This window comes from Electrona antarctica (genome assembly GCF_951216825.1).
Source record: "Electrona antarctica genome assembly, chromosome: 17".
NCBI classification, from domain to species: Eukaryota; Metazoa; Chordata; class Actinopteri; order Myctophiformes; family Myctophidae; genus Electrona; species Electrona antarctica.
In genome coordinates this window covers 21,422,219-21,566,397 of record NC_136798.1, presented here as the reverse complement: position 1 = coordinate 21,566,397, position 144,179 = coordinate 21,422,219, and the positions used below count along the sequence as shown (strand labels likewise).

Here is a 144,179-nt window from a genome sequence, read left to right as displayed (position 1 = left end):
CTTGACTCCGTGTTCAGTGTAGAAGTCAGCAGTACCCAGACTAGCATACAGGTCATAGCCCAGGCTTTCCAGAGCCTGTACGGTAGGCAGCAGCTCACTTTTATTCTACAAAACACACACAGAAAATACATTTGAACAATGTTGAGTTATTGCACAAGAATGTGCTGTACTGCATGTCTTTCAAACGTTCCAGAATAATTTAGGAGCTAAACCAGGAGTTCTGAACTGGTTCAATAAGTACAATGTTAACAATTTCTTGTGTGCTTAGCAGAACCCTGTCACCATGGTTATTTGTGTCCTGGTACCTTGTAGCTGCCGATGCTAAGCAGGATGTTCTTCTTTGGGATCTTGAAGCCTGTAGATATCATGGCTTTGAGATAGGCCTCGTAGCGGTTCTCCCCGAAGCAGGCCACCTCTCCTGTGCTGGTCATCTCCACCCCCAGCACCACATCAGCCCCCGCCAGCCGAGAGAAGGAGAACTGCGGCACCTGGTGGAGAAGGCGAAATGTTTTGTACACAAGAGTCTGTATGTGAATGCCACAGTTCAAAGGACTGAACCCATAGCACTACTGTGAGATTGTAAAATGCGACAAGAAGTTCGGAAGTTGTTAGAAGGGCAAGTGCTACCCAATTTATTAGGTCTAATTGTATCCGTAGTTATCCGTATAGGCCCTCACGGGTCCATTTGGTTCCATTTGTACACTGTCGGAGTGAAATTAACACTGGAGGATTTTACAGTGTAGATTGGGGTCCCAATCTACATTGGGGTCAAATGGGGGTCTGTGGTCTAACTCTAATGCACATCAAACTAGTGGTCTTTGAAATGAAAAAGGTTGAGAACCACTGTATTTAGACTAACCCACAAACGGAAGAGACGATGAACCCAGTGTGCTTACCTTGACGCCAACAATGCCCTTTCCTCTCATGAAGCCAATAGGCTCCACCTCCTCCCCCATGATGACCTGCGTTGCCAGGGCAACCATATCCACACCCAGCGTCTTGGAGATGAATGGGAAGGAGCGTGAGACACGCACGTTGCACTCAATCACCTTCAGCAGGTCGTCCTGAGGAGAATCAAGAAAGAAACAAACTTTAACTATAGGGACAAGTGCAAACTAAAAAACAACATTAGCTGAAATGTAACATTGCAACTACAAATGTAATTTGACCAATCACAGTAAAAGTTTAGTCTATCAATAAAGAAAATAGTGCCGTGTAGAATCTGGGACCTGATGAAAGAAATAAAGATTGTGTTGCACTGAGCATCAAAGCATTTCCCGCCGCTTTCAGACCTTGGCGATGAGCTGCAGGTTGAAGGGACCGGTCACTTGCAGTTCCTGACCAATGGCATGGACGATCAACTTGATCCGGTCCATTGTCTTCTGGTTCAGATCCTGGGGCGGTGTGACCAGGGTGGCGTCCCCAGAGTGAACGCCAGCGTTCTCCACATGCTCAGACACTGCGATGGCCATCACCACTCCATCGCTTGCCACCGCATCAACGTCTATCTCCTGGCAAATGGTAAACATGGGCAAACAAACATAACCCTGTTATAAGACAGCAGAATACTGAGTATGGAGATTGAAATGCTTTATTACACGGCTTCGTGAAATGCTCGAGTCTAATTGGTCATAGATTCACATGTCTGCACCAGTGTCTAGCCTGGAATCCAGACCGATTAGCTCAGTTACGGCACGTCACTGCGAATGAATCACAGTAAGAAGGGAAGTGGTTTGAATTTTGCATTGGAAGGCTCCGAAATGCCCCGTCCACAGACCATTTCATTGGAAGGTTCTGGTCCCGCTTGGCCCACAGACCAATCAGAATCTTATGTGCCTGGATGTCCGAGACCGCCCTTTGCACATAGGAAGCTTACCCGACTGATAAGCAAAGTAAAAAATAGGCAATGGAGCACATCAGTCTGGATTCCAGGCTACCAAATCCCTATAGGCTACTTGGCCATTAAAATTATTCTATTTATAGTCCCAAAGATATTTGGCATGCAAGAAGCCCCAAAAATATTTGGGACTTCTTTTATGCCTTTTTATTGATAAATACAGTAGTCTGACGGGAGAGAGAGAGATATGGGGAATGACGCAGCAAAGGTCGTCAGGATCAGGAGTTGAATCCGCGACACGCTGTCAGGTGGCATTAGCAGCCTAGGTGCCCAGACGGCTACGCCAGCCGGCCGGGCCCACCAAAATGATTCAGATTCTTGAATCTTCAGTATAATTTCGTGTATGTCCATGCAAGTGTGTGTTGATGTCTCTAACCTTAGCCTCCTGTATGAACTTGGATATGACCACCGGGTGTTCTTTGGACACAGCCACGGCACTGCTGAGGTATTTCTCCAGGTCGCTGTCGGTGTAAGCCACGTTCATGGCCGCTCCACTAAGTACGTAGGATGGACGCACCAGGCATGGGTAACCAACCATCTCACAGAACTTCATGGCAGACTGGGGAAGGTGAGAAATGTAGAACAGCAGGAGCATAATAAAAACACGTGACTCTAACCTGAAAATAGTTGATTGAATGTGATTTCATGTATTTAAGACCAATGCAGCATTGTTAGAAACAATGTCTATTTACGTATGACCGTCAGATCATACGTAAATAGAATACGTAACCATATTATTCACACACATAATAGTAGCATAACTGCTTCACCAAAGTGAGGGAGATTTTAAACGTACCTCGGTGTCAGACAGCTCCTTCCAGCGTGGTTGGCTGATGCCTATGGTGTCCAGCATGCGTGAGAACTTGAACCTGTTCTCAGCGGAGTCTATGAACTCAGGTGAGGTGCCCAGGATGCGGCACTGCTGCCGATGAAGGGCCATGGCGATGTTGTTGGGCAGCTGGCCGCCCATGGACAGAATGATACCCTCTGGGTTCTCCATCTCATAAATGTCCATCACCACCTGGATGAAGGGCAGAAGATTAGGTTCGATTTCTTTATCATGCATCAGAAACAGGCGATATATAAGCTCCAATGGTGCTGAACCACTGCTTCAGACATTGCTATGCAAAAGTGCAAGGCTGTTATTTGTGAGCACATTGTCAGTCCGTATCTCACCTCAAATGAGATCTCATCAAAGTAGAGGCGGTCACACATGTCATAGTCTGTGCTGACCGTTTCTGGGTTGTAGTTCACCATGATCGTCTTGTAGCCCATCTAGAAGGAGAATCCCAATATGAATAAGAAGACTGTGAAGAACTATTGGATTAATAGAAGCCTGTTAATTCATGTTCAAATATGATTACATGTAAATCATATTTGGAAAAATGTACTGACTTTGGTTAAGGCCAGAAAACCAATAACAAAAACTTCTCCTGGACACATTTATAGATTTGTTTTTTAATAAGGATGCTTAAGACTTTTATGTTCACCTTCCTGAGTTTAGTGATGCAACCGACAGCACACCAATCAAACTCCACACTGCTGCCGATGCGATAGACACCCGAGCCAATCACCATGACATGCTGCTCCTCAAAGGCCAGGTCGTGTTCTGTGCCGTGATAGGTCAGATACAGGTAGTTGGTGAAGCAAGGCCACTCGGCTGCCACCGTGTCAATCTGCTTCACCACTGGCAGGATGGACCAATCACGACGGAGCTTCCTCACTGCCAGCTCCGTACTGTGGGAGGTGAATTATAGATTATAAAAGATCAGTTAAATGGTCAACTACTTAAATTGTAAGCCAGTAATAGCCAAAAAACTATTTGTTTCATCACCTAGCAACCCAATGCTAATGTAAGTAGCAACTTGATCTATCATAACCACTATAAAAGACCAATTGCCGTACATCTATCTCCGCTCTAGTCTTCTAACTCTAAGGTCATATCCACACCTATACTTTGGTAGAGTCGATGCGAATTGGCGGAGAAGTTGCATCATTCTTGCATATTTAATTTGCTGCGTTTGCCTTCACACTGCACTGTCATCCGCAGCAATTGCAGACGCAGCAGGGAACTTTATCAATGTGTTATTGTGTTCAATTCATAAATTACACAGTGAAATCTATGGTGTTAAAATTATACTAATTATACTTAGGACGTAAAATTAGGGTAACATGTGTTGGGGACTAGACGTCTGTCTCTCTCTCTCTGTCATGCACATGCGCGTGTGTGTGCTTGCGCACGCACTGTTCTTTTGAGTATGTGGAGGCACAGCATTGACAGCAGCACAAAATGACTCTGAGCTCCGACGAGTTTATCGAGATGAAGAAAGTCCCCACTCAGTGACAGGCAGCCGTGACAACACTCCATGTTTACGCACAGACGGACTGAAAATAGTGTTTTTAAACGTTTCCTTAAGCAATTGATTAATGTACTCGTCCCTCATATTTCAATGAGGGCTTCAGTCTCCTTATTTGCCCACGTCTATCCACGGTAACGGGACATCTTTGCGCTGCGTAAAATTAATATCCCTTCTCAGTCTCAAACTGTGTTTAGCTCCTCATCCGCCACATAGTTTCCTTCATTTGCTGCGGATTGCATTCACACCTGCACCGAATTGAAATCAAGTTCGATTAGAAGAGAAGCGAAACCGCCGTTTTTTGGCGAAGTAGAATGCGGTTCTTTTAAGCGCATTGGGATTCGAATGAGGCTTCACACCTGCCAAACGAAGCGCACTTTCCAACAATGTGCAGCAGGATTCATTTTAATCGCAGTAAAGCTTTCTGGTGTGAATATGACCTAAGTGTCTGTACGTGTGTACGTCTGTAATCCACACAACTCGAGAACCGTTCGCCCCACCGACTTCAATTTCGACACACGCGTTCCACAACCGGGGCCGGGTGTCGAGTCGGTTCTGACATTCTGACATCTGCATAGACTCCATATTTGGCCATGCCTGACAAAGAACTCCATATATGGGCATAAAAGGGACCAGACATAATAACTGGGTGGGGCATGCATTTCCAACTTGCATCGTTCCAAGTAGATCAGTGCCCAATGGGCACCGCTCTAGAGGCTCTGGACAGGGCCCAAATTAGCCAATTGATCACACCTGTTCACCCCTAAATCTCCATAGATGGGAGCTAGCCTGTTCCGACATCACAATGTTGTTCTGACATCTGCATAGACTCCATATTTGGGCATGCCTGATAAAAAACTCCATATATGGGCATAAAAGGGACACAGACATACAGTAACTGTGGTGGGGAATGCATTAATTTCCAAGTCAGCCAGTGCACCGCTCTATAAAGTCATCAAGTCTCTGTGTGTACGTACGTCGTGTGTACGTCTGTAATCCACGCAACTCGAGAATCGTTCGCCCCACCGACTCCAATTCGACCCACACCCCCACAGGGAGTGCAGTGCCCGCTGTCGAGTCGGTCTGACCCACGGTTGTCCAGAACCGCCAAAAAAGGCCTCTGCCCGGGCTCTGGACAGGGCCCTTGCCCAGGCTCCATATATGGAGCTGGCCTGTTCTGACATCACAAATATGTTCTGACATCTGCATAAACTCCATATTTGAGCATGCCTGACAAAGAACTCCATACATGGGCATACCGAGTACAGCGAGTACACACTACACACAGTAACCTTCAAACTTTCAAAGTTAATTTAACATGTACAAATTGAACACAATCCACACACACACACACACACACACACCTCTGCACAGCCATTGCTATCTGTTTGTCCGAGAAGCCCAACTGCTTGGCCTTCCTCATCACGTCTGGAGGCATGGCACTCTCATCCTGAATGGAGGGATATGGTAAACAAGACATACAGTAAGTGACCAATTCAAGTGATCAATTGAGATTAATAACCACTCTGGCCGCTGGCGTGACGTCCCAATTTCTCCTATTCTCAGAAGAGACAGTACAGATACTGTAGTAGCAAAAAGTAGTTTTCATGTTTTCCTTTTAGGTTGCATTTTCCATCGTCACCTGCTTGTAGGTCTCCAGCAGGCGCTCATGGTCAGTGATGTTCTTCATCTTGTAGAGGAACCAGCGGTCGATCTTGGTGAGCTCGTACAGATGGTCCACGGGGTAGCCTGCTCTGAGGGCCGCCGCCAGGACGAAGATACGTTTGTCTGTAGGTATCTCTAGCTCCTGGGGGATGAAGGACAAAACAATTGGAGCAATGCATCACAACGCAAAAGGCTGTGAGCGTGTAGATTGGCCATTTTAGCTAGTGGCTATTTTAGCTAGTTCACCATTTGTGAAAGTACTGTATAAAATACGGTTTAAGAGATTAAAACCAGGAAAATCAATACGTGTGGCACTGGCCTTATGACAATATTCCTATATCCAAAATATCAAAGATGAGATCTAATCTCATCATGTCACGATATCAATATAATATCGATATAATGCCCAGCCCCAATTTCTGACAAATCTGCCACAGGAAAAAATTAATCTCACCTCATCGCAGACAGGTTTGATGGTGTGGTCGAAGCCCACGCAGTTCTCATCCACCATCCTTAGAGCTTTCTGAAAAGCTTCCTCAAAGCTCCGTCCAATAGCCATCACCTCACCTTGATGGGAAAAATGATAGTAATGAATCACCAAATAACATTATTCAACTGTGCCAAAATACCAGAAGACTATTATTCACTGTGCCAAAATTCCAGAACTGTTATTCTTAAATGTAACGAAGTTGCTGTAGAAAAGGTTCTAAAAAGGCTTTTTTTTAAAAAGCTATAAAAAGGTGAGCTTTTAGCTGTGCCCAATTCTTACCCACACTCTTCATGGAGCTGCCTATCTTGGTGGACACTCGGAGGAACTTGCTGAGGTCCCAGCGAGGCACCTTCACCACGCAGTAATCCAGACTGGGCTCAAAGTTAGCTGTGGTCGAGTTGGTCACAGAGTTCCTACATGAAACAACACACTTTATTGGTGGAATATATGGCAAAAACTATTGATTATTTCGTAGCAATTCGTTTCTATAGATTACTTCTTCATTTCATCGAACAGACACTGTAGATCGGCTATTTTCACAGAAGAGATTTGGTGTTGAAGGAAAAAAGTATGGGCCCCAAGTATAGACCCCTGGGGGATTCCGATATAGATTTATACGGTTAAAGTAGTTATTTTAGAATAAAAACATTGCAGAAAAAACATCGAAAGAGATCATATGTTTGCATCTTACTGCTCTAGTGACATCTCAACGTGTGTTACTTACTTCAGTAAGGGCAGAGGGATCCCCAGGGCAAGTTTAGCAGCTACGTAGGCTAGTGGGTAGCCGGTGGCTTTACTGGCCAGGGCGGAGCTCCGAGACAGCCGGGCGTTCACTTCAATTATGTAATACTGAGTAACGAGACAGTGGCATATTACAACTGTCAATGGCTGTGTACTAGTTTGTAAAACAAACCAACTACATCTCAAATGTAGAGCTAGACTGATTTAGCCAATCAATCAGCGATTATTTGACTTTCTTGATGCCATCAGTATCGGCAATTATGTGGCTGGTACAGTACGTCCTTCAACCTGGTGTCCCAATTTACAGCACATCATTTTAATTATAATTAAATAATATATTATCTCAAATGATATACATACAAAACAGCTGTGAACAGAAGTTTGTGAGTTCAAGTTCATAATTAGACATTCAGTGCTAGCTGTGCTAGTCTCTGGTCCGTACCTGTTCAGACTCGGGGTTCAGGGCATATTGGATGTTACACTCCCCCACGATGCCCAGGTGTCGGATGACTTTAATAGCAGTATCCCTCAGCAAGTTGTACTCGTAGTCGTTGAGGGTCTGACTGGGCGCCACCACAATGGACTCCCCAGTATGGATGCCCAGGGGGTCAATATTCTCCATGTTACACACCTATGCGGGACAATAAAACAATCTAGCTGATCAGAATCCAATTACTCTTACCAATTATTATACATGATGAAGCTACACTTTATTTGCTCAACTTTGCTAGCTTGAACTGCCTCAGTTATTTTGTAATAAACTAGTTCCATAACCACCTCTTTGCAAACTCATGCTTGCAGACCTCCTCTGTCCTAAATATAGTCTTATTAAAATAATTCAGTTAGGGATACTTTACTGAATTAAACTAGCCTTTACTGTGTACTATTAATAACTTTAATTAAAGCTCTAATCATTGTTCGCAAATTCCACCAGAGAGAAGAAACTAGGTGTGGGCGATATGACTTCAAATCAATCACGATTATTTAAAACATATGCCTCGATCAAAAAATATATCTAAGAATTTTGCCATGTCGAATCAAGAAAAAGAAATGCCTACATGAGCAAGATTAAGTTGGTCACCAACTCTAAACATCGGTTTCAATATATTTTCGGGTAATTGCCCAGCCCTGGAAGGGAAAAACTTTCAAATATCTTGTGCAGCTGCTCTTAGCTCTACTCACGGTCACACAGTTGTCATAGGCATCTCGGACCACCTCGTACTCGATCTCCTTCCAGCCCTTGAGGGATTTGTCTACCAGGACCTGGGAGGTGTGTGCGAAGGCCGAAGTCACGAGGGGGATCAGCTCCTCGCTTGTGTTGGCAAAACCAGACCCTAGTCCACCCAGGGCGAATGCAGCGCGCACCAGGACGGGGTAGCCAATACGCTCTGCTGCTGCCAATGCCTAAAGTTCAGGTTTGGGGATGATATGTAGTCAGCAGAAGCTCCCCAATCCATCATCAGTACACTAACACAAATGTGTGTGGAATCTGTGGATGTGTGCATGGTGCATGCGCGTGCCCAGATGTGTCAACCTCACCTGCTCCACGGACAGCGCCGCCTCGCTGGGTGCCACGTGCTCATTGATCTCTTCCATTTTTTCCACAAAGACCTTCCTGTCCTCCGTCATCTCGATGGAGGCCACAGGCGTGCCCAGGACCCGCACATTGTACTTCTCCAGGACGCCCAGCTTGGTGAGCTCCACGCCGCAGTTCAGTGCCGTTTGGCCACCGAACGTCAGCAGCACGCCATCCGGACGCTCGTTCTTTATCACCTGGCAGAGGACAGTATCAAAACATTAGTTTATGGTAGGGAAATGAAAAGCATGAGGAAACACATATAAAAGCAAAAACGTACAATTTATGAAGTCGTTTGATGCACTGCCCATGCTGAACAATGCCAACAAACAATCTTTGTCTAATCATGAATCACAAGCTCAATTTGTACTGTAGATCAGTGAATAAACATACTGTACATTTTGTACAACAGGATTTATATGTTATTGTTTGTTTATTTGGATCCCCATTAGCTACTACATTAGTAGCAGCTACTCTTCCTGGGGTCCACACATAAAATGCATTACATAATATAAAAACATTTTACATGATGACAGTATAAGAAAAATATGAGATACATTGCTGGTTCTGCGCACTCACCTGGGCGACATACTCTGCTGTGATTGGGAGGAAGTAGACTTTGTCTGCCAGTCCTTTGGAGGTCTGAACGGTGGCAATGTTGGGGTTGATTAGAACTGTCTGGATATTTTCCTCCTTCAGGGCCTTGATAGCCTGGATATAGACACGTATAAGTTCAACTATAATACCATTTTATTGTTCCGTTATTCATCATAGAAAACCCACTCACAGAATTTATGATGAAACAGGTCTTGCCAACACTGTAATCTCAAAACGTTAAAGAAACATGTAGAAACTGCAGTGTCATAATTTTAAGTTAAATGTTATTTTAATAAGCCGGTTTGAAAACCCAAGCACATGCAAATCAAAGAACCTCATATCAGCAATAAGTTAATTCTCCAACTCACCTGGGAGCCTGAGTAGTCAAACTCTCCCGCCTGACCTATTGACAGGCCTCCAGAGCCCAGGATGAGCACTTTCCTCGGCCGGACAAACTCCTCGGGCTTGGGAGAACCGGGAAATGTGAGGTGTTCTGTCAGACGGTGCTTAACTGGTGGAGAACAATAGATGGGTGTTATCTGGAATTGTATATGTTTCTACAGGGGTAGAGTGGCCGGTAAAGCAGCCGGTTGGGAACAATGAGGTTTCCAGTTTGATCCCGGGCTCCCCCAGAGTTAGTGTTGAAGTGTCCTTGAGCAAGACTCTGAACACCTAATTGCTCCCGATGTGCAGGTTGGTGCCTTGCCTTGCATAGTTTCTTCCACCATCGGTGTATGAATGGGTGAATGTAATGTTGGATGAAAGCTATCTGAAATTAAAACTGGAATAGACTGCCTGTGATGAAGCACGGGCGTCATACTTTTGTTCATATGACCATACAGTACTATACACTATACACAATCAATGCCCATGTGCAAATTCAGATCATTTGCCACTGAGGAGAACCGGGCAGAACGGACCGGTTTTGACAGACAGAGCTTTCCTTATTTATTTATATGTAGGATATCTCAGATTTATATACCACTTTTCCAAGTACCCAGAGTCACTTTGCATTGGGGGAGGAATTAGAAATCCTGAGTATGGATGTGCTTCCGCCTTCCAGCACCTGTAGTTATGGATGGAATCTCATGTACATGAAATGCTGCCATGTGTTCTCACCAGTTTTTCCAGTCCTGCCATCCTTGTGGTCTCTGACTGTGTCTAAGAAGACATCGAACAGGCTCACCAGGTCGGTGGGGCCGGCCATGTGTTCCGGGTGGAACTGCACGCTGGAGGGAAAACAGGACAAACACCTCACTATTTACTCTAGGAGAACTCTAATGTACTCTAGGAGAAGCCAAAATATATTATTATAGATACTGTACATTGTTCATGCTCTTTTGAGTCATGGTCACTTCACTGGTGGCAGAAACACATAAATCTCTGGTTCAGTTGATTTCACTATAATGATGTCACGGTTGAACAAGGATTGTCTTGTCTGTATGTATAGGGCATAGCAGTGGCAGCCATTTTGTGGTTCTACAGATAGAAAGCCCATTCATTTTTCCCATACATATTCATGATATCCGCATAGTACTGTTGCAGCAGGTTGTCTCAGAGTCTGTTGCTGTATTGTCCGCACTGCCCTCATTTACCATCACGTTTGTACTTGTACCAGAAACAAGTAAAAAAGGATTATATTCACTGTGCACATGCATTAAGTGGATAGAAAATAAACTGGATTCAATCATTTTAGTCATTTCTGTGTGCACGTTGCTTGTACAGTAAGAGCTTGTACTGTATGTTGTACCTGAACAGGGGCTGTGTGTTGTGCACGATGCCCTCGTTGGTGTGGTCGTTGGCGTTGGTGAAGAGGACGTCCCAGTCGGGGGGCAGGCTCTGGGGGTCCACAGCGAAGCCATGATTCTGACTGGTGATGTAACACCGATCCGTCCCTTTATGAATGCAAGGTTGGTTGTGGCCACGGTTACCGTACCTGGGAGGCATGCACACGCAGATTAGACACACCAACGGACCGACATGCGGAAACAACGGTCGGACATGCAGTCGAACATGCACTGTTCCCGTGCTTGGGGTTAGAGGTATGTTGTCGGTCTAATGACAGTCGGACCAATATCCAATAGTATGTCTAAACTAAAGCCTGCCCTGTACCCTACCTGGGAATGAACACACTCCACTACATGTTACTCCAAATAGTGAAGTCTGAACTCCGACAGACATTGATACAACTGCATAGATAAAGATTGCACGGCAGTAGGGATGAAACAAAAATACACAGAATGGTTGAGAACAAGTAGAGTATTAACACTATAATTTAAAGGACAGCATTAACAGTATAAAGATGATCCAGGCCTTCAGTGCCTGGGCTGGACAGGTGTGCATAGCGTAGGTAAATAGAGACGAAGGCAACTCATTTACTGCCAGAGTTTCTCTAGAACAGTACTCCCAGCAATTTTGAGAGCTTTTACTAATCTTATTATTTTGTTCTATGCCAAATATCTCAAAAGAAAGGCGATGTACTGGGTATCAACAGTAAAAAATTATCGATATATATAAGTGCATTTGGATTTATGCAATTAGATGGATAAATATGAATATAGGCATAGGTAAATGTACAATATATCACCAGTGTTATGTGCAGCCATATAATTTATATATGCGTTATATGTACAGAGAATCAACAGTAATATGCATCAACAAATGCATACAATAATATTTTTATCACAGCTACCAAATTTTGTTATTTACTAAAACCAAGCTCAGATTAAGATAATGAAACATTTTTTATCATAGTATAAAACAATTATAAATGTGTGTTGCATCTACTGTTGGCATGGGCTGTATTCATCCCGTCATGACATTACCCAACCATAAAAGCCAGATATAAATGGTAAAGATATATATGCAGAATAAGACATGGCAGGCATAGACGATTTTGACTACTGTACTAAAGAGACCAATAGAGGGTATGCGCATGCTTAAAGTGAATGGGAAATAGAGTGGCAAATCGAGTGACAAAGTGAGTTTAACATCGTTTATCGTTGTTTAATACAATCAGATAGAACTTTTCTGTTTGGATGTATGGGCGGTCAAGGTCATAAAGTAGTTTTTTGCCACTCAGTTGCCACTCAGTAGGCAGTATGATGTCACGTGCATACCCTCTATAGTATTAGTGTGAGAGTTCAAACAGAGAAACCCTCTGAACTGTCCTCCCCATCTGCTCCATTGTAAATCAGTCTGTCCAGACTTACAATCTACAACATTCCAACAGGATAACAGGAGCACTCTATGCACACTTTGACCTTGAAAATCGGCGCTGACCAAGTAGTGATGCCAAGAGACTTCAAAACAAAACAAAGGCTGCGGTTCCCGTGGACTCTTAGCAATGCTCACACCATGGCGTGTGTGTTATCATAACAATCATGGTCAATCTGACAACTTAGTTTGCAAGAAAGAGCCCAGACTGCAGAGATCAGCAGAAATGGGAATTTCACACTACGACGCTCCCACAAAAACGAAAGGTGTTTGGGTGTGGGAAAAGAGACGGGTGACAGGGCCAGGGTGAAATGTGATGTGTTCCATCTTTCTAGGGTTAGGCACCTCTTCTAACCCATTCAGGCCTGACGTCGAAATTTAAAAAAAAAAGTTTTCTAAATCATGACAATTTTCGGAAATATTTGAGGCACATTAACGATTTTTCAAAAATAGCAGACCTACAAGTTCATAGCGCGCCACTTGGTGGCGCGCTATGAGCTTGTAGAGCTGCTATTTTTCAATAGCTAAATTATAACATAATGTTTAAAACACAAAGGGGTTCCCACCCAAAATGGGTTAATGGTTAATGTGGTTAAACGCTAACGTGACATGGATGTGTTCCAGGTCTCAATGGACTAAACCTGAGACAGGACTGAGGTGGGCTCTAGGCAGCAGGGAGGAAAAGTATCAATGATTTGGAACCAACTACAAGTCTAATTTTCAGTTACCCACGTTCTACTGTATATTAAAAGGGATTATTTGAAAAACAAAGAAAAGGACCCGCACACCGTCAGAAACGTTCATTCATCAGGACGGCGACAGTGTGCGGGTCCTTTTTTGTTTTTCAAAGATACCCTTTTAATATATGCACATTGAAAGTGCATATATTAGTTTGAATACTACCTGAGGCTCTTTGCTGCATGTCATTTCTCTCTCTCCCCACCTTTCCTGTCTGTCAGACTGTCACCATCTCCTGAAAACCTTATCTAAAAACGTAAATACTAGTTACTGACTTCATCTTGAAGGTCTTTGCGCCAATGACCAGCGAGAGGAGCTGGTGTCCGAGGCAGATACCAAACACGGGCTTGGGATGGTCCACGCACACCACCTTCTTCACATTGTCTATGGTGGCCTGGCAATGCTTGGGGTCGCCTGGTCCATTACTGATGAAGAGGCCGTCAAAGTCTGGAGAAGATGAAAAACACAATTATATTGCTGATTCAAAGAAAATACTCTAATGATGGTTGGACACTCCTCTCCACACAAAGAAAGACACTCAATAAATAACATTGTGTGTGTGTCAAAGCTTCATTAATTTGATTTAATCTCTTCAGCAGAATCAAATACAGGAATTCACAGGAAGGAGGTGAAGGAAGGATGTAAAATTTCACTTTTTTTCTCCGATTCATGGCATCAGTATTATAAACAGCCAAACAAGCCATCCTTCCCTCACTGTGTTGTAGACAAACATCTTTAAGATTTTTTGAAAACAATATACACGCTCACATGTTGCTATAGCCCATGTTGTGAGCTTGTACAATGGCTAAGTATTTTCAAATAGTTAATGTATATAGGGTTAAAGTGGTTAAGCTGATTTTGTGCAAATGCAGCCGGAGAGCGTGTCGTGGGTTCGAATCCCGATGGCCTTTGCTGCACAATTTACAATTTACAATTTAGGCATTTAGCAGACGCTCTTAATCCAGAGCGACTTACATTAAGCAAAAACAAAAAGCATGGCATACATCACATGTATAAAAAGTAGTTATCATGAATCATGCGTAAACTAAGAACGTAACAGTGGAGTATCTATGTAAACTATACATACTATACTATATAATATATTATACATGTGTACTATAAAGTGCTATGACTACATAAAGTGCAATTCTAGAGCTGTCTACATAACAAGCTATAAGTCTGTTTAAAATACTATCTAAGTCTACATAATGTGCTATCTAAGGGGCTAGGCTAGGGCAAGTGCTACTGCACGTCACTCCCATTCTCTCTCCCAATTTCCTGTCAGTCTACTGCACACCATTAATAAAGGCAGAAAAAGCCCAAACTCATCCATTGCCAATGACATGTAGCACATCATGTTTTATTCCAAGGCACACAAGGCCAATGACGTGTAACACGTAAAAACACTGTTTGACGCTCTTCACTAACAACCTAACATACAAGTCATCATTTGACACTGTCACACAGAGAAACATGAGATCACGTCCACGTTCATTTCCTGTTAATTCAATTTTGAAAAAAGCTTTTTCTCTCCCCTTCCTGGATTTCCTCTGCATTTTTAGCTTTTTTCAAACGGACCCCAACTAGGGAACGCATGGTTACGATCAAGGGGTACGAAATTATCAATGGATTATTTATGCATTTACTCTGGCAGTAAATTACTTAAAAAAGGTGCACTATATTACAAAGACACATTTCTAGCATTTAATGACTCGTCTCCCTCTCAGTTTAACCAGCAGTGTAGCAGTAACCTGCGTTGTTCAGGGGGTGGTCCCAGGGTACGACAGTCACACACGCTCCTCTCTGGGCCAAGCAGCGGATCTGGTTGTATTTGATGCCGCAGTCCACTGCTGTGATACGGATGCTACCACTGGGGTTATATACTCTGGGCTCCTGACAATAAACAGATATGATTTTTTAGACCGATTACATAGACAGAAATTTGAAACAAAGGTGCTTTCAGTTCAACAGATGCAAATAGGGAATGCATGCCCTGGTGCCCCACCCCGTTATGCAATAACCATTTTACCCGTTGTCCGAGTACCCGTTGTAACAGTCTGTCTGTGTCCCTTTTGTGCCCATTATAGATCTCTATATCTGCTTGGCCTTGTCCCTTTTAAGCCCATACATGGAGATGTTTTCATTATATGGTCATACTCATATGGGCATGCCCATGTATGGATATGCATATTGGGGGGCTCAAAGAACTCAGTGTTCCCAGTAACCAAATAGGCAGTTTCATGAACAATTTGCAATGTCTTGATTGAGTGAGGGAGTATAATTAACACCAGATTGATACCTTCATGGAGACTTCTTGGACAAGGTTCCTCTGGTCGGGATCGTCAAAGGGAAATGTGTCAAAGGGAATGCCGTCCACCACCAGCTTCCCCAGCATGGTTCCCTTCTCACGGATCTTCTTAGTCAGACGACGGGTGTCAATACCTGGAGTGGATGCAGGAGGGAAAATGTATGGCAGCGGTGGCCGAACGGATTACGGTCTTGATACCGGAAGGTCGCCAGTTCGAATCAGCTGTCCGACACGTTAAAATTACCACCGCTGAAGTGCCCTTGAACAAGGCATTGAACCACTACGATGAAATGTTCTATGAGCAGGGCCTGGCTGGAAACAAGTTCTTGAGCTTAGCCCAGATACCCTGGGTAAATATAGTAATCATTTCATTTTCATTTCATCATTTCATTTCATAAAATGTTTGGGCTTTCAAAGCTTACTCCAGTAAAAAAAAAAGATCACCTTTTAAGGGCTGGCTTTTAAAAACTACCTTTGGTTTTAGTGATGCATTAGTACTAGGCTTTGGTCTTAGTTTACAGTGAGGGACTGATAAATGACTGATAATCAACCCTCGCGATTAACAGTTATCCTTGGGCGTTAAGTCAGAGGAGACAGAGACCATCTTCCACTCTGGTTTGTAGGAAAAACATATTTCCTACACACACCATAGAAGCTTGCTGGAACAATCCAATAGATCTGCCATTATGTGTGTGGTTATTAAGTACAATAAGTAGTATGTAGTTGTGTCAGACTCAGTCATCAAACCATGCAATTGTTGATGGATGCTAAACTAAAATGTTGATTCAGATAATTGTATAGAAAAAATGAAATGAAAACGGCCACAGAAATTGTTTCATAATATGGCTTGTCAACTGCCTCCTTCATATCATTGGTTAATGATGAAATGCTGCAGCTTAATTATTAACATCTCTATTGTACAGCTAGAAATATGGACTGACGTTTTCTCAAGTTCTCTTGTTTATAAACCACAGATGAGAGAAGGTATCCAAAACTTTGAATTCTCACTGACCCTGCAAGCCGGGAATTCCCTGTTCTTTTAGCCACGTGTCCAGTGACATGGCTGAGCTCCAGTGACTGGGGTTCTCCGACAGCTCTCCTATAATCAAAGCTGCAGCGTGGATCTTTGAAGATTCAAACCACTAAAGGAGACCACACGCACACACACACACCATAACAAGAGTTCAATCAAATTGCATATTCTGCCTGTTTTTTGGCATAAAATAACTCATCTAGTCCCATTTCACCAGAGTGATAACATTTTACAAGCCAGAGACTTAAGTATACGCCCATCAGCATGTACACAGGGTATCCGATACTATCGTTTCACTCCTGGCCCACCTTGCTTAGCCCAAACTCTCCCTCCTCATCCTGAGGGAGTCCGTAGTTGCCCACCAGGGGGTAGGTGAAGGTCAGGATCTGACAGCGGTATGATGGGTCTGTCAGGACCTCAGGATACCCCACCATGCCTGTCTGAAACACTGGACAGATACCAACACAGAGCGTATACATTAGATTAGGTCTGTCAGGACACCCCACCATGCCTGTCTGAAACACTGGACAGATACCAACACAGAGCGTATACATTAGAGCTGCAACTATCAATTATTTTCTGAGCAATTATTCTATCAATTACGTGTTTTGATTAATCAAAAAGCAGGGTTCTTTTTATAATTGGTTTTATTTTTTCAGCAATTCGCCCGAAAATATAAATCAAATCGATTATTTTACTAAAGCTATTAGTTTGATTAACCACATCTTTTTTTGTACTTTGTCTATAGTGTTGCCCAAAAGACCATTCTAGATCTACTAGACCTGTGGTTCCCAAAGTGGGGTACGGGGACCCCCAGGTGTCCTTGAGGGAGTTCCAGGGGGTCCCCAGCTAAATGATAGTTTGGAACCAAATGGACCCTTATGGGTCAGTAACTCTGAGAGTGTACAAATGAAACTAAATGGATCCTAACCCGGGTCCATTTGCTTCCATTTGTACACTCTCAGAGTTAAATTAACCGTGATTTTACAATATAAATTGGGGTCCCAGAGATAGAAATGCCATTACATGGGGGTCTGTAGACTAATATGCATGTCAAACTGCTAGAGCCTGATAGAGCCGTAAAGATCTTCTCTTATGGGGGTCTCTGCATGGCATATCTTTTCAAATGGGGGTCCGCGGGGCAACATACTGTATGATAAACATAACACTCTCAAATGTGAAATGGATGGTTACAGTCTGTTGTGCCACAATCCCAATGGTAGCTGTAGTGGTAACTTATAACTTAAGACCTACCAGGCAGGCTAACACTTGGCCTATGTATACAGAACAGATATAATTTAACCTACTTCAGTAGGGTCAGCTAATGGTGAGTGGTAATGACAGTGGCAATGACTGACCCAGTTGTAAAATGGTAATATAGTATAGAATACATTATTCAAAAACAAGACTAAAATTAGGGTGATGGTGGGGATGATGGTGCATTGCATATGGGAGGGGGGGAACATGCCACCTTAGATATCTATATGCAGGTGTATTCTATTATTGATAATATCCATTATTATTGTGTGGATAGGTTGTGATTTAGTTCTTTCCTCAAATTGTCCAAGGTGGGGGCTGTATAATTTAAACATCATACCACTTTAGAAGGTTTTATTACAATGATTTAAAGTGCTATTACCAGGGAAGGACTGAATGTAGTTGTACTGATGGGGGGGGGGGGGGGGGGGGGGGGGTCAGAGCGGGAATTCTTTTTACAACTGGGGGTGGGAGTTCAACCACTCACCAGCCAGGGGTCGCTATGAGTCAGACTGACTCTGACTCGCGTCTCACGCTCAGAGGAAACTTAATAAAAAAATAAAATAAAGAAAATCACGTCACGCTTAGTTAAAAGTAGAACGGTATCATAAGGCCTACATCAAATAATTTAACAACCATGTACCAAAACGAGCACACAAGCTATTTGGGGATAGGAAGGAAGTTCTAAGTTCTAAACCTTCACGATGCGAACATATCATGGGTACGATTCCGAATCCAGATGTAAGAAGAGCTTGAGAGGCATGGCATGGCATCCAACGAGAACTTACCAACTTCTCCACATACTGACACATTTGCACCAAAAAGGCGGCCTTTGAACGTGGATCCATCTTCTAAAATCAAGGTTGCCATTCTGCTTCACTGCTATGTCAAAAAACAGCCGATCGGGAAAGATGCTATGCGAAATGTTGAAGCCGGTTCCAGTTCCGCAATGCTTTCCCACGTGAAACAACACGCCGCACACTGAAGCTAGAGGATGTAACGCCGGCTGTATCTCCTCCAAAGTAATGTCCTCGCTCGCCCAAAACCTGATTTCACGTATATAATGAGCCAGCCGCTGTCTTACTGTAAACGACGAAGGAAAGTGCACCAACAAATGAAATGGACAGGTTTTCTATTGGTGAATTTGTAAAAAAAAATGTCTGTAGACCAAGTCCACAATAGTCCACACGCCACCACCAGAGCAGTGTGGAACATTTCCAATGCCCGCAATGGGTTTACATACAGCGTCAAAACACCCACGTCACCACGTCGGAGGGGGAGGAGGGATAGCACATTCATAGCGGTTACAGGTACGGTCGCCCCTTTTCCATCTCGCCCCCAAAAGTGAAGAACGGTCGCCCCAAAAGCCCGGCGAAGTCGCTCTAAAACCTCCGGCGGAGTCGCCCAAAAAGTTCGGACAAGTCGCCCAGTAAAACTGTTGTATTTTCGAGAGAGGGAGAGGGAGACAGTACAGCATCTTGCAATGGTCTGGTCCACAAGATTCGCTACACCACCAAGATATCTGTCTAAAATTTAAATACTTCCGTAATGTCAACAAAGTTCACACCCACAACACCAGAGGGAGTTCAACAATTTACAAACCATGTGCAAACCAGATTCGGCACAAACAAGGGACTAATTAAATTCATTCCGCTCCTATGCCACCAAAATGTGGAACGCTCTACCAACAGCCATTTAAGACATGCAAATCTTCAGGTGTAAAGGATCGACTTGGACACTCATGCATGAAGGAAGCATGAGTTCAAGTCCGTTGCTCTCCCCAGGTTGGCGGAGGGTGTGTAGAGCCCAGGATCACATTAGATAATTGACACAGGGGTGAAAAATGGGTTACAAAATCGTGGGATAAAAATTATAGAGTTAAAAAGACATGCGAATCCGTTGACTCCTTCAAAACCACTCTCAAAGGGCACCTGCAGACGGCTGCAATTCGAAACTGGCCCCCGTAAAATCTGAATTCCCCCCACCCCCTTTCCGCCTTACTATATGTGTCTTTTCCCTTTTTACCTCCTTACATGATTTCCTGTTTTTTATATAGAAGTGTATTTGTACGTCTCTAAATGTTCTGATGAATTGAAAAAGGTGGATCCTGTTGTAAACAAGTGTAATGCTTTAGTGTCGTCCACAGTAACAATCTTTGTATTGAGTTGTGCTTTCATGTGAAATGTACCCATTCTGCACACTGTTAATCAATCAATCAAACCCCAGCACTGGATCAGAGTTGCCTGATTTTGCAGTCAGGGCTACAAAAGAATAAACGACCAGGCCACATCATCCACATGATCACACACAAAATTAGTTAATACAGCAACACAGTTTTTGTTGTCAGTTTGTTGTCAGTTTAACCACTTTAAGACATTTACTTTTATACATCAGCTATTAGAAAATAGTTAAAAAAAATCAAGAATGAAACGTGGAAAAAGATTTTTTGGAAATATTTTAACAAATCTTCTTTGACTGAAAGAACAACTGGTTTAAACAACATCATGAAACCTGCCCAAATAAGCAACTACACTTTGGAAACAAGCCCAAAACAAAGTAAGCAAATAGGCTACATACCAAATATATTTACCAGTATATCCTATTTGGCTATAGTACAAAGCTGAAATGCATTTGTCATGGGCTTTGACAAGGATGGACAGGTTGCCAAAAGTTGTATCACTTTGATAGGATACCTTCATACCTCCATTGAGCCATAGGCATTTTATGAGGCTGACTAGTTTGGACAGGTTGTTTGGTTTCAGAGGGAGATAGTGATGATAAAGTCCATTGACTCATGAGGTAGGCTACTTAAAACACTTTCTCCATTGGTTCCCCGTCGATCAAGAGGGGCATATTATATTACAGGAAACAAATTGCTGGCATTTTCTCTGTTCTTAATTTTAATATTGTCTTGTGACCTTTTGATTTTTGGATGTTGTTTTAAATGAGTATGGGTTAACTTTGGTTTGCAAGTTCATATAATAATACATGATAATTGATTAATAGATAGATTGATTGATTGATAGATTGATTGATTGATTGATTTTTTTTATTGATATTAGATGTATTGACATTGCTGTAAAATAGACCCTTTTCATAGCAGACATTTTGACAGATGAACATACACTTAACTTGACACATAACTATTTAACTTCTCTAGCCTCGACACCCAAAAGGGTCAAACACACTGTGTATTTGACCATCTCAGTTGTTTCATTCTTTCTGTGGGTATACAGGTACAGGCCATCATAACCAAGTGTTGAAGTCCCTCCTGGCAGCAGTATATGAAAGTAAATGCAGGTAAATTAATTGTTTACATTATAGGAAAGATTTAGGTGTATAGGTGAAAAAACTGTATACCTGATCATAGAGAAAGGCTGTCTAGCATTGAGTTGCTGCGATACGCGCAAACAATATACAGTACTTCACCTATCCTCTGGCAGTAATGGAAATACATCAAGCATGTAGGTTGCTCCAATAATCAATCCATTCTAGATAGACAGCTAAGCTTGTCTATCTATATTTACAATTAGCTTAATTCCACATCATGGGAACACGGAAAAAACCTTCGTTGGCCATTCACACACACGGATACCGGAGAAAATTCTTCATCAATGTCTTCATCGTTATGCTAACATGCTGTCTTCATCAGTGTAGTATGTCAGTACGTAAGTGATCAAATTATTTTGTGCAATTAAATGGTCAGCTAGATAAAAAGGTGAATACCAATGATAAGTAGGCCTACCATTTCAGGAATTGTTTACTAATGAATTACATTGTTTTTTACTTTCTCTAATGTTAACTCTAAACAACTATCCTCTCTCTCTCTCAATTCAATGCAATTTAAATGAAGGTGAAGTAAAACTAAAATGCACTAAATCGCGGCGAGTTGGTAAACTGGCGAGTTCTCCAGATACCGCACACGCAATGCCAAGATTAAGAAACATTGCGTGGCTCAAGCAGCTGTGTGTGTGTGTGTGTGTGTGTGTGTGTGTGTGTGTGTGTGTGTGTGTGTGTGTGTGTGTGTGTGTGTGTGTGTGTGTGTGTGTGTGTGTGTGTGTGTGTGTGTGTGTGCATGTGCGTGTGCGTGCCCCCTCCCCCGGCTTCGCGTTACCTCAATCGTCTCTGCTCCTCATCTCTGCTCAATCATACAACTCAAAAATGACAGTTGGGGGGAGCCCCTGCCGTATACAAATACATGACCAATATAGGTGGTTGGTTCGTGTAACCAACCCCCCCCCCCCCCCCCCTTAATACAATACATTTAAGGCCCAATATTTCCTATGCCTATTGCATTATAGGAGAATAGACGTTTCTGTACAATGATCTACTCGGCTTGAATGAGAGCGGCAGTGGCTCAGGAGGTGGAGCGGCCATTTGAGAATTATAAGGTTCCTGGTTCAATGTGTCCTTGAGAGTAACACAATGTACCCTTAACTGCTCCTAATAGTTAGGATGGCTTAAAATGCGAAGGATGAAAAGGTATGTCCAAATGTACTCAGCAAATACCCCAACAACAACAATACATTCTCCTACGTAACAACCGTATCTTACACACTCCTATCTGCGGCATGCTGAGTGCGTACATTCACAGGCTTTTATTGGCTGATGTCACTGACTGAGCAGCTCAATATCAAGTGAGACAGAGGATCCAGACATCTGGGTCCTCTGATAACATGCCACACATTTATTTATTTATTTGGGCCTCTGCATCAGTCCAGGGCACAACAACCTTGAACTGGAGCATAAGCACTCTGTTCAAGGCCTAGTAGAGGGTGGTGTACAAGAGTTGTAGGGCATTTAGGATAGAACATCTCCCCATTTTAACATCTCATGATCATGACCTTTATTTGACTCACCAGCATGGCATCCTTATATATTTAAGAATGTCATCTGCAGTCACTAGCATAGACACTGCACATCCAGCATGTGCAAACTGCAAAGCTTGTCTGCTTTGTCCTGCAGAAGCCTTGCGGTTTACCTCCCACAGTGTTGCACCATGAAGACTGAGCTCTTTGACAATCATTTTACCAATACCGCTTGCTGCCCTGGTCAATAAGCTATCTAATCTCCCCATTCCATATCCTTCCTATGTGGCTGGATAAAGAGAGCGTGCAGGTGAAAGCTTGCACCAATGGTTAGCTAAAAAATCTCTTTGAGAGACCAAAGATTTAGCTCAAATAATAGAATCACTATGTTGTACATCTCTGCATGTGCGGAATCTTGTCCAGCCTGTTAACCACATGGATCATTGTGTCCCTATTCTGGGCATGACATAATAGGAGAATATTCACAGAAACTAGCAGAGCTACAAGGTCAACCATTTTCACTACAAGGGTTTAAGTTGTTAATTGACCACTTCAGTTATCCACCCATGTGACTGACCTCAGATAAAGCCAATAAGGCAGCATATTTACCTGGTCCTCATTGTCTGTTTAGATAATGTCAACAATGTTATTTTGGACTTTCAGTCAGTATTGTGCCACTTTTCCACCACAGGGCCAAGCTCAGAACTATCTTTATTTTCATCTTCTTCCAATAAATGCACAGAATATTACATACTTAATTCATGCACTGTTTGACTGACCAACTTCAAATTTGGCACACGTGTCGCCGACAACCCAAGGGAGTTGGCGTGCACGGTGTTGAGTTGGTCGGATAAGCAGTTGTCCAGAACCTGTCGAATTCTCCACACCTGCCATTTGATTCAGTCAGTCCACTCTTCTGTTTGCACTCTTCTGACATACATTCTCCACTCATTCTCCACAGACATTTACCACTGCACAAGGACTTTCCCATATGGGCAGAAAGGGACACAGACAGATGGTTACAACGGATACTCTGACACGGTTATTGCATAACAGGTGGGGCATGCGTTTGTATCGTTCCCGTATAGAGGGTATGCGCATGCATAAAGTGAGTGGCAAAGTTAGTTTAACGTCGTTGCAATCAGTTTGGACTTTTCTGTTTGGAGGTACGTATGGGCTGTCAAGGCCAGAAAGTCGTTTTTGCCACTCGGTCGGCGTTCCCGCATAACTTCCGGGTATGATGATGATGTCACGTGCATACCTTCTATAGGCCGGTACCCAACGGGCACTGGTCTAGTCTTCTAACTATAAATGCACCAAGTCTCTGTACACACACGTTCCACACCCCCACAGGGAGTGCAGTGCCCGGTGTCGAGTCGGTCGGACCCACGGTTGTCCCGAAACGCCACAAAAGGCCTCTGCCGGGCCACAAAAGGGCTCTGCCCGGGCCAGACTCCATATTTGGGCATGCCTGACAAAGAACTGTTCTAACATCATTCTGATGTCTGCATAGACTCCATATTTGGGCATGCCTGACAAAGACAAGCATAAATATATAAAAGGGACACAGACATAATATCTGGGTGGGGCATTAATTTCCAGCCTGCATCGTTCCAAGTAGGCCAGTGCCCAACGGGCACCGCTGTAGAGGCTCCAACGCATAATATCTGGGTAGGCCAGTGACCCACGGGAACCACTGTAGAGGCACTGGGTAGGCCAGTGACCCACGGGAACCACTGTAGAGGCACTGGGTAGGCCAGTGACCCACGGGAACCACTGTAGAGGCCCCACGGGCACCGCTCAGTTATACCGCTCAGTTACAATAAAAGCCCCAAATCTCTGCGTATGTACGTCTGTGTAACCTAGTTCACGTATCTTGAGAACCATCCAACCGACCGACTTCAAACTTCCCACGTGTCGCAGATGACCCGAGGGACAAATATATGCCCGGCATCGAGTCGATCGAGTGCAGTTTTCCAGAACCACCAATCCCACCAATACGCCCAACCCCATAATAGGCATGGAGATCTGGTTGTCCAGAACCCTGATCCACCCAATATGCCCATATCTCCATAATTATATAATTATAATTATCTATCTATCATATAATTTACCCAATGTCTGAATGCATGCATGAATGAAAGTCTGAATGAATGAATGTCTCACTGGCTGCGCCAATTGCTCAGAATTTTAACACAGGTGTAGCATTACGCGGAAGCAGGGATTGAACCCGGGGCTCCCACTCGCCAGACCAACGCGCAACCCGTCGTGCCAATAGGGCTGAGCCCGATTGGCAGGGTTGGGTCTTGGCTGGGGGGGGGGCTACACATGCATTGACCATAATAATATGTAAGTCTTAACAAAGGCCTTTTTCCAATTTAACACATTTAACGCTGTTAATTAATCACAATCACAATGTGCTCTTAGTGACATAGAGGTGCATGATGTCACCTCATATGTCACCTCTATGTCACTGTGGACACACTATTAAAAGGCAAGTCACGGCCATTTAGATGTGATTGTGCAAGTGATTTTTTTGCAGACAACTTGAGCAGAACCTATACATTGGTGATTCAGGCAAATGGTATTAGATCTCATTTGATCATTTCATGTTTGATATTTAGTGACCATCCACTTCAGATATTGATTGTGAGCTGAATAACTGACGGTTATTCAGCTACAGTTCCCAACCTTGTCGAATAGGTTGTTTTATGTATAGTATGATATGGTAAGATACATTTTGTGCCAATAAAGCACTTTGAATTGAACTGAAACGTAAACATACGTTTTTGATAGTGCAGTACCCATTATCTGAGTACTTAAGTGGAAGCAAGTCAGAGATTTCAGATACGTAATAGATGATAATGATGGAGGAGAAGACAAGTGCTCAGGAGATTGGAAAAGACTTTGTCAGACAGTACTATACAATCCTCTACCAGGAGCCTCACAATCTGCACAGATTTTATGGCCCAAAATCAAGCTATAAGCACGGAATCCTGGACACAAATGGAAAACCAGTGGAAAGCGTCATTGGACATTCTAACATCCATGAGAAGGTCATGGCCCTGGGCTTCCAGAACTGCCGTACTAAGATCAGATCAGTAGAGGCCCAAGACACACTTGACAATTGTGTGACGGTGCTGGTGATGGGTGATCTCTCCAACAACGAGCAGCCCATGAGGGGATTTGTGCAACAGTTTTTGCTAGTACCCTCGGGTAATAATGCAGCACGGTATATTCACACTGATGTGTTCAAATACCAAGACGAGGTGTTTGGAAACTCGGACTCTGACGAAACGTTTGACGCAGACGCTGTGGCGACTGCCAGTCCTGAGCATGTTATGGAGCCTGTGAACGAGTTGGAGCCTGATTCCATGGAGATGAAGAAAGCAGACATCCTTCTGGAACCCCAGCCAGCAGCTGAGGAACCCACAGTGATGAATCCTGCACCTTCCCCTGCAGCCAATGCAGACCCCGCCTCCACAGATCCCGCCCCCTCTGCTTCAGAGAACAGCCAAGGGGTAGAGCAGATGGAAGACGAGAGGGTTGCTTCTTCTGAGGTGCCCAAGGTAGAGGAGGCCGTGGCAACTGCCGGCCCTGAACCTGAGGCAGAACTTGGAGATAACATAGAGATAAAAGTAGACATGCTGCTGGAGCCCCAGCCTGCTGAGGAGCCCACAGTAATGAGTCCCACTCCTCTCCCCATACCCAACACAGACTCCACCTCCACAGCCTCCATTATTCCTGCCTCCCCTGCTCCAGAGGAAAACAGCCCAGAGGTAAAGCAGCTGGAAGAGAGGGTTGCTTCTCTCAGGTCAGAGCTAGCCTTTTCAGGTAGAGAGGAAGGAGGTGAGGCAGACAACAAGCTGTGTTCCCTTAACAATCTCCCTCTCAGTAATACAGGAGTCAATTCAGAGGCCAGGTCTGAGGCAGAGGAGCCTGTAGCGACTGCCAGCCTTGTCCCTGAGGTGAAGCCTACTGCTATGGAGAAAACAGATATCCTTCAGGAGCCCCAGCCAGCTGAGGAGTCCACAAAAACGAGTCCCACTGCTGACCCCACTTCACAGTCGATAATCGAGGTTAGCCCAACCCTCAACAGTGCAGTGAAACCAAAAGTACAGAGAGGCCCCAGGCCAGTGCGGGAAGGCAAGAAGGGGGAGACACCGTTGAGGGAAGTCACCACACAGAAGAGTGTGTCATGGGCGACAGTCGCTGGTAAGATGCCCCATCCCAACGAGGCAGTGAAGTCAACAGCACAGAAAGTTGTAGCCCCTCAACCTATACATAAGGACCCCAGGCCAGTGCAGGAAGGCAAGAAGGGGGGAGTCAGGCCCCAACTGTTTGTTGGGAACATCCCTGATGGCGTGGAAGAGGCTGAGCTCAAGGAGTTCTTTGAGCAGTATGGGACAGTCCTGAAAGTCAGAATCAGGCTTGGTAAGAAAAACCGATCAAACTTTGGCTTTGTGGAATTTAATGACTCTGCACTTATACAGAGCATCATCAACAACAAACGCATTTTGTTCCGTGATGGGGTGTACCTCAACGTGGAGGAGACAAGCTCGGTACGCTTGGACAGGGCCGCAACAACTGCCAGTCTTCAAGTCAAGGTGGAGACTCATAAGGAGGTAGAGCCTGCTGTCATGGCGGTGCAAGGAGAAGAAACCACAAAGAAGGACTCCACACTTGTAACTGCACCAGCGTCATGGTCGGTAGTCGGTAGTAGGAAATCCTCTCCCAGAGGGGTGGTGAAGTCAATACAACAGAGAACTGGAGACCCTCTACACGTGCATAAGGGTTCCAGGCCAAAACATGAAGACAAGGGGGATGCACAGATCCTCAGCTCAGACCAGACCTCAATGACTACCAGCGTTGAATCCAAACCGGAGGCTCAGAAGGAGGTGGCGCTTGCTGCCATGGAGAAGAAGTCAGCCACCTCCCCATCATGGGCAAAAGTTGCCAGTATGAACCTCCCTTCCAGCGGAGAAGTGGTGTCAACACCACAGAGACCTGGAGGGGACGTGACATCAACACCACAGAGACCTGGAGGGCCCCCACTTGTACATAAGGTCCCCAGGCCAGTGGTGGAAGGCAAGAAGGGGGAGGCACAGATACGGGGATCGAAGTACGCCCAGCATCAACTGTTTGTTGGAAACATCCCTCATAAAGTGGATGAGGCCGAGCTCAAGGAGTTCTTTGAGAAATATGGGACAGTCCTGAGAGTCATAATCAAGATCCGTGTACCCAAAAATAACTTTGGCTTTGTGACATTCAAGGACTCTGAAACTGTACAGAATATACTCAGCATCACGCCCATAAGGTTTCGTGGTGACTGGCGTCTCAATGTGGAGGAAATGAAGAATGCAGGCTCTGCACCCAAGTATGCAAAGATTGCCAGTCCTGAACCTGAGGTGGAGGCTCAGAAGGACGTGGAGCCTACTTCCAATCAATTGAAATCAGACAACCTTATGGAGCCCCAGCCAGCTGAGGAGCCCACATATATGGAAGCCCCATCTGCTCCAGTGGAAAACAGCCCAGTAAAGTCTGAGGCAAAGGTTGAACAGATTGAAGATAGGGCTCCTGAGGAGGACATGTGCACAGACAAGTCTACCGACTACAGCGAGAGACCCTGGTCAGAGCAAGGTCAAGAGGAAGAAGAGGAGTCAGACGACAGCAGGCCAATATGGGCCCGTAGAAACCCTGAGGTGGAGCCTGTTTCCACGGACATCAGCCCCACTCCTGGCCCAGCCTCAGTGTCACAGGCGACATTCTCCAGTAGGAGGCTCCCTCCCAGTGGGGCAGTGAGGTCAACAGTACAGAAACCTGTAGGCCCACTCTACCCACCCTACCGTGGTGGGTAGGTAGTGTGCTGGAAATCTGTAATCATAAGTAAAAGTACAATTCATTAATCACATAGAGAATTACTCAATAAGTAAAAATGTAAAAACTGGAGGGACAAATAAGAGGAAAAAAAACGTTAGTTTCCTTTCTAGCAGGGGTCCCCAACCCTTTTTGTCATACATAGTCTTTTAACAGATGGAAAGATCGCGCAGAAAGTGCTGCCACGGGCACACTTTCACACAAGAGAGCGATACACAGCATTACAAAAATGTACCGTAATAAAAAAAAATCACACCCGTGTGAAGTGAGGGGCGCTAATATATTAAAGTCTAACTCATGTTGATTAGGTGATGTAATGGTGATGTAAAACAAACGGTGCCAACACAAATATTAAACGCCATTAACAATAAAGAGACAATATGACATAATGAGGCACATTATGATGTAAGTTTTCCCTTCATTGTCAATGGCGTTTACAAAACAAACATTGAACTAAAGACAAACATTAAACCTGTGTAGAGGCGCCCCTCAAAAACTATCAAATCAACATACTCAAAATGCCTCCTCAACATGGAGGAGATGAAGCAAGGGTGGGCCTTAACGGATTGTTGGCCTGGATCGGTCTAGCTGTGTACACCACCATGTACATCTGCCTTCTTCTTTTTTTTAATGAAAAAATAAAAATAAAACTAGTCCACACCTGTTTGAGGATCCATACCCGTTTGGGGTTATGACGATATTTGTTGATATTTGCTGAATGCAGCGAATTTTGTTGAGTGCATTGTGAGTACATGTCACCCAGGTGAAGAGTACTTGAGTATAGGTTAATAGATACATTAGCCTACTTACACATATCAACACCAATTCCGTCCTCAAATTTTGAGCACGGAATATCTGCCACTTTTATATAACGGGTGTCCCATACAGCCGCAGCGCCGAAGTCCTGACGTCACTCACTCATCCCTTGGTTCACGGAAGTAATTTCTCTATTATATGGAGAATAACATGGGGTCCTCTTGAAATCGTCTCATATAAGCATTGTGGTCCAAAAATAAACAAGCTGTCTCTGCGATATTGTCAGGGAGGTGTCTGTATCGTTTACGACCGTCAGTCACTCATATTTGATAGTCTGTTTCTAGCGAAAATCTAACTAATTCAGCAGCAGTAAAATTAGCGTTTTCTCTCGGTCGGTTGATTCTTCATATCCATATGAGTGAAACGGCCGGGATGACATGTTTATTTTTCAAAGTTTGAGGCGATCTAAAATCCCCCTATGGTGATTACAATGCAAATAAAAAGTACTTGAACCTGTGGACTTGCGCCCTCTACCGATATTGACGTCAGACTTCGGTGCTCTATGTGGCACACCTGTTATGTGATGCTCAGCAAATCATAGCACAGAATGTCACACCTTCCAGCCAATCACAGCGCCAGTTTTGGCACCATACTGTACGTGATTTTTACATCCTCAATTTTGGCGCCATACATGTTTTTCGTCCTTAAATTTTGAGGCCATGATGAGCCCGAGGACATTACATTATTACTATACCCGTTCGGGGATATGACATACCTTTAGTTGTTATTCTAGTTTAGAGTCATTCTCTGGGTGACCCAAGGTGGGGCAGTGCCTTCAAATGCCATCAATTAAAAATGTTATTTTGGCCCTCAGTTTTTAAATGTGAGAATAAACAAATAAATAAATAATTACAACAATCAACATAAAAAATGTGTGAAGATTACATTCATGAAAACTGTTAAGGGCCCTCTCTCCCCTTACATCAGGTCTTCACCTCAATTCAGTTTTTAAAATAACAATGAAAGGAAATCCTTTATCCTCCCCTGACCATCATCCATGTCATTGTTTCCCCCCAAATTCCCGATTTTATGGCCATATAGAGACAGTTGGATGGTGCTGGATTGCATGGCATTCATCTTCCCAGTGGCCAGCCTAAAGGAATGCTATGTGGATAGTTAGTAACCCAAGCCAGAATAAACTCCAGTGCTAAATTTACCCACAGAGCAGCCTGGTCCATTAGTGTGTGTGTGTGTGTGTGTGTGTGTGTGTGTGTGTGTGTGTGTGTGTGTGTGTGTGTGTGTGTGTGTGTGTGTGTGTGTGTGCGTGTGCGTGTGCGTGTGCGTGTGCGCGTGCGCGTGCGCGCGTGTGTGTGTTGGGTGGGGGGGGGGGTATGTATGTGTGCGCGCACGCGGGCTCGCACGTGTGTGCCACCCTCGCATGCACAATGCACGTGAGGGTATCAGAATACCCAGCAGAATAAATGAGGGAGAGTGAAAGCATCGACAAAATAGAAGAAAAACAGAAGAGACAGAACTTCTAACAGCTCAGACAGGAGCACAACTGACAACAAGAGTTAGTGACCTGACCACTGTCGGGTTCATCCACATTTACTTGTAAGAGCAAAAGAAAATGAGCACTGGAGACAGAAGCATCCAATAAGAAGTTAAGAACACTGCTTTTACTCCTGAGTCCTGAAGCAGTATCCACCAACGGGAGCAGATGAACTTCGCCCTGGGCTTCAAGCCGCTGGAGGCAGGGGACTCAGGGTCTGAAGGTATATAGGACTGCCAACCATCGTGGAATTTTACCTGACTATTGATATATATATTCTCATACAAATAATTGCAATTACGGTATTCAAATTTGAAACTTACATTTCTGCCTTTTAGGCTTTGTACACAGAAATGGCACAGGGCAGATATGACAACTTCAATGACTGACAAAACTGATACCAATAATCAAAATAAATAAATAGGCCATATTGAATACTTTCAAAATGTTTTAAAAATAGCACACGTCAACATTTATATCTGCTATCTGAATGGGAACAATTCTGACCATCATGTCAAAAATAATGGTGATTATCTCAAATAATTGCGATTGGGCCATTAGTATACATATGCAGTGATGTAATTAAGTACAACCTTTATACTTTACTGGAGTATTTCCAATTTCCAGTACTCCACTACTTCTCAGAGGCAAATAATGTACTTTTACTCCACCACATTTAGGCTATGTGAAAACTTTAGTTACTACTGTAGTTACTTTGTAGATCTTGATTATTATTACAAAACATGCATTACCGGTAACCACTTGAAAATAGCGATCTGCATTGTATCTATATTGTAGTATTGATACTTTTACTCAAGTAAAACATTTGAGTACTTTCTTTCCACCATTGAGTATATGTATTAATTGTGGCAGGCCTGCCTGGTGGTGGAGCCATGGAGCATCTGGAGAAGCAGCTTATCTGTCCCATCTGCCTTGAGATGTTCTCCAAACCTGTTGTCATCCTGCCCTGCCAGCACAACCTCTGTCGCAAGTGTGCCAATGACATCTTCCAGGTGAGTGAGGTGTGTGTGTGTGTGTGTGTGTGTGTGTGTGTGTGTGTGTGTGTGTGTGTGTGTGTGTGTGTGTGTGTGTGTGTGTGTGTGTGTGTGTGTGTGTGCATGTGTGTGTGTGTGTGTGTGTGTGTGTGTGTGTGTGTGTGTGTGTGAGAGTTAAAGATTTTTCTGTCAGTCAGGCATACAAGTAATTCACCACATTAACCCTGCCATCAGTATCCTTCTAGTTAGTTCATATACAGACCTCAATGAAATGAACTCCTCAAAGGCACCGCTCTATACACACTGGGTGTAATTTTTTCAAATCATTATGTGAAAATGTTCACAAATGCTATTTTTGAGGGGCGCTGCACTAGCCCCTCCTATGCCCAGCTTTGTGTGTCTGTGTGCACCCCATGGTGATTTGATTGGCTGAGCAAGGAATGTGATGTATGATGATAAGATATAATTTGTGTTAAAACATGCTACCATTGAGACTTGAGGACTGGAATTTACTTTAGCCCTCTCCTTCATTTCTTGTGACTTGAAACTCGAATTTAGTTTAATGACTTTTGTAGCAGTGTTCTGTTCCGTACTGTAGCAGCTACGCACAAACCACATGATACTATGCTCTGTGTTTTCATTTCTTCGTGTCTGAGATCAGTGTACATGGTCTGTAGAATTGTACACCATAAACTCACAACACTGTCAGCTTTTAAGTAATTATTGTCAAGGCATTTTAGTTTTTATTAGTCAGTTATGTGGAGAGAGAAAGGAGCCATACTTGAGCCCATGACATCATCATTTAGAGTGCTTTTTCAGTCCACACAGACAGTCCCATGTGATGTGTGCGTGCATGCGTTTGTGCGTGCAGGTTTGTTTATGTAACTTTACTCAGATTTACATTGACATAGAAGGGTAATATTACATTCTGAACAGGTGTTACCAATGAGGTACAGTAGGTTGTGTTCCAATTAGGTCAAAGGGTGTCATGGTGCTGTTAGGCTCTCTCTGCTACTCTAATGACACAAATACTAATAAATAAGTTGTAACATTTGCACAGGATGTACAATTTATTACCCTATGTATGCCAATATGGTATTGACATGGTATGGTCTATTAAGCGATCTAATTCTGTTGTTTTGTTGCCAAGCAACTACACAAAGCAGTACTTCCCCATGGCATGAGCTGGCTCATCAGCCTAGCTAAACATCTGAGAGGTTTGTCTGTGATGTGTCAGACCTGTGTGTTCATTGTCTCCACCAGGCTGAAAGCATGGGGAGAGAGTATGTCGTGGACCCTGTCCGTCCGTCCGTCCATCCGTCCGTCTGTCTGCAAATGCCACCCTTTTAACATTGGCCTATTATAGCGCCACCAGGAAACACATTTTTGCACACAAAAAACAAAACAAACCAAATACTGCACAGTTATATTATTCCTACACATTTTGTCGAAACATCAAAAACGTTCCTGACCTGGAGATTCGGAGGAGCACTTTTTCTAGTAAAGGTCTATGTTCAGTGGTAGGAAAAGTACCCTATTGGTCTGAATATAAGAATCTTTTTTACAATGGAAATGTCTTAAAAAACATGGTCGTATTATAATCGGAGACTATTTCTTTTTCCACAACGCGTTGTGAGCTTGTAGATCGGCTATTTTCAAATAGCCTAAGTATTCATAGGGCTTCAAACATGACCAGGGGCTAGAGATGCTCCGATAATCGGCCACCAATCGGTGAATGGCCATATCGGCCAATATTGACTCTGATCGGTGATCGGCAATTTACCCTATATGGGGAAACCGATCTTTTACACCAAGTGGTATAAATGTCAATCAGATATATAGTATAATATCATTTTGCATCTTTGTGATAGGCCTAAACAGTCTCCCCTTCCACACAGGAACAGTTTTGACGTGGGTTTTGACATATCATTTTGGAAATGTTCAAATTTGGCTCTTACGTACAAGATCGTTATTGGTATCGGCCGAATATGAGAAAAGCAGTGGACATTCCTCTTTCACCATTGTATTCTTATTTAGAACCTACCACAACTTGACTATATGTCCGGGAAGTGCTCCTCTGCTCTTTTTACGTAAAGTAAGTAAGCCTTGCCGAGCCATGAGGCCCATATAGTTTCTGTAGCGTGAAGCAGCTTGATGTACAAGTACACCCCCTGGACATGAAGTACAAGTACGTCGTGAAATCACCTAATCAACCACTTCCTACTCCACCCTACCCCAAACTTACTGCTTTCTCTACCCAGGCAGCAAACCCTCTGTGGCATTCTCGTGGCTCGTCCAGCACGGTGTCCACCGGGGGTCGTTTCCGCTGCCCATCGTGTCGTCATGAGGTTGTAATGGATCGTCACGGCATCTATGGCCTCCAGAGAAATCTGCTGGTGGAGAACATCATAGATATCTACAAACAGCAAGAGTCTTCCAGGTGTGTGTGTGTGTGTGTGTGTGCGTGCGTGCGTGCGTGCGTGCGTGCGTGCGTGCGTGCGTGTGTGTGTGCATGCGTACTCTTACCCCTATTGATGATATGCACATGGCTGCCATCTTGCCAGCAAGGTGCAACTTCCCATAGACAGCCCATTCATCCAAACAGAAAAGTCCTATTTAATTGTATTAAATAACGTCAAACTCACCAACATGTTGAGTGTTTGTTTCATAAAAATCCACCGTAGACATGTTATGAGCTACTTCCTGTCAAGAAATTCCTTGCAGATGATTATTTTTCTAAAAATAAAGCAACCTCCTGCTGCCGCCTGCATTATGTGCAAATTCTAAACAGGTGGTACACAGGGCTGTTAAGTGATAGTCAACGAGCACTTCCAAGCTAGCTTTCCGTACAGCTGCAATGTTGGTGAGTTTGATGTTATTTAATACAATTAGATAGGACTGTTCTGTTTGGATGAATGGGCTGCCTATGGGAAGTTGCACCTACGGTAGGTAGCACCTTGCTGGCAAGATGGCAGCCGTGTGCATATCATCAATTGCTCCCAGAGCACCGTAGAATGGCTGCTCACTGCTCCTAGTGATTACAGGATGGGTAAAATGCCCCTTGCAGGGGCAAAAGCTCTGTCTCTGAAGGTATTGTATGTTTAATATAATCAAATACACAGCAACTGGTGGTAAACAGTATATTGTATGTTATTGCAATAATGACTGCCCACCAATAGAGGGAAGTATTTCATTCCATTACTGACATTGCATGGTGAGAAGGAAGGCTTACTTCTCCAGAGGCTACTGTTACCAGACGACATTTCATTTTAATTTCATGTACAGTACACCACAAAGTTACTGTTTTTGTTCTTTATTAAGTTGGGTTAATGCACGCCCCACCCTTTTCCCTGATGTCATCAGTACAGTAGGCCTATATGCCCATATATGGGCAAATCGATACGGACATAGGCATAACCACACATGGGCATTTCCGTTGAAGAGGCAGTTCTGGATATAATAATTGGCATACATTTATAGGCACATACCCATATGTGGGTATATTGGTCAGATCGGCGGTTCTGGACAGCCGGATCTCCATATACTGTATGCCTGTACCTTATGGCCATTTAGAACGAGTAGCCTCCCCGCCCCCATCCGCAAAGTTCAAAGGACAGGTGGTGCCATCTTCAGCTATTACTTTCATTGGTGTGGCATCACATTCTCCCTCTATATATCGGTCAGTTCGGAGGTTCTGAACAAACGGATGACTAAAGAAAGTAGAAAAGAGGTTCAGGTTCAGGTTCAGGTTTATTTGTCATATGTATAAATACAAGTATAAATACAATGACGCATGCAGCGTTGTGTGTCACCATTCATTTATGTAAGCCAAGGTACAGTTTAACACAGGAAACCAACACATCACAACGGGAGCATACAGTATAGATTAACTATTTTCAGCTAAGATGTTTGTATAGAGGAAAAAACAGAGGGGACCAAGTATAGACCCCTGGGGGACCCCATTCAATGACGTATATAGAGTTTAAGTGGTTAATTAAGGCATCTAAGGTGTCCTTGATTAGTCACTTCTTTACCCTCCATGACTCAACATAAAACGTGCTGTACTTGAGGGAATGAGTTGGCACAAAAGCAAGCTAAATCCCCAAGGTTAACCTCACCGCCTTGAGGACAGAGCTGACACACACACACACACACACACACACACACACACACACACACACACACACACACACACACACAATAAAGATCAGTAATGAGAACATTGGGACGGGATTTCAAAGCAGCTACTGTATTTAGATTCCATTCAGATTTCTGGAAACTGTTTATAATACAGTCTCAACATTAGTATTTGCTTTATTAGAGCAGATACACCATATGCTTACATTGCTTAGCCTTACAAAGCAAGGCATCTCCACATACAAGTGAAAATATGCAGTATGCAGGATTACACGTAAATGTAGCCTATGTGAGCATTGAGCAAGTGCGCTTGCATTCATATAGTGCTTGTGTGCTTATGTAGCCTATAGGTTTTGCATGTACTTCTAGCGTGTGAATTGTTCAGAAGTGTCAATAACAGTATACAGTACGTGTACAGTATATCTAGAAGGTGCATCAATCCACCTTCTGTCCAGCCTGTCCTTCTGACATGTGAATACAACTCACTCTGGAACATAACATTGAGAATTTTTCTGCTGGCCGATTTATAAAAAAATAACATGGCAGTGTTCAGCCTGCAGTGCAAAAAAAGAAAGAAAGAAAATCAAAATCTTTTTATGTTTACATTTTCACCATTCATCTCTAGAAGATCTAACCCAACAACGCGGTTTGCTTTTGTAGAATGTACTGTAGGTCCATTAAATGTATTCCATTGATTCCCATGAATCAATCACCATGCAAGACATGGGGAGTTTGGTTATTTCATAACCAAACTTTCATAACCAAACTTTGGTACATTCGCGACTCGTTCACTTTAATTTACAAGTGGTCAACCTTATGTTCCCTGAGGGTTAAGGTTGGCGTAGGGAGGGAACCTATCGGCCTGAGGGAAAATAGAGTTGAGCCACTTGAGCGTTTACAGAAAGTTTCAATGTTCACAAACTGAACCTCGAGTCAGCATAATCTGATTGGCTCCTACTAGGCCGGTGAGTGTGAAGCTGGAGCAGCAGCAACGGCAGCAGTTGATGTGCAATGAACACGAGGAGGAGAAGATCAACATCTACTGTGTGTCGTGCCAGACCCCCACCTGCTCCATGTGCAAAGTGTTTGGACAGCACAAGGCCTGTGATGTGGCTCCACTCAACACTGTCTACAAGAGGCAGAAGGTAGTGGGGGGGGTGATTGGTGGGTGATTGGGCGGGAAAATGTATTGACTTTCAGACAAAGTGTGTGTGTGTGTGTGTGTGTGTGTGTGTGTGTGTGTGTGTGTGTGTGTGTGTGTGTGTGTGTGTGTGTGTGTGTGTGTGTGTGTGTGTGTGTGTGTGTGTGCGTGTGCGTGTGTGCGTGTGTGTGCGTGTGTCTACCTGCTGAGGCAGATTGATGGCACAGATGTGGTACGACGTCCTGGCGGGGAACCTCACGTTATGAGTCTCTCACGCTCATTATGAGTCTCACGCATGTATAATCTCTCGCACGCACGCACACACGCACGCACACACACACACGCACGCACGCACGCACGCACGCACGCACGCACGCACGCACGCACGCACGCACACACACACACACACACACAGTGAGTGTACCTATACAATGTTAAGTATGCAGTAGAGTAGATGCACATACAGAATGATTGGCACATAGTGACAAGAGTCTGGACACAAAGGTTGAATCGAATGTGCATGGTTGAATGTACACACACACGGCCACACACACACGTACGCGCACGCACGCACGCACGCACGCACGCACGCGCGCACGCACACACACACACACACACACACACACACACACACACACACACACACACACACACACACACACACACACACACACGTTTGCACAGGTCAGTTTGTCACGCAGAGAGCCATGTGACATGTTATTGGGAAGTTGCTTTGGTGACATTTTGTCTCACTCTGTCTCTGAGCCACTAATTACAAATTAGTGATGCAATTAGTGATTCAGAGTGAGTTGTTGACAGTGTTGTAATGGTGATTTTGTCTTTAAGGGGACGCTATTTTAATGATCTTACGCACAGTGTCGCACACTGTACACCTACACTACAGGAGTTAACAGGTCATATATTGACCCTTGAAATGCATCCAGGCTTATTCCTATGCTGTATGTTAAATTCACACTGGTGTGACACTCAACACTCTGCAGCCTTTGTGGTGTGAACTTAAGGTTGTTGTGCTCCTGAAAAATATTTTGGGGGACGGTGTGGTACCACCTGCAACAACACAAATGAACATAAAAAGGTGCACTTCAGTGCCTCCTTTAACATTAGCATTCAGTCTTTCAAGCTAATGCCACAGTACAATGCACTTACTGGCCATTCTTTATCAGAACCAGAGCAGCTGGGTTCTCCTCCTGGACAACAAAGAGCCCGAGCAATATTGATAACCACTAAACTGTATGAATATCTGCTGATATTATGAGTTTTTGAGAGGCCCCTCCTACGCGTGTCTGTGTGTTTGTACCACGGAATGTGATGATTTGATTGGCTGAGCATGGAATGTGATGATGTATGATGATAAGAGCGCCCCTCAAATCACACAAGTGTTTTTATTATTGTATGATAAGCAAGCAGACATCTCTGCACGATCCCTCAAATTTGGTTAGCAAGAACAAGTTGTACTATACTGTAAATATGCACTAGAATGCAGTTGAACAACAAATAAAACAAAACTTTATTAATAATAATAATAATAATAATAACTTATATAGCGCCTTTCAAGAAACCCAAGGACACTTACAATAATTAACATCCTTGTATCAACAGTAGTCTCTCTCGATACAAAGACAAGTGTTAAAGATCCTGGTAGAAGCTGAGATAATGAGAACATGCTGGGAGCGCTCTGCTGGGCAAACTACTTAATGTAATGACTTGATCAAAATTATATGCAGCGCAGATATTCTGCTTCTCTCTGACCTTGCTTATCAGCCAAAATGTACTTCAATACAGATATCATAATAAACTTAAAGAATCACAAAAGGATGGTCTGTAAAAAAAAATCATAACTGTGTGAACTGAGCAGTGCAACTATACATTTATTGTTATAGTTACTGTACTGTGCTCTTTATTGTATTGTATTATAGTGTACTGTGCTCTGTACTGTACTTTGTACTTACATGGTACAGTGTACTGTGACATGGGGACACACATAGCTGCCTAATGGAGCGGGGGCACCGCTCAAAAATCTCACTCATGTGGAGGGGTGCATCATCATACATCACATTCCATGCTCAGCCACTCAACTGAGCACATTCCGTGCTCATACACACAAACACACAAATCTGTGCATAGGAGAAAAACACATTTTGACTGCTTTTCAGACAGAGATCGGTGATGGAATCGCAATCTTGGTTGCCAGTAACGACAGAATCCAGGCACTCATCTCTCAGATGGAAGCAATCTCTCAGACCATAGAGGTTAGAACCACATCACACACATTGACCACTAAAACAGTCTATTGTTACTAGTAAAACAGACCTGAGTTGTAACTGTATTTGGCATGCTCTTTTTCTACGACCCACAACTCCAGAATAGGGAGTATGATCACACATTTGTGCCAGAAGCGGCAACGCATGCCATGGTGTCAGACGCATCAAATTTGTTTTGCAGGTTTGGGGCAGTGCCTGTTGTCGGCTATAGGGTGTAGTAGTGTAGTTCATTTGACTTACGTTAATGGTTGGCAAACCATTAACCATTAACCATCATCCACGACAGTTCACCAATGTTGAACTCTTCAGACGCATTGAAAGGGACGTTGCTTTGAAGCAACGTCCCTTTCAATGCGTCCACAAGCAGACGCTCCGCCCTCTTGCTTCCATAGAATGTAAGTCAATGGGAAGATGACGCTTCTGAAGTGTACGCGTGAGCGTGACCTAAAGCCTATTTGAACAGTTTTTGATGGCAAGCAACATCGTCATGTGATGGAGTATAAAATTTACGATCCCAATCCCTCCCTCTAGGAAAGCCTCTCCTATGCTGATCCACCTATTTAATTTCCTTTCCCCATTACAATAGCTAATCATTAATGCATATATAAGGTATCGCTTTGGATAAAAGCGTCTGCTAAATGACTGTAATGTAATGTAATGTATCCCATTTTTAAAGTGAATGCCTGGCCCTTCAGATTATCATCTTTTCAGGAGAACGGACGGCGCCAAAAGGAGCACTTGGCCAGCAGTTTCGACGGCCTGGTAGCCATCTTGGAAGAACAGAAGAAAGAGCTGGTGGTGCTCATCACCAAGCAACAGGATGATAAGCTCAAATATGTCCGCTCCCTCATCTGCAACCACGGGGGTTATCTGGAGACCGCCATCAAGCTGGTAGAAACAGCAATACAGTCTATGGAAGAGCCACACATGGCCTTATTTTTACAGGTAAGTACATATTAGGATTCAAGTGCCGGCCCTATTCTCTACCTGGGTTACATAGTGTAGTGCACTCGGGTTCAGACTTTATGTCAAGGATCCCCAAATTAATATTTAGTCACAAAACACCCATCTTGGGCACGGTGGCACAGTTGTTAGTGCTGTCGCCTCACAACTAGAAGGTCCTGGGTTCGATTCCCGCTCGGGGCGCTGTGGGTGCTGGCGGCGTGTTTCCTCCTCCGCGTCATCAGTGCCCATACCCGAGGCGGGGGAGCAACTTGGACACTCAGGCAGGAAGGAAGCATGAGTTCAAGTCCGTTGCTCTCCCCATGTCCCCCATATATGGGGACTAGGTTGGCGGAGGGTGTCTAGAGAGCCCAGGATCACATTAGATAATTGGCACAGGGGTGAAAAAATGGGTTACAAAATAGAGGGAGGGATACATTTTTTTTTTTAAAAGAACACCCATCTTAAGGATTGTATGCCAGGGTACCCCTGTTAAAATGTTTCAAATACATTCCAAATGTTTCAATATCTTTTGAAAATAGCCATACAAGCTCACACATGTAGGCCTAAATAAAATTTGGGCAAAGATGGTACTGTAGCTTACTTAGGATTCAGAAATCAGGGAGTGGGGGCACTAAAGCACAATAAGCAGAGAACCAAACCATTGTCTTATAGTAAACATGTCACCTCAATGATTCAACTCACATGGGGCCTGGCCATAGTTATATGGGGCCTGACAGTTTGGCAGGGGAAAATAGTTCAGAACAATGGGTTGTGCACATCAAGTTCGCTGGTGCTGGATAGTGACAGTTGAAGAATAAAAGTCTGCACAACAGCATTGCTTCATCATCTGATGAAGGCCAACTGTGGCCGAAAACAGCATTGCTTCATCACCTGATGAAGGCCAACTGTGTCCGAAACATACCATGTTTGTGTTAACACTTTGAGCAGCAATGCTTTTGTGCAGACTTTTCAGTTCATTCACAGTGGCGTTGTGTACATTTGTACATCTTTAAATGTTCTGATGAATTGAAAATGGAGGACCCTTGATGTAAACAAGTATTCTTGTTTTATCTCCTTAGCAGTTTTAGTATTGACCTGTACTTAGTTTGAACTACCAGTATACCCATTCTACAAACTGAATATAAATTTCAATCAGGTGACATGCCCACCACCAATGCATCAGCTGCCCTCTTGTGGCATGGCGGAATAACACCATATAAGTAATATTAAAAAGAAAACAAAACACCCATATTGGCTCCTACAGCCCTCCAGCAACATATTTACTAGAATTAAGCGGATTTGATAATCGGCATTGAAAAGAGGCAATTCAGATGCACAGATTTGGTCAAATTAAGTTTCACATCAAATGTTGATTATCTTGTGAGACACCTACCACATGGGCTCTAATGATGCCCGACAGAGTCTTGGTTCAATTTCCAGGCCGGGAGGACCATTGCACCTCCACAGTCATTTACTTGACATGCATGTTGTGTTTCACATTACACTCCAGAATCCTTGCATTGGTAATACCACAGTAGCCATGTGTCATCAGTAAGTATATCATCAAGTATACCACTTCAAATAGAATATAAAAATTACAAGACAAACGTGTGGCTATAGTTTGTAGTTTATTCATGCAAGCAGAAGATGTCCAGGAGATTAGTTTATTCAGGTCAGCAGAAGATGTCCAGGAGTTCAGACCCGTTAAGCATACATTCGTTAGAACTTGGCAGAGATGGCAGAGCAAATCGATTGACTAAAACCTGTGTCATCTTACCAGTGGTGCCTTTAGTAGCCAGGTGTTCTTTGCAGCATCAGCTTAGTTGGTCTACCATTGGACTGACGCATCATCGGGAGATGATAGACCTCAGGAGTGCGGCTAGTTTCAGCAGGCTTGAGGACCTCCCCAGGAGTGCGGCTAGTTTCAACAGGCTTGGGGACCTCCTCAGGTGTGTAGGTACTTTCAGAGAACGCAGTTATTCCATACTGGTAGTGTGAACGAGAGCTTGAGTAATGGACTGGCTCAGGAGTAGACACGTCACTGAAGACTGGTTCATCAGCTCCCCTACCAACACCATGGCTGGTGGCCACAGTGCTGCCGTCACCATGGTTGGTAGCCAAAGAGCTGCCATCTCCACCAACACTGTGGTAGCTGCCGTCTACAGAGCTACTAGCTTCACCGAGATCATTGTAGTAACCATAGCCAGCAGGAAGCTCAACCTCATAGCCATCAGCCACAGAGGTATAGCCTACATATGGCGCACTGGAGCCAGTCTTCTGAGAGACAGGGTGCTGGGCATAGACTCCAGGGGCAAGATTGCCTGAACTGTAGCCTGGAGAGAAGCAACATCATTATGTTAGTACAAACTACAAAGTCATTCATTCATGAATTACTGATGATGTGTGGATCTTTTAGTATTTCAGTAACAGCCTTACCTCTTTCAATATGGAAACTAGTTACACTTCCAAGCAGTAAGCAGGAAATCCACAGCACCCTACAAATATATTTCATGTAAGTCATGCCATCTAAAGAATGGCATCTCAAAGCATTTAAAACAAGACAATTGTGCTTACCTCATTTTGTTTCAGGGGATATGATCTTAATGACAGTATTGCACTCGTGCCTGGTAAGGAGACTGTTAAATCAAAGTAGAGAAAGGTGGATTACTATTTTGTAATGACATTAATTGAACTTTAAGATTACACAGGCCTATGACCAACTGGGTCTGTGAATCTTAGTATAATTAGATTTTCAATTGGAATTGACTTTTAAAAAAAGCACACCTCAGACCTGTTGGAGCAGCAGCAGCTTCCCACACAACCTTCCAATAGGGGTGTTCAGGTGTCCTACTGTCCTTATTGAAGGGTTCTCCAAGCCCTGATAATCAGTGGCAAATTCATAACAGCTGTTGGTGGTGGGGCTGAACTGAGGACCAGTGATGTCAGTTTGAGGAAATAACACTACAGTAGGTCAATGCTTCTCAAATATTTTAAATTTCAAGTACCCCATATAACTCGAAGAGCATGCATAAATTAAACCATATGGAGTTATGGACCCGTAAAGCCTATTTGGGTCCAAATATTGTACTTTACTCAACTACAATTATTTGAAAACAAAGTTACTACTACTAGTTACTTTGTATTTTGATTATTATTACAAAACACACATTAACCACTTCAACCCTACAGTATATAGACATTTCAGCCATTTGAAAATAGCAGATCCACAAGCTCACAATGTGTCGATGATGCGATTTGTATACATTTATACATTTGAAAACTTGTGAGATTGGACATTCTGCATAAGGAGTACTTTCTACTTTTGGTACTCTTAAGTACTTTTTTTTAGTGAAGTAACTCTCTCTTTACGGGTCTGAAAAGGAACACACCTATGATTAACATTATTACCTTCAGCTGTGTTACACTGATTAACATGGCTTGGAGCACCTTTAAAAGGGACACCTGAACATCCCATAGGTATTGAAGGACTGCAGTGTGGAAAGCTGCTGGTCTAACAACAGGGCTGCAGCAGCTGTTTCAATGCTAGTTTAATTGACTTCACTGCTAACAAGAGATTGTTTGTCTACATTGATTCAGTATTTTAAAGTACATGTCAAGAGTTCAACAGCAACTGCAAAAAATGAGGTAGGTTGTTTATCCATTTTCTACTGGTGTGATACAAATTAATTCTTTAACCAGCATGACTAACTAACTGAAATGTGTTTGTAGGGTGCTGTGGATTTCATGCTTGCTGCTTGGAATTGTCACTACTTTGCCTCTTAAGAGAGTTAAAAGATGGATAATGGATCCATGGATGGTAAGGCCTGAGGAGCCCTTTCCATACATCTATGAGCAGCCCTCTGCCCCTCCTACACGCAGGAAGACAGACAGACAATATGTAGGCTATAATAACCCCTCTGTGGCTGGCTATGAGGGTGCACTTCCTGTGGCTGCCCCCACTGTGCCACATGGAGGATTATATCCCACCATGGAGTCTGGAGCTGGCTATGAGGCTGCAGGTCCTGTGGTGCAATATGTAGGCTATCCTGTTGCCTCTAACTATTATGATGGCCCTGCTGCTGCGTTCCCTGTATATGAGGTTCCAGATGCTGCTGCACCACATGATCCCAACATGCCTGGACTAGGTTTTGCTTTACCCATTAACCCCTACTCCGCTGGCTATGGGGCTCCTGTTGCCACCACCCACCCCGGTGGCTATGGGGCTCCTGTTGCCACCAGATACCCCGGTGGCTATGGGGCTCCTGTTGCCACCACCCACCCCGATGGCTATGGGGCTCCTGTTGCCACCACCCACCCCGATGGCTATGGGGCTCCTGTTGCCACCAGATGGGGCTTTGGGGCTCCTGTTGCCACCACCCACCCCGATGGCTATGGGGCTCCTGTTGCCACCACCCACCCTGACGGCCAAGAGGTTTCTGTTGGTGGGGAAGCTAATGAACCAGTCTTCAGTGACGTATCAGATCTTAAGCCAGTCTCCTCCTTCAACTCACGTTCACGCTACCAGCGAGGAAAAACGGTGTTCTATGAAGCTACCTACATTCCTGAGGAGGTCCCAGTGCCTGCTGAAACTAGCTACACTCCTGAGGAAGGCCCAGTGCCTGAAACTAGCTACACTCCTTGGCTGGGATATCCTACTCGGCCAATGCGACCGCCGGTTATGAATCCAGTCAAACAACACTATCCACCATCTAATGCAGTGAAACGTCGATACTAAAAGCTCTGCTGGTGAGAACTCTACATGTATGTATTCAATATGGCTTCACAACATGTATTTATTAAATATGGATTCACTCTGCTATCCCTTAACCAGTTTAACATTCTATATATTTTTTTTACTAGGTCTCATGTTCTGGATGTGACACTGCTACTTGTACTTGGCGACATGGATTAATAAAACTATAAATTACAGCTATGCCTATGTTTCTTGCTTTTCCATGGGTATGGGCCCAATTGCCACAAGCTTCATTGCCTAGGGAAGTATAGTTCTCAACCAGTGGTCCTTGAGGGGGGTTCAGGGCGTCTCCAGCTAAATGGAGATTTGTTAACCAAATTGACCCTTATAGAGCTAAGAATTTAAAATGAAGCAAAATACATCCTTATGGGTCATTTAGTTTCATTTTATGCACATGTGTTAAAATGCATCCGAATTACTTTACTTTAAAGAGTCTACACAATTGGAAACTGGAAGAATTGTTTTGATCACATTTGCCTATTCTCTCTTCCATGGTACGAATGCAGCATTGAATTGTGGACATCTCATCCAACAATAACAAAATATTCTATGTTTGGGCTCTGAGAGGCTAGATGTAATGGTTGTCCGTGGCTCAAATGCAGATGGGCCTTGATATGAAAAAGGTTGCACCACTGGCCAAGGTTAAGTGCCCTATTGCATTTTAGGAAGGGACTAATCGATGCTTTCCCCTGTTAAACATGCCTAGATGCTCATCACTTGATTGGTTCTGATTTAAATTTGTTCTAAAACGTAGTTGCTCAGACCTCTGAATTTAAAGGACCACTTCACCCATTTTCATATTAATGGTATGGTACTCGGTCTGTCTCGGAGGGCTGTGGACAGTTCAGAAACTCTTACCAGTCATTTTATTTGAATGTGAATACTTACTATGCTAACGTTCCACAAATAGAATTTAGAAAGCCAGCTGTTTCTATTAGATTGGATTCCCCATCAATGGTGTCGCTGTAGGTGGGTTTCTGAACTGTCCACAGCTGCCCTCTATTTAAAATTTCATGACACAATTTGTCTGTCAGGCCTATACAGGTTTGCCACAAGTTGTCAAAGCTAGTTTTGGGTGACCTCGTTTTCTCTGGCAGAGCAGGGACTAATAAGCAAATTAATTACTGATGTAAGCTATAGCAATGAGAAATGTGCACTATATGACTTTCTAAGTAATTTGCACAACACTGCATTTCATCAGAGTGATTATTTAAATTTGACCTAACCTTTGCGTTTTGACAATCCTCTCTTTGAGGTAAGCTACTAATCATTTCCACAATGTTTCATGGAAATCTGCCTGTGATTTTGATGACTTAGATCTTTGACATTTTTGACCCAAAAGATAATTTCTTTCGGTGAACAAACAAACCATCATATTGATGGCTATGTGGCCATCTTGTCTTCAGTTATTTTGACACTAGACAAACAATAGCGCAGAAAATATATATATATATAACCCCTATTAAACTCTCTTGGTAGAAATTATATAGATTATCAGCTGTCCATTTACTTGATAATGAATGCATTTGTTGAACTTGCCCTATAAAAGAAAGTGTAATGACTGGTGGCTTTTATGGAAAAACTAATTTGTAACTCAAGCTGACTTAACCAACTCAAACTAAGGCATAGAAGGGATGGTGATCTCCCTCTGGTTGGTCACCGCTATCTTTCATGGTTTAGAACTATTAAGTACACAAACAATATAACAGAACACAAGATAGCGTGCTGAGGCTTGCTGGGAAGTCTCTCTCTGCCAATAAAAGCCTGGGATTCTACCCAGCTCCCACCTGAGGGTGTCTACTGTCCCAAATATTACATGCCTGCATAAGATATGGCTGTGGAAATGTGTTTCAGTGTTTGTCTGCAAAGAAAAACAAGGAAATGGGATGGTGGGGCACATACGTCACTTGCTATTTGCAGCAAGGACAGATTGTTGTGCATGCAAGTGTCAACAACGAGGAGTCCACAAGTCAGTCAGACATCAGTGGCAGCAGATGATTTAGAATGGTTAAAGCAGTTTGAACGCTGGCCTGGGCCGTGGCTCAGCTGTCCAGGCACCTTGGCTGGTACTCCAGTCTGGCAGTGTGCCATGGGTTCGACTCCCGATCCCGACGGCCTTTACTGCATGTCGTCAACCCCCCCCCCCCATCTGTCCCATTTCCTGTCAGCCTACTGTCTATCCCTCTATGAAAAATATAAAATAAAGGCGAAAGCCATAAAAAAACGCTGAATGTTTGAATGCTGCACTTATAATACTGATTGGACAAAAAAAAAAAGCAGAATCAAATATCAACTCAAACTAATAAATCATGTCTAAAATGAGTTCATTTTTGTGTTATTTTGTTGGCTCTTTCCATAAATTCTAAATGGACCGAAACATTCTGACAAACATTTCTCAGTTGTTCCTATGGTAGTTTTTCAAGCAGTAACTGTTTTCTGTATAATTTACAATAACTTTGAGGTCTTCCAATGTGTGTTTTGATGGTTGTGTGGTTGGTAAGTGAATGAATATTTATGGCGTAAGGATGCAATTCACTGGTCATGTTTATGGTGGTTAATTTGCATACATTATGCATTATGTAACGACTCTAAGCAAAACAGTGGTAATTTCACTAACTGTGGTATACTGTATGCAAATCTTTACTCTATAATGTATGTGTCTTCACTGCACAACTGATTTATGTATGCCAGTCACCTTCAACATTGTAATTGTGGCTATAGATTAAACCTCTCAGCCTATAGCTACATTCCATGGATCACTAATGATCTGAGATGCAATCCCCCTAACACACACACGCGTTCGGGAGGACAGCGCCCCTTGTCCCTTACTAATGATCTGCATCATCCTTCAAACTCAACCTCCTCCATATCAATAAAGGGTCTCTGGAGTCGCACCAGTGCACGTTCACACATGTTCAAACGGGAAGTAGTTACCGTGCATTAGACTGATAACAGGCATTTGGATACTGTAGTAAGTAAGTACTAAGTAGTAAGAAGTAACACTGATTCCCCAAGTCCCACTCTTTGAGAAGACAACAGGGCTGCATGAGCAATAACTGGCAGGCTGTTTTATATCCTGCCTTGTTGCTAATGCAAGGTGTCTGACCAGGGAACTGTGTGTGTGTGTGTGTGTGTGTGTGTGTGTGTGTGTGTGTGTGTGTGTGTGTGTGTGTGTGTGTGTGTGTGTGTGTGTGTGTGTGTGTGTGTGTGTGAGAGAGAGAGAGTGCGTGCGTGCGTGTATGACTCAGGTGTTTTATGTTGAACTGCATCCGCTGCTAAAGCAGGTTGTACAAATGATTGAGGGGAACCAACTTATGAACTCCATTAGTGACAGCGCTTTTTTTTTCATTTAGATAGTTTTGGTTCCTACACAGTACTTGGCTGCAGCAGTACTTGGCAGCAGAGGTGAAGACTAAAGCATGATGTATTTAACTACAAGTCTTTGCTTCAACCCTTGTCTCTTTCTCTCTCTTCCATTATGAAATCTCTCAAGAGTGCCACAGTGATATTGGAAAAGTAAGTGTGTTTTGCTGTGGTTTTTGTGGTATAAAAATAACGGACACATCTTGGCCCGAAAGCATTGGAAAATTGTTTTAGTCTACCGAGGTGCCAGATAGAATTTTTCAATTTCCACCCACATTTTTAGAAAGCAGGCAGCACAGCATTGCCGCCTTATTGGACTCTGAACAGGATGAATATTGTAGGCTACTAAACCCCACCCATCCAGTATGTGTTATAGCTTGAAATACGTCTGAATAATTATTTGTGAATGCTGCCATACTATGTTTGTGATTTGTTTCATTAAAATAATAATAGTAATAGTTCTATGGTTTATATCAGTCTTTCATACTGGGTGGCACTGGTCTCATGGGTTTAAAACAAAGTCCATTCCACTGTAGTTGGATAGCATGGAATCCATGGATGGCTCCAATAGCCCTAATCCAAACAAAACGTTGTAAAAGTCTGTACGGTTGCATGTCTAACAGCATGGTGTTTTAAAATCTCACTGAAATAAAGTTCACGTAATCATCATCATCCTTCGAGTGCCCTCGAGATCCACGACACAAGCTGCTTCCACTGGTCTCTGTTGCTCATTGCCCCACCAAATTCATTGACAGTCAGTCCTGTGTCCCTACTCAGAACATCTGGAAATGTGAGTGGTCTTGTTGTTGCAGGGTAGTCTCCACAGAAGAATATCTGAAATGACCTGGTCTTTTGCTCTGTGGCAGTGTCCAGCAAAGCAGAGTCTTCTTTCTGCCACAACAACTGAGATGGGGGGATGCCTCCATACATCTGAGCTTTAGTGGGATGGTCCTTCCATGAGAGGTTCTGGACACGCATGAGGAGTCTTGTGTATGTTCCGTCAAGACGATCCCGAAACTCCTTATTCATTGTCCATGTTTCGGCGCCATAAAGAAGGATACTTTCCACACAGGTTTTGAACAGGTTGATCTTGGTAGCTCTTGAGATGTCTGACTCTGACTGCCATATAAAATGTAGTCCTTTCTGCTACTGACTACATATGATCCAAGATATTTGAATTCCTCAGTTTCTTTGATGTCACTGCCGTCCATGGAGCGGATGGTTGGGTGATCAGAGTCTTCATTCAGAAGCAGGCATTCTGTCTTTTTGGCATTGAGCAATAGACCAACTTTGGCTGCTGACACTTCTAGTGATGTTAAAAGCTCTTGAGCAGAGGATATGTGTTCAGCAATCAGTGTGATGTCATCTGCGTAGTCAAGGTCGGTCAGCCACTTCTGACTTTGACGACCAGATCTTCTGCCTATTGTGAGACCTCTGGAGGAGATATTCCTTTGTTGGTTCACGTAATATTCATATCCTGTCCACTCACTCAATAGGTGTGTGTGTGTGTGTGTGTGTGTGTGTGTGTGTGTGTGTGTGTGTGTGTGTGTGTGTGTGTGTGTGTGTGTGTGTGTGTGTGTGTGTGTGTGTGTGTGTGTGTGTGTGTGTGTGTGTGTGTGTGTGTGTGTGTGTGTGTGTGTGTGTGTGTGTGTGTGTGTGTGTGTGTGTGTGTGTGTGTGTGTGTGTGCGTGCGTGCGTGCGTGCGCTGACAGGATTACAGCCACATCCAAGGCAGCTAAAATGGAGCGTCTGGAGCCTGGTTATGAAAGCATGACCCACTTCACCATCAACACTGATGATGTGGCCGACATGCTCCGAAATATTGACTTTTGCTCAGGTATGCAAATGGTGTTGCAGACCAAAACATCGCCAGTCTATGAGCTCACAATGTGTTGCATCCACAGTGCGTTGTGAGCTTATAGATCTGCTATTTTGGGCATAAGTGACATTTAGTGAGAGCGAGTTGCCAAAATAACACTTTGCAATTAGTACACAGTATAATCGTCACCAATGGATAAATTAACGCTCAGGTTTTGTACGATAGAATAGAATTATGATATATTTTGTACTATGGCTAAAACTCACATTTCTCTCTGGATGAGAACATGCACTCGAATATACTTTTTCCTGACACCACAATCATATTAAGAATCATAATGAACGGCTCTGTATTAGTGTAGTCGAAGTATTGTAGACACACGCTGCTTGTCAGTGATGGATCCTTTATTGCTTCCAGACACCTGGGGTGTTTGTTTATCAGCCCATGCCAAAGATAGCTTCAATTTACACACTTCCACTTACCACTGTTTGTCCTGCTCTTCCTGTCTAAAGTAAGTTTGTGTGTGTGTGTGTGTGTGTGTGTGTGTGTGTGTGTGTGTGTGTGTGTGTGTGTGTGTGTGCGTGCGTGCGTGCGTGCGTGCGTGCGTGCGTGCGTGCGTGCGTGCGTGCGTGCGTGCGTGCGTGCGTGCGTGCGTGCGTGCGTGCGTGCGTGCGTGTGTTCGTTCAGGCATGGGGGATGAGGGAGAGGAGGATACAGAGGAAGGAGATGATCTGTCCTCTCTGGCTGGAGGAGAACTGGACTACTGCCACCGATACTAGGCGGTACTGAACCAGGTCAGTAGCACCACAATGAGGGAGGGCAAACTAGAGTGTACATACCGGTACATATTCACTCGGTTTGCACTATACAACATCTCAGTCTCACCAAGGAGGCTTCCCTTCCCACCACCTCCTTATCCAGGCCTCAGTCATCTCCAGGCTTGACTACTGTGAGTCCCTCCTTACTGGTCTGCTGGCTTGCTCTCACTGGGGCTCTTCAAATTCAAAACACTGTTGATAAGGCAATGTACTTTCATGATATGATCCACGGCCCCTTCACCCTTTCCCACACACTGAGATCAGCTAATAATAATGTGTCCGTCCCTTCATCACTCCAGGTATCCCAGATCTAGACTCTTCTCCCCCCTGGCACCCCAAGCTTTGGTATGACCCCCCCATGACTGCAGACTTACCCCATGTTCTGTGTATGTATGTGCGTCAGTGCGTGTATGCACACACTAAGGACCTGAATGGTAAGCCGATGATAGAGAGAGAGAGTCAGAGAGAGAGAGAGAGGGCTGTTTTCCACAGCTAAGTACCTCCCTGTTGACCTGTATTGATGAACCCATCATGGCTTTGATCAGATAGGCTTTGGTGCTGTTTGATTGTGGTGGGGAAGGTGTCATTAGCTATTCAGCTCTGTCAACAGTCTCTCCCAGTGCACCTCAGGTCATCTGAGGTGCACATACTGTACAGGTCTCTGTATAGTTATACAGACATACAGAGAGTGTAAGTGGCCTCTCTGACCTCGGTTCCCTGTCTGTCTACTACTATCTACACAAAGAAGAAGAAAAACAAAAAACATGGTCATCATCAAAATGTCATTTGAATGTGCCACACACAAGCCTATATCAATTTCAAGTTGTGGAAGGCAGTCAAGCAGCATATCTGCCTATGATTTGACTGTTCTATTGTGGTGTTTGTGTGGTTTATTTTTTAATGTTGTGATGACGTACAGTATGTGCTGTGTGATTTGTGGTTTGACCCACAGGGGAAATTGCAATAGTAATCATTCGAGGTTTTATGTGATCCCTCCCTAGGGTCATCCAAATAACGTATTTACCAGTATGGTTTTTGTGGATCAAGGTAAATTCAGGTGTTAAAATTTGGGGTCTTTATGTCTCAGCATCACACAAACAAGTGCGTGGTTTTTTTTTCTCCAAGTTTTTACCTGGCTCTAATTCTTCACCGAAAAGCGTGCAAGATAACTGATTTTTAGCAGGAACCATACTGGTTGCAGCAGCTCAGTGGCCTTGTGGATTAGAGTGTCCACCCTGGGACTGGGAGGTTGGGGTTCGATCCCCGGCCGGGTCGGGTTGGGTCATACCAAAGACCCAGTGCCTCCTTGCTTGGCACTCAGCATCAGGGGTTGGATTGGGGGCAATTCCCTGCGACATACTAGCATCATGTCCAGGGGGTATACCTGTACATCATGTCCAGGGGGTGTACCTGTACATCATGTCCAGGGGGTGTACCTGTACATCATGTCCAGGGGTGTACCTGTACATCATGTCCAGGGGTGTACCTGTACATCATGTCCAGGGGGTGTACCTGTACATCATGTCCAGGGGTGTACTTGTACATCATGTCCAGGGGGTATACCTGTACATCATGTCCAGGGGTATACCTGTACATCATGTCCAGGGGGTGTACCTGTACATCATGTCCAGGGGGTGTACCTGTACATCATGTCCAGGGGTGTACCTGTACATCATGTCCAGGGGTGTACCTATACATCATGTCCAGGGGTGTACCTGTACATCATGTCCAGGGGTGTACCTGTACATCATGTCCAGGGGTGTACCTGTGCATCATGTCCAGGGGGTGTACCTGTACATCATGTCCAGGGGTGTACCTGTACATCATGTCCAGGGGTGTACCTGTACATCATGTCCAGGGGTGTACTTGTACATCATGTCCAGGGGTGTACCTGTACATCATGTCCAGGGGGTGTACCTGTACATCATGTCCAGGGGTGTACCTGTACATCAATCTGCCTCACACTACAGAAACAGGAGATAGGCTCCTGCCCTATGGGCCTCATGGCTCGGCAAGGCTTACTTAGTTATACAGTGGTTGCAGGGACTGTAAAGGTAGTTGGTTCAAATCTGCCCTTTGTAATAACTTCACTCCACTCTGCATGTAATCTGAAGGCTAATATGTATCAGCTCTGAAGCTAAATGCGTCTTGAGTCCTTAGTCCTTATTGTGTGTTTGTGAGTGTGAGTGTGAGTGTGAGTGTGTGTGTGTGTGTGTGTGTGTGTGTGTGTGTGTGTGTGTGTGTGTGTGTGTGTGTGTGTGTGTGTGTGTGTGTGTGTGTGTGTGTGTGTGTGTGTGTGTGTGTGTGTGTGTGCGTGCGTGCGTGTGCGTGTGCATGCGTGCGTGCGTATAATTGTAACTGGAATGCAAATTGGGTATCTGTGAAGATGTAAGCCGGACATAGATCTCAATATATCTTTCTATTTTGTCCTTTCAGAGTCCTGGTCCTCATGTAAGGGGGAGTAACTGAGGGAGAGAGGGAGTTTACCATAATCCCCTTGAAGATATCCGCACAGCATTGGAAGTTCAAAACCTCCACCCACCATTGTCAGCCAAAATACTGTATCTCTATTTAGCAAACAAACTGTATGGAGATCTCACAACACGACTCATCGTGACGTGTTGAGTTTGTAGATCGTCTATCTTCACTATTTTGCACGATACATGTTGTATAACAAAGTACAACTTAAGTATAATCGGACACATCGATTTAGTCGATTCATTGATATACAAACAATGAATACGATATTATATCTTTTTTTAAACGTGCTTCTCAATGATTTGATTAAATCAAAAGATAATCAATAGAATCATAGCTAAGAATATAATGAATAGTTGTCACAGCCCTATTCAGCATAACCAGGGCACTGTGTGTACATCATGCTATATATAGTTCGGGGAATATAGTATACTACCACTGTGGATTGACACTGGACTGCATGCTGCTTAGTGGGAGGAGAGGAAGAAAGACTTTGTCCGTGAATGCCTTTTGCTTTGGGATTAAAATCCCTTATATAGATGCACGCCATAATACCTTCTGACGCCATTCAACAGCAATACTTGTGTCTGTGTTTCTGACAACCGTATCTAAATTGTTGTAGGAGTGTGGATCTAAATAAATCCATGTTTAAAAGTGTCAATGTGTATTTTGACCGGCATATATTCAAGTAGGCTGACTATGAGCAGTTGCAAACTCAGCTGCCCAGAACAAGCACCAAGCTATTGACTACAGAGCATTGTGCAGTGGTACAGTGGAACCATGTGTTTTACTGAGAGTCACTTTAACTGAGAGTCCATTTTGTAATTTTGACCTTGACCATTTCAAACCAAATGGTATTTGGGGCTGATCATTCCCACCAATCTTTATAAACGTCTAGAGAATGCAGCCCAGTTCAACATAAAGATTGAGTTTGGCACCTTCCCTCTCTCTGCCATTGCTTAGATCTCCTGGGTGATGTACAAAAGTATTTGTAGGCTATAGTTCGACTTCGAACAGGGTGCCACCATTAACACATACACAGAACAGGCACCCACATTTTGGCAGGTGCGTTGGTGGAGTGGACACGTAGAATGTACAAAGACACCCACACACTGTCTGCACTCAATAAAGATATGATTTAATAGGCAACGTTTTGTTTTGGTCAAGGAAGGACCTTATTCATATTATGCCTGAAGAAGGTCCTTGACTGAAATGTTGCCTATTAAAGAGTGCAGACAGTGTGCTTTTATTCCTTAAATCATTTTATATCTTTATTAGTTGACAGTCTTATTCAGAGTGGAGAGTTTAGTGTGCACTAAGTGGCTGTAATGAGGATTGAACCTGGAACATTTGCTTTGCAGGACAGTAGTCAAACTGCTGTGTCACAGTGTTTGTTTGTTCTATGATTAATACCTAGTGTTCAGCACTTTGGTCAACGACAGTTGCTTTTAAATGTACATTTGGATTGTATTTAAAAAATCACACCCGTGTGAACTGAGTGGTGTAAGGTTTTATATAGCATGATCAGCTGTGGTCTGACGTAAAGTGAGGTATTATATAAGGTAAGGTATTATATACCCTGATCAGCTCTGATCTGACGTAATGAAATCACACCTGGATGTGATTTCACAACTGGCTTTTCTTGTGCAGAGAAAATGACCACGGTTGCTACGGTCATCCAGTTCACCCGGGTGTGATTTAATTACGTCAGAAATTATTTTGAACATAGCAACCATGGTCATTTTTTTATGCACACAAAAGCCAGTTGTAGGAGTGGTTTACACCACTCAACAATAATATTTGTCAACCATACTTAAAAAAATCACACCTGTGTGAAGTGAGGGGCGCTCTTATCATCATACATCATCTCATTCCGGCTAATCACAATTTGCGTCCTCAACTTGGTCTTCAATGTTTGTGTTTACACAAACACTCAAAGCTGGCCATTCATTGTCAATGGAATTCAATGGAATGTTTGTGTTAAGAAAATGTTTGTGTTTACACAAATCCTCAAAGCTGTTTGATAGAGAATATACAGTATCTGGCTAGTATACTGTTTAGCTTGGCACCTTTTTAGCATATCTTTCCAGGAAGGGAATTTATAAATGTGCTAAAATATTTGATGTTGTCCTGATGTAAAAGCTCATACAAGCATCAGAGGTAGGTATCAAGTATCATAACAGTATCAAGTCAGGATCACGGTCAGTATCATGTCTGTATCAGTATCTATTTTTCATTTTGCCTTTTTGTCACATTTGGTATAGTGTTATTTTTTTGTTAAATGTTTTGTTTCTTTTCTTTTCTATCATATATGATCATCCTTGAGAACATCATCCTTTAAAAATCACACCCGTGTGATGTGAGGGGCGCTCTTATCATTATATACATCATCATAGATCAGTTCATGAACAACTGAATTTATGTGATTGGTTAGCCAATTTGCTCGTCTACATATGACGTAAATTTTCCATTCATTGTATGTAAATGTACATTACATTTAATTAATGTTTGTGTTGCCACAAATTCATATTTGAGGCACATATGACCTGATTTCTCCTTTCATTGTCAATACAATGGTAAATAGGAGACGTGTGCATGGGGACAAAAGCTGTATATAGGAGGGCGCCCCTCAAAAACAAAATGGTGTAAATAATAAAATGAAAATATCACCAAGCCAAAATACAATCTATTCTGTACAATGACATAAAACTCGTTTTTCTTTTACTCAGAACTTTTTTATTACAAAATATAAATGGCAAAAAGCTTTACTGCTAAAACAAAATGTATAGCTGTTTGTTCTGTTACTTTTCTGAAAGTATAAGCATGCTACAGTGAGTATAATACATATGCACCAGCTCAAAATCAAGCTATGGAAAATAAATTATCAGAAAGGGAACCGTTTTGTACAGCAAAAGAGTAACTTACTTTGAGTGTCAAAAGTATGGCCTGCCTTCCTCCCAACCTTAAACCTTTACATTCAACCTGGCATGCCTACTTTGGGCATATCATTATAGGTGAAATTCAAAAATATTTCCGAATATTTAAAATATTTTCAAAAATAGAGAAAATAGCAGCTGTACAAGCTCATAACGTGAGCTGCTATTTTTGAAATAGGGCTTAAGTGGTTGAAAACAGGTCTGTGGGGATAGCGAAATACATGTACTTTCAGCCACCACACAATACTTTAACAGCTTTCCATATCTTTCATCAACATTGGTGTTGAATTAGTTCAAACGAGTCCCTTGTTCATGATGCATCACAACAATTTAGTCGCACTGCCAAAAAGGCCTTTTCTATTCACGACGAATATTTTTTAAATAGAAAAGTCACATTTGATCTAACTGGCTCCCATAAAGAACCAAATTTGACTTTCACTCTCTGTCAATTGTTGCTTTTTTAACATGCTTCTCTGTGTGGTTCTGGAATGCTTACAGTATGTTACTTTTCACTGGATCTATTTTGCCATGCTGGTCCTTACCCTGCCAGATTAAGAGTAATTTAACAGTTTCTGCAGCTTTGTGTACAAAATTGGACACTATAATGGCCTATAATGTTTGAGTCCTCACCACACCCGATTGACTAAGTGATAATTCAATAAATAAACAAAATAAACCATTGGTTGGATTCTAAGATGTGATGGTATAGCTCCACATTACAATCTTAAAACAGGAATTGATCTATTAGCCAAAAGCAGTGGATACCTCCAAAGAATCTATTCAGTTTTTGTGAGATTATCAGACAGATTGTGAACATGAAATCTGATGCGTAAAATCCGGTAATAATGACAAAAGCGCTCCCGTGAGTCCAACGCTGAGCGGTGGGGAGTGCAGTCGAGACTCTTTTTCCATTAACCAAGTCATTTTCCTGCAACGTTTTGGAAAGAAACATTTGGGGCTACATTTACGCACGGTCTGGATCAGGTGTAAATGGCACAGAATTGAACGCGTTACGTGAAAGGTGGCGAGGAAGGCAGACATCACGAGTAAACGCAAACAAAATATTTGAAGGGTTTGAAAGACGGCGAGGAGATAATGTGGCGTTTTATTTCGTAGTGCTGCAACAGTGGTTCTCAAAGTGGTGTCCAGGGATCGGGGTTCCTTGAAGGGGTTCCAAATGAACCCTTACAGGTTTGTAACTCTGAGAGTATACAAATGTAGCCTACCCTTATGGGTCCGTTTTGTACACTCCCAGAGTCGGGGTCCTTCGAATAAAAAAACTGTGAGAACCACTGAGCTGTAGGCCTATAACAACTGCATCGACTTTTATCACTTTCCAACTTCGTCCAGGAACTTGCGGTTCATCTGCGCTTGCTCATTCATTCTCTCCATCTTGGCCATTTCGATCATGTTTCTGAGCAGGTGAAAGGTGAGGTCGATGGAGATGGGCGCGTCTTCGCCGTTCCTCTTGGATATCAGCCCCGCCGCGTCCCCCGCGTCTCCCTGCTCTGACTCCAGCGCCGCCAGGCTGCGCGCCAGGTGCGCCAGGGCTCTTGCGTCCAGCTGCGTCGTGGTCGCCGTGACCTGTTCCTCCTCGTCGTCGAGGAGGGGGAACCGGGGCAGCAGGAGAGCGTTGGAGGGGTTCCTCAGCCGCGGGTTCCTCTGGAGGAACCGGAGGATCTTCTCGCCCAGGAGGTAAGACACGGCGCCGTCTCCAGCGGCTTTGAGGAGCGCGTCGTCCAGCGGGCTCCGGTAGCGGCCGTCCACGTCGTCCAACGACGAGCCCGGCGGGCTCTGCGGTCGGCACGCGCCGGGCCGGATGATGTGTGACGTGAGGAGGAACGAGGCGAGGAGCAGGAGCAACGGGGCAGATTTCATAGTGGAGTGGACGATGATAGAATCTACCCTGCGGAGAAGTGACATGGGTTGAGCAAAAAGTCTCTCTCTCTCTCCCTCTCCCTCTCCCTCTCTCTCTCTCTCTCTCACACACACACACACACACACACACACACACACACACACACACACACACACACACACACACACACACACACACACACACACACACACTCTCTCTCTCTCTCTCTCTCTCTCTCAAGACTAAATTAAGCAGGCCTAATAATCCATGCATTTTAGACGTGAGCAGAGCAGAAAGTCCCCAATATGAAAGATTGGTGAAAGAAAAGCTACAAACGTATAGCCTAATTAACACGTTTAAACGAATAAAACATGTGCAGGATGTACCGATGTAGGTTCATCAAAATTGCAATCGGAGTTAAATTTCTACTCTAAAACATGTTGTTAGCCCATAGGTTTGACTGAGGTTACATTCCTATTGCATTAACAATTAAACTATCTGGCAGCAGGTTATCTGGATCTGCAGTCAATTGTTTGAACAAACTATTCGGTCGCAGAACAGAAGCAAAAGGAAGCACTTACTTTATTTCGTGGAGAAGGTTCAACTTTTGTGGCCGGTCAGTGAAGTGAAGGCGGATTGGAGAAGCCCGCCCCTCGGCGAGGTGTTATATACATCCAAGATCTCCCCATTGACGTCAAAGCGAGCACACATACAGCTTGTAAATTAGGCGACAATATCGGTTGAAAGGCAACGTCCTTAAGAATTAAAGCTGATGGTGCCACTGCCCAGATGGGCACAAAATGACATGACGTGTCTTTTTGCTCAAAGTATTAAGTCCCGTATAAACAGAATCTGTCAAATTCGAAGGCCAGACATGACTTCCGAAGAAAAACTAAAGAAAAGTTAAAGCAAAAATAGCAGGGGGAAAAAAAAAGTTGATTGCAGGTCTAGTTTCTGGTCCTGGGTTAGAATGATTGGGAGCCAGTTTAGAATATCACATGATGCATTGTTAGACATCGTGATGTCTTTCCGCATGGCTTCACAATCATCACTAAGCTGCAGCCAAAGCACAACGGGAACTGGCCGTGGTGCTGAACCTGCGCCCGTTCAACATCCCTTTATGGCCTGCGAGTCTGCTACTAGCCTTGCCTATTGAAGCCAGCCACTTTCGAACGACTGATTATATTAACTTATATTAATAGCTGAAATACGAGGTGTTATATGAGTTAACATCAGGCTACTTTAACATTTAGACTATAACTCCGTCGGCATGCACTGCGGCCAGAGAATTAACCTCCGCCCTAGATTGGATAGATTGATAAAACGTCATGTTTTGTTTGTTGACAAAAACATTATGGCAAGTTTTGATCCAGTTGTAGTGTTCAACCCTTCACCTGCTCATATAGGTACTGAATACATAGCTACTATAGCCTATACTGTATAATCCAAGGGCAGGTATAGGCCTAACATCATTGAGGGATAATATAGAGGGACCATATAGGCCGAAGGGCCTATATGAATCCACAACTAACATGTGGTGTTCCACAGGGTGCCGTGCTAGGTGAACTCCTGTTTGCCCTATACCGGTATATGCTTCTTCTATAGGACCCATTATTAGCACCTTCAAGGGAATCACATATCATTGTTATGCTGACAATATCCATATACATATAATGTATTACTGCCATCAAGAACTGCATGCAGGTTAGCAACCTTTTGCAACTGAATCCAGACAAAACAGAAGTTTTGCCCCAAGTAGGGTTGCTGCAGACGTTGCATGCCGAGTTCCGACCGCCTTGGGTCATTAAAACAGAATTATGCATGAAATGAAATGAAATGATTACTATATTTACCCAGGGTATCTGGGCTAAGCTCAAGAACTTGTTTCCAGCCAGGCCCTGCATGCTCATAGAACACATTTCATCGTAGTGGTTCAATGCCTTGTTCAAGGGCACTTCAGCGGTGGTAATTTTAACGTGTCGGACCGCTGATTCGAACTAGCGACCTTCCGGTATCAAGACCGCTCCTCAATCCGTTCGGCCACCGCTGCCACATAACCCCACTAACCCCATAACCTGACTCCGCCAGATGGGGCAGCAGAGAGTACACTGGGTTCCCGCAGGAGGGGGGAACCCAGTGTACTCTCTGCTGCCCCATCTGGAGGAGTCAGGTTACTAACCCCATGCCTTGGCATTATTTTAGATCAATCTATGCTTTTAGATAAGCATGTTAATTAATGTATCTCACACTTGTTTTTATCACCTTCATAACATTGCCAAACTATAAGATCAGTTGTTTCACACCCGGAGTTAGAAACGATTATCTTTATCTCTGGGCTTTTGTTAAGTTTAAAAATCACACCCGTGTGAACTGAGTGGTGTAAGGTCTTATATAGCCTGATCAGCTGTGGTCTGACGTAATGTCTGATGTAATGTCTGACGTAATGAAATCACACCCGTGAACTGGGTGACCGTAGCAACCATGCTCATTTTTTGGTACGAACAGACAGACAGACAGACAGACACGTAAACTAACAAAGCCAGTCGTAGGAGTGGTTTACACCACTCAAAAAGCTCAAGGAATAGAGATTAACCTGTGATGTCATGACATACTTTTTATTTGTGTTTTTGAGTGGTGTAAACCACTCCTACAACTGGCTTTGTTAGTCTGTCTGTCTGTCTGTCTGTGCGTCAAAAAATTAGCATGGTGCATTGTGATTGGCCGGAATGAGACATTACGTCAGTGACCACAGCTATATAAGACCTTTCACCACTCAGTTCACACGGGTGTGATTTTTTCTATTCACTTGGTCATTAAGGTCCACAGAATGAGAGGTCTGCTCTACCATTTTTGAGGGGAGCTAGCCCCTCCTATACAATACACAGGTTTAATGTTTGTCTTTAGTTCAATGTTTGTTTTGTAAAAGCCATTGACAATGAAGGGGAAATTCACGTCATAATGTGCCTCATTACGTCATATTGTCTCTTTATTGTTAATGGCGTTTAATGTTTGTGTTGGCACCATTTGTTTTACACCACCATTACATCACCTAAACAACATGAGTTAGACTTTAATATATTAGCGCCCCTCACTTCACACAGGTGTGATTTTTTTATACCACACCATAGACAACCAATATAAGGCAAAAACTTCCAAATTTCGTCATGCTTTAAGTATAGCATGTGACATGTCAAACTAGGGGGTTTCATCATGCTTTAAGTAGCACGTGACATGTTAAACTAGGGGGTTTTCATGATTCTGAATCCATTCCAAGCATTGTGAAAAAACACAAATAAAAAGTATGTCATGACATCACAGGTTCTCTCAAATTTTGGGTGAGGGGCTCCCCGGCTAAAATGAAGCTTTAGAGTTTTATGAAAACTCTTCTGCCCCTACAGTACATAAATGCAGTCATGTTTATGAAACTATACAGTATATGTTAAAAATCACACCCGTGTGAACTGAGTGGTGTAAGGTTTTATATAGCATGATCAGCTGCGGTCTGACGTAATGTCTGACGTAATGAAATCACACAAAATATGTTAAGTAAAAAAAGATATCATTTTTGATAAATGTATGTATCACACCCGGATGTGATTTCACAACTGGCTTTTTTTGTGCAGAGAAAATGACCACGGTTGCTACGGTCATCCAGTTCACCCGGGTGTGATTTAATTACGTCAGAAATTATTTTGAACATAGCAACCATGGTCATTTTTTTATGCACACAAAAGCCAGTTGTAGGAGTGGTTTACACCACTCAAAAAAATAATAATGTATATATATATTACAGCTGCATAGATAGATATAGATAGATACTTTATTTGTCCTTTCGGAAATTTGTTTTGTGCACAGCAGTCATCAGGATATACATAAAACATATGGAAACAAACAGATCACACAGTACATAGAACATAAAGAAACAATGCCAACAGAAGTTGGCATTGTTGCCGTTATCACAGCAAGCAGTGATAACAGCCACTTTGAACAGACATAACTCATGCCTTGTTTGGCCAAATGCCATGGAACTTGTTCACTTCAGTATTCTACGTTTTCTATGGCTTATTGTGCATATTGCATATCGTTTTTGAGCGGTGCCTAACCGATCCAATGACTGGCCGAGTGTGTATGTCTGTATGTATGCAATGTATATGTCAGTCTGTCTGGGGTACGAACAGCTGCAATACCACTGGGTGTCCTAAAGCAGCCTAAAAGGGCCATTCACACTGAGCACTATAACTGCAGCCAGCCAGCGGTGTTGTTGAGCAACCTGCACCACTCAGTTCACACAGGTGTGATGTGTCTTATTGCTTGGCCCGTCTTATCGCTGCTTCCAGCTATATTGATATTTGAATTATTTCTGTTCATTTATTTTCTCATGTAAAACATGAAGCCATGGTACAGAAGTCAGTCAATCAATTCAAACATGAAATGGTTTATCCTGTTAAAACAACATTGTAAACGTTTAAAGCCTATGTGAATACAACTTAATCCAATCTCTCACATTGTGTGCCCACACAACACTTTAAAAAAAAAAACCCAGGGTGCCCACGTTTTACATTCATTCATTTTTCTTTTTGCAAAGACGTCCACAGATGTCTTGGGCACAACACGCGGGGTAATACCCAGGATGTCCACAGACGTCTTGGGCACACAATGTGTTAAAACGGGTCTGTGCTCCCTCTTTGGCAGAATTTCAATCTATTTGTCAGTCCTCTAATGTTTTCTGTGGGAAGATGCTAGTTCAATTTGCTGACAGCTTTGTGACCAAGCTCACTGCAATATGAAAGTAATAAGAAAAACACATGATGCTGGGATGAGTTTTAATATTAAAAACCTCAATATTTCAAAAAGTAAATAGTTTCCAATATTGTAATATGTAAACAATTAAAAGGTTATACTGCAATACTGTTTGCAACTTTAACAAAAATAATTGTAGTAATGGTGCTTTCCAGTGCCAAATCCTGAGAAAGCTGAGAGGGGCGACAGAAGAGAGGCACAGAAAGATGGGTCTGGTGGGAATCACTCCTTAGGAGTGTGTGTGCTCCTAGCCTGGCTAATAAGCCAGACGTGAATCAGCCGTTGGCAAAAATAAGTCTGGCTTATTAGCCAGGCTAGTGTGCTCCCAGAATAGTTAGTGTCTTAACCAAAACACAATTGATGGGCATATATCGAAAGATTACAATTGATTACTGTGACAACACTTGTCCCACACTCCATTCCCACTCATCCATTCTCCTGTGGCATTTGAACCACCTTGTCTTCTGGGGTTCTCTCCGATGTCACTGTCTTCCAAGCACCAGTCTATGATTTATTAAAAGGTGGAAATGAGTTTTTAATGTAAAAAACCTCCAAGAGTCAACATTATTACAATATATTGTAATATACAGGAATATGCAACAATTACAACGTTAAGTGTGCTTTCCAGTGCCAAATCCATATTTTCTGCAATGCAAATTTGAGTCTCTCAAGTGTGAATTTGTCATGAATGTACAAACACTTATCCCTGACCTTTTATGAGTGATTCGTCAGTTTTCTACGCTGGAAATAATTAATAAACCTAAGTGGGCTATCTTCAGAGCAGAACAGTCCATATCACACTACAAGTGAGTGTAAAAAATGATCAATATCATCTTCAACACCGACTGCGGTGAAGGTGTGAGGTAGGGAGACGCTTGACTCGACTGGGCCTTCACATCTTATTGGCCTTCCAGGATAGGTAGGAATTCCAGGCTATGGCCACGATCTGGACCACAGCCAATCTGCAAACAGAGGAGTCTTATGTTTGAAGGGTGTGCTTGGGTTGAGATTAGATCACATGTACAGTATTATTGTGTCATATAGACCTTCTCCTAAACTAGAGAAAGAACACATAGTTTTATTTTTTTTGTTTTATCCTATAATGCAGTGGTGGCAGTATCAAATCAGGGTTTTCATTGGTATGAAAGATTTAAAGTTGTTAAAATTCTGCACCGAAAACCATTTTATATGATGCTTAAATGCCAAATGCTTTGCAAAAACGCAACATTGTATAGCTAAAATGTTTTAGATGACATAAAAAAACGGATTCATATGTATTTGTTTGCATTGTTTGATAGAGCACATTGACACTATGCTGGTAGTCAGCTTGTAGAACCTTACCTGTGTTGCAGTGGAATGAAATAAAAGTTGGCAATCTGGACTGGTGGCCATAGCTGAAAGACAAACAGAATGTCTATATTGTGTATTTCATTAATTCATTAAAAGATATGCAGATATCAAAGTGAGAATCAATGATATGATGATATGGAAAGCTTACATAGTAGTTTGCGATCAAGGCATCGGTGTAGTCCTGTAAAGACAGAGAAATGATCAATAATTTGCATCATAAGTTAAAATTGTTCAACTAGCCGATCTACATCGACACGTTGTGACATTGTAAATTGGCTATTTTAACTATTAAAGATCACACCCGTGTGAAGTGAGGGGCGCTCTTATCATCTGTACATAATCATGACGTAAAATAGACAATATGCATATTTGCTCAGACACTGACGTAGAATTCTCCATTCATTGTCAATGGGAATTTAATGTTTGTTTAACACGAAGTTTGTGGACGGTAACTAAAAGCTGGATGTAGGAGAGGCTGGCGCCCCCTCAAAAAATGTTTTTCAAAATAGTAAAAAAGGCAAAGAAGTTTAATCCATTGAGACCTGGAACGCATCCATGTCACGTTAGCGTTTAACCACATTAACCATTAAGGATAAGAGGTAAGGCACTGACGGAAATTGGGCCATATGTGTGCTCCCAGAAATGCTTGTCTTAACCACAACACAATTGATGGGCATGTATCGAAAGATTTTAATTGATTACTGTGCGTCATCTGTCCTCTTGTCCTACACTCACATCCATTCTCCTGTGGCATTTAAACTGTCACCCACCTGTCTTCTGGGTATCAGCTGTTAGTCTCCGATGTCACCACTACCGTCTTCCAAGCACCAGTCTTATGATTTATTAAAAGGCCATGGAGGGAGGAACGGGGGCTCCATGCACCACTCCTAGTCCTATCTAGAACCCCTACGAACTGGCTGCTTCCTCAACTTGAAAACATGGTAAAACCCTCACAGGTCCATATTAGGGTAAGAAGCGTGCTCTGGTGGCACAGTGATAAAGTGCCTGTCCACCACCACAGAAGTCGTGGGTTCGAATGCACCTTGGCGCAACCGTCTTCATTGGGCGTCAAACACAATTGGTTCGTGCTCGCAGTTTGCGGGATGGAAGTCAGATGGGGTAGGTGATAATTATTGTCATTGCACGTAGTCCTACGGGCTGGGGCGGCAACTGTCAGTGGGGAGTGTGTTGGGCGGAGTAGGACAAAGGCTCTATGTCCTCCTGGTGGGGGCTCCTCACTGGCAGGTGAGCCCGTAGGATATAACAGCAGTGCCGACGTGTGGGAGCAATCAATTGGCATAATGACTAAATTGGGGAGAAAAAAATCATCTCTCGTGTGAAGTGAGGGGCGCTCTTATACATCATCACATTCCGGGAATATCACAACTGGCGTCTTACATTTTCTGCCCTCACTTTTTAAGGGGCGCTATGTGTGTGATATGAACACAAGTAAGACGCGTGAACGCGGGAAGCGAACGCAGCTGTTGTGGCAGTCTGACACACATACACATACACACAGAGCTTTTTATTCCTCTTAATTTTTGAGTGGTGTAAACCACTCCTACAACTGGCTTTGTTAGTCTGTGCAGAAAAAATGAGCATGGTTGCTATGTTCACCCTGTTCACCCGGGTGTGATTTCATTACGTCAGACAGGCTATATAAGACCTTACACCACTCAGTTCACACGGGTGTGATTTTTATTTTATTTTTATTTATTTATTTTTTAAAGTTTTTTTTTTGCGTGCGTGCGTGCGTGCGATGCACGTGCATGCGATGCACGTGCATGCGTGTGTGCGTGCATGTGTGTGTTTTTGTGTGTGATACAGCTGCGCCCTCTGGTGGCGGGCGGGTGGTGTTACAGCGTGACACACACACAGACAGACATGATCTGCTGGGTCTCATAGTAAATGCTCACTGCGTTCGCAATCACTGCGTTCGCAACTACAGTCTTTTCTTCTTACACTGGCAGGGTTGGCAGGGTAGTAATTTAACACCTACAATACCATTTCACCTTTGAAGTTATGGATCAGTAAGCTTTATGCCTCATAGACATAACATATATGCCCTGTACTATTATACACACACCTCAATAAAGAAACCATTCAATTAAAAAGTTACACGTGCTTGCAAAATGCATTGCTATGCTACAGTGTACGGCTATTTTTGAGATGCTTGGAAGGGCATGTCACATTTTTGTCAAATTATAACATTTACATGCATTGATTAAATAAAACATGAATTTAATCATTTTCCAGTACCTTAATCCAAATTCAAACACGCACAAAGAGACAAATAAACGAGACAAACACAACCTACATAAACTGATCCTAACTCACAAAATGTCCTCTTTTATCGACTTAAAGGTCAGCTCAACGTGTCTTGACATATAAACACAAAGTCAATGTTCCAATGGGTTTGGGTTTATTTTCTTGCTGCTGGTGTTTGTTTGCTGGGGCGTAACTGTTTTTATAATTATGAGCAAACAAGGTACAATGCCACCTGAGCTGAAATTGCTGCTGCACTGTAAAATTGTCAGGGATAATTGAACCCCCAACAGTGTACAAATGGAACCAAATGGACCCGTAACACTAAGGATTTTACTGTGTGGTGATCCTTATCCTTATTAATTATTCCTACTCTTTGGAGATCATATATTGGGTCTCAGTACCTTGTAGTTTTATATCAAATTACAGAGAATTAGATTACTTTTAGAGGATAATTTTGATTGTATTTTGAAATTAATGATATCCCATATTTTTGTATGTATTTTAGATGTTTCTATTATTTAGACGCACATGCCATACAACCAAGTATAAATGAGGTGTTAGAAATAATATTTTACATGGTAGGTAAAGCAAGCAAGTTGAGCATCAATTTGAGGCAATGATTACAAAGAAAAAAAAAGATTACCCCTGAAAAGGTGTGTCTCATCTATTGGGATCTTAATCACAACACACAGTCTTGGGTGGATTCTATAAAAAGCCAAGTAATTAATTGGTATGGTCTCCATCAGGCACACTGCATGCCCTTGGCCTTTTCACTAGCGGGGGTGGGTGGGGGGTGCACAATTATTTGACGTTAGAGGCTCGATGCCAATTGCAAACTGCTGTGGGCTGGACTCACAAAATGATCTCTAAACTCATAAATAATTTATAATGAAAAAAAACTATTAATAACTAGATAAAGTGCCCCTCGGGGCACAAGTCTCCACCAGGGCAGGTCAGGATGTGGCCTCCTGGTGGCGCTATAATAGAGGGTATGTGCATGCATAAAGTGAATGGCAAATCGAGTGGCAAATCGAGTGGCAAAGTGAGTGGAAAAGTGAGTTTAACATCGTTTAACGTCATTTAATACAATCAAATAGGACTTTTCTGTTTGGATATATGTGCTGTCAAGGCCAGAAAGTAGTTTTTACCACTCAGTAGGTGTTCCTGCATAACTTCCAGGTATGATGATGATGTCACACGCATACCCTCTATAGGCCAATGTGAAAAGGGTGCCATTTCTTCTTACGCCTTGGATGGCAATTGGATGATTTGAGGCATTTTGTTCCAAAAATGTGTTTTACAAAGATCCACCTTTTGGTGGTGCTATAACAGGCCAATGTGAAAAGGGTGGGATATATTCCTCAGCCTAGTAGGAAAGTCTGTGAAAGATTTCACGTAAATTGCACGCTGCGTTCATGATTTGAGGCTTTTTGTTCAAAACGGGCCAATCCTGCAAGCGTTGAAAGCCAATGTTAGCCAATTATGATGGAATATGAGATATCGGACAGATCCATCTTGAACACATGACTATAGAGATAGTGTGGAACGATTTGCGGAATTTTTGGACAGAATCTGGAGGTGTAATAGCAAAGAAATGTGTTTTTTTTCCTGGTGGCGCTATAACAGGCCGTTCTGGAAATTTTGGGGCAGAGGTTCATCGTTGGCATCCAGGGAGTGTGTGTGCAAAATTTGGCATCGACCGGGTTAACGGTGCCGGAGATTAGCTGGTAACAGACGGATGGACGGACGCGCGCGCACACACACACACACACACACACACACACACGGACGGACACACGGATGGAGTAAATGGTAATAGTGCCTTTATCCAAGGCGCTTTACAGAGATTGTGCATTACATTCACACATTCACACACCGATGCCGGAGGAAACCATGCAAGGCACCAACCTGTACATCGGGAGCAATTAGGGGTTCAGAGTCTTGCTCAAGGACACTTCGACACTAACTGGGAACCTTGCGGTTCCCATCCGGTAACTCTAAATCCCTGAGCCACTGTCACCAAACATACTCTCTCCCCATGCCTTTGGCTTGGTGGAGACAAAAATAAATAATTTGTAGAGCGAAACGGCTTTCCTGCACAGGTGTGTTTTGCTTACTAAGACTAGACCTGTGCCGTTGGGCACCGGCCTACTTAACAATGAAAAAAGGGAATACATTACACCCGTTGTCATAGCACCCGCTTTAACCGTCTGTCTGTCTGTTGTCCGTTTTGTGCCCATATATGGAGATCTCTATATCTGTCTGGCCATGTCCCTTTTATTCCCCTCAATGATGTTATCAGTATATGGGCATGCCTATATATGGGCATATGGGTGGGCTTGGCCTTGGCAGTTGTGGAAAGTCCTTGTGCCGTGGTAAACATCTGTGGAGAATGTAGTTATGTAGAGAATGTCTGAAGAGTGCAAACTGACTGTGAAAAGTGGACTTACTATAAATCTATTCAAATGGAAGGTGTAACATTCCCTGATTTTGCTTAGCTTGCTGCTTAGACAAAATTCAGAGAACATACTCCCATAAGTGGAGTCTTTAACACCAAATCATTTTTTTAATTTTTTTATGGAGGGATAGACAGTAGGCTCACAGGAAATGGGGAATGACATGCAGTGAAGGCCGTCGGGATCGGGAGTCGAACCCACGGCACACTGCCAGACTGGATTACCAGCCAAGGTGCCTGGACCGCTGAGCCACGGCCCAGGCCTTAACGCCCAAATCTAACAGTATTCTATTTGTTGCAATAAATGGTTAATCTATTCTGACGTTTCCACAGCAGTATCTAGCGGTGTTATTAAATCAAGAATTGGAAAAAGAAAAAAAAATACATTAGGCTATAGTGAGTTTTAACATTTAACATTTAACATTTACAGATCATAGAGAAAGATTGTTTATTAGGTATTGGCATAGCTCAGGGCAGCTTTATGGTTAGCTGGTCCTTAACACAAAGCTTCAGAGGTAGAGAGTGCACTGAATGAGAGGTGAGTTTGAAAATAGTTGGTAAAGTTTGGATTATAATTAAAGCATTTACCTAATAATTAGATAACAATAATTCAAATTATTTTAATCATGTTTCCAAACTATTGTGGACAGTGGACAAATAGTAGCTTATTGTATTGATTTGCAGTGATGTTTACTTTATTGGTGATCAGTGCTAACCATTACATGGTGCTAAACTAAGGCTAAGCTAATAACAATGCTAGCTATGCTTGAAGTTCTTATGTAACTACTAACTATGCTAATGCTAACTTTCATGCTAGCCTCATTGGGCTAATTGCCTGCCTTTGTTTATATTTTCGATTTATGTACACTACTACTAGTCTCATATTTAGAGGCCTGCTTAAGCTAACTGCTGTAAGTGTATTCTTTATGCATAGCTCTGTTCAGACTGAATGAGTCCCTACTGTAAAAGGGGTTTTAAAAGTGAATTCTAAAGCTCAGATTCCACTGTAGATGGGGATCCAACATTAACTTCTTTTTTAGTTTCACTAATGTTTTTACATCGACATTATAGCAATTGTTAATGAATGAATGAATTATTAATTTAATACAAAATAGTGGTTTTAGCTCCATTGGGGAAGTTAACCCATTAAGACCTGAGGCTGATTCTACAAATGCCTTCTAAATCAGTGTGAGCTCGTACATCATTCTAATCGAACAATGACACAGATCCTGTTTTTAATGGGTTGAATGAAAAAGTTTGTATGGGGTGATTATGACTACATTGATATTTAGTCAATCATCTGGTAGGCCTATTGCATTCTGACATAATGGCAAATATGTTAAACAGAAACCACCATCTCCATCTCCAGCGTATTGGGTGTCGTCACCACAACACAGCCCAGAGACACACAACAACAGTACCTGTTGCTGATATTCACTGCATGTTCAGGTAAGTTACAATAATACACTTCTTAAATGATGCTCAGTTTTCATTACAACATTGTGTATGACAGGCATTGACTTCAAGTTGGTTTATATACGGCAATTCCCTTCTCGATCACTGGTTCTCAACGTCAGGATCAAGGACCACCAGGGAGTCCAAATGGACCCTTGCGGGTCTGTAACTCTGAGAATTGTACAGTGTAGATTGGGGTAAAAAACCCCCCAAAAAAACATAGGCCCATAACAGTCCATTTATACCCTTGATGGGCCCTGAACCAGACGTTGAAAAACCATGTTCTAGAGATGATTGTCACCTGTACTGAATAGCACAGGTATCAGACGATTCATAGATACCGGTTTAGTCAGTTAAATATTTTTTTTCCTGGCCTCTGAAAAAGTTTCTTTTGTGTGTGTAATCTAAGGTGCAACCATGCAGATCTTTGTAAAGACGACAACCTGCCAAACGCAGATCACCCTGGAGGTCGAGCCAAATGACACCATTGAGCATCTCAAGTCCAAACTCAAGGTGGAATGGGAGATCCCCATTAACATTCAGAAGCTCGCTTTCCGTGGCGAGCGACTGGAAAATATCCGCTTCCTGTCCGACTACAACATCCAGAACAAATCCATGCTCCAGCTTCTGCTCCCAGGTGTCGACCTGAAGGTTTATGTGCATTTCGACAATGAAGAGATCAAGTGCATGGAGGTTAAACGAGGCGCCACCTTGGACGAACTAAGGGACAGGTGGGATCGCTATCAAAGGGAAGGAGTACTGGAATGATTTAATTATTCTTTACCCTTAACAACGTTGTGCCATTAACTTATTTGTTCTTTTATTGCACTTGAATTAACCTATTTGTTATTTTTTTGCACTTGATTTGAAAGATTTCAAATCGACTTTACCCTTAAAAACATTGTTCCATTAATGTATTTGTTATTTTTTTGCATTTAAATCAGTAAAGATTTCAAATCAACTTCTGGTGTATGTTTTTACATTAAAGGTAGTAGGTACTACATACAGTAGTAAAGTAACTGGGTGTGACTTTGACTACATTTACACAGTAGATGCATTGGATGGAAAAAAACATGAAAGCATGTACATTAGCTGGCTATTTGTTCACTGGAGCAGATGATCAAGTGTTTTTTTTAGCTAAAATCGCAGGTGTGTTTTTATTCTAGCATTCTATTCTCTGGGATCAAACTTTCAGTCACGCTGAACTCAAACTCAATAACCAGCTTTTGTGATCAGACTGACAACTTGTGACTATTCTATTACTTAATATCTATCTATCTACATCACTCATTTGAAAACAAAAGATAGATTACAGTCAAAACACTTAAAATTACCTTTTAATTAAGTGGTAGTCCATTTATACCCAACAGAATTTGGGTGATGTGCTCTTCCCAGGTTTTTATTATTTCACAATATAACTGACAATTAAAGAATTACCATCGCCAACCAATAACTCCAGTAAGCTTAATGAATAGGAATCTTAATTACATACTTTAACTGACATTATCTTCATGAGCACTTGTCATGCAATGCATATATACAGTACAGTAGGTCTATTGTCTGTCCAAGTATCATAATATTGGTCGGTTTACGTCTATCAAAATTCCTGATATCAGGATATGTTGTAGTTGTTTCTATTAAGAGTTTGACATCACATTGCGATGCACTGTTAGCTTGTAGATCAACTCTTTTTGGGCAGGCGAACCGGTCTCCCTATGGGCTCTGTGACAATAGCTCTAGATCACTGCCAGAGCAAAGCAGATGATGTTAGCATTCCACCTCAGACATAACGGCAGCAGCTACCCACGATTACAGCCAGCCAAGACACTGTTACACCGGCCCTGCCAGCTACCCACGATTACAGCCAGCCAAGACACTGTTACACCGGCCCTGCCAGCTACCCAGAGCCTGACAACAATTAACGAGGGGACCCAAGTCTGAACAGCCAAAGTTGACGCCACTAATGGGCATCAAAATAACACACACACACACACACACACAAGATTGCCATTTCCACAGTCCCATCTCTCTCCCTCCATCCATCCATCACAGGAAATGGTTTCTAATAATAATGAAGACAGAAAGACATGGGTCAGGTGGTTTCCTATGTACGTATGAGCTGGTTGAGAGAAAGAGGACAGTCTCCTGGGGGAAAGGCCTATTGCTTCATTAGTGACAGCACATGTCCCAAGCCAGATGCCTCCCACAGATACATACCAGTAGTTCTCAAACTTTGTCATTTCAAGGACCCCCATAACTCTCAGAGTAACAGTCCATTTGGAACCCCATCAAGGAAACCACTCAAACCAGAGGGTCCCTAGATCCCAGTTTGAGAACCACTGTGTTATGCCCCAGGAGCTTACTACTGGGCTGGTCTTACAAATATCTGAGGGGCCAAAGATTTCCATTTTGTGTCAATTGGTGCCATTCAATCACCAAAGCATACCAGCCTGTTTGCACCACAATCTTGAGTTTGTAGACAAGAAAAGCCTATTATTTTAAAATAATTTAAAACTATTTCCTATACAAAAACAGATAACATTTACCACCATGCATAAGTGATTAAAAACCAACTACTTTTAGAATACTGAGATGTGCATACTGTACCTTAGGATCAAGCAGGCAATATAATACAATATTCACAATCATGTACTTTCATCCTGGAATTAACCACACTAGACCTGTGCCCGGTGGCCACAGCAAGTTGTGGAACGATGCAAGTTGGGAACCTAGTATGCAATACCCATTGTCATAGCACCCGTTTTAAACGTCTGTGTCCCATATGGAGATCTCTGTATACAGTATGTCTGTCTGCCTGTGTCTGAAGAGTGCAAAGTAGTGGAGTCGTATCCGATACTTCCGTGACTGCGGAGAGCAAAGGTTCATTTCTCAGTGGATTTATCATCTATGAAGGTTATTGCCTTATTGTGCCTTAACAGGTTGTTGATGGTGGCCATATGGATTTGGGGCTCTCATGAATTTCCCCCGCATTTTTGAGATTTACATGGGGGCTCAATTTGTTTTTTAACCTTCATAGATGATAAATCCACTGAGGAACGGACCTTTTCTCTCCGCGGTCACGGAAGTATCAGATACGACCCCACTAAAGTGAGTAAAGTGACTGTGAAAAGTGGACTGGTTAAGTAATCAAATATCAAATGGCAGGTGTGGGGTTGCCATGGCAATCAATTGGCAGAGGCAGAGGCTGGGAATTCAACAGGCTCATTAGGTCCACTGGCAGAGCCTTTTGTGGTGTTTCTGGACAACGGTGTATCCCAACGACGTAAGGCCAGGCACTGCACTCCCTGTGGTGGTGTGGGACGTGTGTGTGAAATTTGAAGTCGGTAGGTCAAACGGTTCTCGAGTTACGTGGAATACAGACATACACACGTACAGAGACGTGGTGCATTTATAGTAGGATGAACTGGGGCAAACGTTCAACAAAAACAAAAACAGCCGATGTTGAGCTTGTAGATCAGCTATATTCTGCAATTTTGTGTAACAGAGAAAAAAAGGAGAAGACCATGGGGTCTACTAAATATATAAGTAGGTTTTCAGTGGTCATGTACGTAATGACAAATGTTTCTCAGTACTGCTTGTTTATAAAGCTTTGTATGAATTCAAATAAATACACAATATGACAAGAGTGATATAACAAAGACATCCCACCCTCTTCAGCTTTGCAACATTGTCTTCCAGTGTCAGTCCGTTCAGAGCTCCAGAGATACACAGGAAGCCCCCCAGGAAACAGGGCGCAAAACACACCTACACAAACACACAGTAAAATGCTCAATGTTTATTTATCCTCAGTGTTAAATATGTACACTACAGTATCTATACTCACATTAGTGTGTATTTGTGAGAGGAGGCAGCACTGGAGCAGCTCAGACAATTTAGGCGCTTACTTTATTAACAGGGTGCAGGTAAAAAGTGACGTTTCGATTTTTCAGTGTAGTGTGTAGGCTATTTGTGTTTGCATACATTATGTGTAGTTCTGCCTACATGAATGCATGGAAACAAACTGGAATTGTCAGGTTGTTTTAATACAATCCCCATCACAATGAATTAAAGATGATTACTATATGCCAGGATTTCCCCCCGTTCAACCCTTATTTTGAAGAAACAAAACACTGCGATCGGAACCGGATGTTAACATAATGGTGTGTGTGTGTTGTCGGATTAGGTTTTGATCTCTCGCTAGCCGATGAGAAGTACAGGCCGGCGCCATTAGAGCGACCACTATGCTCCGTGCAAAAAGCGTTGTTTTGACCAGAAATGCCGTCTGGGACTGAGAATTGGAGATAAAAGCGACTGAAAGCGTGGGTGCACGCGCAAACCAAGATGGCGCAGTCCAGTGGTATGGCTAACAACAGATAGCCATCCAAAGCTAATGTGAGTAGCCTTTCGACTAGATCAAAACATGTATAAAACTGAATTAACATAATTTACGTGTATTGCCGCTTGCCGAGACTAATCAATTAATTACGTTTATTGGTGGGGATTGTGTTAATTTACACACAATGTGAGATGTTGCACAAACCTCTGTGCTATTAGAGAATAACATGGCTATGAGGATTATTATGGTCATATTTAGTCTTTGTAATTATACAACAATTCCAAATCTTTCTATTGTACCTGAAAATAAGGCACATTTGTACATGTAACCCACACTCGTGTTAAGTGAGGGGCGCTCTTATCATAATACATCATCATACATCACATTCTGGAGATGGGAGAAAGCTGAGAGAAACCTGCTCTCTTCTCCAGACGAGATGTAATCTGCCCAATGGCAGAGGGCAACATGCAAGACTCATTGTCCTCTTAACATCCTGCGTGTTCAGCCGCACACCACTGCATCACGCAAGTGGACAATAGGCTCTGTGCATAACTGTAGTCCTGAGTTTCCAAAAGGTGTATAAGGCTCAGAAGTAGTTTTGTACACATACAGAATGAAGGTGTGTTACAGTTCAAATCTACAATAGCAAAATGTCTGTCATGTCAATCTGGTCAATGACAACTCAGATGTCTCACCTGGTCAACAAGCATTTTCTTCATGGCAGCAGTCTTCGTGCCTCCAACGACTAGTTTGTCCAGGACCTTGTACCAGCCTCCTATCACTGGACCCTGGTGTGGGAAAGACTCTCGTATAAGTCAGAGGAAAACAACCTCACAACAATGCATAATGCCTGATTTATACTTACCAGAAAAGGCTGATCTACAAACTATAGAGGGCGCATGCGTGTGACATCATCATCATACCCGGAAGCGGAAGTTATGCGGGAACGCCTACCGAGTGGCAAAAAACTACTTTCTGGCCTTGACAGTCCATATATCCAAACAGAAAGTCCTATCTGACGTAAACAACGTTAAACTACGTTAAAATCACTTTGCTACTCGATTTGACACTCACTTTATGCATGCATGCCTCTATAAGTATAAGCCCAACTGTGATCATACTGTGAGCACAAGTAGGGATGTGGTTTAGTTTGGCAGCTCAGCCTGAAAACTCCAGTTACAGAAAATACACAAATCTCACTAAAATCAATGAATTTCAATGGTAAGAAATAAACAGTAAGATTATGAACAAGAGAAACATGAACATGAAACAAACAACAACAAAAACAACAACAAATAAATAAAAATAGAATATTGTGAGCCTGAGGCTTCTTGTTTGTGGCAGCGGAGCTTAGTTTCCAGGACAAATGTTGACATGTTGTCTATCTATGGAACCTTGGACAATAACAATAGCCTGTTGTTGTGATGTAAGACGATTAGGAAAATATAAATACACTTTCATTGAGACGCTGTGACGTCAAAACTTGATAATAGATATAAAAAAAGAAACATGGCATTTTGCTAGGTGAGACTGACTTCTGCTGGTGTCAAAACATCCAGAATGGGTTTAGAAATAACTCGCTCCAGACGATTAGGAAAATATAAATACACTTTCATTGAGACGCTGTGACGTCAAAACTTGATAATAGATTAAATGGGTTTAGAAATAACTCACTCCATGGGGTGCGCCACGGAGTGAATATCTCCGCCAGGCTAGGTTGCCCAGGACTAAGTAAGTTGTGGATTTCACAACTGTCAGAAGCTAGGGGGCGATTGCTTTTATGACATGCGGTGAACATTTTGCATTTGTTGTGCCTTTATAGGCAGAAGCTTTTGGAAGTCCATTATACCACCTTTTTCCTGTAACCCATAAGTCTTTGCATTTGTGTGTGCATAAGTTCCTCTTTCTCTTTCTTTTGCAAGAGAAACAAGTGGCCAGGTATGTGAAAACAAGCACAGCGACAGATTGTGAGGTTGTACATCTGTTATTTAAAAACACATTGAGAATAAATTGAAATATTTTGAATATTTTTTAAACATTTTAATAAAAAAGGCACAAAATATTTTCAGATGGATGTCTGTGGACAATTACATATTAATCTGGAGTTCCTTGACGTGAAGAAATGTGGGAACCACTGGTTTAAACAACATTAGGAAGCAAGCCCAAATAAGCAACTACTGTACACTTTAGAATCAAGCCTAAAAAAACATCAACCAGGCAGCAACCAATCATTTATATGCAAGTGACTTTACAGAAAAAACAAGTCAAAGGTTACTTATAATAAGCAGAGATGGCAACACTGCCTGAAGGAAGCCCCAGTACCTTGGCGGGGGAAAAAGGTGGATAGACTATAGAGACCCGTCAATTGGGGTTGATTGGTTGTCGTGTTTAGAATATATGTATGTTTTTCTTTTAAATAGGCCCCTCTCACTCACCAATTACAGTTAAAGATTCTGGGATATCAAAACCTGCTCATTGTCACACGACTCCTGAGTCCCGAGTCAATAAACCAATATATTCTGAATACAACCTTTTTATTTGGCTTCAAATTAAAAAAGCCAAGCAAAAAAAGATCGTTTTAATAGTGGAAATGTGTTTTTGAATTTACAGTAGGACTGGTACTTATTGGAGGTACAGTAGCATGTATCAAAGAGCTGTTTACACTGGTCACACAAGGTGCCAAAGAGAAAGGCCACTGTGGCGACTCTGTTAGCACTTTAGTAGTCTTTATGGATCATCTTGTTTTCAGTTTCCTAATAGGCTACTAAATGTATCTGGCAATAAAGCTGTTTCTAATTTTCTGAGTTGGCTATACCAGTATTAAGCACTGTGAGTCACGAAGTTACTTAAATGTAACTCATGAAAATTCAAAATATATTGTTTCTATACCAGATTATAACTCATATGGTTATAATGTAGACACCACCAACGAATAGGGGAGAGGAGCCGAGTGGAGTGACTCACCACAAAGAAAAAACCTATACTCATCATCTTGGCTGTCCGCTGAATACTGTGATTGGCCAATCCCTTCCTCTCAATCAGCTGCTGGGAAATGACATCACCAACACCCACTAATGACCCTGGAGGAGAGAGAGGGGGGATTGTGAAGGCAAGGCGAGTTTATTTGTATATAGCATATTCCAAAAAAAGGCAATACAAAGTTCTTTACACAAAAGATGAAATTTAAATTTAAATTAAATTTGAATACATAAAAAAAAACCCAAAGAAACGAACAAAAGTAGAGAACATTGAAGGATAAGGACGTGGTAACAGAAGCGAGAGCAAGAAACAAAGGCAGAAAGAGAATTATGATTAGTGGCATTTCATCACCTTGTATTACATTGTGTGCCCAATGCTTAGTGGGCAAATCAAGCCCATGCACCTGCCAATGCATGGATGGGGGTTTCTTCACTGAGGAGAGCCAAATTGTGTTCAATGGGATGGAAGAACAGCAGGTGAACTGGCTGGGATACTGAGGAAGTGCCTTCCCTTACAGGAGAGCGGAGGAATAAATTGGACATGACTTCCTCATTACTGCTGCCAGTAGGGCTAGGCAGAATTCCAGTTTATATCTAATCGCAGATCACACTATCAATATTATCGATATATTGCGTGCCAGTACTGCCAGTGACAACTTGACTGGGCTGTATGGCAAGACACAGACACAGCTGCTTCAATTTCTCCAGTGTCTAACAAACTGAACAGGTGGCAGAAGTTTTTACTTCATATACATTCTGAAGGATGAGATGTTTTCTCTCACTCTGCTGGAATTGTACTGTAGTAAATATCTCTTACCCTTCTCACCTGTGTGTGTGAAGGGGGGCAAAAGAAAAACAGTTTGAGGGCAAAAACACAATGGCGCAGACACAAATCCAGCGCAGATATTTCTTTAGTATTTAGAGAGCATTCACGTTTAAGACGGGTGGGTTCACAGTAGTCTCTGCAGAAGTTGTATACTCCAATTTTGACAAGATGTCAAGGGGGCCCAAGCCTGAATGCTGCCAAAACGTGATTGGCAGTGAGTGCCTCTGATAAAAAAAACACGTCCAAAGACGTCCTTGGAATGAGTTAATAGTGGGAAAAAACATCTTCAAATAGCCATCTACAAGCTCACAACGCGTCGCGTTGTGAGCGTTGTATATCCACTGGTGTAATGTCCACATTCATTTGTACAGAATTTGACAATTTTCTGAGTTGTCACATTACATGAACATAATCCTAAACCGTTAATGAAAATTACGACTTCATATTTGATCAACAATCAATTGATAGACTATCAGGTTGGGGCTGTTTGGTTACATCTACAGTATCTATGATGTAGTAGGGGAGCCTATCAGTTTCCGTGATTTCGGAATGTTAATTTTTGGAGACATGTATATCTTAATTCTTGAGGTTACCAGAATGCCAAAACAACATGTCTCCAATTTTTTTTGTCGGGTTTAGCATGTTTAATTAGCATAATTAGCTATATAATTGCCAAAAACTGAAAATGGCAATAACCTTGCTTCTAGGTAACTTATAAAGGTGATCTAAGAGTCTAAGTCCATGTTTGTGATGTCCAGAAATTCATCTGTTACCATTGTGAAGTCATACAACCTTTCCTAATTAGCATAATTAGCATAAATTATGCACAAAACAGGTGAAAATCAGCAAATTGCTGCATTTTTTTACTTTTAATGAACTTTTAAAGCTTCTCACAGACTCTAAGTGTATGTTTACAAGTCCAGGAATTATTATCATCCTATAAATAAATCATGCAACCTTTTGTCTATGTAATAATCATGTAATAATCACACCGAAACAAGAAATAGCTATATTTCTTTGCTTTAAGTTAATTAATGAACGTGATCTTACAGACAGTGTAAGTATGTTTGCATGTCTAGAAAATATTCTCTTTCCATAACTAGGATATGCAACCTTTCCTTATTAGTGTAATTTGCATATATATATCCCTCATATAAAATAATTCACAATATGAGAAATGGTCACAGAATTATCACATTGTTTATTCTAATATTTACAGAAAGTTTTGCATTTAAATTGAAGGGTCTCCATCTTCGTCATCGTCATCTGAGTCAATCCCCAACAGATGTGCCTTACTTACATTACCACACACCTCTTCATCTGCCCCACACATGCACATCTCAGAGCAGTTCAAATGTTGGGATCGACAAGAACAATGTGACATGCACTGTGATTTCTTGCAGCCGCATTTGACCAGTTGGGTAATGGTGCCTGGGGCTGGGGGATCCCATGTTGTGACTGGCACCAGTTGATCTCCCTCAGCCTCCCATCCATATTGAGTTGCTGGTGGCATCTGTGGGTTGGGTACGTGGTCCTGATCCCATACCATTGCCTGATAATGTGCACGGGCAATGGCTTGATGTAATGCTCCTTGTGTAGGTGGCAGCTTCTCGGCTTCTAATTGTTTCTTGGTGAATAACCTCCACCTGAGCTCACCAACATCCACAAGATTTGTACCGGGCTCGTACAGCTGGCAAACAAATGCTTCAATCTTTTTTTCTGTGTCAGAACTGAGCTTTTTTGTAGCTCCTAAAGTGGCAAATGCAGATACCACCTCCACAGGACACCTTTTCAGGGCTTGCCAACAGGTTAACTTTCCCTTTCCAGCAAAATGGCCTGTCTGGTCAGCTCCAGAGAAGGCATGGAACCCTGGTAAGGCTGAAGTCATCGTTTTACCCAGTGCCTGCACTACTGGCTCCAGTGAGATGACACGTTTTTTGTTCCCCACTCCGGTGATGAAATAGGTGTCCTTGCACAGCTGATGGTACCGTCGGATTGCAAGAACAAAGACATCAGTGTCAGGGGACTCAATGTAGAGTTGTGTTGCCCCTCTTTGGACAGCATCCAGGCTGTGCAGGATTATCCTTGTGTCAGCCTCTTCCTGTGAGCTGTGGAGATGTTTTACATCAATAGAATTTGAGTTGACATCCTGCCTTGACGTGATTATAAAAACGTTGGGTCTCCCCTGGAAGTGTTGGAGGGCTTTCTTAGCAAGATAGACAGTCAGCTCATCTTTGGTGCTGATACCTGACAAGAACTGTTTTTCTGATACCTTCCCTATCGGTGTGTTGTCTTCCACATGATAAGTGGTAGGGGGCTTGCCACCCTGACGTCGCTTACGTGTGGCCTCCTTCAGTGAAGATGCAATGTCATAGCGGTCAAATACTACATGGATCTCACTATGTTCTTTGGTCTTCGTGTCCAGTTTGGCTATGAAGTGGTCAGCCCACTGGGAACACGTCTTGATCCATGGTGGCTTTCCCATTTCCTGTACCAATGCCATTCCATCTATGACAGTTACACTCTTAGCTGGCACGGGACAACTGTCAGTGGCAGCACTCTGTGGTTGCTGATCAACACCAACGTCACCAGTCCTCTTCTCATTCTGCAGCTCCTCGTCAACCTCAACGTCACCAGTCCTCTTCTCATTCGGCAGCTCCTCCAGAATGGTCATGAGCTTGCTCTTGTCTGTGCAGGGCCGAAGGTCACCAGTCACTGTAAAGAGGGCACGTGGTTTGGCAGTGAACTCGTGCTGGCCAATGGCTTCTTTGAGGTTGATCTCTGACCGTGATCGAGCAACAATCAGCATTCGAGCAAACAGTGACCTGTCATCCTTCAATTCCACCACCTGGTCAGCGAGCTTGTGCTTCACTACTTTTCCTGCACTCTTCCACATCTTCAGTTGAACCTTTTTCATTCTGGCCCAGACACTGACTTCATTTTTGTTAATGCGCTCTTTCACAAAAGCAACATATTTCTGCTGGCCAATTTCGTCTTGGCTGCATACATCTTTCTCCACGTGGGGTGGCATCACAACTTTTGTGATGATATTGGGTAGGTCTTTGCCATCATAAGTTAGAGGATTCAAAGATGACTTGATCACATGCTTCAATCGAAGGACATACTTTCCCTGCCTTGTCCAGACAGCCATGGACAAGTCATGGTGCTCCTTTCGTGTAGATGTTTGTGTGCCTGCCATCTGGTGTGCTTCTTCAGCAAGTCTACTCAGCTCTGGTGCTGTCAGGAAGAACCTATCCCTAGCACTGGCATTCTGAGTAATGCCCACAAGGCCTCCAGTGACCTTCATGATGCGATTGATGTGCTCAAGTGCATGATCCACCCCAATGGCACAGAATGGTATCTTATTCTTATTGACAGTGAAATTACCATCCATAAATTCTTGGTAGATCTCTGGATCTGTGGTCTGCAGGGCCTTCATTTCTGCAAGGTAGACTGGAACCAACCGGGCATACTTCTGCTTGTCATGAGCAAAGAAGTATTTGCATAGCTCATCGAGGGAAGAAAGATGAAGTTCCCAGAGTCCATCACGGGTAGCACGTATGAAAGTGTATATCAGTAACACCATCTTCATGTAGCGCCGCACAAACTTGAAGAGGGGAATGTTCGCTTCCTTTTTCTTGTCAAACTCTGCCATGGCCTCCAGGACTTTGTTGGACTCTAGGGTAGCTAGCATGGCCTGCTGCTCCTTTAACACGTCTTGATGAATGTGTTCAATACAGCTTTTGTCAACCAGCTGTGCCGACTCTGTACATGGACCCTTCAGGCTTGGATACTCTCTGAATAATTCTTCCATATAGAGGTCAAACAGGGCTTGAACTGTTGTCATGTGATTCCACACACTGTCAACTTGCAAAAAAAGGAATAATTATATATGTAATATAATAATATTATCATCAACGTTTCAGTCTATGATACCTTCATTAGGACTAGAAACTGAGAACACATGACACACCCAAACAGAAAATTATTTCCTAGTAAAATTGTAAAGTAGCTTACCTGTATTTAGATGAGAAGTGGCCTGTCTTGCAGTGGTACCAACAGTGAGAAATATTTCCTGTATCCACTCCGTAATTCAGATTTATACAATTTACTACGGTTTAATGCAGACCAGAAACACCTTATCCTCGGTTAGTCACTGATGATGTGTCCAAGCAGCACCATTCAGGTGTTTTCAATAACTATGATTAGCTTGATTTGCACAGTTGCATGACTTAATTGCAAGAGTTTAATTTATGGATATACAAACAGAAACAGACTGTTAGATAACTTTTATCAATCTATTAAAAGCAAAACGGGTAATTTCCTACTTCCAGACTAATTAATAAATCATCTATGCAGATTATACTAATGACAAAAGGTTGCATGATTTACTTATGGCAGGATAGGAATTTCTGGACATGTACAACTACTCAAGTAGTCAATAAGAGTTTCAGATCATCTCTCTAAGTCAGCTAAATGTGAAAAATGCAGCAATTTCCTGATTTTAACGTCGTTTTTGCATAATTTATGCTAATTATGCTAATTAGGAAAGGTTGTATGACTTCACAATGGTAACAGATGAATTTCTGGACATCACAAACATGGACTTAGACTCTTAGATCACCTTTATAAGTTACCTAGAAGCAAAGTTATTGCCATTTCCGTTTTTGGCAATTCATTAGCTAATTATGCTAATTACACATGCAAAACCCAACAGAAAAAATTGGAGACATGTTTTTTTGGTATTCTGGGAACCCCAAGAATCAAGATATACCTGTCTCCAAAAATTAACATTCCAAAATCACGGGCATCAAAATCTGATTGATTGGCTCCTCTACTAATGACTAAGCGAGCACTGAAGATAATCATCGTAATGTACAGTAGGCCTACCACTCAGGGAATAAAGTAGTGTTGTCAATCAATGTATTGTTTTTCTTTTATGTAGGCTAAGCATTTTCTTAGACTACAACCTCCTTAATTGCACAGTGCCAGCCTCACAGAAGGAAAGAAAATGTCTCAGTGATCCTCCGCTTGTGTAAAATGAAAGTGTAGTATTCTGTACAGTATGTACATTTCTAAAGGGGTGTAATCTGTCATGAATGTGTTGCTGCAGCAGAAGAACCTCCTTATCATCCAAGTTATTTATCCAAACAAAGCCTGTCCAAAACACACACATCAACTTAATATACAGTACATAGGGGTATATCCATTCATGAAGGATTGAGTGCCTAAATAGCGTAGAATAATGGCTCCATTTAAAAAATGCGTTCAAAGTTTATTTTGGGAAACTGTAACTGCCATTGACTAATTATCTGTATGCAGAACACCTTTAATTTGTTCATGACGTATCCTTGATTACAATGGTTATGCATTATATAGGCCTAGTATATCCATTCACTGATGATAGATGTATGCTCATATCTCTAGTGATAGAAAATGATGTACATTATATTGACACCTATATCAATATCTATATTTAGACAGTTGTACATTATGCAAATCAGTCGGATTGGACTTGAACTCCAAGTGCAAATGGCTAGGTCAGACTTAAGTCTACCTATTTCTATTTTATTTTTGCAGATATTTTTGCAGAAATTCACATGACGAATTACGTCTATGGAACCAATGTGAAAAAACATCTGCCTTTGGTGGTATACTTTTAAGTCATTGGCTGGTGGCAGTACGGAGATGCCGTCATCTTCATCCTGTGCACCACTGTTAATAAAACACTGGTTAAGAATATAACCTTTCCTGAAAATGTCAGGGGACATATAATAAGGGCGGGTTAGGGCAACAGAAAGCAGGCACATGCACAAGTAAAACACCTTTGTATGGCCGAGCAAAAGTCAACCGTGGACCTTGAGAGACAATAAACATGTATTTCATGTGTGATTCATAGTCTGACACGTTCCACTGGCTGTAAAGTCAAGTGCATGGATAGAAGTGTCTTAAGAGGTAAGAGAATACTCATTTTATGGTCAACACACACACACACACACACACACACACACACACACACACACACACACACACACACACACACACACACACACACACACACACACACACACACACACACACACACACACACACACACACACACACACACACACACACACACACACACAGTGTGAGAAGCACCTTTCTAAAAGACACCTTGACTGGACGGACACAGAATGTCAACAGGGGACAAACACAGGCCAGATATAATTAAAGTACTATCACATTCTGGGTCAGTGCATCAATGTAAAGGGATTGGGCTGGCAGAGCATCTTGAGCATTAAGCTAATGAAAGAAGAGTGACTGGTAGCACCAGGTGTAGAAGAACTACATGGAAACTAAAGCTGCAGTATTGGAGAAACACATTACTGTATCCTAACATGCCTCGTCTCGCTTATTTTCCACATTGATTCTCACGCACATTCATTTGTTAATTCACAAACACTTCTTTACACAAAGCCATTCCCTGTTTACTATTCCTTTTTATGGCACTGCAGCAGTGCAGCGTGTACATATTTAAATCCTGGTCATTCATGTGCATTTCAAACCATCCTTACGAGACCATTTTCACACTCAAAAAAAGCCACCAGTCAGGATTTTACAGTGTAGTTCACCCATTGCAATTATCTTTAGTCTATATCCAAATATGAAATGGCCCATATCCCATTATCAATGAATCACACAACCATGTGTGGCAATACGGTGGCGGATATGCCTCTTAAGATTCCTGCCTCTAGACGCATTTCTTGAATACTATACTTGCTCTCTTCTCTCCCTCTCACACACACACACACACACACACACACACAGCATACATTCTGGAAGCACTACCCCTCCACCATACTTCCCTTCTATACCAATTGTGTGTCTAATTTTGTTTTCCTGCCCACTCTCCTCTCCATCAATTACAAGTCCAAAACAATGGTGATGACTCATTGGAGTTGGTAAGAGGAAAGGGTAAATTTTATTGTCCCAAAGCGGAACTTTGTCTTTACAGAAAAATAAAAATAAAAACATCACAAAAGCATGAGTAATCTCATAATGGTAGACAGTTGGGTCATATTTATTACACTAATATTTAGCAGCTTGCTGGAGCCTGTTACAAACAATATAGCTTCAAGTGGTCTGATTTTCAGAACGCATTGTGCATAAGGTTCGTATTCAGAACCTTATGCACAATAAACGCTATGACTGCTCGTACAGACTCTGTATGAACTCATGGTCTTAAAGAGTGTATATAGTCTAGAAGAAATGTTAGACCTTGAATTGATGAATTCTTGTCGCGACTCCAGCACCAGCAGACCTTTTCACACTCCCCATCATAAACATTCCAAATGGGTCCAAGTTTATTTCCTGGTGCATTGTTTGTGAATATCAGAGGCTGACAGAAAATAAACTCGGACCCACAAGCTGTTCCCTAGCAACACAATTCCAGTGACAAGATCTATAGGGAATTGTCCATTCACACAAGCTGGGGCACCTACTACAAATTCTCAGGAAGGCAATACAATTTATAGTAAATACCTGAATGGTAAATGGTGCATTTATGTAGCAATTGTATCTCAAGTGCGTGCATACGTGCAAGTTATTTTTTGCATCCACAACAGGACTTCGGGTGTGTATGTAGGTGAACTTTGACCGAAACGAAGTGGGCTCTGGAGATAACTGGGCACTAGAAATGTAAACTGGAAGTCTTTGTATACAATTAAATTTACTAGGCATTGAGCAGACGCTCATAATCCAGAGTGATTTACAGTAAGCAAGAGAAACACAAGGGGAAGATGAGAGACACCACACCCAACCACCCACGTAATATTCTAATATTTTGAAAAAATGAAGAAACAAAATAGGTTTTGAATATTTCACTATGTGCAATGAATGTAGAATATATGTTTTTTGTGGCATCAACTTGTAGCGTCGGCAACGCGTTTCCGTTTTTTTTGCCAACGCTACAAGTTGAAGCCGTACACTAGCGTAATTTCCACCTGTTTAAAAACACGGGAGACGCCTGGACTAGCCGTTTTGTGACGCGAAAGTGTGATTTTTGTGATTTTTTTGTGTGAGTGTGATTTTTTTGAGAAGGAGCTGTACACGTTATATAGACAGATAACAGATTCATTTGTAGACCTGGCATCCTATAGTGACTATAGGATGCCAGGTCTAATGAATCTGTTATCTATATAACATTATAACATGCTATCCAACATTTTGATAAGCAAAGGCTAAAATGTACGTTTTAGCCTTTGCATAAGCCTGCAAGGTCGTCATGGTTAGGGCAAGCGCTACGGGTCGGGATAAAGTGGAGTCTTTAGATTAAGGCTGAAGATTGGGAGTGAGTGAGTCTGCAGTTCTAACTGCAATTGAGAGTTCCTTACACAGTTTGGGAGCCAGAATTTAGGGAGAAGAGTCTGGGATGTGCAGAGTTGTATATCTGCTGATCAATTGGCCACTGGAAGGCATTTTGACGTTCAGCAGTCTACCCCCAGCACTGCATGAATTGGCATTATATTCACTAAAGTATATGGTTAATGAAGAGTGTTCTTCTCCTGTCTGTGTCAAAAAGCTTAAATATGGGTTCTCCACCTCAGGAATGTGTTTACACTAAGTGGTATACCGGCATACATTATCAGCTTATTTTCACAGGGTATACACCAGACCAAATAGATCTACAGTACAGAAGGATAGTCAAAACACTGCCTACTGGCGCCATCTAGTGATTATGGAATGATATTACACTTAATGGTTATGAGGAGTAACCTAGGCTCAGACACTACTACTGTTCTACAACAAGTCAATGAATAGATAAGACACCAGTTAAATATAGTGTCATTGTTTAAGTGTGAGCTTGTCAGCTTTGACAGATTTATGACATGGACTACTGACAGATTTATGAAACTTTCTTTCATGAAATTTAGGTTACATGGACTACTTTCTCACTCCACTGTCACTCACTCTACAGGACATGGTACACAGTCAAAGCCTGTGTTCATTTTAACTCAGAGTTCGACCTGGCGAAGAGCCTTGGCACAAACCGTCGTCAATATTGTACTGGGGCATGAGTGTGTAGGAGACTTCGTGTACATTATGAACCCAAAGATTAAATGATGAATGTATTTTCTGAGATAAACCAATAGGCCTATAATGCAGCCATTCAATAAAGCTATCTCTGGGGTTGCTTACCTCACAAGCCCTATTCATCTGTTTTTCCATCTTGCCTCCATGGTGTTATTACAGATTTTCTTTTAAATTAATGTATCTCTACTACAGTGATGTCTCTCTTGAATATTAGCACGAATCCCTACTCTCCTTCAAAACCGCTCTTGAAGAGCACCTATAGGTAAGGTGGCTGCCTGCAATTCAAAGCTGGCCCCAGTAAAAAAGTCAAACTTTTTGCAAAGTGTTAAATAAAAGAGGGAGTGCCACAATTTTTGTATTTTTCCAGTTTGTCATGTGTCTATGAGGTGACAGTACTTCATTAGACACCTTGGAGTCGTTTTTATGTGCAATGGTGTATTAACTTTGTATTTAGGGTATATAAAAGGATAGAGACTGATCTGGCGCGAAGCTCCGCCCCCCCCCCCCCCGCTATTCATGTCAGTGGAAGTTGCTCAGTGGCGTTTTGAAGCACCCGGAAGAGCCTTCCACTTCCGCCTTTTTTTCGATTTGGGCACCAAAATTTGGTGCCCAAAATGCGGAAGTGCAAACGCGCTCAACATTAAAGCCCAGCTGCACGGGGTTTCCCAATCATACTTCCACGGGTCCGCCTGCAGTCCCTCCTCTTACCACTAGGGCCCAGTGCTTCAACGTTGGAAAGCCTCACTGGCCTCACTTGGGCTGAACCATAGAGTATATAAAAGGATAGAGACTGAACTGGCGCGAAGCTCCGCCCCCCCAGCTATTCATGTCAGTGGAAGTTGCTCAGTGGCGTTTTGAAGCACCCGGAAGACTGCCGGAAGTACCGTCTCAGAACGTCTACTTCCGCATTTGACCACCAAATTTTGGTGGTCAAATGCGGAAGTGCAACCGAGCGCTCAATGTTAAAGCCCAGCTGCACGGGGTTTCCCGGTCATGAATCCACGGGTCCGCCTGTAGTCCCTCCTCCTACCACTAGGGAGGAGAGCTTCAACGTTGAATAGCCTCACTGGCCCCTTGGGCTGAACCCTTGACAGTCAAACGGGCCAATGAAATAAACAGTAATATAGTGACATCACACTATCAGCCCCTCCCCTAACCCCTCCCCCTTTATCATACAACTACAGCTGTGGGTGTGGCTTCAGTTCAGGTGGATCACCACCCATCAACACCCACCAGGCAAACCAGGCATACTTCATGAACTGGTGGGCCCACATAAAAACAACATTTTAACAAATACTGTACACTGAGTGGTGTAATATAGCCTGTCTGACGTAATGAAATCATGTCTGACGTAATGAAATCACACCCGGGTGAACAGGGTGAACATAGCAACCATGCTCATTTTTTATGCACTAACAAAGCCAGTTGTGTCTGACGTAATGAAATCACACCCGGGTGAACAGGGTGAACATAGCAACCATGCTCATTTTTTCTGCACTAACAAAGCCAGTTGTAGGAGTGGTTTACACCACTCAAAAAATATATATACCTCCTCATATAACAATATATATATATAACAAGACCTGATGATCATGTTTTAGGGTGGAAAAAAAATCAATCAATCAATGTTTTTCTTACCGGCAGTCACTATCTGGACAGACCATGGATACTTGGTCATCAAGACCTGGTAGGATCTCCACAGGCCTGCCATTCTACCTGCATGAAATACAAGCTTATGTAGGTCAATCAATAGCTTAAATAAAATGCACAGTAAAGCCCGCCCAGGTGTTAATTTATCCATGTGTACCAATTTCTGGGTTCAACTAGAAAAAGCAGTTCCCGAGGAAACTGTGCTCGCAGAAAATATAGAAAGAATATTTAGCATGTTGAGAGAAATATTCCTTAAAAAGTACAACATTTAAATTAGCTATATTGACTATAAAGATACATATCATAAAACATTATATTGATTTAAAAGCATGAATATCTATGGTAGAAATAGCATTTCAGTTTATAATTACATCAATCATTTGAGTTCAAAACAGAACTGAACAGAACTATATTGGTTAGTAGTGGCTAAGTATGTACTCACCACCCCCCCTCCCCCCCAAGGCTGGATCCCGTTAGGTCAATCACACTAGGCAGCTGCCTCTGTCTCCACAACGCTCTCAATTAGAGAACAATTAATTAGATAAAAAGTCAGGGGCTGAGGCCTGCCCTGAAGTGACGCTAAAAATGAAAACTCTCAGCCTGTCACCCACGGCCAAACGAAGTAAAAGTGCGCTATTCTAAATAAATTATAGGTTAAATTAGGTTTATGCAACGTTACATCATGAGTGCTAGCAGCAGGATTAAAAATGTGTCAGTTCTAGGATTGATGAAGCAGACTGAAGGCATAGTGTCTTCCAACGTGACTAAACGGTGAAGATATAGATACAGTATAAAGTTCAACATCAACCCTTTACTATTTATTCGACAAGTTATGACAACCGACTTGGAAGGCTGCTACATTGATCACTCAGTGTGTAACTGTGCATAAATTACTTTATTCTCGTGTTTATACATGATGCTACACTGAATGAAACAGGCGATAGAGGATCGAAGCCTACTTTATTACACAGAGAAACTGCTACATTGTAGCAAATAATCACACACATGCCTGCTTCTGTTCTGTTCCCTCCTGGGCTCCAACGATTCCAATGACAGGAATGTAGGTTATTTCTTGCCGTGAATATTTCCCGTCGGACAGCTCTTTCTGCAAGGCAGTGTACTCCCGGGAGATGATGAATTTGACAAATGTACCGTGCAAAGGTTCCCGTGCTTAATAAAATAACAAAACGTTAGTTTGAAAATATGTGTTCCACCGGTGATTGAATGTCTCTTTGAAGGGCTGTCTAGCAGTTAAATTAAGGCAAAAAGTACCAATTCTACTGATCATAACGTCACTTCCACCGTAAACATCCGAAGTATAATTACTTATCATTGCCCTCTAGTGTCCAAAGTCAAATACACAATTTACATTGGCGTCTGCAAGTTACAGAACCAGTTCAAACATTCCACAATGATTACATTTTATAAGAATTTGTATATTTGTATTTTGAATTTGATACTTGTCAGTGTCAGTTAGACAGTTGTGTTAAAATAAATATTTGGCAGTCGACCAAAGTCACCAAACACACACACAACACACAAACACCACACCACAAACAACAAATATGTCACAAAGAATATTTATTCTTTCAACATGAAATTATCAGGACTGTATGAATGAGATTGCATTAAAGGATAAAAAAAAATCAAAGGAACACAACCAAACTGTACAGCAAATTAAAAAGCAATGTAAAAGAATATTAACCTTTTCCTAACCCTACCACAAGTGGAAATGTATAATGTTTCAATTTGTGAGGTAAACCTGATCAAAGTAATGTAGTGGACGACAGTTACCGCCCGGTGATTCAAGACCAATACGTTAGACAGCAAACATGGGACATGAACACTCTATAATACTGCTCAAATTATGCTCCTGTACAACCACCGTTTTCTGTCGGCATGCATGACCTCTGGAGTGACAGAGTTCAATAGGTCAATATTATTTGTGTAACATCCGACTGAAATTGCACAAGAAAACATGGCTTTAATGAAGTTGTACAATATTATACCGTTGTCCGTTGATGTTAAAGGACAACGTGCTGTTGATAGCTATTACAAATAGACAGCACAGGCTAAATCAGCGGTTCCCAACCTTTTCTGGATCAGTGGCCACCTGAAAATGTGTGTTCACAGCTCACCCATCTGGCTGGCTACTTACATTTTGGTCGGGAACCCCTTTTGGTGTTTTAAGCATTATGTTATCTTTAGCTATTGAAAAATAGCAGATCTACAAGCTCATAGCACGGCACCGAGTGCCACGCTACGAGCTTGTAGGTCTGCTATTTTTCAAAAATCGCGAAATGTGGCGCAAATCTTTATATATTCTTTCAGAGCAAACGTTTTTAACTCAAATCTTTGCTTCCGGGAGGTCCCTGAAACAACATATTTTGAGATGGGGGTCGGAGGCCAATTACATATCATTTTTGGGTTCCTTGACAGGAAATATTGAGCATCACTGATACAGAAACATAGGTATTTCAGAAAACTGTCAGGATTTATAAGACATTTTTTAAATTTCGACGTCAGGCCTAAATGGGTTAACACGGCAGGCTGTCAATGGCTGTCATGCTCAGGTGGTCAGATGGATGGGCCCTGTGCATTTTCAGATCATGTTTATTTGAATGATCAATCGATTGTGTTCCGGCTTGCATAAATGGAACTAAGGTAGTATACTTTAAGTTTGATATTCATCAATATCAAAATGAAAACGGGTTGAAAAAACAATAATACCAGGACCCCTTTTTACATTATGTTTTAATAATTTATTAATGTTATATTATCATTAAAAGCTTAGTGTTTGCCAATTATTTGGGAGCACACCCTCAGGTAGGGAGTCTCTATGCTAAACAGTAAGCAACAATCCTTCCTGGTGCTAGCCCCACACTACGGCTATTTATCATTTCACTCCCTCGTGACTTATGACTTATATTCTCATGGAAAACATTTATACAAACTAAATAAGTTACACATTTGAAAAGAAAATTCAAGTATTTAACCTGGATAAATGGCTGGGACATAAATGTTAAGAAAACAATCCCTGCAGGAAAAACAAAACAAAAAACGCCAATGAAGCAGTGAGCTGGTTACCACAGCGCAAATATGCCACATAACTCCCTTTCTTGGTCAGTTTTTACACTTTCAAACCAAATCATATGAGAAATTTAGTTTATTAATGTATGTATGTATTAATGTATATTCCAAACAACAAGCTAGACACATTAACCGTATGGTTAAGCTTTTTTAAAATATGTTTCTGTATCATGAACTAATAAATGTACAAAATATCAACCTCACTAAATGAACTGTATTCCATACAGCTTGTGTTATGCCCAATTAAAATGTATAAAATAAACCTAAAATTATACGCATTTTCTTTAGGTGATATTTCCTAGCTAGACACAACCAGTGAATCTTATGGTTAATTTGGTTTACACTGTCAATTGAACTTTACACACTGCTGTTTTGATCATCAATTTTGATCATCAAACAATAAGGAAGTTTGCAAATAAACTTTTGGTATGTCTGGACACATTGAAAGTGAGAGAAAATCATGAGTAGGAAAATAAAAACAAAAATATGGCACAATCGGGTCTGTATTATTGCTGTGGTAACCTAATACATGTAAAACATTAGCAAAAATAAAAATAAAAAATGCTATTTTCATTGACTTCATCACTGATCTCCACAACAATAAAGTAGCAATTTATTCCCTTTCTTTTGATAAATTTGGCCTGAGACCTTGTTACAGCACAGCACAGAGTATGTATTAGAACTGATTGCATGGGACATGCAAACAATTGCACCACACTAAAAGCTAAAAAGATATTCTACAATCTACCTTAATCAGTAAGTCAGACTCAGGATCAAAAAGAGGGTTGAGATGTTTTGACAGTCAACGCAATAGGCCTATCTCACAGAATTTCCCCGCCCCCTTAATACGCCCCCTTTCGGGGTTAGTGGTGATAGCGTGACGTCACTCCATAGACGATACATGTTAACAGAGGTAATTTAAGAAGTCTACAACTTTTGTTTTCTCAAGGTAAGGTTTGTTCTATCTGTTCGAGCTGTTTACCATCTTGTTTGCTTCATAATAATATTGGTCTGTCACATTTTTACATTAGAAAATGTACTTAGATTCTCCAGAGAAAAAAAACGTGTAAATGCTAATGTTAAATGACACCACTATTTACCGGAAGTGGGCGTGGAAAGCGGGCTGTGAGATAGGCCTATTATAACAGACTGATATCATCTGAAATACTGGTTCATGGTCAAAGCAAGATTCAGATTCCACCTGAGAAATCACCTGAGAACTTCTGTTGTATACCACCAGACTGACTATATTGCAATCTCTCATTTAGGACGTTCTGGACAAGAGCATCTGCTAAGTGCCTACTAGCTTGCTTTTATTTACTACTAGCGAATCTGAGTTTCTGAAACACACAAAGGTCATCTGGGAAAGTTCTGCTTTCTGAACCCAGGGTCAGAACTAAATGTTTGTTTAGGCGCAGATAAGTGAGTATATATTATTTTTTGCTACTAACTGTAGTAAGTGCTATTGTATTTTTTGTGTGTAGTATTTCCAAGAGCACTCTAGGATGAAAGCACACTCCAGTCACCTTTAACTCAACTTGCAGTTGTTCCACAATGAGTTCAAAATAACAAATTGTGATCAGGCTGACAGCTCTGAAAACTCTAATATACACTGCAAGGTCCATTTAGACTCCGGGATTTAGTTGAGTGCCAGTTTGTGTCATTTCACTATGTAACTGATATCTAAAGAAACGCTGTCTAAACTCCAGCCAATAACATAAATCCAGTAAGCTTACTGCATAGCACACAGGGAAATATTATATTGTAACTGAATCTTTAATGTGAGCACTTGTCATGCAATGCATTTACAATATGTAGGCTTATTGCCTGTCCAAGCATCATCACAATTGATCTGTTGTGCGCTTTGCTTTGGCTCCGAGTGTAAGATGGGGCCTATTAGTGACGTCATTGTCACCATCATCATTGTCATTATCAACACATCATCAAGTATTTCATCAGCAGCTTGGCTACTGTTTTGCCCGATTCCCATTTACTTCGTTGTAAAGCTGTCTAGGAGGCCCAGCCCAAATAAGTACTGAGTACTTATGAGCTATGCCAATGGACATCACAGCTCATGAAGCTTTGCTAATAACATCACATGACCTCCTCAGGAGGATTGCTAACACTGTCCTTCTCCCATTCAACATCCGCTGATTAGTGTCTGCAGCTATTTCTCACCCCCCTAGTGGCGAAAACTTCTGGGAATCAGATCAGCTATTTCTATGCCATCAACCCCAAAAGTGAGGCAGGCTAGAGAGAGCAGAATTAGAGGGGAGAAGGGCAGTCCATGGCTCTGAGAGCCGTTTTACAGCATTCATTACATTTAGGCTAAGATCTTACTGTATGATAGAGGACCACACCTCTATCATTCCTCCCTTTTATTCTCTTCCCTCTTCAGCATTCCATCCCATCATCACTTTCATACCAGTCCGAGGGGGCGTCTGTCCCAAAGTAGCGGTCTCCAAAGTTTCCTGGAGATTAGATAGAGCGCAGAGAGAGAACACGAGGAGATGATATCAGGAGAATATACACAGCTCATGAGGTGGAATTAAATGAGAACGTTGGTTATGCAAGTACCAAAAACCCAGTTTCTACAAGCTATCATCCCTCAATAGTGATACAAGCTATCACTTGTGCGGTTCACTTGTGCGGCTGCGCTGGGCAATATGGACAAAATCAATATCATACAATGTTTTACTAAATACCTCTATGTGATGATATCATATTGTGATAATATTAAAAAAAAAGTCTAATACACACAATAGGATTATATTTCCCAGCACTATCATGCAATCAGTCTAATTAAGAAACATCTACGGTCACACACTGTGACACTACACAATGGAACAGCTTGCTAATTCTAATATAATTTATAACACGCACGCCTCGCTGGGCACCCAGACAAGCAGCACCTGTCCTCGCTCTGTGACCTGACAACACGTACGGCACGCCAGAGCCACAGATGAGCTCATCAGCCCAGTGTCATCATATCATCAGTGGAGTGACGACAGACTGAGAGATGAGTAGCGGGGACCCCCATCCGACGATGGGGGTATTTTAAGGACGATGATTGGGGGGGGATGGTCGGGGCAGGACAGAATTAAACGGCAGGACTGAAACTGAATGAAACCATCAGGACCAGATCATCAGAAAAGAGAGCTGAGCCAGAAGACAAAGTCAATCTTTATTTCTAGCAGTCCTTTATCTATGGTCATCATGACATGTGGACCATTACTGAAAGAATGAGATTGCGGATATAAGTGACCGAAATGGGTTTTCTCAAGAGGATGGTTGGCATCTCCCTTATGCTGAATTCACACCAGCAGTGGTAGACAACTTCCACATTCTGAGAAAAAGCAAAGTAAAATGGCAACTGGGCAAGGAACAACTGCCCTGCTGTGGCAGGAGGTGCAGACAGCAACTCTTTTTACTGTACTGTACAAAACAGTAACAGATACAATACAGTTGCTATGGCCAAGGCTTAGGATATGCACTGCAACGTTAATTTGTGCAAAAATAGACGTCAAGCTATGTTAACCCCATTCAACTGCTCAACACACCAAGAGTATATAAGTTTACAAAACAAAATGCCCAAACACCCATCCCTAATTGCCCAGCTCTGGCTGATGTAAGAGGAAACAAAACAGTGTCCCTCTCTCACCGATGCCTGGGATGATGTGGAACTGGTCATTGACGTCCTTGTCGACAGCAGTAGTTATAATGCGGACCTTGGGGAAGGCATACGCCACAGAGTGGACCCCCATCTCAGCCATCAGCAGAGACAGTAGGAAGATCTTGTCCTCTGGTACATCATGGTCCTGCACACAGTGAGACATTATTGATAAACTGTTGGTTTGGCCTTTAAGGAAAGAAAGCTGTCTATAACTTCTAGTATCGTTTAATTTACAGACACAGAAAGCGCCCAGCAAAATCCAGTTTAATGCAACTCTGAGTGTTTTCAGATTTCATCGTTAGTCCACTTCCACAGTCCAGATTCTACAACAACAAAAAAGGAGATAAAAGGCAAGGACACAATGTTGTATACTTTGTAAAATAAAGCTGAAGAGAGAGGTTTCTTTAAATCATAAAATCCACTCTATTTCCAGGCACTGTGGAGCTGGGTTGAATTGTACTTTGTGTGTATTCAATGTGTTGCATGAATCTTATCTCTCTATTTGGAGACTCTTCCGTCTCCAAATGCAAAATTCAGCAGCCAGATTGCTGACCAACTCCAGAAGGCGTGACCGCATTACTCCTGTCCTCACCTCCCTTCACTGGTTGCCGGTTAGTTTTAGGATTGATTTAAATTTTTTAATGGCCACTTTTAAAGCCTTGCATGATTGGCTTGGCCCCCAGCTACATTAAAGATATGCTGGAGCAGTGGAGCCTCATAGGCCTTAGATCGACAAACAAGGCTCTTCTTTTTTGCATAACCCACCCGTCCCGTCCCGCCACAGGAGCCAGCCCGCACCAACCTGCCCCGCAAAACAATATATTAATCAACAACCCGCCCGCCCCACGGCCCGCAAAAACAAAAAAACGCTATTAATATTAAGTTTCGCATCGCATGCATAATCACATTTGCTTGATTGCCAGAGAGAGGTGACGGTCCCTCGGATGAAAATAAAACTTAAGCCCAACACTTATACACATACGTGACATGACATAGGCCGCCGCCTATCTGTTTCGGAACGGTTCACTTCATTCAGCATGCAGTGTAGCTCTCCACTCGAAATTAATGAATCTCTGCATGTTCGATTTTTTAGTTTTGTGCCTATACTTCGACTTCGTTGCACGGCGGTGCAGGTACCGCACACCCAAAATAGCCGCTCTACAAGCATTGTGAGCTTGTAGATCCTGCACTGTGTGCATGCCTGCACGGTCAAGCGCCCAATTAAGAAAGATTTAATTCAGATGCGCTGATGACGCCGGCCAGGTTCAGACTTAGAGCCTCAGAGGGGCGAGAGCCGAGAGGGGAATTGTTTTAACATGCAGTTCAGGATGGAGAGGACACTTTTCTCCGACGGTCAAAAAGGCAGGGGCTAAGCCCCCTTTCATAAGCACAAGATGAGCAACAGAACAAGCTGATGATTTCAGCAGGAGGAGTAGGAGAGCAGGAATGCTTTCTTTCTCCTTTTTTTTACCGTTACGTGATAATTGCGCTGAAAATCTTGAGTCGTCGGCCCGCCCCGCGGGACCTGCGGGCAACGGGCCGGCCCACGCATCACTACTGCCCGCAGTGCCCGGGCACCTAAGCCAGAGGCCATAAGACACATCAGCTTACTGTGTGTTCTTTTAGATCACAGCTAAAAACTCACCTGTTCACAATGGCTTTCACTTGATTTATTGATTGATTGATTTTGTTCACCTATTTACACGTTTTAATTTGTTTAATTGTTGATGTTTTATATTGCTACACTGTATTTTATTATGCTATTGTAAAGCACTTTGTAACATTGTTTTGAAAAGTGTTTTATAAATAAAGTTTATTATATTATTATTCTGCTCTACTTTCAGAATATTTTCCTAATCTAAGGAAACAGCAGATATCATAGTTTCAACTCAGGCAAGGAGAAAAGATTGCTATAAACTCTGCCAGTGTCACGGTAGAACACTGATAAGGAACATTCTATGACTTTGAAAGACTGAAAACCCTGCAGGTGGACCAAAAACAGAAGAGTAAATATTGAATTGCCCTGAGCCATTGGAAACTGACTGGACTTTGCCCCTGGCAATGTTTACCGTTCACATTTAGAATGAAGGTTTGAAACGAGAACCGCTTGGAATTGTGGGTCCTGTGACACGGGTTGCATACGTTGGTTAGACATACTATTACTAACTGATTATTTCCTGACAGCACTGTCGCTCCCGATTACAACTCACCCGTGGCTCCCGGCATGAGTGGCAGGTTAAAACTAACCCGTGGCATCCTGTGAGGGTAGGTTTAGGGTTTGGGTTTTGGGTAGGGTGTCGGACTGTAAGTACGTCAGACCAAACACATGCAACCCCTGTGACACGTCACACTGAAACCCTGGTCAATAATTTGTTTAAAACTACGGCATGTTTGCAGTCTAGGGTTCACCAGGAGGCGGCCTGTAACAGTGCTTACCAGCAGCTTCGAAAACGATTGAATAACTAGTGTAGACATAAAGGATTATTTTACACTAGTGTAGCAGAGTGGCTCAGAGCTTCTGCCTGATGGCCTCAAAAGTCTAATATCTCCTCCAGTCCAGAGGGATATCCCTTTGGTCTAGTGGTAAGTTGTTGGCCTTTCGCGCGGGAGGCCCGAGTTCGAATCCCGGGCGTTACACTAGCATCTCTTTTCTCTAGCCATATCTAGATCCCTGAGTGCCTCTTTATCATTGTCTCTTTATCTCTCAAACCCCCGCCCCTTTCTCCATCAGTCTATCCACCTCTTATCATTTAGGTTTTAAATTGTGACACTGATGACCCCTACAGGTTGGTCTTGGGACTGGCTGGTCCTAGAGATGGTGCTGAAACAACATGCTCCTCTGCTTCACATGATCTGAATGCCTCTTTTCACCTGCCAGTGAGGAGCTTCACCAGGAGGACGTAATACATGGAGGAACACCATGATTCCTTACAGTTCAACACGCCCTTTTGTACCGCTGTAGCCCCCTCAAGGACTCATGGGGGGCCCCGGACCCCAGGTTAACAACCACAGGCCAAATGTGTGTCAACTAATGTCTACTGGTAGACACTGCTTGGAGTTCTAAAGACCCCTACAATGCAATTATGTCAAAAGACAGAACAGAATATAATACCACAAACACACTAGAATAGATCCTTTCATGGTGCTACACATGCACTGTAGCTGTAGAGCGGTGTTAAACCTACCAGCAATACCCTGACAGCCATGAGGGCAGCCGCTCCAGTGGACACAGTGCTGTCCATCAGAATGACGTAGTCTTCACTGACGTCCTTCGGCAGACGCAGGTAGTGGAGCTGGTGCAAAGACACAACAGGGAGTTAAAGGGTGTTTCTTTGTCTTGTTTTTGAAGTTATATTGTGTTTTTTTGCTAAGATCCTATCCCTGTGTTGTTCGTGAACCAGACACCACCAAAATAGGTGGCTAGAGTGCTAGCCAGTAAATTCCTCTGTCTCAATGATATCCATTTGTAACTGTGAGTGTACGAATGCGAATTGACCCATACGGAGCTACATATATAGGACATAGGACACACCACCCCCCGTCCTACCTCAGGTTCTACTATAGAGGACATAGGACACACCCCCCGTCCTACCTCAGGTTCTACTATAGAGGACATAGGACACACACCCCCCGTCCTACCTCTACAGAGGACATAGGACACACACCCCCCGTCCTACCTCAGGTTCTACTATAGAGGACATAGGACACACACCCCCCGTCCTACCTCAGGTTCTACTATAGAGGACATAGGACACACCACCCCCCGTCCTACCTCAGGTTCTACTATAGAGGACATAGGACACACACCCCCCGTCCTACCTCAGGTTCTACTATAGAGGACATAGGACACACCACCCCCCGTCCTACCTCAGGTTCTACTATAGAGGACATAGGACACACCACCCCCCGTCCTACCTCAGGTTCTACTATAGAGGACATAGGACACACCACCCCCCGTCCTACCTCAGGTTCTACTATAGAGGACATAGGACACACCACCCCCCGTCCTACCTCAGGTTCTACTATAGAGGACATAGGACACACCACCCCCCGTCCTACCTCAGGTTCTACTATAGAGGACACACCACCCCCCGTCCTACCTCAGGTTCTACTATAGAGGACATAGGACACACCACCCCCCGTCCTACCTCAGGTTCTACTATAGAGGACATAGGACACACCACCCCCCGTCCTACCTCAGGTTCTACTATAGAGGACACACCACCCCCCCCGTCCTACCTCAGGTTCTACTATAGAGGACATAGGACACACCACCCCCCGTCCTACCTCAGGTTCTACTATAGAGGACATAGGACACACCACCCCCCGTCCTACCTCAGGTTTTACTATAGAGGACACACCACCCCCCGTCCTACCTCAGGTTCTACTATAGAGGACACACCACCGCCCGTCCTACCTCTACAGAGGACATAGGACACACCACCCCCCGTCCTACCTCAGGTTTTACTATAGAGGACACACACCCCCCATCCTACCTCAGGTTCTACTATAGAGGACATAGGACACACCACCCCCCGTCCTACCTCAGGTTCTACTATAGAGGACACACACACCCCCGTCCTACCTCAGGTTCTACTATAGAGGACACACACACCCCCCGTCCTACCTCAGGTTCTACTATAGAGGACACACACACACACCCCCCGTCCTACCTCAGGTTCTACTATAGAGGACACACACACACACACCCCCCGTCCTACCTCAGGTTCTACTATAGAGGACACACACACACCCCCCCGTCCTACCTCAGGTTCTACTATAGAGGACACACACACACACCCCCCGTCCTACCTCAGGTTCTACTATAGAGGACACACACACACACACACAGCCCGGTCCTACCTCAGGTTCTACTATAGAGGACACACACACAGCCCGGTCCTACCTCAGGTTCTACTATAGAGGACATAGGACACACACCCCCCGTCCTACCTCAGGTTCTACTATAGAGGACACACACACAGCCCGGTCCTACCTCAGGTTCTACTATAGAGGACACACACACAGCCCGGTCCTACCTCAGGTTCTACTATAGAGGACATAGGACACACACAAACCCCCCGTCCTACCTCAGGTTCTACTATAGAGGACATAGGACACCCCCCGTCCTACCTCAGGTTCTACTATAGTGGACACACACACACCCCCCGTCCTACCTCAGGTTCTACTATAGAGGACATAGGACACACCCCCCCGTCCTACCTCAGGTTCTACTATAGTGGACACACACACACCCCCCGTCCTACCTCAGGTTCTACTATAGAGGACACACACACCCCCCGTCCTACCTCAGGTTCTACTATAGAGGACATAGGACACACACCCCGGTCCTACCTCAGGTTCTACTATAGAGGACACACACACCCCCCGTCCTACCTCAGGTTCTACTATAGAGGACACACACACCCCCCGTCCTACCTCAGGTTCTACTATAGAGGACACACACACACCCCCCGTCCTACCTCAGGTTCTACTATAGAGGACACACACACCCCCCGTCCTACCTCAGGTTCTACTATAGAGGACATAGGACACACACCCCGGTCCTACCTCAGGTTCTACTATAGAGGACATAGGACACCCCCCCGTCCTACCTCAGGTTCTACTATAGTGGACACACACACACCCCCCGTCCTACCTCAGGTTCTACTATTGAGAACATAGGACACCCCCCCGTCCTACCTCAGGTTCTACTATAGAGGACACACACACACCCCCCGTCCTACCTCAGGTTCTACTATAGAGGACATAGGACACCCCCCGTCCTACCTCAGGTTCTACTATAGAGGACACACCACCGCCCGTCCTACCTCAGGTTCTACTATAGAGGACATAGGACACACACCCCGGTCCTACCTCAGGTTCTACTATAGAGGACATAGGACACCCCCCCGTCCTACCTCAGGTTCTACTATAGAGGACATAGGACACCCCCCCGTCCTACCTCAGGTTCTACTATAGAGGACATAGGACACCCCCCCGTCCTACCTCAGGTTCTACTATAGAGGACATAGGACACCCCCCCGTCCTACCTCAGGTTCTACTATAGAGGACATAGGACACCCCCCCGTCCTACCTCAGGTTCTACTATAGAGGACACACACACACACACACACCGTCCTACCTCAGGTTCTCCTGTGTCGTGGTTGGTCTGGATGAGGATCTTTCCCAGACGGATGTCTTTACAAACGGCCATGAGAGCCTGCTCCATCGTCTCCCCTGCCCTCAGGATGGACACACCTGTGATCTGCGACACACACACACACACACACACACACATACACACAGTGAGTGTTGGGCAGGAGCCAGGAGTGGGACAGAGGTGCTGTGGGGGCTCCTCAATGGCAGGTGAGCCAGTAGCATACAACAAAACACAGAAATGTGTGTGGGGAGGAATACATTGATTACGACAAAAGCAGTTAAAAGAAAAGACAGGCTCACAGTATAATAGTTACATATTATGAACCACTTGAATCCTAGCATCCCTATTCTGAGGAAACATTCAAATATCATAGCAGGTCTACAAGCTCAAGCTTATAAATCAGCTAATTAGAGATTTGGTGTACAATGGGGCAAAAACAAAATCACACTTGTGCACCCACTGTATTTATATCGGCCACATAAGTCGTCTCACATCGTCAATGTTTGTTCAGGACGGGAACCCTTTTTGGTGTTTTACACCTTCAGGACGGGAACGCATTTTGGGGTTCTTGTTGCTATATACAGTATATTTATATTAGCAGCATAATATTTTTGTAATGTTTGAGGGTATGTCCAGCTTTGAGGGTGTGTGTAAACACAAACATTGTCCCAACACAATTAATGGCCATTTTTGAGTGATCACAAAAGTGAGGACGCAAATTGTGATTGGCCGGAATGAGATGTGTGATGATGTAGGATGATAAGAGCGCCCCTCACTTCACACGGGTGTGATTTTTGAGGGGTGCTAGCCCATCCTATGTCCAGCTTGTCCTACACAAACATTACATTCCCATTGACAATGAATGGACAATTTTACGTCATGACTCATGATGATGTATGATGACAAGAGCTCACTTCACACGGGTGTGACTTTAATAATATTTGAAAAATTTCAGAAAACCTAGTTCAGGATTTAGGAGCTTGTGTGTGTGTGTGTGTGTGTGTGTGTGTGTGTGTCTTTTCGGTCTAACACAGTACCAGATTTCCAACTGGCGGAAATACCCATAAAGCCAAGGCATTTTAGTAACATGCACCATTAGTCAGACTGCCTGGTCATGATAGACAGGCTGGTCATCTATAAGAGGGTCTGTGTGAGTTTCTGTGTGACCGTCATTTTTCTTTGTGTCCAGATCAATGTTAATACTTCTATGCACACTGCCAGTAGGCCACAGAATTACCTCCAATAATTCCAGATAGACAATTGACAGAATTCAAATTTAAAATATTAAATGGAATTATTCCAAATATGTCAAATTTGTAATCAAAGCTTGTCCCTACTCCAGTAGGATACAGAACATATCAAATTTACAGTAAAAACTGTCAAATATTATTTAACACAACCTATATTGACAGATGTAGTAAATTTGATATTAAGAATAGCAAAACTGTTCATCTTTAAAATGTGGATGAGATACAAAGATAACCACCAAATATTTTATAAAGCAGACAGGGTGTCCCCTTCTTTTCACAGTCAAAATGGATCTTCTGGTATCCTACTATAAATGCACCACGTCTCTGCATGTGTACGTGTGTACGGTTGTAATGCACGTAACTCGAGAACCGTTTGACCCACCGACTTCACATTCGACACACATGTTCCACACCCCCACAGGGAGTGCAGTGCCAGGTATCGAGTCGGTCGGACCCACGGTTCTCCAGAACCACCACAAAAGGCTCTGGTCAGGCTCTGCCAGTGGGCCTAATGAGGCCAACTCCTTTTACCTGGGCCAGGCTCTGTCAGTGGGCCTAATGAGGCCAACTCCTTTCACCTGTGCAATTTCCAGCCTCTGCCTCAGCCAATTGAGGCTCAACCAATCAGGCTCTGCCAGTGGGCCGAATTGATTGCCAAGTACACTTTTCAGTTTTCAGTCTTCACACACACAAGCAGTGCACATACACAGATCTCCATGTGGGACACCGGCTGACAGTTAAAACGGGTGCTATGACAACGTATATCATTAGGTTCCCAAGTTGCATCGTTCCCAAGTAGGCCGGTGGCCGACTGCGACGGGCACGCACAGGTCTTGTCCTACTATAAATGCACCACATCTCTGCATGCGTGCGTGTACGGTTGTAATGCACGTAACTCGAGAACCGTTCGCCCCACCGACTTCATATTCGACACACACGTTCCACACCGCAGGCAGTGCAGTGCCCGGACTCGAGTCGGTCGGACCCACGGTTCCCCAGAACCACCACAAAAGGCTCTGCTCAGGCTCTGCCAGTGGGCCTAATCAGCCTAAATCCCCTCACCTGTGCAATTTCCAGTCTCTGCCAATTGATTGCCATGGCGACCCCGCCCACACCTGACAATTGATTAGCCTACTTAACCAGTCCACTTTTCACAGTCAGTCAGTTTGCCCTCTTCACACACAGGCAGATCTCCATGTGGGACACAGACAGACAGTTAAAACGGGTGCTATGACAAGTTGACAACGGGTATTATTAGGTTCCCAAGTTGCATCGTTCTCAAGTAGGCCGGTGGCCGACGGGTACGTCCAGGTCTAGTGAATGTAGATGTCAAAATTAGCTTTTGTGGTTGTTGGATTAATAAAGCACCCAAATTAAATGAAAGTTTTATAATGATGTGATCATCCTCAAATCCTGCCCAAATTTAGAGTCACGTGTCATCGATACGTCATTGACAAACTACTTTATAAATGACTGACGCGAACAGGGCAGTTAAACTGCTATAAGACCTCACGAAGAAGAAGAAGGGCAGTGTTAAGGAATATGGCTACAATCAAGGCAAAATCTCTGAGGGCAATGAACAATCAAGAGCTGTCAAAACAGCTGGATGACCTCGAGAACGAGTTTTGCCAGCTTCGTGTGGCCAGAAAGACAGGCGGAGCTGCCTCCAAAATCTCAAAGTATGCTGTTGTCCGCAAAGCAATTACCAGAGTCCTGTTTGTCATCCACGAGAAACAGATGGAGGAACAAGATGCGTACTACAAGGGCAAGAAGTACAAGCCCCTGGACCTGAGGCCCAAGGTCAGAGCTAACCGTCCTCAGCACATGATGGCCAGCCTCCAGATGAAACAGCACCGAGTGTGAATCTATGCGTTCAAGGTGGAAGAAAATTAAAAAGAAATGAAAACGACTGACGCCACAGTCTGAGTTTCATATTGGAACCACGCCAGTCTTATGCAAGTAAGTAGCGTTCTGCGTGAGCCGTGCCCGTGAGGCAGCTTGATGTACAAGTTCATCTCCTGGAAATGACACTAGTATGTCGCAGGGACTTGACCCTCAATCCGATCCTTTTTTTGTCTTCGGTATGACCCCAACCGGGGATCGAACCCTGACCTCCCAATATCAGGACAGACACTAACCGCTAAGCTGGTGCCATTCCATGGATCCAAATCATTTGATTAAGAAAAAGCATGCTGTAATGCATGCAGTCCTCTGCACGCCACGCATTACAACAGGCTTAATTTAAAAAAAAACGTACAAGACATTACCCCTCACAATCACACTCCCTGTTGAACAACCCCATAGGAGTCCATAGTGGAGTGACAATTCCTTCTTGGTGCCAGCAACAAAGAAGGAATGGAACCTCAGTGGTATGCAGGAACTTTACCTCTGCACAACAACAAAAACAATCACAATCATGTGAAGTGTGGCTGCCACATGATGTCACTGCTTATTAAAGCAAACATTAAAAATCCATAGACTTGGCTGCCACATGACGTCACGAGTCGGGGCCTATTTGTGGGCGGGGCTTGCTGATTTTTGATGGGGAGCATGAATAAGATAAACATTAAAAGTCCATAGACTTGTCTGCCACATGACGTCATGTCTGAAAGTTAAGAGGGGATAGCAGTGATCCTCAAAAACAAGATTACAAAACTGAAAAACTTTAATAAAACTATGCGGTGGCGGCGCTGGGTGTGCTGTCCTTTGCAAGCAGCTCCTCGGCACCACCAACAAGGTTTTGCTGGCAGCAATGAAATTTAGCGTCTCCTGGATGATTTTTTTTTGGCCAGTGGTCTCTTCATCTTGTAGTTCATCGGTGAGTGGCTCAATCTACTCCCAGAACACCTTTTATACTGTACCTGCTGGCCGAGTACAGGTGGACTTGCTTGGACCTTGGATTTTAACATCTCTCCACAGGACATCACATTTAAGTGCAGATGCTTTCAGATTCGATATGGACTTGCGGTTTAATGATCAACACAACGTGTCGGTCTTTCCGATGAAGTCAAAACAATGGCATAAATGTGCCTAGGTGGACGTACTCGTTTGCCGCTGAGCCTCTTGCCCTCGTAGATGGCCCCCTGGGGTGTCTCCACCAACACAGGCTGCAGGGAGAGAAGGGAGAAACCAGTACGTTATTAGATTTGCATGTACTGTAACAGAAAAAAGTGGGACGCCTACTTCAAACACACACACACACACCACACACCTTGAGTGGCAGGAAGGAGAGGGCGTGCTCTATCAGTAGCCTCATCAATCTCTTGGAATAGAAGATGAACTCATCACGGTTTGTCTCCTTGTTCCTGCATGGGTGCATGTGTGGACAGACACACACACACGCGCACACACGCGTACACACAAAATAAAAAAATCACACACACACACAAAATATAAAAATCACACCTGTGTGAAGTGAGGGGCGCTAATATATTAAAGTCTAACTCATGTTGATTATGTGATGTAATGGAGATGTAAAACAAACGGTGACAAAACAAACATTAAATTATCTTTATTGTTGATGGCATTTAATGTTTGTGTTAGGGACAAGATGACGTACATTTTCCCTTCATTGTCAATGGCATTTTTAAAACAAAAATTTAACTAAAGACAAACATTAAACCTCCTTCATTGTCAATAGCGTTTTAAAAAAAACATTTAACTAAAGACAAACATTAAACCCGTATATAGGAGGGGCTAGCGCCCCTCAAAAATGTGCATTCTCACCTGATGATGGTATGCAAGCCGCGGACCTGTGGCGTGTTCCCTATAACGCTGAGGGTTTGGGGTAAGGGCTGGTCTTGGTGAGCAGAGGCCAAGGCTGACCTACACGGATACAGTGGCATGTGGTGATGATCATGAGCACTTGACATAACGGTACACTAGGTCTGCCCCCACTAAATGAGCTCTTAGTGGACAAATAGCTTTGGGTCTGACTCAACAAAATCCAGAAAGCTGTGTAATTGGCTAAGTGCAAAGACACTACTCATAATTGCCTTTTTTGTGCAAAGACATACTTGACAATTTGAACTCCTACAGCAAATAAAGATTAAAATGTTTCCCAAAACACTGTCAAGAAGTCTTAAGAACCCGACCAGCTATCTTTATATGACCCAGTTAGATGGGGACAGTCCCACCGTATGGCACACAGCCATGGCCAAAATCAGGCCACTTCAATCATGATGCCTTCCAGGCATTTTCCACACCAATGCAATACTTAAAATGTCCTGAAGTGGGATGCAGGGAAGTAACTAAGGCGTGACATTCTCCAGGACTCATGATTGAGTGGACAGCAAAGGTAATGAAAAGTGAACGTAAAAAGTAAAAAAAGTAAAACAGTCAGTCGTTTTACTTTTCTCCCTTTAAACAATAGTGAGGCTGAGTGTGTGTGGGGAGGTTGCCTGCATGACCTGGCAACAACACCACAGGGATATGGCTGTGTTTAGTCATTAACCATTTACACAGTGCCTGCTGAGTTGAATATGCTTAATAGCATGGTCTTGCAACCAACCAAGTTGGGAAGTTCCAACAGCCACGGTTTCTAGATTTAATTATTTCATAAATATTCAAAGTAAAGTGTACTGTCATATTTTTAGGCCAGCTTTCAAGCGGCGGCTCCCAACCCAAAGGATTTTATATCAGATTGTTGATGATAATGTAATTGAAATAATGACTCTGTTAAGGAGGTTACATCATGCCTGATCATCTGAATATCTGATGCCCTGAATTACTGTGCATAATAGCCGAATGCCCTGCTTAGTTGTTGCCATTGTAGTTTGAAAAGTCATGAATTCAGACAACACAGCGTATACCATGACCATCGCCTTCAAAATATCACGAAATCCCATTACCAAAATCAAGATGCAAAGCAGATTCATGTTGGAAATGCCTCTGTCACTAGTACGTTACCAACCATTATTAGGAAAAGGTTTGTTTAATTCAGTCGGTGTGTACGTACTGTATATGAAATGTTATCATAACATCCATATAAAGGGGAAAATAGCGCAGGAATATATTCAACCAAAAAAAAAACGTGCTTTTGAGACTACAAAAACGGAGGAGATGCAGGGTTGATCCTCACATAAGCCAGCGTTGCTTCCTCTGGACAGGTTGACAGATATTCATTGGGCGAGGAAGAAGAGATGAGAGAACAAAGAACGAAGCCAAGGGAGAAAATGTGACCAGAGAGGGAATAAAAAGACAAACAGAAGAAGTAGGAGAAAGAAGACAAGACTGTTAGAACATGGAACGTGAGCAGCCTCTCGACATCACTACAGAGCCCTGGGCAAAGCCGTGTGGTGGGATTCCCATTTCTTCTAATTTGTTAACCTGTAAAACACAGATCTTAGGTAGGGGACTAGGGGCCCCCAATCACTGGATCATTACTTGAAGCATGATGGGGATGCATCCACCAATGGAACCTACCTGAGAACAGTGGGTGCTATTTTCACACCCATGAATACCACCTAACCAATCCTACACTCAGCAGCTACATAGTGTCAAAAGAAAGTGGATTGGTTGATTGGTGATTGAAAACTGGCTGGTCATAGGGCAGCTCTAAGAGAGAGATGATGAGACCCTCGTATTATATAGCATCAGAGAAACTTATCTGTGAGGTTATTTCTGGAGCTCAGCGTGCTACTTCAATTCCAATGTCAGCTCACGCCGGTGTTGACTTGATCAGCAACAGCAAAACAGCAAAGATAAAAGGAAATTTGACAGAAATGTGTCTCAACGAAAAGGGATATTAGAATGTGTAATCAATATGGAATATTGATTTCAAATACGTGAAAAAATCACATATCTCAAAACGGTGCTTCTTTAATCTTTATGACTAATCTAAATGCAGGAGATATTTCTGGCGCATCCATGCGATGAATTTAAAAAAATGTTTTAGTTATAGCTGCTCAATAATAGCAACCCATCAGGTTGAGAACAACATGTATCTGTGAAAGCAGATACATGTTGGTTCGTTTTACATTTTGTCTTTGCTGCTGCCCAAACGTTCTGAAAGGAGAGTGCTAATGGGACAGAGCGGAGGAAGGAGGAGCAGAAGAGTGGGAGAAGAAGAGGGCTGGGGCAATCGTACCTCACTGTGATCTCACGCTGGGATGGTCATACAGAATTCAGCCAGTCAGTCAGTGGGATAACACACACACACACACACACACACACACACACACACACACACACACACACACACACACACACACACACACACACACACACACACACACACACACACACACACACACACACACACACACACACACACACACACACACACACACACACACACACACACACACACACACACACACACACACACACACACACACACACACACACACACACACACACACACACACACACACACACACACACACACACACACACACACACAGTGAGAGAAATTAAAAAACGACTCATAAAATGGAATGAGCTATTCCAATGAAACGGTAACCTCACCGCCACCCACAGAATAAAGGTCCTTAAGCCATTAAGACCTGAGGCCGATTCTACAAACTCCTTCTAAATCAATGTCATCAATGTGTCAGTGATCCCCTCAAAAATCACACCCATGTGAAGTGAGGGGCGCTCTTATCATTATACATCTCATGAACAACTGAATTTATGTGATTGGTTAGCCGAGTTGCTCGTCTACATATGACGTAAATTTTCCTTTGGCATTTAATGTTTGTTTTGCCACAAATGTGCATCATATGTGCACATATGACTTAATTTCTCCTTTCATTGTCAAGGGTAAATATGAGACGTGAGGGGACAAAAGCTGTATATAGGAGCGCGCCTCAAAAATGAATTTACGTCATGTGTGTCTGAGCAAATCTGTATTTTCGTCCTACACAAAGTTTAAAAATTCCCATTGATAATGAATTGAGAATTTACGTCATGTGTGTCTGAGCAAATCTGTATTTTCGTCCTACACAAAGATAAAAAATTCCCATTGATAATGAATTGAGAATTTACGTCATGTGTGTCTGAGCAAATCTGTATTTTTGTTTTTGTTAAAAGAGATAAACAATGGACTAGGAAACCGGTAGCTCATTGAAATGCCAGGTATAGACTGAGAGACTGGTCTATGTATGGCACTCGTTCAATAACAAGGACCAGTGAGCACTGCAGGCATTCAATTTAAGATTTGCATATTGCCTCAGTAGTAAAAGGCATAACATGTGGTAGTCTATTTATATCTGGCCATAGGTAGAAATCCCATATTCTTGGCGGCTCTGTGTTCACTTGCCATAAACTATGAAGATTGAATTCATTAGAGTGCATACCGCTGCCTAACACTATACAATTGTGAAGATATATCTACCTGAGATATGATAATGATTATGTAATTATGCCCTTGATTTAGACCTTATCGACTCAAAACAAGCAGCCGACTGATCATTTCCACCAGCATTTGTCCTCAATATTGATCTTGGTAGTACCTTTAACTTGAACCTTTTCCACCGTGTGTGTGTGTGTGTGTGTGTGTGTGTTCGTTCACCAGTAGGACGTAGCGCAAGGAAGGTACACTTCATTCACACTATAAATTGAGCCAGAAAGTTCTAAGTTCAGAGTTCAACATGTCCAATGTATTTACTGGTAATGTAAGGTTTACTTTCAACTAGCAGTTACATGTTCTAGATCAGCTATTTTCGACACGCACAGACGTAAAAACTGTCTTATCACTGAACTACAACTGAACACTTTTCACACCATAGACCAAAACCGACGATTACACACACGTACACACACGCACACACATACACACAAAACACAGAAAGGGGGCTGATTGAGTGCGATGGAAGCTGTGACTGACAGGCATTTAGCAAGAGCATGACAATGTGTCATGCTTCATGTGCTGTGTGCATGTCTGCATGCGAGTATGAGCACATAGCTTTCATATAATACTGCTCTGTGCATGAGTGTGTGTGTGGCGCATGAGTGTGTGTAAGCGCATGAGTGTGTGTGTGTGTGTGTGTGTGCACGCACGCACGCACGCACGTACGTGTGCTTGTGTGTGCGAGATAGATGCCTGATGTGGTGCTGATGGATGTGTATCGGGCCTGGCAGATCATCGTTTGGTACGGTTCATAAAACGTCTGGCTGACAGCACAAGGGAGACAAGATGGAGGGCGCAGCCCACTGCTTAGCATGGATAATGAGGAGCAGCCCACTGCTTAGCATGGATACTGAGGAGCAGCCCACTGCTTAGCATGGATAATGAGGAGCAGCCCACTGCTTAGCATGGATACTGAGGAGCAGGTTCACTTGGTTCACGCATGTGTAGTATTAACACACACACACAGAGTATATATATATACAAAACACACCTTTATTGATTTGGTGTGTAACAATACATATGTATTCGTATTGAACCGTTCGATACGATATGCTATTCTCTTTATAAATCAACTTTGAATAATGTATAAGAATGAATCGGCACATTTTTGTAGAGGGAGACACACGGACAGAGATGGGAATACATATGTACAGTACACGCACAGCGTACAGTGCACACACACACACACACACACACAGCATACAGTACACACACACACACACACACACACACAGTACACACACCTTATCCTTATAAATGCCCCTGTCTTTGCTATGTACTATGTTCACTCTGATGCACCCTGGTTTCACCATTAGAGGGTGCTAAAGGCCATGGACTAACTTGGTTCAAAATGTTCTTAAATTTGAAAGAAAAAAGGAAAATAAATCCCCCCAATGTCCGACATTGGTGTTTTCAGAAATTGTAATACATTACATGTAATACATTAAAGTAAAAATGTAAGAACGGTTTCATGGATGAGGCCCAATTATTTTATTTTCATGTTTTCCATCAGCAGCCCCATTTTCCCCTACTATATTCTTGGGCAGAAACAAATTTGAATATTTAGAAACAAGGAGAGAATTAGACACTTTTAGGCCTGAATATCTATTGATCTACCAATGGAAGCCTGAAGGCATCATTTACCGTGGTTCTGTGGTGACATACTAAATCCAACACGGGTTGTGCTTATAACCACGCCCCCGGGCAAGTTAAGTTTACTGAGGTCAAGGTTAGGTTTCTGGTTTAAGGACTTCAGTGTTTTGTACCATACTATTGGATGTAAGTACAGCACAAAGAATGTTTGCTTTCGCCATCTTTGTTGAAGAAGAGTCTGGGCAATTATGATTTAGTCTTACTAGAAACACTAAAGGTTTCTAAATCTTATATTTAGATTTAGTCTGACTTAATCTAGTTACCTCTGAGGTAAGGTTACTGGAGGTCAATGCTTAAAATGTGATTACCTTTGAGGGGATTGAAGGCCTATTCATAGTCTGGATTTTCGGTGGTGAGGTGACCACCGCTCCGGTGGTGAGGTGACCACCGGACTCGACCGGAGCTGTAATAATGTGGAGCGGTGGTGAGTAAAACCAGAGAGAAGGGCTTGGGAGAGCAGTGGTTTGCTCTTTACCATGGCTCCGTGACGTCATGTTGTAGTTGCTTAAGTATGTTTACCTACACCCATTACCTACCCCCATCAAACCCATTAGTGTCAACCTCAGACCATCAGACCATGGTCTGATTTTGAATATAAATGGCTTTGTGTTTATGATATTGCCCTTGCTCTGCTCTAATTGAGAGGGATTCAGTGGTTTTGGATTCAGTGGTTTTGTTTGTTCCCCGGTTTACCATAAAGGATTGGTATTGTTTAGGTCCTGTGGAAATGTGGTGAATTTCCATTCCCCCTCTGTCCAGGTTTGATTGGATTCGAATCCACAAACTTCCAAGGCACTAATTCCATGTGCCATGTGTTTTACTGAGGTTAAGGTTAGGGTTAGGTTTAGGCTGTCAATCACAGTGACTGGCCAATCACAGCGCGTCCTTGCACAACCCGTGTAGGCTTTGGTACAGTATGTCGCGGTTCTGAAGTAATCACCATCAACCACTCACTGACTCATGATGTTAGGGGGCAGTGGTGTAATGGTGGTTTTTTGTTTTGGTACCACAGCATTTTAATGAGGTCACGTACACACCTCGTACACGCACGCGTGCGGCTACATGTGAGTGTATACACAGAACAGCTGATTGCCTAGTATGAGTTTTAGACACGCAAACACACAAAAGTAGACTTATGACAAATTAATTCTAACGACCATAAAACAACAGTAACAACACACTACCAGCCTTTACTAGCACTATAATACTGTGTTGAAAATCTACTGGTTCGGACCAGTGGTGTAATGGTGATTTTCTTTCCGGTACCACAGCATTTTAATGACTTCACGCGTATGCACACGCCTACATGTGCATGAGCATGCGCACGGAACAGCTGATAGCCTAAGTGTATATTGTTTATAGTGTATGAGAGTATTAGACACACAAACACAAAAGTAGACAAACTGCTTTACTGCGCTGCAGTAGAGAAACTAAAAAGTTTGCTTTGGACGAATCTCTTCTTTGATGGTGGAGGAGGCATTCCTGTTGCGTGCAGAACACCACAGAAGCAGTAACCTACTGGAGCCATACTGCTGTGTTGCTTAACGTGTATGAGAACGTGCGTTCAGGAAAATAGTTAAACCTGTTGTTATGCAAAGTAGTAGCCATTTGATTTGGGCATGGTACTTGACACAGTGTGAGAATAGGCGCACCCACCGGCAGTAAACCTAGACCACTGGGTACTTGGCGCGTCTTGGATAGTCTCGGAACCCGAGGTTAGGTTCGTCTTCTCTTGAATCTAGAGGGACACGTTTTATATCTCATGTTGTGTTTATAGCAGACTCCTCACTCTAATGTGCACTTGCAGTTTGGGCAACTCCAAAGCAAACTCCACATGCCCCAACATATTTACTTGCCATAGTGTCAAACCCTTACCCCTGGTGGTTAGACTGGCATATTGGCCGATACCAATATGACAAAAAAGGCCCGATACCGATACTTTTCCGATACCGAAACAGTATCGGGAAATCTCTAGCTGCAACTATCGAGTTGGTGTTTTAATCGGATGGGTCCGGAGATCATGTGTGCCGATTTTTGTGAGATTTGGATAAAATATGTAGGAGGAGCCAAAAGTGTGTTTTGGAGAAAATTCAAATTTGCAGGATTATTTTCCCTGACGAAAATGGGCGTGGCCTATATGTGGAAATGCATCATGACCCAAGGAATCCATGGAAAAGGAAAATTTGATTTTATGACTTACGGTTCAAGAGTTATAGGGAAAAACGCAAAGTGGGCTGTTATAGCGCCACCATGAGGCCGACCTGATGTAATTCCTTTTCAATTAATTTTCATAATTATTATTAACCTCCCCCCAAGTCTTGTAAATATGGCGCTTACGGTCTCCAAGGGAAAAAAATATTTAAATTTAGTCTTCGATTTCCCCATTATAAGTCTATGGAGAACTAATTAATTAATATCAATTAAACTATACAACGGATCTCTTAGCAAAATACAAGCACACGATTCCCGATGAAGCCGGTCGATTTGACATATGGCTCGAGTGTGTGCGGCAAAAACTGTGGGAGGAGTAGTATCCAAATGTACAAAAACAATAGTGTGGTTGCCCTGTTAGGGCAACCACACTAATGATGTTGTGTGCTGCCCTACCTTCTCCAGCTGACTGTGGACGTGCTGCACAATAAGGTCCAATGCTACAAAGTTCTCACCACCTGAGAGAGAGAGAGAGAGAGAGAGAGAGAGAGAGAGAGAGAGAGAGACACACACACACACACACACACACACACACACACACACACACACACACACACACACACACACACACACACACACACACACACACACACACACACACACACACACACACACACACACACACACACACACACACACACACACACACACACACACACACACACACACACACACACACACACAGGAGTGTTACTTCTAAAAGTTGTCCTGCAAAGGTTTCTTTCTTACACTTTCAATGTTTCAATTAACATTCCAGATTGCAATGGAGTCATAAGGCCTCTCATGGAATCACAGAGAGTCTCATTGTCATCATCAAGTGCTTTTGGGCCATGACTTGACTGAAATGGTTAAGGTTTCATATACTGTAAGTAAGAGAATACATCCATTACAAAAAGACAGCACAAGCTATATTTAATTATTCTATTAGGATATAGAACTCTGATCCCACTTAACGTTATGCCTTTGCGCCATAGGCAGCAACATTAGCTTGCGACTAATGGAGAAAATCTATTATGTTCTAAATATATTCTGTCAAATGGTTACTGGTTTCAAACTAATGGCAGGAACCAATGAAACCCAGCTAATGGATGGAACTAATATTGCACAGTAAATGCAGTTTCATCCAAATAATTCTTAGTACTGTATGTATCAGCTAGTGGTTGCATTTTAGTGTTCTTTCATTAGACTGGATCAAGGAGGCAATGCTATGTGGGTATGGTTGCTGTTTTGTAAATACACTTAAATATTTTATCGGACTATGGGAGCCAACATCATAATATAACATCATAATGTTTTTGTAGATTGTAGACAAAAGTCAAGTCTGAAAGCCAAGTTCAGCATTCAAAAATGGGATTGAAAAATGCTATTGACCAGATCTGTAGGTAGCAGTGTTGACTGAATACAAGTGTCTCCTTCTCCTGTCTCCTTTAAATATTAAAATATCAAAACTAAACAAATATGTTTGGCTCCGCATCAGCTATCAAACGTCATTTAACTTTGCATTTGTTTAATATGTTGATAAGATGATAGGATTTGTGTTACGCTGCGGCTGCTGACCTCGTTAAACACTACGTAATTAATGTTCACTGCATAAACGTCAAGTTCCATATGTTGCCCATCGTGCCCACATACTGTAATGTTACAGTACCTACAGGCTTATTTGGTTACAAAAATGCTTAGTTGTTTGTAGCCTATACTCTGTCATGCATCATTTACTGCGAACAGCAGGGAATGTCAGCAGTGCAGTATGGAATGTCAGCAGTGCAGTGAGCACTTGAGCAGCCAGTAGGCTAGCATTGGACTGTGACCAGTGTTGAATCTGTGCCTCCACTTATTAAGATATAGACGCAAGGAGTCTAAATGAATGTAGTAGCTATACTATTCTGATAAACATTTATTCTGTGCATTTTTCATTTCGGGTTAGGATACAACTGTATTTCTGCCGTAAATAAATAAATAATTTAATTAATTAAAACCGGAGGATTTCTTTTTTACTGAGACTCGACTCGACCCCCAAAGACTCTAGACTCAACTGGGCCAGGACCACGGCAAGGACTGGACAGTGTAATGCAAGTAACCGTCCCACTGACCTCTGGGCACCACTATATCAGCCACCTGAACCGTCGGTTCAATGTACTGCTCAAACGAAGGCTTGACAAATTTATTGTACTGTTTGATCACGCCGCTGATGTCACGGCCACGCTGTGTTATGTCCCTCTTCAGCCTCCGTACCAGTCGAATGTCCGAGTCAGTGTCCACAAACACCTTCATGTCCAGCAGCTAGAGGGGGGTGAAGAAGACCAAGAGAGATCAACTTTTAACTCTGCCAGAACCAAGCCCTGTGTGTGTGTGCGTGTGCGTGTGTGTGTGTGAAAGAATAGAACTAACAGTAACAAACCAATTGAACGGGGCATAAAAGAATGCAAGGCACAAAGGAACAAACACACAAAAAGCACGTACTACATAACTTTAGCTCTGATTTTCTTTTAAAGGCCAGGCTAGGCCATCAACTTATTTCTTTATCTTTACCCTCTTTAAAGAGCAATTCATTCTGTCTGACTGTCAATCCATCCATTCTCCACAGTCCCACTAAATTTAAACACCCTGCTCAGCAAAACCAGTCACAATGATTCAGCACTGCTACATCAACAAAAAGGTACTGATGACTCTGAAAAAGAAAAACCAAAAAACTGGGTTGAGCGATGTCAGAGAGACAGAGGGGAGAGAGAAAGAAACAGAGTGTTGGCTGTGAATGACAAAGAGCAGATTGGAAACAGAGTATAGGTATAACTCAGTTGCCCAACAAGCCAGTGGTTTCACTCAGCTGTAAATCCGCAGAACTGACTGACTGGACAGGGGGGCATATTGCCGGGTCAGCAGAGCTGTCAGCCAATGGGAGGAGGTGAATGAAGGGTGGTGTGCTGTGATACGTTGGAGAGCATGGCCTCTGTAGATCACAACTCTAACATGTGCAACGCCAGACCTCATTTTTTGTGTGGGAAATTCAAGGAGAATTGTGGAGATATTCAGGCATGGAGCACCCTGATGCCTCACCCGGTTAATGTAAACGGTTAACACATGAGGTCCATTTCATTACATCTTCTACTGAGGTCAGGAATGCAACAAAAACTAAAGAAACTCCATAAATTCAAGGCTTCATCATAGAAAATAAGTGTTTTTGGAGAGTGAAGTGAACTGCTCCTTTACCTGCGTGATTCCCATAGCTCACGTTCCTCCACTCGCACCAGATTTTAATTAGGAAGACACTATTGGGCTGATACGTTCTGTATCCAACTCCAGATGACAGACAGTGAATTACTAGTTTTAAACAGTACATTTGCATCTGAAAACATGAAAACAATGAGCAATACACCACGTAAACGTGCCTCAGTCAGAGATAATGTGTACCAATTTACACAAGTTTTGGGACCATCAGCATAAAATCCCATGACAAACGCATGCTAAGCCACTTCACACAATGGCTAAAACAAACCAGTCTATAAGCACTTTATTTACACCCAATACACAGTAATAGACTTCACTTACGACTATTATCAATGGATGTACAAATCAAACACACAATTCATCACAGCAGACAATAGCCTTTGTTAATAGAATTGGATGATAATCAACTCTGCACTGCGTACTCTCAGGGGAGGCTGTGTGAACGGGCAGATGAACCTTATTGGCTGTTGGTCTTATCACCATGGGCCAGCATGGTGCTGGCACATCCATTACCACGGTACGGAGTGATAAATCACAACCAGCACAACTGTTTTGCCGATGTAAATGTCTATGGATCATATCTAACCCCTGCACACCAGAGCAGTGCACATTTCAAAACGTGGCATAGAAATGCAAGCAGGCGTGCTCATACACACATACTGTAACACTCACAGGCGTGCTCATACACACATACTGTAACACTCACACGTGCACACATATGTGCCTACACAGACAGACTCGCAGATCGAAGAAAATAGAAGGAGCCTTCAAGAGTGTCATTAATAAACCCATTTCCTTCACACAAATATTTTCGACTGAGGCGCGCGCGCGACGCGCGACACACACACACACACACACACACACACACACACACACACACACACACACACACACACACACACACACACACACACACACACACACACACACACACACACACACACACACACACACACACACACACACACACACACACACACACACACACTAGAACTAGAAGTATAGCTGCAATGACTGATTGTTTTCTAAGAGATTCTGCTATTGATTACTTTTTAATCTAATAATCGAGAAGCACTTTTTGAAAATAAAATGTTTTACATCAACAAATTAAAAAGGATCAAAACCACATGAAGAGGAACGTATGAGATTCATTGATTATGTCAACTGGATAGTGCACTTGCTTTTCTCTGGCAGACAGTTGGACAGCCTTGAGAGTTAAGATATTTTTTCCACATTATTCCACTATTCAAATCAATGAAACAATTTTTGTTAAGGTCTGAAGAGAAGAGAAGAGAAGACTGATATGGCAAGAAGAAGCACCTTACCTTTAGCAGCTCCTTGTTCGCAAAGGCCAGGATGCCCTCGAAGATGACTACATTGGCCCCATACACTGTTTTCTGTCATTAGAGAAGGGAATGGAAGGTCAATGCCTCTATAGCTTCAAGTAACTTACCATTTAGTACATGTTGGAGTCCTGGGGCTCTATTTTCATCCATGCTAAACCCCTTATCCATAAACTACTTTGCCTTTTTTTTTTACTATTTTGAAAAACATTTTTGAATAGCTAAAATAGCCAATCTTCATCGACACGTTGTGAGCTTGTAGATTGGCTATTTTAGCTATTCAAAAATGTTTTTCAAAATAGTAAAACAAGGCAAAGTAGTTTAGGGATAAGGGGTTTAGCATGGACGAAAATAGAGCCCCTGGTGTCCCAGCACAACACATAAAGCCACACAGTTTTCTGCAAGGTTCAGGTAGGTAAAGTATATATATAAATACTTTACCTACCTGTCCTGAACCTTGCAGAAAACTACCTAAAGTACCAAGTACAGACATCTGGGGAACCCCAGTCAACAAAGTATAGTATAAGTGGTTAACACTCGGTTTAAGAGTGTAAAGTCTTGTTTGTGCTACTGTATTAGTATCAGTAGTGTGCACAATGACAATAAATGGGACTGTCCTAAAGCAAGCAGTATTTATTCAATATCTGCCTGCCACACAACATCCCCCAGCCTTCTAGTCATCCTACCAGATGCTGGCGTAGGCACTGAGCAAACTGCCTTGACCTGCCTCTCTGCAGACATCTGATAACACCCTACAACAAGCACTCCCAGGAGAGTGTGTGTGTGTGTGTGTGTGTGTGTGTGTGTGTGTGTGTACAATAGGCAGTCAGTGTCAGTGCAGAGGACACTGAACATTTCCATGACAGCCACAAATACTTTGGGCCAAGATGTGACCAGAATATGTATCATCATGTGTACATACGTGTGTGTGTGTGTGTGTGTGTGTGTGTGTGTGTGTGTGTGTGTGTGTGTGTGTGTGTGTGTGTGTGTGTGTGTGTGTGTGTGTGTGTGTCACGCACGCACACACACTTCTGTGTGTAATCACTTTGATCTAAAACAATATGGTCCAGAGTATGTCATGATCCCATTACCTCGCACACACCTACTCACTGCTAAAGTCAATGGACTGGTCACTTCTGTATTGATTAGAGAGAGAGAGTCAGATTGAGAGAGAGAGAGAGAGAGAGAGAGAGAGAGAGAGAGAGCGAACATGCGAAAGAGAGTGAATGTTCAAGAAAGAGATGAGTTGTTTATTGATTCCTTCATTCCCCCTTAGTTCCTTCCTAATACAGGGATTTACAGAGGACTTAAGTGTGTGTTTAGTGGGCATGTGGAGTGCAAGTTGTGTGTGTATGAGGTAGGTGTGCGTGCGTGCGTAGTAAGCCAGAAGCTCAGAGAAAAGGTAGGTGACCTCTACATTTAGAGTGTGATTGAACAAGGGTATTATGATGACCTACAATTTATTTTGCTTAAGTTACACACACTTGACAACACGCACACGCACGCACGCACACGCGCGCACACACGCACGCACGCACACACACACACACACACACACTAATGTTTAGCCGTCTAGTGCAACGACTAGTTGGCTAGACCCTATCCAACTACCGTCCTTTGTGCAAGACGTGATGTAATTAAACTCAAGGCCAATACAAAACGGTCCGTACATTATTTTCTTGGTTAACAAGTCATGTCACGTGTCCCCTGGGAGGCGCCGGGTCCTCCAGCCATTAAATTACATTGCGAGGAGATAGAGAGAGGTGACTGGGAAAGCAGTTCTTCTAGTGTAGTGTTCTTGTTGTGTGTAGTCTATACTGCAGAGATATGTCTGCTGCCAGGGAATCAGCCATTATTGTTGCTGCAGCAGTGGAGCATGACGGGTAATGAATAGGACACATTAATTAAACCATAGTGATTGGTGGATTAGTAGGCATTGACAACTGGAAATACTGTGGTGTGTGTACAGTATGTGTTACTGGATAGACCACACATCATCATCACATCAACATACAGTTGGAGGCCATCGATATTGTCCTTTTCTTTTTGCTGAGGTTTGCGTGATCTGCGCAAAAGGACAGTTAACCCATTTTGGGGCGGGAACCCCTTTTGGTGTTTTAAACATTGTTATAATTTAGCTATTGAAAAATAGCAGATCTACAAGCTCATAGCGCGCCACCGAGTGGCGCGCTACGAGCTTGTAGGTCTGCTATTTTTTTTAAATCGTGAAAATATTTATTTCAGAAAACTGGAGGATTTTTTAAAATTTTGAGGTCAGGCCTAAATGGGTCAAATGATAAGGGACAATATCGGTGGCACCCAACTGTAACTTTGCTAAAAAGGACCACCATACAGTACGTGCATCAATACGATCATTGTCTGTTCACAGCTTTGTCATATATTGACCATTTGAACCATGAACCATGAACCATTTTTATAAACACATGCACACACCACACACAAAATGTGCCTAAAACACACAGACAGACAGAAGCTACATTATTATGAGAGGTCTTACCCATTCTTTACGTCTGCAGTGTGAGGTAAAGTCGTATACTGGAACTTTGATGCTCTTGCCTTTCTTTAGCTTCCTCAACACAGTGACCAGGAGCTCAAAGTCAAAGGCATCTGGGTGGTCAAAGTTATACTCGTTCTTGGCTGCAAGCTCCTGGTTCTCTTTATTTAATACCTGAGACACACACACACACACACACACACACACACACACACACACACACACACACACACACACACACACACACACACACACACACACACACACACACACACACACACACACACACACACACACACACACACACACACACACACACACACACACACACACACACACACACACACACACACACACACACACACACACACACACACACACACACACACACACACACACACACACACACACACACACACACACACACACACGTAAAGATGAATTTCCCCAAGAGGCTTGACAAACAAACAAAATACTCCTTTGTCATAAGGGATACATTGGCAGACGTAGGTTGTAGTTTCATCTTGTCACTGGTAGACTCAATTCAACTTGCACTCATGTAATCATGATTTGACCTTTTTCACATCACACAGTGCAACACGTAACGGTCGAATTAAGACGGACAAAATCATGCAACTTTTACATTCTTTAAAAGTTTTACGTTGGCTTTCACTTCAACAGGCATATTTCCTGGTATTACAGACTGTCCATTCATGCTGCATTCATTCATGGCCAGAGATGTTTTTTCATGCTGCTTCTGGTTCTGTTTCTTGATGTCATGAATGTAGCAGAGTGAGCAGTGATTGGTCTACATTTGAGAGGACATAAATACTTTACAGATAAACCATTTTCTAGATGGCTTGGCTTTTGGCCACAATGTAAAAATCCAACAACAATCTTGCACACATTAAGTATCTTGAAGGTACAGAAAGGTGGTTTGACAGTTCACTAAGTTCAGTACAGTTTTGATGTTCTGTGCCTTAATCTCTCAATGCTTATGTTTTGTGTAAAGCACTTTGAATCACCTTGTTCTATACAAATAAACGTCTTGCCTTGCAGCACAATGTATGGCAATACATACAAAATATATATGTACATGGATATATATACTATCCAGTTGAATCATTGAGGATATATGCTGTCTGATGATAATACAAAAATGCTAGTGATACTGTATTTGTGGGCACATTTGGAAGCATTTGACCATATACTACAGTCAGTTGAGAACACCACTTGAGGCCCTGTATACAGCGGTGCTGTTAACCTTAATGTCGTGCCAACTACAGACAGTGCTGTTCAATCAGGAGAAAAGCAGATTTCACGCCTCACAGGAGCGGGTAAAGAATGTCCCTAGTCTATGGGGAGCATTGGGGACATATTATGTATGCACGCAGCATCTTTTGGTTTTGTTAGGAAAACTAAACCAACAGCTGGGGGACAGAGAGTTGACAACAGAACAGATGAGAACAGAATATACATAAGTAATCAGAAAGAAACAAGAGAAATTATTTAAGTCAGTGACAACACTGCTGAGCAAATGCTTTTGCAAGTCCAACCCCTTTCAAATTCACCCACATAAATGCATCAGACCATGAATCATATATTATTCCAATTATATATCATATATTATGTTCCTTCAATTGATTTAGTAATTGCCCACATCATAGAGGATAGAGAAGCAGGCTTGTGAGTCGTGACCACTGACCTCTGTTGTCAGTCCACATCCACAAACCAGCCAGGGAAATCTGGGAGGAAAACCTTTATGATGAATGCTTTCACCTCTGACATTACTGCAGGTGACTTTAAGCAAGGCCTAAGAAGGGTATCCAAGATCAGTTCATTTCCCCGACTAAAGAAAAAGGTAACAAAACTGTTTTTCTGTAATTCAGTGAGCAGAGTAGCCATTGACTTTTCAGTCCCAATGCGGTGTAGAACATAATTGATATGAATCATTTAATTAATATCACTTATTGGGCTGCGACAGTGAATTGTCTCACAAGAACATTTAATTTAAATAAAATCTGGATTAATTATGAACCGAGAAAGGCTGACTTGCATGCTGCATTCATTAATGTGCACACAACTGTTTTGAAATCAATGTTAATAAGAGTTATTTTTACAGAACGTTGTTCAACTAGTTGAACAACGTTCTGTAAAAATAACTCTTATTAATTTGATTGATTGAATTGAATTGAATGATTTGAATGCACTAAACTGACAAAGGGGGGATTTTTTAAATTACTTGATAAATTATATTATTGTAACTCCCCATAAGTAATGATACCATTTGATTAGTCAGCCATGTCTGAAAATCCTGCATATAGGCTACAACTGTTGTACAAAATGGTAAAAGAATCAGCCGATATTGATGGGAAACACACTCGTACACTACAGTCTAAAAAAAATAGTAAGTAATTTGCATGCTTTCCTAGATTAATGTGGCAGCAGCTGCATGCTACAGAAGGAGCAGCAGCCATATCAGCTTTGGTATTGAACGGTCTAACAATCCATGTCATTCTGGCTGTTTGCCATTCACTGGCACTGTAAATATGTCATGGCGTCGTCTACCTTGTAGAATGAATCCATGGACAGCAGCACCACCCAGGGAACGTCCAACGCTTCTATGATCTTATTGGCTACGGTGGTTTTTCCAGAGGCACTGCCACCACACAAACCTACATGGGGAGGAGGCAGGAAGAGAGGAGAGGGCCATGGCATCACACATGCATTCTGTCACAACTCACATTAAGGTCCGAACCCCAGCCCAGACGCTAAGAAGCATCACATGACAATGAACAACATCATCTTATCCAATTTAACAACCTCAAAGGGTCTCTTGTCAAAAGTTGACAGTAAAAGTAATTACAACAAATTATGACAAAGGTGAGAACAACATTTCTTTTTTTTTTTAAAGATTTTTTAGTTTTTTTGCCTTTATTGATAATGAACAGTAATCAGAATTAAATGGGGAGAGAGAGATGGGGGGTGACACACAGCAAAGGTCGTCGGGAACGGGACTTGAACCCACAACATGCTGTAAAGCTGGATTACCAGCACAAGTATTTTATTTTAACCAGTGATTTAAATTTGTGTGCATTACTAGACATGCGTTGTGAAACCAGCCGTTTAATTGGACTAGGTTACCATTTAATCATTCATTGTGATTCACTGTCTTGCTTGTCCATATCTTCCTTTTAATGCAGCCAGAAACAACCTGACTAAATTGACTGCAACCATATAGTGTTATTAAAGGGATATTTCTCTTCCAAACATGTTTGGGATCATTTCAACGTCTACAGGACCAAGCAATAAGCCCTTTTAGGCTGCTCAACAGTGCCACTTCAGGTCACCCAGCGGTATTGTAGCTGTTTGTACCCCAAACACACAGATAGACAGACAAACAGACAGACAAGGCACGAGTTATGCCTGTTCAAAGTGCCTGTTGTACAAATTTTCATGTACAGTACAAACTTCTCTTCAACTAAGATTTCAGATAATGGTCCATAGTTTGTGTGTAGAACATCTCACGCAAATTGCTCAAAAATGCCGGCAGAAAATCAGGTTTAACTGCTCAAAAGTGAGGGTGGAGCTTACTGGTCAAAGTGACAGATGTGTTCCCCATGAGTCAAGGCACATGTGGAAACAAGTGCCATCTGAGTCTACCATATTGCCTAGTTTCACGAAAACTGATTGCACGGTTAAGCCAGAACTGCTATTTTTGGCAGAAGGAGAAGGAAAAAAACAGACAAATACAATAAGGGACCAAGAAGTCCCTTTGGGCTTGGTCCCTTAATAATACTGAATTAAGCAACTTAGAAACTGCCTGGGGTGCTCACAAAAGCCTGAGCAGACGTTAAAAATTACCCAAACATCTTTGGAAGTGACATATCCATTTAAGTCTCTTTAGCATACTTAATCAACTATTCTATAATCGGCAGCCTAATGGAGTAATTAGGCATGAGTTAGACTTTAATATATTAGCGCCCCTCACTTCACACGGGTGTGATTTTTCTAAATAAGGTCAATTTGTTTTAACCCATTCAGGGCGGGAATGCCTTTTGATGTTTTAAGCATTATGCTATACTTTACCTCTTGAAAAATAGAAGATCTACAAGCTATGAGCTTGTAGATCTGCTATTTTTGAAAAAACATCAACATGTGGCGCAAATCTTTGAATATACATTCTTTCAGAGTGAACATTTCAAATATTTGCTTCTGGGGTGGTCCCTGGAACAACATATTTTCAGATGGGGGTCCGCGGCCAAATAAATACAGATAATTCTGGGGGTCCTTGACATAGAAACAGGTTTTTCAGAAAACTGTCATGATTTCTTTCTTAGAATCGGCCTCAGGTCTAAATGGGTTTATTCCCATTCGAGGCAGGTTTCACATACTGTTCCACACAGGTTAATATCCTCACATATACTGTCAGAGTAAGACAGATTCATATCCTGACACTGACACATACTGTAAGACAGGTTCATAATATGAACCTGTCTTATGTAAGAGCTGAACTTGGTGCACTGTATATTATACAGTGCACCAAGTTCAGCTCTTACATTTCCTATGACTAATCAAGACCATCAACAAGTAAGTCCACAACAAGAAATCCCTATGCCAAAAATACACAAAGGAAACACAGGATAACTTTCCCATTGTGTGTGTGTGTGTGTGTGTGTGTGTGTGTGTGTGTGTGTGTGTGTGTGTGTGTGAGACAGAAATAGCCTTCTTCTGAGCTGAACACCTAGTAAAGGGCTGGAATGAGGTTTTCTTCAGATAAAACCCCTCAAGTGTAAAACTACACACAGCCAGTTTCAGCCACTGAGGGCAACACAAGACCCAGACACGACCATGGGGAAAGTGAGAAAACAGCTTAACACCGGCCCTGATACCAACATATGGTTATCACTGACAGCAAGGGCGTCACAATTAATACAAAAAAATAAAACGTAATCAGAATCGTGACAATCTCAATTGCAAGGTGCATATTTTTTTAATGAAAGCTGAACAATCTAACAAAGGTTTCCGTTTCTGTGGAGAACTGAAGCCCATAAATCAAGTTACATTCAGGAGGAAATCGTTCATTTGTGAACAACTTTGAGAGCATGAGGAAAGAAATTACAAGGTATTGCAGGTCACATCACAGTTGCAACTTCTGGTGAAAAGGTTGCAATATTGACTTTTTTGTCAGTATCGTGCAGATCTGCTTAACTCTGGAAATAGTCGTTAGGGCTTGTAAATTGAAAAGACAAACTCAAAGTCTTTATCCTATCTGAATCGTACCATTATTGATTCCACAGTGATGAGAATAGTCACTGTGGCACACTCACACACTACAATGAAACATGCCCATTGACACTAGTGGCTACGGGTGATAAAACAGCATTTTCTAATTCTATTAGCAATGAAATCTGATTCTGCACTGAGCCAAGGCAAAACACAGTCCACTAACCCTGCGGAACTCTGTTCCGCCCTTTTCATGTGCTGTTAACTGTAAATCTACTCCTGCCTCTTATAATCTCATGTCTCTTAATGCAGGGGTTCCCAAACCTTTCCAATGACAAGGACCCTATAGCCTGTGTCTGTGAGTTAACCCCTTTTGTGAAATGCTTTTTTTAAAGAAGAAATAGTGAAAATATCAGATCAATACAAGCTCATGACATGTCGCCTCCACTTTGAAAAGCACTGTCTTTCAATCTCTCTTCCTCTTCCCCTCCACCCCTAAAATGCTGCTCGCTCTCTCACCCTTTGCCTTCAATTGACCTTTGATGCAGGTTGATTATTCCGCATGAACGCACTCTCCTATTCCCTCCTTTGTGTGTATTCGCATGTGTGCACACACACTAACACAAACCTGGGCTTTTCCCTTTACGAGAACCACATCTAGCAGAGCACAGCAGAGTGTGAAATTGTAACCAGTGCGACCCAATGACGATAACTGATTGCCTACTAAAGATAACGGCCAGTCGGCTCCCATTCATGGCACATGATGGCAGTCTGATGCGTGCAAGTGCATGCCCCCACGAATACATCCATGCACACACAAACACACAGTTGGATGGTGCTAATCGATACACACATAAAAGCGCACACATTATCAATTTTCCTTCACTTGTAAAAACAGTACAGACACGCACACTCATTTGTGCATGTGCAGCTTGCAAAAACTGCAAATAGCAACGATGCCATCATGTAGGGCTTAGACACATTCTGGCAAGAGACAGGGTGGAAAAGTCCATCTTGTCTGACTCTGGAAACATGTAATCTGATGTTATGACAACAAGGTATGAACTGTCCTTCCTTTCCTGAGCCATTCTAAAACCACAAGACTCCACTAACAAACCAACAAGAAACACTTACACAGTGTGTGTGTGTGTGTGTGTGTGTGTGTGTGTGTGTGTGTGTGTGTGTGTGTGTGTGTGTGTGTGTGTGTGTGTGTGTGTGTATAATCCCCAGCTTCCTGTGTTTGTGTGTATATCTGTCTCTGTTTGCAGCTAATCTCAGAAACTGCTGACAGACAGTGAACTCCTCCTACTTACATATTCAGTGTGTAAGCGTCTCTGGATCAGCTAAATTACAAAAATTCTCACCAATGACAAAGGCCTCTTTGAAAGTGGTCCCAGTGACATTGTACCAAGGCGGTCTGCCGGCGGTGTAGATGGTCCTCTTATTGGTCCTCAGCAGCGGCGGTTCTGTCTTGGATTGACTTGTGGTCCGTTTCCGTGGTGACAGCGAGGGGGTCAACGGACAGCGGGGAATGGGAACTTGTTTTGACAGGCCATCCAGTGAATCGTCTCCACTCCCACTGACCACAGCAGACACAGATACAACGTATACAGTCAAATCGTGCATGTTTATTCCAAATGTACACAGCTTTGCATTATTTAGTAGCATTAGTGGATAATGTTCACCATCTAGTCTGAATTTTACATTAAAATGAGTGGAGAGTGGCTGGAAACTGGAAGCTTAAGCAAGATGAAATACAACAAACATAGCTCATAGCTAAACTCACTCTACAGTAGGTCTTCTAGGATGTATAAAATCCTAGCCCTAGAATGTCTGTGATCATACATATAGTCATATATTCCTGTATACACAGCCATAGAACACCCCATCTGCTTCTGGTTGCGGCGCAACATGCACGGCATACATGTGATAAATGCTCCGTATGTATTCACCCATTAAATAATTCCAAAGACGTGGAGTGAGATATTGTCCTCTACTTTCATATCCATGTGAAAGTTCTGGCACAAAACGTGTATTTAGTCAAATATCTCCACTTTTTCACAAGCTGTTGCGCCGCAACCAGAAGCAGAGAGGGGTGTTCTATGGCTGTGTATACAGGAATATATGACAATATATGTATGATCACAGACATTCTAGGGCCATATAAAATCCATGTGTAAGAGTGAAATGTGTAAGATAACCAACCATTAAAGCCCTTTGTTTTTTGTTGTACAACGAACAGCAGGTTTTTAAAATCTTTGGAAAATATTTTAACATTTTAGACAAAATAGGTTGAAGTGGTTGAAAGATGAAGGTGGTAATGGGCTTGTTAATTTACCAGTCACCATCAGAAATGCCATATAAGCTCACACCTGCCCCCGTGCTGCTGGTGCAAGAGAGGCAGTTGAACCCTACTGTCACTCACTCATTGTGCTGCAGAGAGAGGGGAGGGGGAATCTGTACGCTCCAATAGACCCTCTCTGACCACATCTCTCTCCACAGTGATGGCCACAGCCTACTGTCTGTGTGGGTGAGGGGGAGGGAGGGGGATCTTGCCAGCCCTCCCCAGGAAAACCACACAGCTGCCTCGGACACAGCATGGCACAGGGTGGGGCAGGTACTCGCCTGAGTAAGGCTATCATCACTTGGAAGTTAAAATTGTTGTGCATTTTATGTTAGATATCTTTGACATATGTATCCCCCCCTTACCCGAAAGCACTGAATGATATGGAGCGTGTACAAAAAACATTTCACCCACTTATATCACATGTGATCGTGATGTGACAAACTGATTCTCAAACCTATCATGTGCGAAGTGTATTATTGCAAGTGTTCAATTCATTGACTGCATTGAAAACGAAACGACAATTTGAATGGCTGTCATTCCCGACATCTAGAAGGAATTTAGAGAAGCCAGGCGACAGAGAACTGTAACAAGTGACAGCGTTCCAAATGCACAGCTGGGTTAGATGACACAGACAGACACCTGATCCCTCTGTGTCGTGTCCTCAACGCCACGTCTGGTTTATGAATCAGCGAATACGCAGAATGGTTGTGTAGCCACTGTAGCCAGAGAGCATTTGTGTACGTGGTATGTATGTTAGTCATACGTAAACAAACAGTACACCTTCCATATTGAACTAGATAGAACGTTATGTACTGGTATGTCTGTGTGGACACAGCAACTCCTTTGAACAATAATAATTATTGTGCGAGATATTCCCCCCTAGCTGTTTTCTTGCTACGCATCATCAGCTTTTGTTCTCTGACTCGATCGAGCTCAATCTATAATCTATGTTAACGAAAAGCACTAATTTAAGAAGATCAGTGAACATTAGTCCTTGTCAGCAAGCGACATACATACTACTGGTATAATAAGCTACATGCATGTCACCCACGCTAAGAAGAATGATTGATTGAGTGGGTTAGGCTAACTTAGCCATGAGCAATGCTAATATTAGCCGTTTCTTCTATGCCCCCCGTTTGTTTTTCGCTTTATTCCAGACAGTCCTCAGTTCACTGACCTGTCAGATCTGGACATAGATATGTCCTCTTCTTCTGCCAGACCTTCTTTGGTTGTCTGCGGCTCCTGCTTGTCTTCTGCTTGGCTTGTTGTCATAGAAGCCATGTTTCCATCTGTCACACTGAGCGGAGCCGCCGGCGCGTAAACCCAACACATGGACGCTGCGTGATGACGTTCCACTTTGTGTACTCCCTCTTTCCCATGTGTTTCGCCCAGGTGGGCGTGGTTATATGCCTAAACAATGAACATAAACTAATAATAACTAAACTAACCTAACCTTAACCTCACAAAAACTATGCCTAAATTTAACCTTAACCCCAACCGTAACTTCACAGAGATTATGCCTAAACCTAACCTCAAAACCACGCCCACGTGACTAGGCATTGGGGAATGGGGTAGCCTACTTTCCCCCTTATGTTGACAATGCATAAATTGACATGCATTAACAATTCAAGGCGCACACACACACGCACGCACACACGCACGCACGCACACACACACACACACACACACACACACACACACACACACACACACGACACACACGTCTTCAGTTATAAGGAATGATTTATTATAAATGTATTTTTTTTGTAATATGAGTCTGAATTTTCTGGGAGGAACACTACAATTGTCACAAAAACAGTGGTTCTCAAAGTGGGGTCCGGGGACCTCCGGGAGGATCCTTGAGGGGGGGGGTTCCAAGAGGTCCCCAGTAAAATGTGTAATATAGCATGAAAATCTGTTTAACCACTCACTCCGGTCCCTATATTTGAAAATAGCCGATCAACTATAGCCCATGCACGAATGCGAACTAGAAAAAGTGCGCACATAGGTCTCCACCAGGGCAGGTCAGGTTGTGGCCTCCTGGTGGCGCTATAATAAGCCAATGTGCAGGGTGCCATTTCTTCTCACGCCTTTGATAGCAATTGGATGATTTGAGGCATTTTGTTCCAAAAATGTGTTTTGCAAAAATATTGGTGGCGCTATAACAGGCCAATGTGAAAAGGGTGGGATATATTCCTCAGCCTATAGTAGGAACGTCTGTGAAAGATTTCACGTAAATTGCACGCTGCATTCATGATTTGAGGCTTTTTGTTCAAAACGGGCCAATCCTGTAAACTTTGAAAGCCAATGTTAGCCAATCAGGATGGAATATGAAATATCGGACAGATCTGAGTTGAGCACATGACTATATATAGAGATACTGTGTAACAGGATTTTTGGACAAAATATGGAGGAGTAATTTTCAAAAATGTGTTTTACAAAAGTCGGCCTCCTGCAGGTGGCGCTATAACAGGCCGTTCTGGAAAATTTGGGATCGTTGGCATCTAGGGAGTGTATGTGCAAAGTTTGGCATCGACCGGGTTAACGGTGCCGGAGATTAGCTAGTAACAGACAGACGGACGACACAATCAATCACACACACACACACACACACACACACACACACACACACACACAGCACGGACGGACGGAGTGCAAAACATGCACTCTCCCATGACTTCGGCCTGGTGGAGACAATTAAGCTTGTGAGCTATATGAGTTTAGGGGTGCGTAATTCGGAAATGCGCACCGGGAGCACTCGCCAATTAGTTGGCATTGGCAGTGCGCTCAGTGTGCCTATCCGAACCGAACGCACCCTGAATTTAGATTTAGATTTTGACCTGGATAGATTTCAAACATCCTGACATTTTGGGGGAAATGTTTGATATTTTTTTAAACATTAGTTAATCATTATTTCAGAACCTTATCTGCACGTGTTACCACATTTTAACAAGACAAATCTTAATTGTTTGCAGGTCCCCATGGTAGGCTACAAAATCTTTTGAAATGGGCCAAGGCTAAATACATTAATTAATTGACTGAGCCTGAGCCACTGATTTCAAAGCCCTCTGTTTCATCACGCTAGTGAGCTGTGACATGCAGCTGCAGCCCGCCCCACTCGTTTACAAGTTCTCAGTGCATGGTTTAAGCCTAGGGTTTCTCTTGATCCTGCTCACTACTACTGCAATGAAGGAATTTGTTCGTTTCGAGAACACTGTCACCATGTGCTGTTGGATGACATTTTTCGGTGTTCTTTAAGACAAAGGTTCGGACCTATATCGATTATCACCGAAACTCCTGCGACATCGAAATAAATTCACAGCATTTATTTCCAACACATATAGGCTACATGGACGCAGGCTGTTCACAGAAAGAAATGGATAATAACCCAGCGAATTCTGAGAAATCTCACCTCATACACGAGAAGAATTCTAAAATGTATTCACTAAAAATGAACAGGTAGGGGGAAAACTTTGTCCGCATGATGATCGTGTTTGAGAGGGCTACGCTAATTGAATAGATTGAATGTTGCATGAAACATGCATGGCAGCATGGCATGGGCTATACGATAAAAAAGACAAGGTTTTGACATAAACGCATATAGGCTATAGCCTTAATGTTGATTTAATTTTTAAGGCGAATTGAAGAAGTGTAGCCAATAAACCATATTTTATGGGAGATTTGGGAACGAATATATATAGTTATTGTCAATCATCAACCCTTGCGTGCCATGTTTTTGTGCAATATGCGAGCCCCGGAAAAATGTTCCCTATGTTGTTACAAATAACTATCGTTGCTGTATATGTTCTCTTTAAGAAAACAACATTTAGGCTGATAAGTATAATAACATATACTGTACAACAATGTACATGCAGTGTTGTAACCTGCGTTACATGTTCTTTCATGCCGCATGCGCATGTTGCCATTAGAAGCCTTAAGCTGGCTACTGGGTGTTTTATGTGAATGAACAAATTCATTTCCATGCTTGGCTTGTTTCTGGACAGCCGCTGACAAATGGCCCCGAGGGTAGTTCATTGAGCAGTGGTAAAAACACATCATCTGTCATTAGCAAGGCCACATCTCTCCCAAGCTGATCAACTCTTCAAAAATAAAATAAAATAAAATATATCTCTGTCCTTGGCTAATATAGGGTCTATATATAAAATAGCCTATAAAAATAGCCTATACCGGGTGATAAAGTATGTCTCCTTGGAATTCTTTCTGCATTTAGAATGATTTAAAAGTAACTGTTGTTTAACGACCATGATGTGTTTAATTCGCCATAAGCATTTAAAATGCTATATCATATACTTGCCTTGATTATTTCTAAAGAACAGAAATACTTAAATGCATGCAATGTTTTCTTCTGGTAGACTATGTCAGCCAAGAAATATACCATATTGTTATAAAAAGGCAAATTGATTAAATAAATGGATATCGCGCGGCTGTGCATGGTGAAAGCTGTTTTTCTTAAGGGCTATCGCAGCAATTCAAATAGATTAGCTATATAGTCAACAACACTGTTACACCAAAAAGAGAACAAATTATTGATTTTTGTATGGAATAGGCCTACAACTCATTAGAACAGAATGAGTATAGGCCTATAGGTGCATGTCCTCCGACGCGGTTCATTAACCTACCTATACAACATATATCCATACATTTTGGTTCAAACCACAAAAGCTATATGTGGAAAGAATAGCTTCCCCATGTGGAGTTATAGACATATAAGGCTATATAGGGCCATACCACCAAATACGTCTCCAAAAAGAAACTCCAATATATACGGTCAGTCCTCCTCACCGTCCTATAAAGATTTGCGTTTCCACTTTTCCAAGCAATTTGCCTGTATCTATGCCAGCTCTTATAGGAGCTAAACTGACATAAATTGTACACCCTATTAGACTAATGATATACCAGTTCACATCTGTCAGGAAGAAGAAGATAACACATTCAATAATGGGCATCCCCATAACCCTCAACCATTTCAAACTTGTTGCATGCTTGTTTGAATGGAGTGATAGAGAACAGGGTATAGACGCCCCCCCCCTCTCTCTGCGTGCGCGCGCCCTATATTATGGTCAATTGCAGTGGCCCGTGGTCGCCAAATCAATCTTTCCCAAATTCTGATGTCGTCCCAATTTGATCCAGTTTGTTCCATTCCTTTTGATATATAGCCTATTATCCTCCCGGCTCCCACGCCCATCTCGATAAAAAAAATGGAAAATCAGGCGCTTTTCCTGATTAGATCAGTGTCTGTCACCATCCTGTCACCTCTCACCTCTCACTGAAACGCGCTCCCACGCCAGAATGCACACCGTGTTCGTATCTGCAGCAGGCAGACGTGCGAGTCACTTAAACGGCACTCAATCAAATATGTAGCCTGCATGCCCTGTATGCCTTTTTGTTCATTTAGAAGCCGTTGGCTACTATAGGCTACTTGAAACAAAGAGACTGCAGGGCAGCATCTTTGAACTTTTCTTATAGGATATTATAGGAGAATGCAGTCCTACATTTAATGTTAAATATAGGTTAAACGCCCATGAAATCTCGATTAGGCCTGTATAGCTATATAAACAACACAACACAACGGTGAAGAATATAATTTGCTTGAGGTGCATGATCAAATGCAAGGTGCTATTTTTTAGACGGAAATGCTTCTATGTTTAGGCCTATAGGCTATATTCACAAATGCATCAGATATATCAATTAAATTAACGCTCAAAGTGCTCAGTTCATAATTGGCATTTCACACATCAGTGACTAAATATTTCTATATGCATTGCTGCTGTCATTATAATTATAATTTACAACTTCATGCGTGGTTCGAGACTTTGAATTGAAAATACAATAGGGTACAATGCGGCATCTATATTCATTTTGAATAGTTTTCGTTCAAAACTATAGGCCTATAGGCCTTCACGAGATAATAGCCACGGCGCTATGCATAGGCTAATATGCCTATGGTCCAGTCTACCTATTTCTTTATTTTAGACATTCTTGTTTTAATGTGTGTTTATCGGTTTATCTTGGCAGAACTATAGAACAGGTATTGTGTTGCGTTCTCTGCCGCTCTCCATGGTGCTGAGGTGCAAGGCTGATCGCGGCCGCTGTCCATGGTAGCCTATACTTCTTTCACCATTATTGGACATCTTTTCCCCCCTTTCCTTGTCTTTTCATTTCTTTTTTCTTTCTTTATTGTAGTACTTTTTAAATGCACGCTTATACTCGGCTATAAGAGCAGAAAGAAAATAGCGTTGCTGCGTGGTGCATGAGACGTAAACAATGCAATAACATTTTAAGCTGTTTAATTCGCCATGCAAGAAACTTTGGGAGATCATGTCTTTCTGACAGTTTGAATAACAACACGGTGAGGCACCGCATTATCTTCCCCTGGAATGCTATGGCTAAATACAAGGGCGCCAGCCGCGCCAGCACCAGACTGTTACATTGGTCCAGTAGCCTGCTACACCCATACGGAGATACCTTTATAGACCAAGTTATATCTATAGACAATGGGCTTGTCACCCAACAGCGCAAAATGGACTATAAATTATCTGCCAATTTTTCCTATTTAACCGAAATAGTCCACGGTCTGCCTGGCTTAACACATTTCGCATTATTATGTTTTTAGATGGAATGGATTTGAGGAGAGAATCAAGCGAGGGAAGGCCTGTTTTTTGGCTTCGAACAAGAACGCATACATGTTTACCGAATTGGGCCATGCAGGTCCAGCGGCCCAAGCTCTCAGGGGTCAAAGCCCTGTGTGAATTTTTGCTATTATTATAACTTTGCATTTTTGTCAAAGGGCTTAGTCATTCATATCAATCAATGACAGAGTATTTAGTGAATACTCTTTTACGTTTCGCGTCGTCCTGTGCTGTAAATCCTGTTCAGATGCAGCTGAATCAATGCATGTCTTATTGATGTAATATGCTGTTGCGCTTAATTGCGCACTGAAAATTCAGCTGACATGTGGGTGTCAGCGTTAATTGTGTGCAGGCACATGTGTGTGCTGCATGTCGATCATGTTGAGGTGGTGAATTCTACTGTGCTGTTGGCTGCAACTTGCAAGTCAGTGCACCTGAGCGGGAGGGTGCATGGATATTGTGGAAGGTGGTGGGGAGTTCCATGCCTGGGCCCAATTTATCAGAAACCATGCACCTAAGGATGTAGGCTTTTAAAAGATTCCGGCATTGTGTTTTCTTTCTTTTTTGAGGGGCCTCTATATACAGGTTTAATGATTGTTTTTAGTTCAATGTTTGTTTTAAAAACGCCATTGACAATGAAGCTAAAATGTACTGTCAGCTTGTCCCTAACACAAACATTAAATGCCATTAACAATAAAGAGAATTTAATGTTTGTGTTGGCACCGTTTGTTTTCACCATTACATCACCTAATCAACATGAGTTAGACTTTAATATATTAGCGCCCCTCACTTCACACGGGTGTGATTTTTTTAACCAGCCTACTGAACCATGCAAGTGGGAACATTGCACTGCAGTAGGCCTAGCTGTTGTCAGAGCATGTTATACCAGTCTGTCTGTGTCCCATATGTCCATATGGATGTTTCTGTATCTGTCCGTGTCCCTTTTTATAGCCGGAGTTCTGTGTCACACGTCCCCATGTCTGCCCACATATGGAGTCTAGACCATGTCTTTGACATCAGTAGTCTACTATATGTTTAACCCAGATACAAGCTTTAGACTTGCATTCCCACAGACCCAATTAATGCGGTGCTACTAAATTAACATTGAATGTGTTTGTGTGTGTTCAGCGTGTGCATGTGTGTGTGTGTGTGTGTGTGTGTGTGTGTGTGTGTGTGCATGTGTGTGTGCAGCGTGTGTGTGTGTGTGTGTGTGTGTGTGTGTGTGTGTGTGTGTGTGTGTGTGTTTGCTCTCATGTCCCAGTGGTGTGATTGAACAGAATCAGTTTTTCCACTTCGCTGATTCTTTTCAACATCCCTTGCATGCGGGTATAGTCCCAAGATCCTGTGTGTGTGTGTCTGTGCGTGCGTGCGTGCGTGCGTGCGTGCGTGCGTGCGTGCGTGCGTGCGTGCATGTGCACACGTGCATTATCTCCTGTGAGCCCAAATTAGGTTTTTTTCCACCTCATTAGACACATCATTGCCACTCTTCCTCTCATGCAGACAGAGTCCATGAGCCGTGTGTGTGTGTGTGTGTGTGTGTGTGTGTGTGTGTGTGTGTGTGTGTGTGTGTGTGTGTGTGTGTGTGTGTGTGTGTGTGTGTGTGTGTGTGTGTGTGTGTGTGTGTGTGTGTGTGTGTGTGTGCACCCCTCTGTACATGTGCATGAGGAAAATGGACAAGTCAGCGTTTGTGCATTGATTGAATTCTATGTGTATGGCATGAGAGAGAGAGAGCTACATATGTAGTTCTCAGGTGAGACACTGACATAATATGCTATTGACCATGAAGGGAAAGGGTTGCTTTACAGAAGCATCCACTGCAACATCAGCATTTGTACAATATTTATTCATATGAATTTACTGTTTTGCTGTTTCTGTGCAAGGTAAAGTTTCCTGAACATGTAAAGGAGAATGGCATTGGAAGAGTATACATTTTGTGTAAATTAATTACACATTTTGTCTATTCTGTTTAATTATTTTCATCTTCATTAAAACGCATGCTCTAACCCTAACCCTAACCCTATCTGGCTATAACTAATTTATTATAATTCAGCATATTCTCAGGTTACCGGTTTGACACATTGCTGGGGCTCAAACCTATAAGACCTTCCGCTTTCCAGGCGTGCTCTCACCCATTCAGTTATGGCCGCCCCCAAATGGCATAATAGGCAAATTTTTGTAAAAAGAAGAATCTACAAGCCCACATGTCATGTTGCAACCCATTGTGCATGGGCTTGAAGATTGGCTATTTTTAGTGTTGAGGGAAAAAAGGAGAGGAGACCAAGTACAAACCCTTGGGGTTGGGGGCCCCTGGTTAACAATGTGTATAGGGTTTAAGTCCCAAGACAAATAAAATGAGTCAGTGCAAAGCAGCATAGTTGTGTTAGATTATGTGCAGAATTACTCAATTGCTTTTTTTTGTGTGAAATATTAATTTAACAACTCTGCATAGTATTCGGTTTAGTTGTGTGGTAGCCTATAATGATTATGAAGTGGGAATGTATTCACAACAAATACAACTATACACAGTAAGCAATATTGATTCAATCTAAAGTTTGCAAATGTCCTTATTTAGTTGCCATTATACATTCTAAACAATGTACATTCCCTGCATAATGGAATGCTTTAGAGTTGTGCATAAACGGAATGTGCATATACCTTTCACACCTGCTCATTTTCTTTGTATGTCCTATAGTTCTTTGTCAGAATCTAAAGAGCAGTATCCCAGCTTCCCCTTTGAGAATGGAGGTGTGTCGGGGGCCATCGAGCTGAAGCGGCCCGTCAGGGCCCATTGCCATGGTAACAAGGTCTCTGCACAGGAGGAGAGTGCTGGCAAACTTCTGGCCAAGAAGAAACTATGCATCGCCTCTGCCATATGTCTCGTCTTCATGATCGGAGAGATCATAGGTGAGCTTCAGGATGGGCTATAGCAGTAAAGGAGTACACTGTAAACCCCATTTAATGCAGAGAGTGTACAAAAGGAACCAAATGGACCCCTACCATTTAGATAAGTTTGTACTGGGGGTTCCGATGTCCTAGTGGTTGAGGTGCATTCCACATATAGGCTCTAATGCAGAATGACAGCGAGTCGCAAGGTTTGCTGAGTGTCACTCCCTGTCTCTCTTTCTCTGTTTCCTGTCACTCTACAAACACTCCAATAAAAGCCAGAAAAGTGGAGTATAGTAAAAAATAATTGGAAATACTCCAGTAAAGTAAAAATACCACAACATTGTACTCAAATAGCTACAGTACTTGAGTAAATGTACTTAGTTACTTTATGCCACTGTTAAAGTCATAAAGGTTTATTCAACAATGGCAGTATTCATGAAAGGACACAAATTGAGGTATAACAACATTTGTGACCTATGAAAAACAATGCCCCCACTTTCAAAATGTTACTGTACAAATATCTCAGATTCTCATCCCCAGTAATATCTCCCTCTACAACAACTCTGGTAGTATAGCCAACAGTGGAAGGTTGGTGTTGTTCTGGCCTGCTGCCAACTGTGGAGTGTACACATCCTGTAAGTGTGTGAAAATGAGCCTGAAGCAGGGTGTTGCTGGAAAAGAACATCTGTGCTTACTTGACTGATTTCTCCTGCTGCTACAGTATAAGACTAACCTGACTCCGCCAGATGGGGCAGCAGAGAGTACACTGGGTTCCCCCCTCCTGCTCCCATCTGGGAACTCTCAGGCAGACTTGATGCCCGGCCACAAAACGGCCTGGCCAATCAGCAGCAGCTTCTTGCAGCTTCTAGCAGCAGCTTCTAGCTTCTAGCTGCTGCTGATTGGCCAGGCCGTTTTGTGGCCGGGCATCAAGTCTGCCTGAGAGTTCCCAGATGGGAGCAGGAGGGGGGAACCCAGTGTACTCTCTGCTGCCCCATCTGGCGGAGTCAGGTTAGTATAAGACAGCCAAGTGCAGGATTCAACATGGCAGAGGAGATGGAAAGAGGGACTCACACGCAAGACGTCACAGACCAAATTGCCCCTAATGGCTAATGGGCCTGTGCCTATGTAATGTATACATGCCTTCTTCTTTCTTGTCACTTCAGGAGGGTACCTGGCTCACAGTCTGGCCATCATGACAGATGCAGCTCACCTGCTTACAGACTTTGGCAGCATGATGGTCAGCCTCTTCTCCTTGTGGATCTCCTCCAGACCTCCCACCAAAACCATGAACTTTGGCTGGCACAGATCAGGTCAATACTGGCTGGATGGATGTGTGAATGGATGGAAATACAGATTAATGAATACATTTTAACTGGAACCATTTAGGCAAAGATCATATGAAGTCATAAATAAAATGACCTTCAAAGTCAAGCATAACGTGTGCAGTTGTAGTAGTAACACCTGTCACTGATGGAGGAATAAGTGTCATGAAACAGAAGAAGAAAAAAAAGCCACTTACAATTTACTTTATCATATTTGATCAAGAATACAGTCAAAGGTGGTAAAATGTGCACCATGTGCACCATAAAATAAAGTATTCAGTGCCACTGCCAACATTTCTAATTACTTCAAGTAGGCTATGTGACTGGCTTTTGAATTGCAAGGCTTGAATTAACAGAGAATAGTACTATAGACGAATAACAGTTTAAGTCCACACTAATTATCCATAATGTATAAATGATGGATAAGGGGTCAGGACAACGAGGCCTTTTCGTGGAGGGGTCAGAATAACATTTGGACTTAAACTGTTATTCGTCTATAGTACTATAACTGTTGTAATATTGTAAAACCGGTCACTCCATGCATAGCCTAAAAAAGATATGCTACTGTGAAAGTGTCATGATATCTCTGCTAAAATGTCAGACAAATGTGTCCAATAATCAATCATTAAATGATTCTGACTTTTTCTTTTGATTTCTTTTCATATCCTATTCTATTGGACAGAGATCCTTGGAGCGCTCTTGTCAGTCATTTCCATATGGATCGTTACGGGGGCTCTGGTCTACCTGGCTATTGAGAGGATTGTGCGCAACGACTACGAGATCGAGGGCAGCGTGATGCTGATCACCTCAGGCTTTGCCCTCCTCGTCAACATTGTGTATGTTGCTGTTGTTAGGGTCAGGTCTGGGGCATGTCTTGGATTGGGTTTTCTGATGCATTTAAGCTTTATTAAACAGCTTGGTGGTGAGAGACAGGAAAGAGTACAGTACAGTTGGAGGGTGACTTGCAGAACCTGTACCTGTTCTGCTATGGTTGCCACTGTGTGTGATCTTCTACACAAGTGACTCAGGTCTTGCATTTAGTTTGTTAATTAACACATGCATGAGATTCCGACTCAAGGGCTTGGACCATGTAAGGTTGTATGTGATGTTTTTTTGGGGAAGTTATGCATGTCATATACAGCAACAGCCAATCACTTCGCCTAAAATAAATAGCTATATAAGCGCATGCATCCTGCTCATAGATCAGTTGAATTTCTGCCTAATTTGGCCAAATGCATTTTTCACATATTGTTCACCTGTTATGACACGCCCAAAATAGATCTGCTAGGGTCCATGTGTCTACAATCTCTGTCGTACCTTTCCTCTTCTACCTAGTATGGCCTATATCCTCCACCACTCCACCACATTTCATGGACACGGAGAGGGCTACCACCAGATCAACGAGAATGGCCAAGTGGCTCACGGCCACGGCCACTCCCACGCACTCCTCGGTGGCCACGGTAACACCAGCGTGCGTGCGGCGTTCATCCATGTGGTGGGAGACCTGCTCCAGAGTGTAGGCGTCATGGTGGCTGCAACCATCATCTTTTTCCGGGTCAGTTGCTTCTTGCTTCTGCACGCACACTGGACATAAGACATTTGTGCACACATAAGGTTAATGGCAATGGATGGGTTGCAATAATCTTATTATGTAGCACTGCTATACGTTCTTTGTGACTTAACAACATGAAGGTGTCATATGTGTTTCTGGTGCAGAGCCATGCCAAGCTTTGGCAAAATATTATTTATTTGAAATGTGCTGAAAGGTACTTGGTTCTCTATTCCATGGGGTTGTTTGTCAGAGACATAGTCACAAAAGGAGGCAGCAGAACTGAAACCTTGTTTTTTTGCATATCATCTTGAACATCAACAAAATCATCATTCTTTTAAACATGCAGTCCATGTTTATAGAGATTTGTGGATGTCCTTGGGACCCTGCACCTAATACAATTGAACAGTCTACTAAACAATTCTGGCAGTGAACAAAAGTGCATGAAGGGGCATAAAAGATCTTGCTCGCTAAATCAAGATTAGATTTCTAATGAAGATTTCTAGATTTCGAATGAAAATTAAATAAATCCTTTAAAACAGACAAAAAAGCCCCTCCAATAAGTTCTACATGAAGGCTGGTTTGGTTTATCCTGGTTGACGTTGAATGCAGTGCAGCCATGCAGAGGAATTAAGACTTAATGTACTGCCCTTGCAGTGCAAGAAGTTTCTGCTTGGCTGCAGAAACATCTTAGACACAGCTCTGAGCATCCCAGGCCTTGACATGACACTCCATGGAGCACACCAGCTGACATCCATCTCTCTTCTCCCCCCTGTCACTCCTTCACCCACCATTTCACATCATCCCTTACGGCGGTGGTTCCCAAAGTGGGGTCCGGGGACCCCCAGGGGTCCTTGATGATAGTCAAGGAACTAAATGATAGTTAGGAACCAAATGGACCCTTATGGGTCTGTAACTCAGAGAGTGTACAAATGATACCAAATTGACCCGTTTGGTTCCATTTGTACACTCTCAGAGTTAAATTAACATTGATTTTACGATATAGATTGGGGTCCCAGATGGTCCCATGTCAAACTGGGGGTCCTTGAAATTAAAATGGTTGAGAATCACTGCTAGAACCGTCATAAAAATCCAGGGTCCCTGGCATACCTCCATATCTTTTCAAATGGGGGTCCGCAGACTAATAAATGTCGATTTATGGGTCCTTGATTTATGGGTCCATAATCTCTCCAAAATCTCCCTTCAATATTTTTCCACACACTCTCTCTCTCCTGTCTTTCGCTCTCTGCCTGTGGCCTCCCCCCCTCTCCCTCTCTCTCTCTCTCTCCCTCTCTCTCTCTCTCTCTCTCTCTCTCTCTCTCTCTCTCTCTCTCTCTCTCTTTCACAGCCTGAATATAAAGTAGCAGATCCCATCTGCACCTTCCTCTTCTCCGTCTTTGTCCTTTGCACCACTGTCACCATTCTCAGAGATGTCTTCAGGATACTTATGGAAGGTAAAATATTAATTAAAAATCACACCTGTGTGAAGTGAGGGGCACTCTTATCATCGTACGTAACATATCGCTTTGCATTCTCCATTCTTGGTCATCATCGTCAATGGGAGTTTAATCTTTGTGTAGGATGGAAATAGCCGATTTGCTCAGACACATATGACATAAATTGTCCATTAATTGTCAATGGGTATTTAATGTTTGTGTGAAGATGAAAATCTATACTAATAGCTGAATATAGGAGGGGAAAAAGCTGGATCAGTGTATCAAACCAGACCCCCGCCGCCCAACACATAACATACTTTGCAAATATTGCTGTCATTTGCATGTTGGTCACATCACAGGTTTCCACCACAGGTGTAAAGCTCTATTCAGTTTGTACATTTTATGCTTTATGTGTACATACATATAGCATAAAAAGTATCAGATATGTACATGAGGTTAGACATAAGGTGCAAAACATAGGCTTAGCATGCATGTACATGAGGTTAGACATAAGGTGCAGGTCAAACAAAGATACAGTAGCAATAGCACCAGGTGAAGTACAAGAGGAGCAACACTGGAACAATATACAGTTAGATATACCGGTACTGTATATGTGCTAGCCCGCATAAGGTAATAAAAAAAGAGAAAGGTTAAATCCACTACTGTAGGATAGCAAGTCACATCATAATGGGGGGAAAACTGT

The 144,179-nt window shown here is 42.7% G+C and overlaps 6 protein-coding genes and 2 long non-coding RNA genes across 14 annotated transcripts in view; 3 read left to right on the top strand and 5 right to left on the bottom strand.

Moving 5' to 3' along the window:
- Positions 1–19,094, bottom strand: part of cad (carbamoyl-phosphate synthetase 2, aspartate transcarbamylase, and dihydroorotase) — a 36,008-nt gene extending 16,914 nt beyond the window's left edge. For both annotated transcript variants that reach the window (XM_079525359.1, XM_079525360.1), the window contains exons 1-26: positions 18,664–19,094; positions 16,927–17,066; positions 16,598–16,727; positions 15,577–15,719; positions 15,029–15,170; positions 13,553–13,724; positions 11,074–11,259; positions 10,443–10,552; positions 9,692–9,834; positions 9,306–9,437; positions 8,690–8,923; positions 8,333–8,554; positions 7,593–7,781; positions 7,134–7,258; positions 6,689–6,822; positions 6,374–6,486; positions 5,897–6,061; positions 5,619–5,704; positions 3,388–3,634; positions 3,074–3,172; positions 2,694–2,918; positions 2,274–2,456; positions 1,293–1,511; positions 897–1,064; positions 306–488; positions 1–105 (exon numbers count right to left, since the gene is read on the bottom strand). In XM_079525359.1, the coding sequence (XP_079381485.1) occupies positions 1–105; positions 306–488; positions 897–1,064; positions 1,293–1,511; positions 2,274–2,456; positions 2,694–2,918; positions 3,074–3,172; positions 3,388–3,634; positions 5,619–5,704; positions 5,897–6,061; positions 6,374–6,486; positions 6,689–6,822; positions 7,134–7,258; positions 7,593–7,781; positions 8,333–8,554; positions 8,690–8,923; positions 9,306–9,437; positions 9,692–9,834; positions 10,443–10,552; positions 11,074–11,259; positions 13,553–13,724; positions 15,029–15,170; positions 15,577–15,719; positions 16,598–16,727; positions 16,927–17,066; positions 18,664–18,745 (4,077 nt within the window). In that variant the 5' untranslated portion in view covers positions 18,746–19,094. The remainder of the gene's footprint in view (positions 106–305; positions 489–896; positions 1,065–1,292; positions 1,512–2,273; positions 2,457–2,693; positions 2,919–3,073; positions 3,173–3,387; positions 3,635–5,618; positions 5,705–5,896; positions 6,062–6,373; positions 6,487–6,688; positions 6,823–7,133; positions 7,259–7,592; positions 7,782–8,332; positions 8,555–8,689; positions 8,924–9,305; positions 9,438–9,691; positions 9,835–10,442; positions 10,553–11,073; positions 11,260–13,552; positions 13,725–15,028; positions 15,171–15,576; positions 15,720–16,597; positions 16,728–16,926; positions 17,067–18,663) is intronic.
- An 11,673-nt stretch (positions 19,095–30,767) lies between these two features.
- Positions 30,768–54,218, top strand: trim54 (tripartite motif containing 54). Its single transcript, XM_079526959.1, has 10 exons — positions 30,768–31,091; positions 31,742–31,881; positions 34,125–34,303; positions 36,962–37,145; positions 39,316–39,411; positions 40,135–40,368; positions 48,615–48,637; positions 50,197–50,321; positions 50,991–51,097; positions 53,558–54,218. The coding sequence occupies exons 1-9, from the start codon at positions 31,037–31,039 to the stop codon at positions 51,080–51,082; spliced, it is 1,128 nt and encodes a 375-aa protein (XP_079383085.1). The 5' UTR covers positions 30,768–31,036; the 3' UTR covers positions 51,083–51,097; positions 53,558–54,218.
- Positions 41,346–43,217, bottom strand: LOC306941470. Of its 2 annotated transcripts, none has more exons than XR_013792159.1 (4): positions 43,153–43,217; positions 42,943–43,004; positions 42,805–42,863; positions 41,346–42,701 (listed from the first exon to the last, which is right to left on the bottom strand). It is a non-coding gene; the product is annotated as an uncharacterized lncRNA (long non-coding RNA). The 2 variants fall into 2 exon arrangements; XR_013792160.1 differs by having other exon boundaries at positions 43,160–43,209.
- Positions 43,833–45,297, top strand: LOC306941468. Of its 2 annotated transcripts, none has more exons than XR_013792157.1 (3): positions 43,833–44,013; positions 44,098–45,114; positions 45,229–45,297. It is a non-coding gene; the product is annotated as an uncharacterized lncRNA (long non-coding RNA). The 2 variants fall into 2 exon arrangements; XR_013792158.1 differs by having other exon boundaries at positions 44,098–45,129.
- A 3,646-nt stretch (positions 54,219–57,864) lies between the features above and the next one.
- uts1 (urotensin 1) lies at positions 57,865–58,413 on the bottom strand (the record flags this gene model as incomplete). Its single annotated transcript, XM_079526189.1, has 1 exon — positions 57,865–58,413. The coding sequence occupies one exon, from the start codon at positions 58,411–58,413 to the stop codon at positions 57,865–57,867; it is 549 nt and encodes a 182-aa protein (XP_079382315.1).
- A 4,744-nt stretch (positions 58,414–63,157) lies between these two features.
- On the bottom strand, positions 63,158–90,861 carry mpv17 (mitochondrial inner membrane protein MPV17). 4 transcript variants are annotated; one of them, XM_079525808.1, is made up of 8 exons: positions 89,958–89,984; positions 89,575–89,652; positions 78,022–78,137; positions 75,753–75,845; positions 74,391–74,486; positions 64,692–64,724; positions 64,535–64,587; positions 63,168–64,155 (listed from the first exon to the last, which is right to left on the bottom strand). In XM_079525808.1, exons 2-8 carry the CDS (start codon positions 89,645–89,647, stop codon positions 64,086–64,088), a joined length of 534 nt encoding a protein of 177 aa, XP_079381934.1. In that variant the 5' UTR covers positions 89,648–89,652; positions 89,958–89,984; the 3' UTR covers positions 63,168–64,085. The 4 variants fall into 4 exon arrangements, with proteins under 4 accessions (XP_079381935.1, XP_079381934.1, XP_079381933.1 ...); XM_079525807.1 differs by lacking the exon at positions 89,958–89,984 and adding an exon at positions 90,592–90,861 and having other exon boundaries at positions 63,169–64,155; XM_079525806.1 differs by lacking the exon at positions 89,958–89,984 and adding an exon at positions 90,592–90,861 and having other exon boundaries at positions 63,172–64,155; positions 89,575–89,648.
- Positions 90,862–91,160: 299 nt separating this feature from the next.
- LOC306941433 (uridine-cytidine kinase-like 1) lies at positions 91,161–130,983 on the bottom strand. Its single transcript, XM_079526896.1, has 15 exons — positions 130,811–130,983; positions 128,651–128,865; positions 124,629–124,735; positions 122,064–122,234; positions 119,528–119,599; positions 117,068–117,257; positions 115,374–115,435; positions 109,851–109,867; positions 107,489–107,587; positions 106,974–107,067; positions 106,807–106,869; positions 102,495–102,617; positions 99,535–99,642; positions 96,338–96,494; positions 91,161–95,147 (listed from the first exon to the last, which is right to left on the bottom strand). Exons 1-15 carry the CDS (start codon positions 130,963–130,965, stop codon positions 95,071–95,073), a joined length of 1,710 nt encoding a protein of 569 aa, XP_079383022.1. The 5' UTR covers positions 130,966–130,983; the 3' UTR covers positions 91,161–95,070.
- A 2,026-nt stretch (positions 130,984–133,009) lies between these two features.
- slc30a2 (solute carrier family 30 member 2) overlaps positions 133,010–144,179 on the top strand; it is a gene marked incomplete at both ends in the record, with an annotated part of 13,284 nt that continues 2,114 nt past the window's right edge. Inside the window, 6 exons of the mRNA XM_079525452.1 lie at positions 133,010–133,092; positions 138,976–139,187; positions 140,333–140,479; positions 141,174–141,327; positions 141,827–142,046; positions 143,389–143,494. Coding sequence (XP_079381578.1) covers positions 133,010–133,092; positions 138,976–139,187; positions 140,333–140,479; positions 141,174–141,327; positions 141,827–142,046; positions 143,389–143,494 — 922 coding nt within the window. The remainder of the gene's footprint in view (positions 133,093–138,975; positions 139,188–140,332; positions 140,480–141,173; positions 141,328–141,826; positions 142,047–143,388; positions 143,495–144,179) is intronic.

Bases quoted from the DNA above. Each gene is read 5' to 3' on its own strand.
- trim54 (XM_079526959.1), top strand. From the start codon at position 31,037: ATGAACTTCGCCCTGGGCTTCAAGCCGCTGGAGGCAGGGGACTCAGGG. The intron at 48,638-50,196 runs GTAAGTGTGTTT...GTGCGCTGACAG, and splicing joins GCCACAGTGATATTGGAAAA to GATTACAGCCACATCCAAGG. The intron at 50,322-50,990 runs GTATGCAAATGG...GTGTTCGTTCAG, and splicing joins AAATATTGACTTTTGCTCAG to GCATGGGGGATGAGGGAGAG.
- mpv17 (XM_079525807.1), bottom strand. From the start codon at position 89,647: ATGGCAGGCCTGTGGAGATCCTACCAGGTCTTGATGACCAAGTATCCA. The intron at 64,725-74,390 runs GTGGGATGTCTT...CTGTCTTTACAG, and splicing joins ATGTTGCAAAGCTGAAGAGG to GACTACACCGATGCCTTGAT. The intron at 64,156-64,534 runs GTAAGGTTCTAC...CTCTGTTTGCAG, and splicing joins TTCATTCCACTGCAACACAG to ATTGGCTGTGGTCCAGATCG.
- LOC306941433 (XM_079526896.1), bottom strand. From the start codon at position 130,965: ATGTGTTGGGTTTACGCGCCGGCGGCTCCGCTCAGTGTGACAGATGGA. The intron at 122,235-124,628 runs GTAGACGACGCC...TGTGTGTCTCAG, and splicing joins CCATGGATTCATTCTACAAG to GTATTAAATAAAGAGAACCA. The intron at 99,643-102,494 runs GTAGGACGGTGT...TCTTTGCACCAG, and splicing joins ACGACACAGGAGAACCTGAG to CTCCACTACCTGCGTCTGCC.